Below are 144,179 nucleotides of genomic sequence, written 5' to 3'. Positions count from 1 at the left end.
GTATCCGGGGAGCGTATCTGCTGGGACGAGACAGGGAAACCATTAGCCGCGCCGGTGAGGGGCCGACCGGGCGTGGAGAAATTTTGGCGGCCCAATAACAGGAGAAGACCCAGGTGTCGTCGTTATGAAAATTCCGTATGGAATAATCAACGGCGGGAGAGTGTGCCAGTGTTAAGAGAAAGGAGTGCGCCCACAAGTAGTAGATCAGCTGTATACACGGCAGTAGAAGGTACATTCACTGTCAGTGAGAACAATTTAAGTAGTGTTCCGGAAATCAATTATAAGGTGCCAGCTGTAATACCCACAGCGGAACTGGAGATTGAGTTTAAGAATGATTCGCAATTGTTGAGAGAAGATCAGATGTCGGATAAAACGTCCGTCATCGAGCGAGGGGATGCAGAGAGGGATGAGGTCTGGTTAAGGCAGTTCGGTCGCTTATACGACGAACTAAGAGATTATAGGGGTCTGTATGGGAGAAGTGTTTATGGGGAGCGCGTGCAGAATTTGCCACGTCTCGTCCCACAGGAAGATAGTATTTGTGAAGTGATGGAAAGTTCTGGCCCTAACCGGCAGACTTTACCAGAAATAGTTGATGTTAATGGGGAGCACGAGCAAGATTCGTCGTGTTTCGTCCCGCAGGAGTTAGATGTTGAAGTAGTAACGGAAAGTTCTGGCCCTAACCGGCAGACTTTACCGAAAGTTATAGTGGTAGAAGTAGCCGACCCATCCGACGCAAACCTCCAGTTTAAACATTGCGAGAGTATTAAGGAGAAAGATTGCGAAAATTTTAGTGATAGCCGGACACGATTGGTAGAAAAGCACATAGATTACAACGTGTATGAGGTTAGAGCTGACATTATACAGTCAGACGATAGCAGTGTGGGTTGCGCAGATCCAGAGGAAGTAATTTCAGATGCTACTGGGCACATTCCTCCAGGTAGATTGGCAGATGAGATCAATCTGACCAAAGTGGAATCAACGAAGGTGACGATTAGTGAATCGATAGCAAAGCAACACTCACTAGTTGACGAGTTAGAGGAAAAGGTTTCGGTATTGGAGGCGACGCTACAGACTAAGCCTCAGGACAAACGTGTTGAAATTAAAACTGTGTGTGAACAGAGGCTGAAAAAGCCGCCAGATAAGCCGGATTTAGGATCAAAGCCGGATGGTTTTTTCTGGAATGACCTGGATATAGACGAGGATTTACTGTGGGAAAATAAAGAAACAGTCGAGGACAAGTGTAGACAGATAGTAGTGTCTGTTAATATGCACGACCTACAACTAAACGTGTTGATTGACACCGGTGCAGAATTGAGTGCTGTATCTGGGAAAATATTTGAGTTACTGAAAGACAGACCTGGCATCGTAGTTATGCCAGTAACAGGAGTGAAAATTATCGGTGCTACTGGGAAGGCCAGTAAACCGGTCACAAAACAGATTTTTGTCAACTTCGAGATATGTGGGGCACGATTTGAACAAGAGTTTGTCGTCGTGCCAGACTTAACTACGGAAGTAATTATCGGGTTAGATTGGCTGTTAAAGTACCGTGCAGTGATTAACTGCGAAAGCAAAACGTTGACATGTACGTCCCAAGATAAAACAATAGTAGTTAGTTTTGACGAGGCAGGAGACGGTGTGCATAGGCAATACCAGCCTATACACATTGTTAACTGGCCGAATGGTATTGACGTAGGTATGAATTTGAACTACTGTAATGTGAGGAATCTCGGCATTGACAATAGTGTAGAAAGTGAATTGGAAAGTATTGTAGACGGTGTGTCAAACGTAACACACGAACAAAGACGAGGCCTGTATGAAGTAATAATGAGGAATAAGAGTGTGTTTTCAGACAAACCGGGTCTTGTGGAAGGATATAAATGCAAGTTGCATGTAATTCCGCACGAACCATTCTTCGTGAGACCGTATGCTATACCGCTGTCCAAAAAGGAAGCAGTGCAACGGGAGATAGATAAGATGATCGAATGGGGAGTGATTGAAAGAAGTACAAGTCCATACAATAACGGTTTGGTCATTGTAGCAAAACGGGATGGTAGTGTGCGTATTGTGATTGACGCACGCACGTTGAATAGGGTCGTTCAACGTGAAACAGACAGACCAGAGAGTATGGAGGAGATTTTGCAACGTTTTCATGACGTTAAGTTCATGACTAGCCTCGATCTGACAGCTAGTTACTGGCAAATAGAACTCGAAGAAGAATCTAGGCCATACACCGCCTTCTTGTTTGCGGGCAGGTGTTATCAGTATAGAGTACTGCCGTTTGGACTTAATATATCTGTGTCCGTGTTCATCAGGGCCCTAGATAAAGTGCTAGGACCGGCTTTGAGTTCAAGATTAACTGTATATGTTGACGACCTATTGTTGGCCAATGCCACTTGGCATGACCATTGTGACCTGTTAGATGAAGTTTTTAGAGCATTGCGCCGTGGCGGAATGACTCTAAAGCTAAAGAAATGCGAATTTGTGAAGCAGGAACTGAAATTTTTAGGGCATATAATTACCACTGCTGGTATTACGAAAGACCCAGAGAAACTAGAGGCAATAAAGAATTGTCCTCCACCCAAGTCTAGGAAACAGTTAAAAAGTTTTCTAGGGCTCACAGGATTTTACCGTAAATTTGTAAAAGGACAAGTGTTTAATGATGAAAATTTGAATAACCTCTTGCGCAAAAATGTTCCGTTTGTGTGGACTGACGGGTGTCAGACCGCTTTCGAGAGATTAAAAGACGAGTTGTTAAGATCTAACATACTATTTCATCCTGATTTATCGCTACCCTTCCATCTGGGAACGGATTCGTCGAATTACGGGGTGGGGGTAGAAGTGTTCCAAGAAGTTGGTAAAGGAGAGGATAAGGAACACCGGACGATAGCGTTCGCGAGTCGAACTTTATCAAAAAGTGAGCGAAACTACACGATTTCTGAGAAAGAGTGTCTCGCTATCGTGTGGGGATTCAAGAAGTTCAAGGGTTACCTATGGGACCGTAAGGTGATTATTCATACGGACCATAAGGCGCTCACTTATCTGAAGGATTGTAAACTACTTCACGAAAGACTGACTAGGTGGTCGCTGTATTTACAGCAATTTAACTATGACATCTGTTACGTAAAAGGGACCGACAATTGCGTAGCGGATGCGCTGTCGCGGTTGCCCGAGTCTAATCAAGGTCTATTGAAAGATGAGGCAGATGGAGTGGTCAAATTGTACTATTTTAAAGAAGTTGAGGGACGTAAATTAATAATGAACATTTGTAAGAATCTACGTCGTCATCAGAACGAGGATGGTTGTTTAAATATGGTGAAAACCCGATATGATGAAAAGAGTCCAGAAGGAGAGAAATTAAGGAAGTATTACAAGATATACGATCATATCTTGTACATACCTAAGGGTGAAGATAGTAATATTTGGCGGGTATGCTGGCCCAGCAAATACGTCACGGAAATAATAGACTACTACCATTTGGCGTATGGTCACTGTGGACCAAAGAAATGTACGGAAAAGCTGAGTGAAGTAGTGCATTTCAACAACATGTTAAAACGAGTTACTGACAGAGTGAAAACTTGCGATTTATGTCAGAAGGTGAAGGTTACCAACTGTACGAGTCGTGGTCCTATGCAAAGTATAAGGCCTAACGACACCTTTGAGTTACTGTGCGTGGACTTGTACGGACCTTTGCCCAAGTCATCAGGAAACTTTGCCTACATTTTAGTAGTGCTAGAAGCTTTTTCCAAGTTCATCAAACTATACCCGATTAGGAAAGCTACAGCCAAAGCGGTCTATAGCAAGCTGGTGAACGATTATTTTGTTCATATTGGTAAGCCCAAGGCGATTCTATCAGACAATGGGGCACAATTTACTTCTAAGTTGTGGAATGAAGGCTTGGAAAGTAATGGGGTCGAGGTGATCCATATTTCAGCTTATTGTCCAGCTGGGAATCCCGCTGAGAGGTATATGCGCGAGCTAGGCCGACTGTGCCGTACCTATTGCCATCACAACCATAGGGCATGGGGCAAATATGTAGCAGTATTTGAGAGAATTATGAACACCTTGAGACATGAATCGACGGGATTTTCTCCAGAGGAAATCCTGTTGGATGACAGAAGTAAAAGTTTAGTGGAAGAGATAATCAAATTCCCTCCACGGATTGACATTAGTATTGGTGTGAAAAAAGATCGTTTGCGAGAAGTAATGAAGCTTAAAGCCGATGCTCGCATACGTCGTCATGACGCTAAAGCGCGTTTTGCTAAGTTTGCGATCGGAGACTTAGTACTTGTAAAAGCTCATGAGAAATCGAGCGAGATAGACAATGAAATCTCTAAATTTAAGTTTGTTTATAATGGACCATATAAAGTCATTGGTATACCTCACACAAATGCTTATTGCTTAGAGTATCCAAGCTCTGGAAAGCTGTTAGGTATACGAAATATAATAGATTTGAAATTGTACCAACCTAGGATCGATTAATACCACACAATGGGTAATTTGTACAATATGTAAATATAGAGTGTAAGATTTAAGGTTTGCTAGATTGCCATGCTTTTGACTGACCAAGAGGACATTAAAGAAGTTGTAATTAATAAGTAATTAATTTTGACTAAATGATTTAAGAGAGAGTGATTATTTATCAATTGAAGAATCCAAGCTGCTAATTTAAGTTTTCAGCTGAGTCACAGTAGATTAAGCAACGTAAATATGATTTTGTAACTAGCTGTAAGATTTCATGAATATGTGTTTTACTAGTCATTGCCGATGTACTTAGACGCTGTTTTAAGTTTCAGGCTAGTACATGCGTGTGATGATGGACAGTGTTGAGTTACCCACTGTGATAGTATTAAGGGACTCCTTGAGATTACTCGGGAGTGAGTTTTTCCTAAAGAATTCAGTGAAACGGACGTTCTGGAAACGCCGTCACAAGGGCGAGTGAGATCAAGCGTGCCGCACACGCGGGCGCAACAATACTGGCGAGGCCAGCCGCTGTCGGCTCTTGTGCCGCTGTTGGCTCTTGTGCCGCTGTCGGCATTCTTTGTACTTGCGAGTACTGAAGGCGGAATAGTTTTTCTTCCCGGACAGCTGATGTGAAAGAATTCTGCTGTCAATATTTATGTTTTTTCGATCTACTGAATATTATTTTCTTGTTTAGCGTTAAGTGGAATCTCATGACGAGATATTAATTATGAAAAGGTTATGTAAAAATGTGTATTCTATGTAATTAATTATTAATTTGCGTATTTTGATCTACCTGTTTTTATGACCATGTACTCTGATTAATTTTGCAAATAGTATTCCATTTCTCAGAGTGTTACGAATTTTAATGATTTTGGAATAGCTAAACCATTTTCTATATCTTCTATGAATTTTAATATGTTGTCAACCTGTTTTATTTTGTGCAAGATGACAGAGTGGAATAAGATTAGGAGTGTCCCCACTCAATTATTATGGTCTAAAAATTGATTTATGATTAATTAGACGAATGCTAAATTTTGTTGATGTTTTGAGCATATGCATTTCCGCTGTTTCTTTTTTGGGACATTTTCTGAGTCTGTTTACGTTACACGAACATCCTCAGACAATGTGGGGCACGTGTAACGCCGGAAATGCATATCCTCCTATTTCCATCTATTGTACTATAATTTGTTTTCCTTATTTTTGCTACCTGAATATATGACATTTCTGTGTCTTTACATATTGTAATTGTTTTACTATTTTTATATACATATTTATGCATTTATGTCGATGTATAATTGGTTTGTTTCGTAAATATCATTTGTATTTTTACGCTGGGTCTTGCCTAGGGAAAACTGCTATCGAACGATTACATCGATAGGTCGTGTGAAGACTCAAAGTGTGTAGGATCTTTGGTAGTGTTAACTCTGCCGCGTGAAGCGCGGGCGGAGAGTGAGAGTCTGGCGGGAGTAGTGAGTGGAGCAGGTGTGTTGTGTGACGCTCCCGCGAGTTGCCGCGCTTTCGGGGTTTGGCAGCATGTAATTGCGCTCGACTCGCGATGATAGTTTCTGACATGGTGTCGCGGACGGGAAGCATTAGCTGGCGCACATCAAGAGCCCGTTTCGCCTGGTGACCGTGTCGAGAAGAAGGCGCGCCAACATCCAGCTTCTGCAACAGCGACGGCCGACAATGAGTGACTGTCGCCACCTCCTCGATCGACGGCTTCAAACCTTCAATCAACCAACAAGGAAGACTAAAAGCACGTAAAGTTTCAGAACTGTATGGCAGACCTCAGCTTTTCAAATTGTTCCATTTGCCTTGCAAAATTACAGCAACTTAGCATGAACCTTTGTTGCTCATTGTCCCAATTGCATTGCCAAGCAGGGTCCCTTCCTTTTCCGAAATGAGCCCGAGGGTCGTTGAAATTCAAACGCCAGCATCATTCGATTTCACTGCTTTAATTTCAAAGTTCAGCTGGCTACAATATTTAGATTGCACAAGCACGAATTAAGAGTGCGAGTTTTGTTACCGTATTTTAGTTACCTGTGACTGCAGCTCAGCTTGGTACGTACTACATTTTACTATTGTTAATTGTTCAGAATCGTTTAATTCAAGTTCAAAGTTAAATCTCTTCTTTCTAAATTGCGTAGATTCAAGTAGCTTTTGAAATGATTGTTGAGGTAGTCCAAGACTAACCGTATTTTACTGAATTTCGATGTGCTTCAGAAAGAAAGCTCACTATTAACTTCAGTCACTAAATTAACTTTCGATTTTCCGGTTTTAGTAATTCTTTTGCTAAATTAAGTCAGAGTGTAGAGAAATTTATTACTTCTGACAAACTTTCAGTTTTCACACTACACGTGTCAACCTTCAGTTGCCACGCTTCTAGTGCTAATTATATGTGTAATAACCTTTCTTTTTCAGTTACTATAGTAATTGTCCTTAGGACTGGCGACCGTGATTTCCCCCAAATCTCAAATATCTAATTACCGCTAGTTAATTGTTAACGTAACGGCCGCACATTTACTTTCTTTATTAACTTTACCCCTTTTCGAAATTAATTTCCACCAGTTTCATTTGCATTTTTCCTTTCATTTAGATGTAACCCTTTCCTCCTTCTTTACCGACAGGTTAACTTCGGTGACGATTGCTTTTCCAAAATTACCATTAGGTACACGCGGTTTCATTTTCCACTGTCATTAAGGTCGATAAGTGAGGGGGGAGGTTACATCAGTTATCGCAAATTATTGCTTTCAGTGATGAGAGGAGCCAATATGTTGAGTTCATCCTATAACGTGAAGGTTCAAAGCCCGTTTCTGATCAAATACAGATTTTAAAATGACATTTTCCGACTGCAATTTGCGACAATTATGTGCTTAGGGCAGTGTCGTTGAAACGTTTTTTGCGTCCGTACCTCGGAGAGGCCGCTACCAGAATCCACGTACCCTTGGTGACGTACGGCGTGTGAAACAAATTATACGACGTACTGTTCCGCAGATTTAATTGGAAACATTTATTGGCGAAACCGTATTAATTCTCTGCACTGTTATATATTAAAACTCAGTATAAGTAATGATCGCCAGTCTCGCTTTGACCCTCGAGACAGGGTTAAACTGCTCACCACTCCAAAGTCAACAGTTACAGGCCCTGTAGCAATCCAAATACCTTCATAAAGGTCCTGAGATCCGTCCACTAGACTGGAATATTTTCACCACTAACAGTTCACACACAGCCCCAGATGGTCCCTACAAGCTTCCGTCGACAATCTCTACAACAAAACAGCAATCCAGTTCAATGTGAATAAAGGAAAAAGTTTCACAAAAGCACCACACTCAGATCTGCAGGGCAACAAATGAAATTTATTGGTACCAATTAACACTAGCCAAGTCCATAACACTTATATAATACCACCTCCAGCTAGTTAATGGCTCCACGCTCTGCTCTGAGGCCTCTGTTGACAGAATGAGCACACTACTGGCCATTAAAATTGCTGCACCAAGAAGAAATGCAAATGATAAACTGGTATTCATTGGACAAATATATTATACAAGAACTGACATGTGATTACATTTTCACGCAGTTTGGGTACATAGATCCTGAGAAATCAGTACCCAGAACAACCTCCTCTCGCCATAATAACGGCCTTCATACGCCTGCGCATTGAGTCAAACAGAGCTTAGATGGCGTGTACAGGTACAGCTGCCCATGCAGCTTCAAAACGATACCGCAGTTCATCAAGAGTAGTGACTGGCGTATTGCGACGAGCCAGGTGCTCGGCTACACTTGACCAGACGTTTTCAATTGGTGAGAGATATGGATAATGTGCTGACCAGGGCAGTAGTCGAACATTTTCTGTATCCAGAAAGGCCCGTACGGAACCTGCAACATGCGGTCGTGCATTATCCTGCTGAAATGTAGAGTTTCGCAGGGATCGAATGAAGGGTAGAACAATGGGTCGTAACACATCTGTAATGTGACGTCCACTGTTCAAAGTGCCGTCAATGCGAACAAGAGGTGACCGAGACGTGTAACCAATGGCACCGGATACCATCACGCCAGGTGATACGCCAGTATGGCGATGACGAATACACGCTTCCAATGTGCGTTCATCGCGATGTCGTCAAACACGGATGCGACCATCATGATGCTTTAAACAGAACCTGGGTTCATCCGAAAAAATGACGTTTTGCCATTCGTGCACCCAGGTTCGTCGTTGAGTACACCATCGCAGGCGCTCCTGTCTGTGATGCAGCGTCAAGGGTAACCGCAGCCATGGCCTCCGAGCTGATAGTCCATGTTGCTGCAAACGTCGTCGAACTGTTCGTGCAGATGGTTGTTGTCTTGCAAACGTCCCCATCTGTTGACTCAGAGATCGAGACGTGGCTGCACGATCCTTTACAGCCATGCGGATAATATGCCTGTCATCTCGACTGCTAGTGATTCGAGGCCGTTGGGATCCAGCACGGCGTTCCGTATTACCGTCCTGAACCCACCAATTCCGTATTCTGCTAACAGTCGTTGGATCACGACCAACGCGAGCAGCAACGTCGCGATACGATAAACTGCAATCGTGATAGGCTACAATCTGACCTTTATCAAAGTCAGAAACGTGATGGTACGCATTTCTACTCCTTACACGAGGCATCACAACAACGTTTCACAAGGCAACGCCGGTCAACTGCTGTTTGTGTATGAGAAATCGGTTGGAAACTTTCCTCGTGTCAGCACGTTGTAGGTGTCGCCACCGGCGCCAACCTTGTGTGAATGCTCTGAAAAGCTAATCATTTGCATATCACAGCATCTTCTTCCTGTCGGTTAAATTTCGCGTCTGTAGCACGTCATCTTCGTGGTGCTGCAATTTTAATGTCCAGTAGTGTATCTTGTAATCTGACTTGTTCCACATCATATCGATAAAATAGTCGTGAAAATGATCTACGGAACATGACATAACTAAACCAAACTAAACTGTGGTCAGAAATAGTGTGAAAAGTTTATGTGTTGCAGGGGAGGTTGACAAAATGACAAATGTGTCCGAAATCTTATGGGACTTAACTGCTAAGGTCATCAGTCCCTAAGCTTACACACAGGGCGAACACACACATACATGCCCGAGGGAGGACTCGAACCTCCGCCGGGACCAGCCGCACAGTCCATGAATGCAGCGCCTGAGACCGCGCGGCTAATCCCGCGCGGCAAGAGGGGGGGGGGGGGGGGGCGCGGAGTTTTTGCTGAGAAGTAACTGATCAAAAAAAATTCAGTACGTTACGCCATTTCTGAGAGCATTGAAATTAGGCAATCAGGTCGTCGTGCAAAGAAATCCGAGATAGCTGCCGGAGGCAATGTTGCCAAACGTGTCTTCATTTGGTTAGCTGAAACTGACCAAAAAATGACAGGAAATCATTGGACAATAACGAAGATCGAACCCACAGACATTTAGCCTGGTGGACCCTGATTTTTGAGAAACCGACAAAAAAAAAATTCTGAATTCCGTGTGATATCCTAGTGGCTTAAAAATAACAATGCTGCGCAGGGTGGTGGCATAGCATCAGTCACGGCCGAGTGCTTAGCCTGTGTTGACGGGTGGTGCGGCACTCTGTAGTATAGACGAGTGGTTAGTGTACTACACAAAAACGATGCTATTGCACTTGGCCTCCTGTGGCCGCTATCGGAAAGACGTGGTGACCTTACAGTAAACAAGTACAGCGATGACTAAGGAACATGCATCGCACTCTCAATGCTTTCAGGTCAGCAGTGCATACGCTATCAAGTGGTTCAGCGTGTCCTCATTAAGTATCACGATAAAAGCTCACGCTAAGCAGAAGGAAGCACCATCACACCCTGGTGCAATAATATTGTGGTCGACTAATACATGTATATCGCATTTCCTTGTGCAACCATTGAACATGCAAGTAGTAATATTTCTTGTTCATCTTCTTTGTGTATTGTTCACGAAACGGTGGTTCCACTTCATAGCTGTAAATCATGTCCACGGTTTCGACTGCCGGCCGCGGTGGTCTAGTGGTTCTATGCGCGCAGTCCGGAACCGCGGGACTGCTACGGTCGCAGGTTCGAATCCTGCCTCGGGCATGGATGTGTGTGATGTCCTTAGCTTAGTTAGGTTTAAGTAGTTCTAAGTTCTCGGGGACTGATGACCACAGAAGTTAAGTCCCATAGTGCTCAGAGCCATTTTTGGTTTCGACCAGGAAAAATACTTTGAGGTTCGCCTTTGACAAGAATAGAAGACATTACAATATACAGGGTGTTACAGAAAGGTACGGCCAAACTTTCAGGAAACATTCCTCACACACAAATAAAGAAAAGATGTTATGTGGACATGTGCCCGGAAAAGCTTAATTTCCATTTTAGAGCTCATTTTAGTTTCGTCAGTATGTACTGTGGTGTCACCGCCAGACACCACACTTGCTAGGTGGTAGCCTTTAAATCGGCCGCGGTCCGTTAGTATACGTCGGACCCGCGTGTCGCCACTATCAGTGATAGCAGACCGAGCGCCACCACACGGCAGGTCTAGAGAGACGTACTAGCACTCGCCCCAGTTGTACAGCCGACGTTCATAGCAACGGTTCACTGACAAATACGCTCTCATTTGCCGAGACGATAGTTAGCATAGCCTTCAACTACATTTGCTACGACCTAGCAAGGCGCCGTATTCAATTGATATTGAGATTCTATTAATGTATCATCAAGAGCGATGTTCTACAGATGTGGATTAAAGTTAAGTATTACAGCAACTGCGTCCATTTTCTAAGTTCCCATTTCCTTTTAACTGTTCCAGACCTCACGCCAATCTGCGTGAGCTTAACGCGTGCCTTTCGGCTTCCTCTCGTTGTGACTTGGCTGTCTTGCTAAGTCACAACATGTACTGTACTTCCTCGATTCACCGCCAGTTGGCCCAATTGAAGGAAGGTAATGTTGACTTCGTTGCTTGTGTTGACATGCGACTCATTGCTCTACAGTACTAGCATCAAGCACATCAGCACGTAGCATCAACAGGTTAGTGTTCATCACGAACGTGGTTTTGCAGTCAATGCAATGTTTACAAATGCGGGATTGGCAGATGCCCATTTGATGTGTGGATTAACACGGGGCAATAGCCGTGACGCGGTACGTTTGTATCGAGACAGATTTCCAGAACGAAGGTGTCCCGACAGGAAGACGTTCGAAGCAATTGATCGGCGTCTTGGGGAGCACGGAACACTCCAGCCTATGACTCGCGACTGGGGAAGACCTAGAACGACGAGGACACCTGCAATGGACGAGGCAATTCTTCGTGCAGTTGACGATAACCCTAATGTCAGCGTCAGAGAAGTTGCTGCTGAACAAGGTAACGTTGACCACGTCACTGTATGGAGAGTGCTACGGGAGAACCAGTTGTTTCCGTACCATGTACAGCGTGTGCAGGCACTATCAGCAGCTGATTGGCCTCCACGGGTACACTTCTGCGAATGGTTCATCCAACAATGTGTCAATCCTCATTTCAGTGCAAATGTTCTCTTTACGGATGAGGCTTCATACCAACGTGATCAAATTGCAAATTTTCACAATCAACATGTGTGGGCTGACGAGAATCAGCACGCAATTGTGCAATCACGTCATCAACATAGATTTTCTGTGAACGTTTGGGCAGGCATTGTTGGTGATGTCTTGGTTGGGCCCCATGTTCTTCCAGCTACGCTCAATGGAGCACGTTATCATGATTTCATACGGGATACTCTACCTGTGCTGCTAGAACATGTGCATTTACAAGTACGACACAACATGTGGTTCATTCTCGATGGAGCTCCTGCACATTTCAGTCGAAGTGTTCGTACGCTTCTCAACAACAGATTCGGTGACCGATGGATTGGTAGAGACGGACCAATTCCATGGCCTCCACGCTCTCCTGACCTCAACCCTCTTGACTTTCATTTATGGGGGCATTTGAAAGCTCTTGTCTACGCAACCCCGGTACCAAATGTAGAGACTCTTCGTGCTCGTATTGTGGACGGCTGTGATACAATACGCCATTCTCCAGGGCTGCGTCAGCGCATCTGGCATTCCATGCGACGGAGGGTGGATGCATGTATCCACGCTAACGGAGGACATCTTGAACATTTCCTGTAACAAAGTGTTTGAAGTCACGCTGGTACGTTCTGTTGCTGTGTGTTTCCATTCCATGATTAATGTGACTTGAAGAGAAGTAATAAAATGAGCTCTAACATGGAAAGTAAGCGTTTCCGGACACATGTCCACATAACATATTTTCTTTCTTTGTGTGTGAGGAATGTTTCCTGAAAGTTTGGCCGTAGCGTTTTGTAACACCCTGCACAGCTTTGAAAATTCATGACTGACTGCATGATAATTTTGGTATTTCTGGTGGTAATGCTGGGTTCTTCAAATGGAAATTTGAATTCCGTCGTCGTGATGATTCTGTCAAGACCATTGATATAAGTAATGGTAGCAGTGAACTAAAAACTGTCACGGCGCTAAATCTTCTCTCCGAGCACGACAAGAAGGGCTTTGACACAATTACTTCCTTATTTGGGGCAGGTCAAAAGTATCTCTTTCGAAAAGTGATCTAATAGATATAAAATTCAGTGCTGTAAAAGGATTAGGTCTGTCCAAATGTTTGTTACATCCGACACCCTCTCCCACAAATGATTCAAATGGCTCTAAGCACTATGGGACTTCACATCTGAGATCATCAGTCCCCTAGACTTAGAACTACTTAAACCTAACTAACCTAAGGACTTCACACACATCCATGCCCAAGGCAGGATTCGAACCTATGACCGTAGCAGCAGCGCGGTTCCGGGCTGAAGCGCCTCGAACTGCTAGGCCACAGCGGCCGGCCTCTCCCACATTCTTGTAGGTAGAAACTGGTACACCTGTCTGATATCGTGTAGGGCCGCAACATGACGTGGCATAGACTCGACTAATATCTGAAGTAGTGCTCGAAGGAACTGACACCATGAATCCTGCAGGGCTGTCCATAAATCCATAAGAGTAAGAGGGGATACAGATCTCTTCTGAACAGCTCTTTGCAAGGGATCTCATATATGCTCAATAATGTTCATGTCTGTGGAGTTTGGTGGCCAGCGGAAGTGTTTAAACTCAGAAGAGTGATCCTGGAGTCACTCTGTAGCAATTCTGGACGTGTGGGGTATCACAGTGTCCTGCTGGTATTACCCAAGTCCGCCGGAATGCACAGTGGACATGAATGGATGCAGGTGATCACACAGGATGCTTTCGTACATATCACCTGTCAGACTCGTATCCAGACGTATCAGGGGCCCCATGTCGCACCAACTGCACACGCCTCACACCATTACAGAGCCTCCACCAGCTTGAACAGTCCCCTGCTGACATGTAGGGTCCATGGCTACATGAGGTTGTCTCCACACCCGTACACGTTCATCCGCTTGATACAGTTTGAAACGAGACTCGTCCGACCAGCCAACATGTTTACAGTCATCAACAGACCAATGTTGGTGTTGACAGGCCCAGGCGAGGTGTAAAGCTTTGTGTCGTGCAGCCATCAAGGGTACATGAGTGGGCCGTCGGCCATATCGGTGATCTACCGTTGAATGGTTCGCACGCTGACACTTGTTGATGGCCCAGCATTGAAATCTGCAGCAATTTTCGGAAGGGTTGCACTTGTGCCACGTTGAAGGATTCTCTTACAGGATCTTTTTCGGGCCACAGCGATGTCGGATATTTCACGTTTTACCGGATTCCTGATATTCACGGTACGCTCGTGAAATGGTCGTAAAGGAAAATCCCCACTTCATTGCTATCTCGGAGATACTGTGTGCCATCGCTCGAACGCAGACTATAACACCACGTTCAAACTTACTTAAATCTTGATAACCTACCATTGTAGCAGCAGTAACCGATCTAACGACTGCGCCAGACACTTGTCCTGTATAGGCGTTGCCGACCGCAGCGCCGTATTCTGCCTGTTTAAATATCCCTGTATTTGAGTACGCATGCTTATACCAGCTTCTTTGGCGCTTCAATGTATATGTTAGGCAAAATCGTAAATGTTAGGAACGCAATGAAAATGAACCGGCATATCCTTGAAAAAACTGTCCATGGTGGGTGTTTATTTTATGAAATAGCCTGTAACAGCGGACAACATATGAGACATAGGAATTGATCCACACGAATAAGGCATCGGACAACACTGAGAGTACTCCAATGGAATCCACTGACCAAACCCTTATTTTAGATGCAGAGGAATTCCCACCCTTGAATAAGGAACCAGCAAAAAATTAATTACATGAGGAAAAAGAAAAAGAACGGGCACGAGAAAAGGGTAGGATGAGCTCAAAAGAGGACCCCGAAAAGAGATCGTCACAGACACGTAGGAAATAGAATTTGGGTAACGTTACAGCGATACAGGGTGGATCCGAGATGGAAACGATAACTCATGCGGAAACAACTGTACCCCAATCCCAACAACCAGACATAGCGGGCTGAGCCTTACACAGCAGGACAGTAAACATCAACCTGTTCATGAAGGAACACGGCAGGCAACAGTACAGGAACGGCTGAGTGAAACCATAGCAGCTGAAATATGTAAAAAGGGAGGTAAAGTGAAGGGTCGTGCTGAACCAAATTTCATTATCATCACAGAGGAGTGGCCAGGCAGTTCTAGGCGCTCCAGTTTGGAACGGCGCGTCCACTACGGTTGCAGGTTCTAATCCCGCCTCGCGCATGGATAGGTGTGATGTCCTTAGGTTAGTTAGGTTTAAGTAGTTCTAAGTTCTAGGGGATTGATGACCTCAGATGTTAAGTACCATAGTGCTCAGAGCCATTTGAACCCATTATCACAGAATAAATTAAAGAAACGCTCTGTAAGGGGAGCAGAGGAAAGGAGCAACAACCTTAAGGCTACAAAACCTCAAGGTGTTGCGAAGGTACTATGCGAGAAAGTCAAACCCAATCGAAATGTGTGAAACGTCCCCTTAGAAAAATTATACATGACTGTGCTTAAACTGACACACAATATTTTTTTAGCGCAACGCAGTCTGACTTTCAATAATCCCTACAAGAGAATGGCCCTGACTAAATTAACCTATACGTTTCACAAATCACTTACCTCACAAAAATCTTCGTTACTCGAACTACTGCAATACATCGAGCGCCACTACTGCCAGCTAAATAAAAGATTCAAACTACTGAAGGCACTAACTACTGATAGGCATAGTTAGCAAATGAAAGATTTTGATAGAGAACAAACAATGTATTTACCTCAATAGTGTTCAAAAGTCATAATATATATATCAGTCCATGATATCCATTCTTACAAATTTACTGTCTCTGATGGACACATGTCCAGATCGTCCGCTCTCAAGATTCCGCCATCTCTCTCCCTACATCCACCACTGCTGGCGGCTCACCTCCAACTGCGCAACGCTACGCGCTGTTAACAGCCAACTGCCCAACACTACAATGGCAGACAAGAATGCAAACTAGCCACAGACTGCACACAGCACAGCCAGTGATTTTCATACAGAGCGCTACGTGGCGTTACCAATAAAAAAACCTGTACAGCCTGCTTATATGTGGAGCGTAGAAATGTTAAGAAAGGTGTGTAAAGGAAAAACAAAGATGACGAGAAGGGAGTAATAGAAAGCGAACCTACTGAAAACGACAGAGGTCAGAATATTGAAGAATAAGAAGCAAAATCAAAACTGAAAAATAAGTTTGCAGTGGAGAAGCTAGGGTGTTACTATGAACGTAGATGAGCGACAGGAATAACCGTTGGCAGTGACACACCTGTGAAACGTAGAAAACAACTTAATCTGGTCAGAGAACTTTCAAATGTTTGGCGTGACCATGCAGTCATGTAAAATAGTGACAGTCAGTCTCTACCGAATTCAGTCAGATGTTGAATTAAAATGCTTGGCCGGCTGTTTATATACCGCAGATGTAGAGGTATCTCTTATCCAAGATGTCGTCAGCCAAAGATTTGCGACGTATGAGGTTCAAATGGGTCAAATGGCTCGGAGTACTATGGGACTTAACTGCTGTGGTCGTTAGTCCCCTAGAACGTAGAACTACTTAAACCCAACTAACCTAAGGACATCAGAAACACCCATGCCCGAGGCAGGATTCGAACCTGCGACCACAGTGGTCGCGCTGTTCCAGACTGTAGCGCCTAGAACCGCTCGGCCACTCCGGCCGGTGATGTATTAGGATTTGATGTGATACTAATATTGGTGAAGAATCTGGAACGGCGATTCTATACAGGAAGAGTGTAGAATGTACGGTTCAAGCGTGCCTATAGTCACTAAGAGGCACTGTTGCTCTGCTAGAGGATATGCTCCAAAAAATAAAAAAATAAAATAAAAAAAATGGTTCAAATGGCTCTAAGCACTATGAGACTTAATATCTGAGGTCATCAGTCCCCTAGACGTAGAACTACTTAAACCTAACTAACCTAAGGACATCACACACATCCATGCCCGAGGTAGGATTCGAACCTGCGACCGTAACAGCAGCGCGGCTCCGGACTGAAGCGCCTAGAACCGCTCGGTCAGATGTGCTCCACATAAACATATACAACACAACGGGTACAAATGCTAGGAGAGCGAGATGTGAGTTAATTTGAGTCGAAATCACAGTCCTTCTTATTAATGCACGTCGAAATACACACATAAAAAAGTTTTGCATCATCTCGGTTCCGAGAGTTCGGAAACCTGTACAGAAAATTGGAATCGAGATCATCATAAACGTCATTTCCTCCATTTTCATTGCTCATGAAAACCACACATTGCATGTTGTACACCATACAGCGAGACCTTCAGAGAGCATCACGACCTCTTGCATTGATGCATGCCTGTCTGTATTCGTCGTGGCATACTATCCACAAGTTCATCAACGCACTGTTGGTCCAGATTGTCCCACTCCTCAAGGGCAATTTGGCGTAGATCCGGTTGGTGGATCACGTCGTCCACAAACAGCTCTTTTCAATCCATCCCAGCCATGTTCGATAGGGTTCATGTCAGGAGAACATGCCGGCGATTCTAGTCGAGCGATGTCGTTATCCTGAAGGAAGTCATTCACAATATGTAGACGATGGGGGCGCGAATTGTCGTCCATGAAGACGAATGCCTCACCAATATGCTGCCGATACGATTGCACTATCGGTCAGAGGATGGTATTCACGCATCGCACAGCCGTTACGGCGCCTTCCATGGCCACCACAGGCGTACGTTGGCGCCGCATAATGCCACCCCAAAACAGCAGGGAACCTCCACCTTGTTGCACTCGCTGGACAATGTGTCTAAGGCGTTCAGCCTGACCGGGTTGTCTCCAAACACGTCTCCGACGACTGTCTGGTTGAAGGCATATGCGACACTCATCAGTGAAGAGGACGTGATGCCCATTCTGACCGGTCCATTCGGCATGTTGTTGGGCCCATCTGTACTGCACTGCATAATGTCGTGGTTGCAAAGATGGACCTCGCTATGGACGTCGGGAGTGAAGTTGCGTATCATGCAGCCTACTGCGCACAATTTGAGTCGTGGCGTAACACGGCGTCCTGTGGGTGCGCGAAAAGCATTATTCAACATGGTGGCGTTGCTGTCAGGGTTCCTCCTAGCCAGAATCCGTAGGTAGTGATCATCCACTGCAGTAGTAGCCTTTGGGCGGCCTGAGCGAGGCGTCATCGACAGTCCCTGTCTCTCTGCATCTCCTCCATGTCCAAACAACATCGCTTTGGTTCACTCCGAGACGCCTGGACACTTTCCTTGTTGAGAGCCCTTCCTGGCACAACGTAATAAAGCGGACACGATCGAACCGCGGTATTGACCGTCTAGACATGGTGGAACTACAGACAACACGAGCCGTGTATCTTCTTCCTGGTGGAATGAGTGGAACTGATCGGCTGTCGGAACCCCTCTGTCTAATAGACGCTGTTCATGCATGATTGTTTATATCTTTGGGCAGGTTTAGTGACATCTCTGAACAGTGAAAGAGACTGTGTCTGTGATACAATATCCACAGTCAACGTCTATTTTCAGGAGTTCTAGGGACCGAGATGATGCAAAACTTTTTTGATGTGTGTATAATATTGGGAGGTGACTTTAACTGCGTTGTAAGGAAAAAGGATCAGAACCCTAACTATTAACTTCTACCCAAAGTTAAAAACTTTAACATATGTCTTACACCTCAAAGACACCTAAATCTAATTTTACACGCTACAAGTATGTCAGTAGCCACTCTTCTAACAGGCTAGACATAATTTATATCTCCAAAGACACGCTAAATAATCTATAAGATTGTGAAATATGGCTGCTCAGCTTTGCTGACCACTGCACTTACCATATTAGCGTTACGCCCACCCGACGGAAAACATTTTTAGGGCTCCCGTAACGCTACAGCGAAGTGCAGCGGTGCGCCGTAATGTTGGTTCCACATCTCCTGACGGACTGCCAGAGGAACGTCTTTTAAATACAACTGAAGGACGTTCACACGGAGCGCTAAATACGTCCGTAAGTTTAAACGTGGAAAAAGTAGGACGGAACACAACAGACAGTCGCCTACGATACCTGCCGAAATGGTCACGCCAAACTGATCTGACTTCACATACATGCCATGAGTATTTTCGTCGTTCCGTGTGGCTGTTTCGCGAGTTGAATGGCCCTCCTCTGGTGAAACATGCCTAGTATGTCTGCAACACTCTCCTTTCGAAATCTGTAATTTGGACGCATTTATTTAAGTACCACAGGAAATATTAACTCCGAGAAGGTTTTGTCCTCTTCCGCCGAATCTTGCACTTTCTGTAGCTGATATGGAAATAGGTTTAAAAAAAAATGATTCAAATGGCTCTGAGCACTATGGGACTTCACATCTGAGGTCATCAGTCCCCTAGAACTTAGAACTACTTAAACCTAACTAGCCTAAGGACATCACACACATCCATGCCTGAGGCGGGATTCGAACCTGCGACCGTAGCGGTCTCGCGGTTCCAGACTGAAACGCTTAGAACCACTAGGTCACAGTGGCCGGAAAATGGGTTTTCGTCCTGTAGGATGTCCAGTACTACAGCATGTGAAACCTGTAGCGACAAAGAAACGAATAAATTTTACCATGTTTAGTTTTTGGGCATAATTTAAGAACATCGGATTACCTTTATTTACTCCCTACGAATCACCAGTGGCCCTAGAGTTGATAGTAGGATTTGCAACAACCATATCAAGAACATATAATTCAAGTTGAAAGCTCCACATGTAGCGTTGTCGTCCAGTGTCAAATTCGTTCATATCAAAATTTTCGGTCTTCTTCAATCGTTTATCAACCGCTGCAAACTTATTCGTACACGAAATAACGCGGCTCGGAAATCTTGCGTTGTGAATTGTTCTGATCGTCAGTGTCACATGTTAAATGCATCGGCGTACTCGTCGAACGAAAGCCGATGATATGCCATCGCACCCCTACGTTCAAAACAATAACTTCCTATAACAATCGAGTGCGTAAATACGATTTCCGAAGATGATCGAAAGACTAGCAGATAAAAGTCTGCTATGCATTGCGTAGATGGTTCTGGTCCGATTCCTACTACTGTCAACTGATTAATTTTTATATTGTTCTCTCAGCACAGTATCCCCAGCAACACCCTTACAAGCTTGAGACGACCGTGTATAGACAGATACCTACTAAAAAGCTACACCTCACTTAACCTCTTCCCGCAACCTTCTCATCTGAGAGCCTGGGGGTTCTACAGGTGGAGGCGATAGAGACAGCACTTCGTATTTGTTAAGCAGTCATAGAAACTCTGCGCCATCAGCAGCAGAATCGAAGCTGGACACGTCTTGCTGAGGCGGCAATACCAGTTCATCGTGTAATTCTAAGCCAGCCGGTGTGGCCGTGCGGTTCTAGGCGCTTCAGTCTGGAACCGCGTGACCGCTACGGTCGCAGGTTCGAATCCTGCCTCGGGCATGGATGCGTGTGATGTCCTTAGGTTAGTTAGGTTTAAGTAGTTCTAAGTTCTGGGGGACTGATGAGCACAGATGTTAAGTCCCATAGTGCTCAGAGCCACTTTTTTTTTTTTTTTTTTGTAATTCTAATTTGTTAACATCCAGTATAGATTTAAGTGTCAGGAAGTCATTTCTGAAAGTATTCGTATGGAGTGTAGCCATGTATGGAAGTGAAACATGGACGATAAATAGTTTGGACAAGAAGAGAATAGAAGCTTTCGAAATGTGGTGCTACAGAAGAATGCTGAAGATTAGATGGGTAGATCACATAACTAATGAGGAAGTATTGAATAGGATTGGGGAGAAGAGAAGTTTGTGGCACAACTTGACCAGAAGAAGGGATCGGTTGGTAGGACATGCTCTGAGGCATCAAGGGATCACCAATTTAGTATTGGAGGGCAGTGTGGGGCGTAAAAATCGTAGAGGGAGACCAAGAGATGAATACACTAAGCAGATTCAGAAGGATGTAGGTTGCAGTAGGTACTGGGAGATGAAAAAGCTTGCACAGGATAGAGTAGCATGGAGAGCTGCATCAAACCAGTCTCAGGACTGAAGACCACAACAACAACAATTCTAAAACACACACATTGCAACAGCCTATAAGTATATCATGAAATTACACTGACAGATACACACACACTTATTAAGCAACTTCACCTCGCCTATAATCTTCTCATCTGAGAGCCTCATTGTGAGTGTCACAGGTAGAGACAGTAGAGTCGGTAGAGGCGGCTCCCCTGCTATCTTCTCATCTGAGAGCCTCATTTGGTGTGTTACAGGTGGAGGCAATAGAGGTGGTACTTCATATTTATTAAGCTGTTGTAGAAACTGTGCATCATCATCATAGATTTGGCTCCCCAGAACAAACAAATGAGGATGCTTGCTAAGTATACGGCAACAGCATTCGCCATGTATATATATAAGACAAACACATATATACTACATAACTTCACCTGGGATGGAGTGGCTAACATATCAATATATGGACTTATATCCACATGCTGCCCTTCTGATTCTGTAAACAGTGAAGATTCCTTATTGCAATGAATTCTGGGAAAAAAAAACCACTGGTTACATAGGGGGAAAAATACAGATGAGAGAAATGTTACATACCAGGACCGTATATGGTCCCTGACTAATCGAAACAGAACCTAAAAACTACATAAAAGTCAACAAGTATGGAAACAAAAAATTTAGACACACATAAAGTAACTACCCCTTACATGCAATATTCTCATCTTGCATTAACTCTACATATAATGTATCACTGAGAACAGGTGATGGTAGATTCCCATCATCCTCAAAACGGAAACACTTACTCGCGCCATCACCATCTGCATGTGCAGATCATTTCGTGGATGATGCTCATCAGGCTGAAATGGGTAGGAATCTTCAGCATTCTTCGATGACACCACATTTCAAAAGCTTTTATTCCCTTCTTGGCAACACTGTTTATCATCCATGTTTCACTTCCATATATGGGTACACTCCATACAAATACTTTCAGAAAAGACTTCCTAACACTTAAATCTATACTCAATGTTAACAAATTTCTCTTCTTCAGAAATGCTTTCCTTGCCATCACCGGTCTACATTTTACATCCTCTCTACTTCAATCATTATCAGATATTTTGCTGCCCGAATTGCAAAGCTCATCTACTACTTCAAGTGTCTCATTTCCAAATCTAATTCCCTCAGTATCACCTGATTTAATTTCACTACATTCCTCGATTTGCTTATGTTTATGTTCAACTTATGTCCTCCTTTCGAGACACTGTCCATTCCATTCAGCTGTTCTTCCAAGTCTTTTGCTGTCTCTGACACCTCAAGGTTTTTATTTCTTCTCCCTGGATTTTAATTCCCACTCGAAAATTTTCTTTTGTTTCCTTTACTGCTTGCTCAGTATACAGATTGAATAACATTGGGGATAGGCTACAACCCCGTCTCACTCGCTTCTCAACCACTGGTTCCCTTTCATGTCACTCAACTCTTCTAACTGCCACTGGTTTCTGCACAAATTGTAAATAGCCTTTCGAATATGGGTTTGCCTTTCTTAACCTGTCTTCTAACGTAAGTCATAGGGTCAGTATTGCTTTGCATGTTCCTGCATTTCTACAGAATCCAAACTGATCAATCCCGAGATCAACCTGATACATATTATTTTTTCCAGATTCTTCACTACAAAAATGTTTAGGACATAATACATAATAATCATAAACACTCTGTCAATAAATTTAATTGTTAGTATTATATAACTTTTATACTCAGTAATCACAAAATACATTTTAATCCAGGCTTAAATCAGCACGCTTTAGGAACTTTGAGTGAGTTTATCATCTCGAGTGCTTGTTTTAGGTCAGAGATCTTTGTATTAATGTTTTCATGCCAATCAGGTAAGTCCCTGGTTATTATCTGTCTTATCCGACTGAGCTCACCTGAGGTCCCTGGTTAAGATAGGACTTCTGTGCCAACAGACTGCACCACAGCAGAGATGTTTCCTTTTTGGCTTTCTCAAAAATGTCAGTAGTTTTCTCTAAAATCCATTGATTAAACAATTTGTTAAACTGTTCCCCTTGAGCAGGCATGGTTTGGTTTATTCCCTGTTCTTGTTCAACTGACAAATTATTAACATTTTGCTTCAATTTTGACATATTAGTTTCCTTTATAGGTCAAATACTTTTAAATTTTTAATGTCCCCATGCAATTTTCTTCCTACACCCAGTATTTCACAGTATGCTTTTGTAAGAGCTGGTATTTCATTTTTTACTGAATATGAAATGGTGCTAATTTGATAATTTATATCTTTAATTACTGTTTTCCGTCCTAATGGATTGTTCATTTGAAATGCAAGAAAAATTTTCATTCATTTTAGTAGACTGCTTCTTTAGCCTACAGTAAATTTTATTGATTACTCTGACACCATGAAAATCTATCCTTGCAGTTATTCTTTCGTCATTTTTATTTGCTAATTCACTCTTTAATTTGGTATCATGAGAAGTCATTAGTTCAGGCAATTTTTCAACTAAATCACAAGCGATGTAAGAGGTCGCCTGGTTGGTATAACTTCCACACAAAGCTGTGGTTGCACATTAGTCTCCTTGAACAAATCACTTAAATTAACAACCACAGATTCTGAAGTATCAATATTAGACTCTGCTTCTTCCATAGTCAGATTGACAATGCTGCTGCTATTGAAAAGGACTTGTCTGTATTGGGTTCCATTTCCATCCTTTCTGGTTTCCAGAATTTTGTCATAATTAGATTTTGATAAATACAATCTTGATTGCATAAATATTTTATTTAAACTGATGACTGGTTTTGATCTTTTATGCTTAGATCATCTTCAGACTTTGTATTCTGCAAAGAAAGCAGTAAACCAGCTTAGAGGTAACAAAATCATTACAATAAAATGAAACAATTATAAAATATAATTGCTATGAATAGTATACCCATGATGGTGAGAGGAGGTGGGCTGGCTCAGCCAGCTGCTCTACAAAGATGTAATTGACTGCTGGCTGTGGTTCAGCTACCCATGGTTAAATAGTGATAGCCCTGCCCCCAGTATGGTGTCATTATTGACCAATGGCTATGAATCGTCAGTATAAGTAGTAAAAGCTACTCCTAAAATACAATGATCTTGTCCATGAAAGTAAAAAATGAGAACAGGTGTTAATTTTATACGAAAACTTCATATTTAACAGTTGAAATGCAGATAAAAGCTTCGTCAACCATGATAATGGTTGTGTGAGAGTTGGCTGCCCTTTACAGGCAACAGACAGGTAGATGGCAGGCCACCAGTTTGGTAACTATGGAAATGACATTTTACATTGATTCCTCTATAGACCAAAGATGTTGTGAATGCTGGCTGATGCAAAGGATGCCATCCAGTAACCATGGAGACAGTGTAAGAACTGATCATATTTTGTGATCCTTGAGTTTCTCCTGGCGTATTTGATAACCAAAATATCCACGGGTGTATGCCGGTCTACAGTGTCCAACGGGCACAATATTTCGGCGATCATACATGTCGCCATCATTAGGTGAACTGACGGACTGAGCTCCTGTGAACGTGCCGGCACGGAGATCCGTACGCTATGGCTGCTCAGAGGGAACTGGGTTCGGTCGCGGCGGCGGCCGATTTAAATATCCTCCGCCCGCGGCGCGCTCCCTCCGCCGTCCACGCCCCCCGCCATGGTCGCGCAGTGAAACAGATTGCGACGGCGTCTGAGATGACGTCGGTGTGATGACTCTGTCCGCCGTGACCGTCACAACTATACGTTTGCTCGATTTACTCTTGATTAACCCAATCGCTGGTTCCCAATCCTTGCTGAGATTATAGCCACAGTCACGGTTTATGAGGTCGTTATTGGTGCGAATTTCGATGGCTTCTCTAACAACGCTGTCCCAGTATCTCGACGTCTGTACCAGAATCCTCGTGCGTTCATACACCATAGCGTGATTTTCCGACAAACAATGTTCAGCGACCGCCGACTTGCTCGGATACATCAGTCGAGTGTGCCTCTGATGTTCACGGCATCGATCCTCGACGATACGCATCGTCTGACCAATATACGACTTGTCACACTGACACGGAATCTGGTATACGCCGGCCTTCCTCAAACCGAGGTCATCTTTGGCACTCCCCACCAGTGGACGAGTTTTATTCGGAGGACAAAACACAGTTCCGACCCGGTGTTTCTTCAAAATGCGGGCGATTTTCCCCGAGAGTGCGCCTGTATATGGAATAAACGCAGTGCCTACCTCTTCCCTCGTGATTTCATCCATCTCCACAGGTTGTGCTGTAGTGGTTGGGCGGAGAGCACGTTGAATCTGCCACTCTGAGTACCCATTTTTTCGAAATACAGTTCTCAGATGTTCCAATTCCTGGGGTAGTCTCTCTGCGTCAGAGATAGTGCGCGCCCTATGTACTAGAGTTTCAAGTACCCCATTCCTCTGTGAATGGTGGTGGCAGCTGTCTGCCTGCAAATACAGATCAGTGTGTGTTGTCTTCCGATACAAAAAAAATGGTTCAAATGGCTCTGAGCACTATGGGACTTAACATCTATGGTCATCATTCCCCTAGAACTTAGAACTACTTAAACCTAACTAACCTAAGGACATCACACAACACCCAGTCATCACGAGGCAGAGAAAATCCCTGACCCCGCCGGGAATCGAACCCGGGAACCCGGGCGTGGGAAGCGAGAACGCTACCGCACGACCACGAGCTGCGGACCTTCCGATACACCCCATGACCTAGGGTGCCGTCAGCCCTTCTCTTGACCAAGACGTCAAGGAGAGGTAATTTACCCTCCGTTTCAGTCTCCATAGTGAATTTGATGTTGGGGTGTATGGAGCTTAGATGTGTAAGGAAGTCAAGGAGTTTATCCATACCATGTGGCCAGATGACGAACGTGTCGTCCACGTAACGGAAAAAGCAAGTAGGTTTCCATTCGGATGACGACGACAGGGCTTCCTCCTCGAAGTTATCCATGTACAAATTCGCTACCACCGGTGAGAGTGGGCTACGCATGGCAACTCCCTCCGTTTGTTCGTAGTATTCTCCATTAAAAAGAAAATACGTGGAAGTCAAGACATGCCTAAAAAGTTCAGTGGTCTTCTCGTCAAACTTCTGACTAATCAATTCTAGTGACTCTCGCAGGGGTACCCTCGTAAACAAGGAAACGACGTCAAAACTCACCATGATATCTGACTCATCCAACCTGAGGCTATCAAGGCGTTTAACAATATCCACGGAATTACGGATGTGATGGGGGCATTTACCCACATAAGGACCCTACAAAGAAGGTGGAGAACAAGACGAGGTCGCTTCTCAAGGACGCAGATTTACTGGAGGGTGACGCTAAGAAATTGTTACCCCAAGGTCCGGTACCGCCTAGACTATATGGACTCCCGAAGGTTCACAAAGAGGGCGTACCATTACGCCCCATTGTCAGCAACATCAGGGCACCTTCATATTTGTTGGCCAAATACCTGACGGGAATATTAAGTCCTTATGTGGGTAAATGCCCTCATCACATCCTTAATTCCGTGGATTTTGTTAAACGCCTTGATAGCCTCAGGTTGGGTGAGTCAGATATCATGGTGAGTTTTGACGTCGTTTCCCTGTTTACGAGGGTACCCCTGCGAGAGTCACTAAAATTGATTAGTCAGAAGTTTGACGAGAAGACCACTGAACTTTTTAGGCATGTCTTGACTTCCACGTATTTTCTTTTTAATGGAGAATACTACGAACAAACGGAGGGAGTCGCCAAGGGTAGCCCACTCCACCGGTGGTAGCGAATTTGTACATGGAGAACTTCGAGGAGGAAGCCCTGTCGTCATCCGAATGGAAACCTACTTGCTTTTTCCGTTACGTGGACGACACGTTCGTCATCTGGCCACATGGTATGGATAAACTCCTTGACTTCCTTACACATCTAAACTCCATATACCCCAACATCAGATTCAGTATGGAGACTGAAACGGAGGGTAAATTACCTCTCCTTGACGTCTTGGTCAAGAGAAGGGCTGACGGCACCCTAGGTCATGGGGTGTATCGGAAGACAACTCTCACTGATCTGTATTTGCAGGCAGACAGCTGCCACCACCATTCACAGAGGAATGGGGTACTTAAAACTCTAGTACATAGGGCGCGCACTATCTCTGACGCAGAGAGACTACCCCAGGAATTGGAACATCTGAGAACTGTATTTCGAAAAAATGGGTACTCAGAGTGGCAGATTCAACGTGCTCTCCGCCCAACCACTACAGCACAACCTGTGGAGATGGATGAAATCACGAGGGAAGAGGTAGGCACTGCGTTTATTCTATATATAGACGAAATCTCGGGGAAAATCGCCCGCATTTTGAAGAAAAACCGGGTCTGAACGGTGTTTTGTCCTCCGAATAAAACTCGTTCACTGTTGGGGAGCGCCAAAGATGACCTCGGTTTGAGGAAGGCCGGCGTATACCAGATTCCGTGTCAATGTGACAAGTCGTATATTGGTCAGACGATGCGTATCGTCGAGGATCGATGCCGTGAACACCAGAGGCACACTCGACTGATGTATCCGAGCAAGTCGGCGGTCGCTGAACATTGTTTGTCGGAAAATCACGCTATGGTGTATGAATGCACGAGGATTCTGGTACAGACGTCGAGATACTGGGACGGCGTTGTTAGAGAGGCCATCGAAATTCGCACCAATAACGACCTCATAAACCGTGACTGCGGCTATAATCTTAGCAAGGCTTGGGAACTAGCGATTGGGTTAATCAAGAGTAAATCGAGCAAACGTATAGTTGTGACGATCACGGCGGACCGAGCCATCACACCGACGTCATCTCAGTCGCCGTCGCAATCTGTTCCACCGCGCGACTGTGGCGCGGGGCGCGAACGGCGGAGGGAGCGCGCCGCGGGCGGAGGGTATTGAAATCGGCCGCCGCCGCGACCGAACCCAGTTTCCTCTGAGCAGCCATAGCGTACGGATCTCCGTGCCGGCACGATCACAGGAGCTCAGTCCGTCAGTTCACCTGATGATGGCGACATGTATGATGGCCGAAATATTGTGCCCGTAGGCCACTGTAGACCGGCAGTACATTTTGATGATCATATTTTATTACTATTTTGGTTTGTTATAATGATTTCGTTACCTCCAAGCTGGTTTACTACTCTCTTTGCAGAATACAAGGTCTGAAGATGACCGAAGTACAAAAGATCAAAACCCGTCACCAGTTCAAATAAAATATTTATGCAATCAAATTTTATTGACATACCAGAAAATGCTATTTTCTTAGAACAATGTCCCAGAAAATATTTGTCATAATTAAGTTTCACAGCCCATAGTAATATTTTTAAAAGAAGAAACATATTATTTACAGAATTTCAATTCACTCATTCGGCAACTATGCTCTGGAACAATTATTGACTAACACATTCATTGTAACTGTCTGGTACACTTCCTCCCATTGTTCATGGTGTAAACTGTTTTGAAACAAGTTAGTAGATTCTGTACTTATTATTCTAACATGTCATATTGTTGTCCATAACCTGGGCCTATCAGACCACATCTGCCAGATCTTAAAAACTAACATTCATGTAGAAACTCCTCCTAAACTGTGTACATACAAAAGAATGTTTTCCAAATCAGCCTTGTATGAGTTTAAATCCCAGCTAGAATATGAAGATTGGAGGGAAGTCTATGCAGAAACCAATGCAAATCAGAAATTTATCAAGTTCATGTCAATTTTTAAACTCAGATTTGAAGAGATGTTTCCCAAAACTCTTTATCAAATTAAAACTACAAAGAGAAATCAAAGAGTGACTACAGGTATCAAAAAATCCTCAGAAACTCTTAGATATCTCAACTCCATAAAAAATAATCAATCTAACCCAGAAGTTCTACAATTCTACAAAAAGTACAGGAAAATATATAGAAAGGTGTTGCTAGCAGCAAAGAAACTTTCAAACAACAAAATATTACTTGAAGCTGAAAACAAGAGCAAAGCAGCATGGAACATCATCAAACAGGAAACATCTAACTCTGTTAAAAAGGACCTCAATTCACATATTAAAAACAAAGATGTACCAGTAGGTAACCCTAAAAAATTAGCTGATTTTGTAAACTCATATTTCAGTAGTATTGCAAAAAAATTACAGCAGAAATTTCCAGATACGTGTGATTTACCTACTCAGAAACAGCCAAAAAACTCAATGGTGATCTTGCCAACTACAGAAAGGGAAGTGGCACTAGTAGTACACCAACTAAAAAATAAAACTTCAGTGAGACTTGATGAAATCCCAGTCTGCATAATTAAAGAATGTATAGACTCCATAAAGGGCCCATTAACAGACATAATTAATGAATCTTTCGAATCTGGATACTTTTCGGAGTACCTAAAACAAGCAAAAGTTATACCTATCCTTAAAAACGGTGATGTGGAAAATGTAGAGAACTACAGGCCGTTTTCTATACTGTCTATCATTTCTAAAATAATAGAAATACTAGTAAAAAAGAGACTTCTAAATTACCTGAATAAATATAACCTTCTTTCCAATGACCAATTTGGTTTTAGGTCCGGAAAAGGCACACAATCTGCTATAGCACAGTTCACTAAAGTAATTTTGGAAGCACTGGACAAAGGTGAAAATGTAAGTGGTATCTTTTTAGACTTGTCCAAGGCCTTTGATACAGTTGACCACAAAATCTTACTTCATAAATTAGGGCAAATTGGAATAAGAGGTGTGACAAAGAAGTGGTTCAAATCATACTTGGAAAACAGAGTTCAACGAGTTGAGATATCACAAGTTTCAAACAATTCCCTTGTAAAACACCTGTCTGGCCCAGAAAATGTGAAAATAGGCGTCCCACAGGGAAGAGTATTAGGCCCAATATTGTTTCTTATATACATTAACGACTTCCTACAAAGTATCAGACATGGAGAAAAAATACTTTTTGCTGATGACAGCAACATAGTAATAACAGGTGAAAATCCAACACAACTGTCAGAAAGAGCAAACGAGGCTCTCAATGATGTCCACAACTGGTCATTAAAAAATAAAGTAACCCTAAATGTAAAGAAAACTAACTATATTAACTTCCAATTAAACAAAAAACACAATGCCACTAGAATAAAAGTTAATAATAATGAATTAGAATGTGTAACAAGTACCAAATTCTTAGGGATGAATGTAGGCAGCCAATTGAAATGGACAAACCATGTCAACATTTTGGCAAAGAAATTATCCACAGCATGCTATGCTCTTAGAATCCTTGCACTGGTATGCAATAATACCTGTCTTAAAATAACATATTACGGATATCTACATTCAGTCCTCAGCTATGGGATCATGTTTTGAGGAACAAGTGCCAGTAACATACAAACTGTGTTCAAAGTACAAAAAAGAGCCATAAGGATAATAACAAACAGCAACAACAGGGCCCACTGTCTAGAATTATTTAGAAAGCTAGGCATTCTAACTGTTTCTTGTGAGTATATCTTTCAGAACATAATGTTCATTAAGAAAAATCTCAACATGTACAACACAAACAGCCTAATAAATGACCATGAAGCAAGAGCTTGTCACCACCTCCATCTAAATAGAAAGAACAAGGCAAAGACGCAAAAAAGTATATTTTATAATGGGATAAAACTGTATAACAAATTACCACAGGAAATTAAAGAAATAAATGAGCCCCTCACTTTCAGACAAAAGCTTAAAACCTTCTGAGTAAGTAAAAGTTGTTATACTGTAAAAGAATATTTAACATAGATGTAGATTATTAGCAACATATGACATGATCACCAAAATATTATGTAATTATAAATGTGTGTATGACTAGTTATAAAAACTACACAAAATATGAGAAACCTGTTTCATTGTAAATGTAAATGTGTGCTCATATGTTGTAAACTGACGATATCCATACAATATTTATTGTTCCACGGATGAATAAGTAACTAAACGAATAAATAAATAAATAAACATGGCTGTGATCATTTACTGTTTTTCTACTGGTGAGTTTTAAGGTTGGCAATTGACCATCATGATCAGATAGACAATTTATTATGGCTTGTGTCTTTACATGATTTAATTTGTGGGGTCTAGGGACAGATTATCAATCAAGGTCTTGATATGCCCATTAATCTTGTTGGGAATGAAACCATCACGAGTAGGTTTAATGTAAAGAACAATGATTCCAGTTGTTTATGACTGTCACTATTTGAAAGAAAATTATTTCAATGCTTTCCACAGGTGTCCTATAAACTGCAATTATTATGAGGAACTGAATTCCCAGTTCTAATTTGACAGCACAGCATTCATAATGTTGTTCAATACAGTACTGAACTACATCAATGGTTTATGATCTAAGAGTATTGTGCATGTATTGCCACCCCTCCTCACCTTACGTTGCTCCTGCAGTGGTAAGAGACAATTCTATAACTATTTAAATGTACTTGTTCAATTTCCGTATCATTTGCACAATAAATTGTAATTACGTGGAAAAAGTCACCTTACATTCAAATTTCAGATTAACTTGTAAGTATTTTAAACTTCAGATGGGAGTTAGTAATTCCAATCCACCACCTTTTACACATTACAATAATAAAAATTCTTCTATTCGGTAGAAGAAGTTGTCAAGGAGAAACTTTTTCAGTTTTTTTCAAGTTTTACTTTCCTGTCTGTCACACATTTTATATCACTGGGTAATACTTATGGCATTGTGTACTCTTTTTTTCCCCTAAAGACGTGGAGTGATGAATGTAATTTTTCCTTCTGGTATTGTGATATGTAGATCCTTTTTCCTTTTGAATTGCAGTGAATTGTTTACAACAAACATCATGTAGAAATAAATATAGTGTGAAGCAGCAGTCAGAATGCCCAACTCCTTAAACAGATGTCTAAAAGGTGATCATAGGTGAGCACCACATATTATTCTTACAGCTTGTTTCTGAGTAAAGACGACTATCTTTCTTACAGATGAGTTACTCTAGAACCTTTTTTCTGTATTGCATTATTGAATAAAAGAGCCCACATGCAAAGTACATCCTGAAGATTTGCAATGATTCTAATGCAGATGGGACTTAACTTAATTGTTTTAGGAGTTCCAAAATGCGCTTTTTCCAGTTTAAATTGCTATCAATACAGACACCTAATAATTTTCAAGTTTCCACCCTATTTATTATTTCCTCACCATGTGTTACAATCATCACTGGAGTAGTACCCCTAGATGTGCAGAAATGAATATGTTGTGTCTTTTTAAAATTAAGAGTGAGACTGATTAGAGAAAACCAGTCAATAACACTTTTAAGAACAGTGTTTACCATTTCTTCTGTTGCTGTATGTAAGCATTGATTGTTTACAATATCAGTGTCATCTGCAAAAATAACTAATTCTGTTTGTTGTATATTCAACAGAGGTTGTTTACTCCTGTGAGGAACAATAACAGATCTAAGACTGAGCTTTGGGGCACCTCATACATGATTTCTCTCCAGTCAGAAGAATGTTCTCAGACTCCATTGTTTGGATTACCACATACAACTTTCCCCATTCATTTTGTTGTATAAGAAATTATCAATTGGTTAGCTACACCATCAATCCCACAAAACTTCAGTTGATCTGGGAGAATATTGTGATTCACACAGTCATATCTTTGACAGACCACAAAAAATACCAGCTGACACTATTCTGTTATTTAGTGCTTGTAAAATTTTGTGAGTGGTCATGTAAATGGCATTCTTAGAAGAGCAACTTTTCTTAAATACAAATTGTGATATGCTGAGAATATTGTTGCACAGGTGAGATACTACTCTAGAATACTTCATCTTCTTAAACAATTTGGAAAACCATATCAGCAGTGAAACAGCTGAGTAGTTATGGACATCTCTTTTATTACCTTTGTGGCGCCGATGAAATTGATACCAGCATCGATGCATCCATCTTTGAACTAAGCTAAGATTATCTTTGGACTCTGAGCATTGTCTTTGTGCTGTTCTGCCATGTTCAGTTCTTTGTGAGCCTTTGATGTGTTTAGGTGAATAAATGAACTACTGCTAAAATGGTGTTGTTTGGTGCAACCAACCTGAACTTTCACCTCACTGGTGACCCCAAGTTGTAATGTCTTCCGTTTTTGCCATTTTACTGTGTCCGCGAACTCCGCGTTGGTTATTTTCGTGTGTATTACATCGACACATCATTCAAACAATGACTTCGGCTCAGTGCCTAACGCCAGATTTTGTGATCAACATGCATCGTGTTGCGGGCAATGTACACCCGCCAGGATTGCAACACGATGCCTCTCACAAGCCGATTACGCCGATTTCGCCGGACGTTTTCGAGCCTGCAACAATAAGTGAGGTTAGGAATGTGCATGACTCTGGCTATCAGACGCCTCTGTTCCCACCACATGTGCCCTCCCTCATCGATGGTGCAGTAACCTCTTATGGATATCCGTGCAGTGTGGGACCAATCCCGATTTCTGCAAATGCTTCATTGGCCAAACTACCACCACCAGGACAATGATTTGCCACGCCGCAATCCGTGCAGTACCACGCAGATTCCTGCCACGTGGCCAGAACTGCTTCGTTAACAGTTCAACCTCCTTAGCATCTGACCACGTCCGCGCCTGCCTCGGTTCAACATCAGCACATGCCTTCCTACTTCAATACCTCGGCCTGCAACAGGAACAATAACTTGTTATCTGTGCCTGACCTCCATCTCTGTCCCACTGCTACGCATCAGTGTTTTGTGCCTTGACATTGAGTGGAGTGACTACGAACAGTGAACATTCACACAGTCCGTCCCATGTTCGACATCATTTCCCACACTGTGCTTCTGGACAGCCCACACCTCCACAGCCTCCCTGCAACACAGGTGGCCTCGGCTCTGATCGTATGTCGAGCTGTCCGCGGACTAACACGCATTCTCAAGCTTCCGCTACCATTCTCGGCACATCTCGGTGCCTCATCCACGTCAGTCTTCCGCGATGCGTGATTTCGAACACACCCACAACGTGTTGAGTTTCTGCAACCACAATCGACACATTACGGTGTCTCACCCTTGTCAGCCTTCTGCGACGTGTCGGATCGCACTCAACCACAACGCGTCACCTTCATGCTGCCACTCGAACAGCCATCGTTGCCACATCCCCTGGAGGCACACTCTCCTGGAATACTACAGCAACAACAGCTCGATTCAGGCAGTGCCCCGACGAACTCAACTCAACCTGTTCTTCCGAACATTCTACATTGATTACCGATGCTGCCACCGTTTAATCCCGACAGAGCAATAACCTGGTTCAAAATTGTGGACAAAGTGTTCAACCATTACAAACTCGACGAGTCAACCAGGTTTCTGTGCCTCATCACCCACGTGCACGACCACGACGACTTGATTGCTGACCTGGTCGACGCCCCAGACTCATCTACTCGGTACACTCTAGCCAAAAAGACAGTTCTACGTTGGCTTGAACGCTCAACTGAGGCAGCAATACGACGAGTGCTCCATGTCAAGCAACTAGGCAACGACAAACCTTACCAGCTCTGGAGACGGCTATGTGCCACGTCGTCTCACTCTCCACAAACTGCAAACTCGAGTGTACTATTTTAGTGTGTGATATTGACAAACCTATACTAGGCATTGACTTCTTGTGATACCACAAACTTTCATCAGACCTAGTGTGAAACACCGTGTTTCATCATCAATCCAAGACTCACTTCCCCTGTGCTCCATCAAGCAACCCCCCATGACACATCGGTCCGGACTCATCTCATCCATACATGCTCGTCTCTGTCGATGACGTTACAAGAAACCACGCACAAGTGCCTTGTCGAACTTGAACACGTCGCTCGCCTACACAAGGAAAACTTTGAGCTCTTCCTCCGGCTCCACGAAACACAGCTCCAGCTCTCCGATGCAGCAAAAGGATTACAGACACTACAGAAAGGACAAAGCAAGGTCAGTAAGTGCGCCGAATCTGCTTGCAATCCCAGCAATCGAGCCTCAGTGTGTTTACCATCTGTTACCCCTCACAGCTGTGCTATCAAGACTGGCATAACGTTACTGATAGTTCCGCAGGGCCATATCCCCCTAACATGGCAGCGTTTGACACTCCGCTGGACACAACTGCGCATGCGTGACGTGCGTCACGTCTTCCCGAACTGACGGCTCATACCCCACCCCTCGCTGACAGCACCTCAAACTATGCAACTTCGGCTCCTGCGCGCCGCCGTGCGACCGCCACTGACAACACAAACAGTGCACTCGCGCCAAGCGTTTCACCCGCGACCGTGCTGCCACAGGCTGCGCCCTCGGACAATGGACTCTCTAACGGCTCACGAGCTCTACCGAGCTCACCCGACCACGGTACCACTGCTTCGGGCCGGCGGTGATCTTGTCACGTTGACTCCTGGTACACTTCGCCGCCACGGCTCCCGTCGGATCCGCCGAGTGGCTCCGAACACCACAACTACGCCTCACCTGCCCCACCCACCACACATTGTACCCAAATCGCCTCCCGTGCCGCCGGCAACATCTCCGTCGTAACAAACGGCACGGTTCACAAGCTATGCCTCACACTGGGTCCCCCGACCTCCAGTAAACCACATCAACTTTGTCCCGAGCACCTCTCCGACCTTAAAAATCAAATTTCTGAACTACTAAGCTCCGGCGTCATTGAACCCTCTGCCAGTAGCTGGACTACGCCCATACATATGACACCCAAGAAAGACAGGTCCTGGCGCATGTGCGGAGACTACTGTCGACTAAACGCACGAACAATTGTGGACACCTACCCCATACCCAACATTGCCAACTATACCAATTCCCTCGCAGGTGCGACCACGTTCTCTGTCATTGACTGCAAATGGGCCTACTACCAGCCCCCATGGCACCTGAAGACATCGAGAAGACAGCAATCACCACCCCGATCAGGTTATTTCAGTTTCAATTCATGCCCTTCAGTCTGAAAAACGCAACCCAGACCTGGCAACGCTTCATCAATGAAGTGCTATTCTACCTAAAATTCTGCTTTGCGTATCTTGATGACATTCTTGTGTTCAGCTCCTCCATCGAGGACAACATTCGACATGTGCGAACTGTTATGAAGACTCTCACAGCAGCAGGCATTGTGACCAAGCAGGACAAATTGCAGCTACATCAACGCGCTGTCACTTTTGTTGGTTTTCGGGTCTCTACCGACAGCATTTCACTGCCCCCTGAGAAAGTACAAACAATACTAAACCTACCCAGACCTTCGTCATTCAAAGAGCTCTGGCGCTTTCTGGGGATGGTTAATTATTATCACCAACATCTACCTCGGACTGCCAAGATTCAGGCTCCACTGATGGACACCTTGGCAGGCACCAACACTTCTGGATCTCGGCCCGTTCCATGGACCCCTGCTATGACTGACTCTTTCACTGCCCTCAAAAATCTTCTTGCCGAGGCCTGCACCATCGCGCTACCTTCATCACCACAGATGCAAGCAATGCTGCCATCGGCGCTGTCCTCAGCCAGACAATCCACGGCCAAACTTCACCTCTGCAGTTCTTCTCGTGCAAGCTCACTAATGCACAATGAAAATATTCCGCGTTTGACAGGGAGTTGCTCGCAGTCTACGAAGCGATTAAGCATTTTAAGACTGATGTTCAGGGACGCCCTTTCTATGTTTTAACGGACCACAAACCCCTGGCTGCGGCCATTACAAACCCACCAGCTGACCCGCCTCCTCGCCGCTTCAGATACATGGACTTCATATCTCAGTTCACCACCCATGTCAGACACATAAAGGGTGCTGACAATATAGTTGCTGATTTCCTTTCATGAGCCGACGCTATTCATTCGCTGTTAGACCTCTCTGAACTTGCTAACCTCCAACCCGCCAACGAGGCAACACAAAATCTGATTTCAGACTCTACTTATTCACTACATTTCGTCCACACCACCTTCCCTGGCATTTCTGGTGAGATCTAGTACGACAACAGTACGGGCACCTTACGCCCCCACATCCCAACCACGCTCCATTGAGCTGTCTTCAACGCATTGCATAATTTAGCCCACCCTGGTGTTAGTGCGTCCGCTTGCCTCGTAGTGGAGCTTTTGTGTGGAGAAATGTCAACAAGGACTGCCAGCAATGGGGACGCTCCTGTGTCGTGTGCCAACGCTGCAAAGAACCCCCTTTCAGGCCACGACCACACCACTCACTGTCGTGGCTCACGACGCTCTGACCACTCCCTCCACGTCAGACTCACACACTCAGTCGAGTGACTTCCAGCTTCATTCGTCGAGCTCTCCTCTGACCTCGCCCTCTACTCCGGTCTTACGCACTCCATCGAGTGACCACATGCTCCCCATTTTGAGCTTACCTACGATCACGCCCTCGCCGCCGGTCCCTTTTCCGGTCCCTTCGACCTCTCCACCGTCGCCCCCCCATCTTGAACGTGCCCTCACTCAGGGTGTTTGTGCCTGTCCCCCCAGGCATAATCCACGACATCTCAATAATACTGCATGATTATACGCTGTTCATCAAGTGTTTCTCTTCATCCAGTGCTCATGACACAACCTCCGCCATTCCCCGTCACCTGGTGAAATGTGTATCCCTATCGCCCGACGTCGACCTGGACATGCCCACCGGAGACATCATCGTCGTCGTTCTGTTCCACCCACAAACCTTCGGCCTACCTGTTGCCGCATGACCAGTACGCCCAGTACGAGGCCCGGCTCACTTCAACAAATTCCAGGTTCGGTGGCCGAGCCTTCCTTCACGACATCTACCCACACAGCTCCCCGATGACGCTGTCGAGCTAACTGTGGTCCAGCTCCTGCGGACCACTCCTGCCGACACCATAGTCAACCCCCCCCCCTTCCGGCCTCTCAATCTCAAGAGTACTCCGCACTGCAGGGGGGGGGGGCGGTGGGGGGGGGGCTATGTGGCGCCAATCAAATCAACACCAATATCGATGCATCCATCTTTGAACTAAGCTAAGGTTATCTTTGGACTCTGAGCATCGTCTTTGTGCTGTTCCGCCATGTTCAGTTCTTTGTGAGCCTTTGATGTGTTTAGGTGAATAAATGAACTACTGCTAAAATGGTGTTGTTTGGTGTAACCAACCCGAACTTCCATCTCACCTTTCTTAGAGAGCGGTTTGACAAAGGCACAATTTAGTCTCTCTGGAAAATTGCCTTTAGTTAATTATGCCCCATGGGCCACTTTGCATGTAATGGTGTGGACCAAGTCACTTAACATTCACATTACAAATTAATCTGTGAACATGGTTACATGCTGAACATTTACAAGGGACCTCTTTTTTCTCCCTCTGATGCATTACATATTTCAGATACCGTGGGTCTAATTACATGGGAACAAATCTGTAGTACTCTAACGAAAACACCACCAAAACCAGAAGAAGTTTGTGATACATTCATAGGATTGAATTTTATGAGAGTTGTGGTTTCAACATCCTGCTGTAATTTTTCTCTTGAAGTGTTTGCCCCTATACTTTCTGCCATACTTAAGAAGTAATTATTAAAGATATGTACTACCTGTGACTCACAATTTATACCTCTTCCTTTCAGTTCATGTTATCTTTTTCTGTGGCTGGTTGTCCTGTGTCTTGTTTCACTGCATTCCATATAGCCTTGAGTCTGTTGTCAGAATTATTGTTTTCTGACATTATGGTAATGTTATTTGATTTTTTAATAACTTTTCTTAGAAATTTGAGGAGTCTTAGGGTGCAACTACAAACTACTTGTTCCAATCAATAGATACATTTCTATTTTTCTTTCACAATTAAATTTAATCCTTCTAGTGGTCCAGGCTTTTTTACATGGCTGTTTAATGTTCTTTCTGATTAGTTTATGCAGACAGCTGTTTTCAAGTAATAATACAAATTTGTCATGGAATATATTAAATTTTATGTTAGCACTTGGTTCATTATAAATTTCGTTCCAGGCCATCACTTGTAAACTGTTCTGAAAAACTTTTGTCGTAGAGTAATTAATCATTCCAACTGTTTTCCACTGAGGACTATCCATACTGTAAGCCACTGTCTTATTTACCCTAAGTGAATCGGTATCATGATCAGCAAGAACATTCGTTACTGGGTAAACAGTTATTTTTCTGCTTTGAGCTTCAACAAAAAAGTTATCAATTAGGGTCCTACTATCTTCATTCACCCAGTTTGGAAAGTTAATTACTGAGATCAAATTGTGGAATCCAAACAAGTTTTCTAGCTCATTTTGCCTATCAGAATCCTTCAGAAAATATGCATTTAAGTCACCCGAGACTATTAGCTGCTTGATGCCATCTGACACATAGTACAGTAAGGAAACCAGATTCCTTGTTAACAGTTCAAATTTTCCCAGTGGGGATCTATATATAGTCTTAATTAAAAGTGAACTATTTTTCAGTATTAATTCACAAGCACACATTTCTATGCACTGATCACTGCAAAATCTATTTGTCTCAATGTTTTGGAACTTGTGTTCTGCCTTAATATAGGTAACAACTCCTCCTCTTCCCATATTAGTTCTGCATGAGTAAGATGCTACAGTGTAACCTTTTATATGTATCTAATCTAACACTGTGGTTATGTGGTGCTCAGATAGATACAAGATGACTTATAAGGGAGGTTGCTGTTTATGACCTCTGACATTTTATAGAAAAGATACTCCAAAACAGCCTGAGAAAGTGATGTTGGTGGCATGCAGTGAAAGACATGTATAGCACAGGCTCATACTTGCAATTATATTATTGAATCAGTTATCAGCCTTATGGCAATGATGTATGAGGAAAGATATGCATAGTATAAGAGTGTGTTTTATTCTTTTTCAGTTATTCACAGTGTTTCTGATGAAATATGGTACACATCATATATTGGCAATTAATAAAAAATGTTATGGTGTCCCTGAAAATTATGCAATCATTACTTGTCAAAAACACAGCAATCCTCTTTTATGTAAATATGAGCATCATCAATGGACCAACGACCATATGATATCTTCTGTGAAGGGAACACAGCTATAGAAGATGCAAGGTGACTGGACAGGACATTTGCAACATGTGTCTGAAGTGTTCAGGACCAACTGCAACACAGACATTAAGTATCTGGCTGTTGCAAACAGTCCATATCATCACATTTTCAGCAGTAATGTCAAGTGTAGGTGTTGCAATAAAATCAAATCAAAATACTTCATTCTAATGTGATTTCTCACACGCAACACTACTAAACTGTGTTCAATAAGTGTTGTTGCTAAGAAGTAAAGATATAAAATAAAACTATAAGATATTGTACAGCTTACTAAAACAAAAGCATACAAAAATCTGGTGAACACTTCATATTTGTGATTAACAGTGGAGTGGAAAGTATTATTATTCTCAAGCTGCTACTTCATTCAGAAAAAGGACTAATGAAAAAATATTTAGGTTAAATAAAAAAAATGTCAAGGAATGCTGCATGGTCTGATGTCATATATCTCTAAATGGAAGATACATTTGCACATACCTGCATAGGGAATTAATGAAACAGAGGATTAACCTTTTCCATCATGGACAAATGAATGCTGAGTCAGAAAGGTTGTGGTTGGTGTAAGGGTGATATTCTGTTGCCTAGCTCTGACTTTTGGAGTGATTTGGCCAGCCAGTTATAAGGAAACCTATAATTTAAAGTGAATTCTGAACCACACAGCAAGTTGAATTTTTCACATTAGTGACACTGCCCAAGAAGAAAGTGAAAAGCAACATAAATATCCTGTGATTCACTAGGAATCAAATCTGAGAACTTTGGATCCATAGCCTGGCACTTTATGGCTGAGTACTGAGTCACAAAAATTTATACACTTTATTAAACATGTTGTGACAACCATCTTTTACAGGTGATACACAAGAATATGACAATGGGTATGCAACTTGTTTTCTGGATGTCCTCAAGAGAAATTAATAATTGTGGCAATGAGATCAGCTTGCAGAATTGCTATTTGAGAACCCAGAAGAAGATGCTACCAGGTAGTTGAAAAATGAGGCCTATTTTGTTTTACAATTTGCTGTGAGGTGTTTCAGCACTAAGAAATTTAATAAATGTGACAGAATGATGGTGGTGGTTGTTAGGATGTTTAAGGGGGACTAAACAGCTGACAGAATGAGATTTTCACTCTGCAGCGGAGTATGCGCTGATATGAAACTTCCTGGCAGATTAAAACTGTGTGCCTGACCGAGACTCGAACTCGGGACCTTTGCCTTTCACGGGCAAGTGCTCTACCAACTGAGCTACCGAAGCACGACTCACGCCCGGTACTCACAGCTTTACTTCTGCCGGTACTTCGTCTCCTACCTTCCCAACTTTACAGAAGCTCTCCTGCGAACCTCATAGGAGAGCTTCTGTAAAGTTGGGAAGGTAGGAGACAAGGTACTGGCAGAAGTAAAGCTGTAAGTACCGGGCGTGAGTCGTGCTTCGGTAGCTCAGTTGGTAGAGCACTTGCCCGCGAAAGGCAAAGGTCCCAAGTTCGAGTCTCGGTCGGGCACACAGTTTTAATCTGCCAGGAAGTTTCAAAGGTGACAGAGTTCATGACAGCATACATTTTTGTGACAACTTATTTAAGAAAGTGATGAAATTTTTAGAGTCATGAACATAAAGGTCATCAGAACGAAGCACATTCATAGTTCTTAAAGGCTGATGCTGGAAATTAAATGTGGCAAATTTCGAGACACTGCTCCCAGCACTCACCTAAAGTGACATAGGAAAATACTGAGAATTTAAATCTCAGTGTACAGGTTGGGGATTTTGTGTGTTCCTCCCAAAAGCACATTCAGTATCTTTTTAATTACTGTGCAATATCTCTTCTAATGCTGGGTTACCTTTTTTTTTACTATTTCTGAAGAATCTGGGACATTTTCTTGGTTCCTGATTTATTAACACACACCAAGTCATTATTGATAATGAGTTCATAGTACCTTATGTACTTCTCCAGTTACAGTCAGGAGTGAAATGAAAACACAAAACATTCTGTCCTAGTAAAAGTGAATACAGAAATATTTTGTAAGACAATGAAATTATTAATAAAACTATTTGTTGCAGTTTCTTCTAAAGAGATTATTTAAAAAAATGTCAGCCACAAACTTAAAATAAAACTGGTAGAATCTGCATCTCAGCAGTGAACAGAATTTGCAAATACTGAACATTATGACTTTACTGCAGCCATGTAAAAGTTTCATAGTTATTTTTCAAAAGATCTTCAGTGTTATAAAACACAAATTTTGTGTATATAAAAGCATTTATTTAGGAAATATTTTCCACTGTATCTTTTTTAAACACATCTCATGTTGTGGAAACATTATAAACTGATGTGAAACACCTCTTGTTCATATAATTAATTTATTTTTTAGATTTTTGTACATGTTTTAGCAATTTAGACCTCTTAAAATATTATTTTGACACTTTTTGACCATTTTGAAAATGTGAATACAAGGTTTGTACTGTAAAAAATAAAACTCCAATATGCACCAACAGTATTTTATTACATGTTTTGTTAATTAGTCAAATATTATTCCGCTATTTACAATTGGTTACAGAAAAAATTACAATAAACCACAGACATCTCCCGCTGTCCACCATTGTGTACATCTCACACCAAGTATGCATATTTTTACATCACTTCAACTACAACAAATATTCTATTAACAGCACTTGTCTTCTTGACTTCTTGTCTAGCATGTGTTCATATATTGACAATGAAGCAGATAATCATTTGAGGTTTCATTTATTTCTAATATCTAAGCGAGACTGAGTTAAATTATTTGCTTTGTCAAGGCAAGATTTTACAGCAGTATCAATTATTGTATTGCCCAGAAAAAAATCAGTGCTAACAATATTAGCAAATTCCCACCACTCATCCATAAACCACCTTGTTAGGTTTTGATTTAACTTGTCTGCAAGCTCACGTAGGCTTTTTGCACCACCAAACATAAAGTCTATGGGACTAGGTTTGAGAAAAGCTGAAGCAACCCAAAAGGTGGTTTCATTTGATATCCTGGCATTGTCAATGCATTCTTGCAAGAATTCCTTTACATCTTGAGGTGAATTACTTTCCAACCACTTGTGAGTAATAGGTGGCCATAACCAGTCAAATTCTGTAAAAAGAAAGTGTACTTGTTATATACTTAGATGATTATTCCTCCAAAATTTCACTTAGCATTATAAAAGCAGGAAGCAGAAACTCCATACTTACCAAAAAGAATCAAAGGCTGTGATACAGCTGAAGATACATTCAGATTCTGAATCTCAATATATAATAACTATGAATTGCTTCTTTTGGAACTATCAAGTAAGTTATAAGAAAAAAGAAAAAAATAGTGAAGACATGGCGAAGAAGAGCGGAAGTATGAAACTTTAATTTGTTCTGGTGTATAAAATGTTCAAACAACATGTGGGAATCAGCCAGGTGACATGTCTGACAACTGTTGATATTGTGACAGGTGCACAACCATCATTTTTATGGTACCAATGCGATAAGAATTCGCCGTATGAGAAATTTATAATTTCTTGTAGTTTTCTCTTTTTCATATTGTGCCTTGAAGCTTCCTGACATTTTCAAGGTACAAATGGAAGAAGAGTGCATTGTCCAAGGAATTTAATTTCCTGATATAAAACTATCTCACTGTATTTGTGCCATGAAAAGGATTGGTTGTTTGCCTGTCGCAGTATTGATTGTTGTCAAAGACATCATGCGGCTGCATTTCCCTAAGTTGCCTGAACAAACATAAGTGATCTGCAGCTAGGATTAGAAGGACTCATCATAAGAAATAAAATGCTAAAAGTGACATTCTTTGATAATAATATTGACTTCTACAGAGACTATCTTTGGAAGAAAGGTGAACTGAGGAAGACAAATGGTGTCAAGTGGTTAAACTTTTGAAATTTAAGCACTGAATAAAGGTTTAGAGCAAAAGTAAAACTCAGTTTAGTCGTTACACATGTATTGCAATTCAAATAAAAAGAAAAACAGGATTGAACAAAAAAGATAGGTGTGGTGTAAATTATAAAGTAGAGAACTACACCAACACAGAAAAAGAGAGAACAAGCTAGATTTTATTGTCTCATTATAGCTTCTGTCATTAGAAATGGATTACTTGCTTAGCTGGATAAAGTTTTGGGCTTAGAATTAATTTTATGACTATTTGAGGAACAATTGTGTCTACGTTCTGAAGTTCTTTAGGGAAACAAAGCGGAAAATTTTTTTTATCTGTAGTGTTGCACAATTTCAATAAATTATATGAAATGTAAATTTGATACAATGTGAATTTTGACAGAATTTTTTGTGTTATTTTAATTTTCCACTACTCATTCTGAGCATGGCTTATTTTTGAGCAGTACCTGTATAAAATCAAGCTAACATAAATACACATGCACTGATGAGGCAAAACTTTTTGACCATCTATTAAACAGCATGTCAGTTCACCTTTTGAATGCATAACAGCAGCAGTTCTGCATGACATGGATTCTGTAAGTTTTGGTGGGTTTCCAGAGGCATATGATTTAAGTGACAGGAAGTTGTTTCTGAAAGTATTTGTATGGAGTGTAGCCATGTATGGAAGTGAAACATGGATGATCAATAGTTTAGACAAGAAGAGAATGGAAGCTTTCGCAATGTGGTGCTACAGAAGAATGCTGAAGATTAGATGGGTAGATCACATAACTAATGAGGAGGTACTGAATAGAATTGGGGAGAAGAGGAGTTTGTGGCACAACTTGACTAGAAGAAGGGATCGGTTGGTAGGACATGTTTTGAGGCATCAAGGGATCACCAATTTGGTACTGGAGGGCAGCATGGAGGGTAAAAATCATAGAGGGAGACCAAGAGGTGAATACACTAAGCAGATTCAGAAGGATGTAGGCTGCAGTAGGTACTGGGAGATGAAGAATCTTGCACAGGATATAGTAGCATGGAGAGCTTCATGAAACCAGCCTCAGGACTGAAGACCACAACAACAACAACATGACACCAGAGATCTATGCAGAGGTCACGTTATTCCAATAGATTAAGGCGCCTGCTGGTGTCTGGTGATGCTAAGATCAGGCAAATTTGGTGGCCAAGACAAACATGAGTTTTTTTTCCTTGCTCTTCAAACCATTGTACCATGATTCTGGTACTGTGACAGGACAGTTATCCTGTCAAAAGATGCCATCACCACCAAGAAACTTGTTGAGTAAAAAAAGATGCACATGGTCCATAATAATATTTCCATAGCCCACAGCTGCCACAGTGCCTTTTATTACTACTACATGTGCCACAGAACTCCAGGTGAATGTCCACCAGACCCCCCTCTGATGTAACACTGCCCTAGCCAGCCCATGTCCGTGGTGCAGTCTACGTATGTTTGGAGCAGCAGTTTGTCTAGACAGCAATGTAGCCAGAGGCTAGTTCATGTGACTAGGCAACACATTTACGTCAACTGGGAGTCCAATCTCCTCGACCATGTGCCCACTATACTCTTAACTGATGATGTCATTAGTTCAATGTGGAAACAAGTAGCAATTGACGGCTATGGAATCCCACATTCGACAACATGCGCTGAATAGTGTGCTCCAAAATGTTCGTGCCTGCACTTGCACTGTATTCTCTGATCACATGTGCCACTGACTGTTACCCGTCCAACCTTTACAGAGTCACAGAGCCTCCAAGCTCTGAGTTCAGTGACAAGGAACCAAAGTCCAACACTTTGTCAGTTACTCTCTACCTCACTGTCCTTCAACCAGTTAGCATAGATCCTAACAGTAGTAGTGTACAAGCAGCCAACCAGTTTCACTGTTTCCAGATTCTCATTTGCAGACACTGGACCACAACGGTCTGCCCTATCTCAAAGTTACCTGTAGATTTCCCCATTTGCATCCTGTATCATGATTCCCCTTTTGTCTCTGCTCCACTTATGTGCTTTCCTTACCATGCCACATGGATTTAGAGGTTGATGGTACAAGGCTAGAAGAAGTAGGATCTGCTAGATTCTTAGGTATTCTTGTGGATAATGAACTGAAATGGAAAAAACGTATTAGTAATGTCTGTAAGAAACTGAGCTCTGTCATATTCTTAATGGTGCAGCTATCACAGTCTGAATACTGTGACTCTGTAAAGGTTGGACGGGTAACAGTCAGTGGCACATGTGATCAGAGAATACAGTGCAAGTGCAGGCACAAACATTTTGGAGCACACTATTCAGCGCATGTTGTCGAATGTGGGATTCCACATCTTACCGAACGAAAGCGCTGGCAGGTCGATAGACACACAAACAAACACAAACATACACACAAAATTCTAGCTTTCGCAACCAACGGTTGCTTCATCAGGAAAGAGGGAAGGAGAGGGAAAGATGAAAGGATGTGGGTTTTAAGGGAGAGGGTAAGGAGTCATTCCAATCCTGGGAGCGGAAAGACTTACCTTAGGGGGAAAAAAGGACAGGTATACACTCGCACACACACACATATCCATCCACACATACAGACACCATCAGACATCATCAGTTAAGAGTATAGTGGGCACATGGTCAAGGAGATTGGACTCCCAGTTGACGTAAATGTGTTGCCTAGTCACATGAACTAGCCTCTGGTGTCTGTATGTGTGGATGGATATGTGTGTGTGTGCGAGAGTATACCTGTCCTTTTTTCCCCCTAAGGTAAGTCTTTCCGCTCCCGGGATTGGAATGACTCCTTACCCTCTCCCTTAAAACCCACATCCTTTCATCTTTCCCTCTCCATCCCTCTTTCCTGATGAGGCAACCGTTGGTTGCAAAAGCTAGAATTTTGTGTGTATGTTTGTGTTTGTTTGTGTGTCTATCGACCTGCCAGCGCTTTCGTTCGGTAAGTCACCTCATCTTTATTTTTATATGTAATTTTTCCCACGTGGAATGTTTCCCTCTATTATGTGTGCGTGTGTGTCTATATATATATATATAACCAATTAGGACCATTTTAATAAGAAAGACCTCTGAAACATGCAGAAACTGTTTCAGGAAGTTAGGTATCTTGACTTTTTCATCATTGTGTACATACAAAACAATAATGTACATCACAAAAGGTAGTGAGGACTGGATTACAAATGCTAGTGTACACACACACACAATACAAGAAGGAAGAATGAAGTACGGAGCATACCTCACTGACTGGCAATGCTAGAAAAGGGACCCCAGTACTGTCTTATCAGACTACTACGAAGTCTGCCTAAAAACCTGCAAATAGTGTACTTGACAATCACTTTCCAAAGAAACTTAAAGACTATCTCACTGAAAAAGAGTTTTACAGTGCTGCAGAATACTTATGCCATAAAATTTGTATATATTGTTATTCATTATCAATGATGTAAAAATGTAAGCTAAAAGGGTAGAAAAATAATGAATGTTACTACTTTGACATGTCCTATATTACATGTACATTTACTGTACACAATGTAATCTTACAGGATCAAATAAAATTCAATTCAATTCATACCTACAATCTCACACTGTGTAGTGGTCATGATGTTTTGGCTCATCAGTGTACACATAAATAGTATCAAAGGAAAGTAACAGAGAGAACTAGTAAATTAAGAGATAGAAATGTGAGCCATCACTTACCTTCAGAAGGCAAAATGCTTAGTGCTGCCAATAGATCCACACAAAAATGAAAATGATGACTTTTACTAGCTTTCAGAACTACTAATTCCTTCATCCTTGAAGAAATGGGATTAGAAAGCAGCTAAATCAGTCCTCAGTAAGAGAGGCACCCACCTATACAGAGGATTAAGAAGTGGGCACCTCTCACCCTGGGATCCAAGTGAACTCCTTTCTATCCCTCTCCTCTGACTGAGGAATGAACTAAGAGTTCTGAAAGCTAGGAAAATGTCATCACTTTTACTTTCATATGTGTCTGCCAGCAGCACTACATATTTCATCTAAAGGTAAGTATTGGAATACAATTCTGTCTCATCATATTATTTATGAACTATGAAACCACTTTCCTATGTCATGTTTATGATATTACTGTGCAACTGCCACATTATTGCTCTATTTTTGTTTCAGAGATATAGTCTGTGATTATCTTTTATGAAAGGCAATTTTTATGTAATATTTTGTTCTGAATTACCTATGTAGTGAGAAGAACTTTGTCAAAGTTAGACATATATTTCTTATATTTTGAAGTTTGGTTTTTTTCATTTAAAATGTACCTAGATTTTCCATCTAATGTGTGTAAATCTTTCTCTCCTTCATAATGTTAATATAGTTCACCTTTTTTTCACTCTCTGAAAAACTTAAAGATTACTGCTTAGTTCTATTGTTGTTTTCTGTATTTTGTGTTAAATATTTGTCCAGTATGTCTGATATACATGTCACAGTCCTTGCATTTAATTTTATATATTCTTGACTAATCATATTGTTTGAGTTTTGTCTGTTCTGTGTATTAGGTTCATAGTTTATATGTAGTTTCTTTTCTGTACAAAAGCTATTTTTAAGATTAGTGTTAAGGAATGTGTAACTTATGAAAAGGACAGATTGCTACTCATTGTAAAGATGACACACTGAGTTTCAGACTATAACAGGTTGAGGAATTAGAAATTTTTAAACATCAAAAAGATGGATTTATTCTTAACGAACAGGTGCAGCTTAGAAACAAAATTTTTTTGGATAGTTTCAAACTCTTCCTTGCTCTAACTTAATATAGTTTGGCTGATTAGAAGCTAGTTTTCTTGTCTGCTGATGCTGGTGAGATACTCCTTTCCTGTCTTGTTGGGATTTTATGTATTTTTGATGATTGTTGTTTGCAGTTTTCAATGTGTATGTGTGGTTTAAATTATTCTGTTATGTTTTTTATTTATGATGACAGATGGTTTTGATTTTCTACAACATTTTGTTCATTTTTGTCAGTATGTATCCTAGCCTTTAATTTTGCGCAAGATTCTTGCGCATAACACTAGTCCCCACTCTCATTGGATATGTTCCTTAGCGCAAGCTTTACCTGCTTGACACTAGGACACAGGCAAATTGGTGTTCATATTTTCTATTGTATACAGGTGTTTTAAATGGTTCTGATATGTTTTATTTATTAAGACAGAGGGTTTGAATTAGCATAACCTTTAAAATTTTGATGTGCGTGGATATGCATCTCAGGTTTTAATATGCATGATTGTCTCATGCATACCACAAGTTCCCTCTCGGTGAAACTGTCTGCCCTAGTGTTTCCACACGCTCTTCACACTAGTTCACAGGCTAAGTACTGATAGTATGCTGCATTTGTGTTGACCATCTCTTCATAATTATACTGTACAGATGGAGGTGATATTTTCATTATAACTACTGGTGCCACCTTTGGCACAATTGTTTTATGCATCTTCACTACAGGATGTGATTTTAGTAAGTGACTAAAAGTTTTTATGCTTGTAATACTTTGGTAATTTTCATGGTTATTTATAGCTACAAGCATTTGTTTTTTCTACTATCTCAGTTATGTTGCTGAGTTTTTTGCTAATGAAGGTGTCTTCCTGTTCAGATGTATTTTTGCTTCTGATGAAGGTATATTTAGATATACTGAAACTGTGGTCAAGGATTTCAATAAATCTTTATCCTGTTTGGCTGTTATCATTTACCATGAAGTTTAAGAAATACTCTTTCTTGGAAACATAAGTTTTGATTTGAAAAAAATGTTTTATGAGTTTTTTTCCAAAATGCTACTTACTTTCTAAACATGCCTTACATGATGTAGTATGTCTGAACATGAGATAATGTCTTGTATTAGGATACTCAGGTTATCACATATCTTGTGCTAGAAACCTAGCTTAACAGTTACACTGCCTGGTTTGAAGTGAGTGAAAGAGTACTTTCTGAAGAATATAATTATATGAATTTTGTTGCAACACTTACTCAAATTCAGATATTAAAGGCTTACAAACTCATACACTCAAAAAACTTTAAATTCCACACTTCTGAAATCAAGGATTCTCAACAGTGTCCAGCTCCACAATGGACTTATTGTCACTACTCCATACCCTGGCACTGTGAGACCTGATACTTCCCAATGGAGCTGAGCACTTACTTTAGTCAGTATCTAGCTGTCTCACAAAAGCAAACTCTCCTGTGAGAGGCACTTTTCCTCTATAATCAAAATAATTCTCAGTAATGATAGTATCATCTGATTAAATTAAAAACATTGTGAAGTCAGAACATAAACAGTCATTTACTCAAATTAAATTCTAATTCCAATGAGGCAAAACATACTGCATTCCATCACGTGACATCTGTAGATTCATACCCACAGACAACCAAAATTTTTGAATTCTGCTTTCTTTGAAAATTACAGAGAAACTAACCATAATTTATGCTAGAAAACCATAGTCTATGCTTGGCTTGTCAATTGAAAGGATTGGCAATTTCATACCTTTTTATCTTTCTTGGATAATTATACATGTCCAATCAGATTTTAATAAATAATGTCTGATAGAATTTAAACATCTTATCCAGACCCATTACAATGAGTAGTTGAACTTATTTTTATGGCATATTTTTAATTTTACTTTCATCCCAAAATTTATGAGCTCTTCAGTAAACATTTATTCTGCCTTAATCAATTTCAGCTTATTGTTTTTCTGCTACATCTGCTTTCCTGTTCTGTCTGCTACCTCTGTGAATACCGGTAGTTTTATGCATGCAGACAAAGCTTTCTCTTCAGTAGCTTAATTTGGCCTTGATTGTTTTTTTAAATTGAGAGTGATAGCGAATTTTAATGTTCCAGAATAAAAGGACAGAATATTGCTGTTGAGCATGGCACCTGCATTTGAGTGCATAATGTGAAATGGAGTATATCACTGTTAGTTTCATTCATGTCAAAGAACCGAGTAATTATTTGATTAGTTACTCTCCTATATCTGAAATACAACATTCATAAAAGATGAAGTTTTGCAAGAAGGTTGACTGATCTAAAATCACATACTGCTTAGAATAATAATATTCTCTCACTCCCAGAAAACAGGTGCTCTTAAAATAGTTTGGATAACTTTTGTTCAAAATTCTGTTAGTTTCATGATACAGCTTTTGTTAGCTCATACTACAACACTTCTCTTAAAAGACTACAAATACTATGCACCAGTGTTGTACTCATCAAGAAAAAAGAAGCTACTGTTCAAAGGCCATTGGCACCTACCCTGATGGGGACATAAAAAATATTGGCAAGTTGATGGAACCAAACTCTGCTTCAGCAAGTGATGATCAGACACTTTGATTGTGAACTACTTACACAGCAATGCTAACACCTTCTTCATACTGCATCTAGCACTGCTGGTCAAATCATTACATATTTTGCACTTGCTGTCAATTCTATATGTGTGTGTATAATGTTTAATTGGAATTTATTGCCATTGTTGTTTATAGTAAATCTCACTGGTATCATAATATGTGGCCCCTATAACCCATAATCATCATGCGCATTAATAGGATGAAACTGCTGCCCCAATTTGTGACATGACTCTACATGCCAAGAATGCCTGATGTGGGACTTAGCCATTTTTCATGCAAACAGTTTTGTTTTATGGGCTGTGCATTAATCTGAAGTGTGATGAGGATTATTTACTGGGTATGACAGTGAGAATATGTACTAAAATTTATCCCTGTACAGATTGATTCATTTATTTAAGTGTATACCATAAATGAAGTGTGTGATTAAATCATTTCATTAACTTATTTACTGACATTTTTGCAGGAGATTTGTGTGGCAGACAGAGCACAGTAAGAAATACATCATTATCACTTAGCTCTTTCACATTCAGATTTTTGCAGTCCAAAGACTCTTAACTGCTAAGATATACATTATTTCAAATGATAAGTTACCACGAACAATGAAACTACACTCTTTTTTATATAAGGATATTTATGTAATGGTGCATATTGAGGGGTATGATTATATGGCATTTCTTGGTCGTATAGTAATATCAAGACAATATATTTTTTCAGTTACTGGTAACTGTTTATATTAACAAAACTAGCATTCAAAATTGGAGAAATTTTTGAAGAAATTTATAATGTTAGTTTCTAGGTTGTTATTTAGCAGCCCATTACTGTGTACTGCACCATGAATGAAAATTCCTAGTTCTTAATGCAAGTCCGTTTCATATCTCTTGTCCATTTTATTTACTACATAAAGATTATTGACATTGTCCTGGAATGGATAGTGAGTGCCCTTGATTTGGGTGGCTTTTGCTAATTGTTTGTTTGCTGGCATTTATGTGTTCATTGATCTTGTTTTTCTTTTTTTAACGGTCTCCCAGTTTGGCCTTTGCATGTACTTCATACTGTATAGTAAATGCCAAATAGTATCTGTTTATCTGTCTATGTGGTCATGTTGTGTCATAGCATGTTGCAGTTTTTTTGTGTGTTTTGAAAGTGATGTTAACTCTGCGCAGTCTGAAAATATTTGCTATTCTAAAGGAGACTTTGTTTGTGAATGGTATATAAACAGTAAGTTTCATTTTCATTTTCTGGGTAGCAGTTGGTTTATTATTCCTTTCTTTTCTGTATGAAGTTGTCAATACATATGTCATCATAGCCATTTACTGCAGATATTTGTTTGATAATGCTGAGTTCATGATGCTTTGCATATTTATCCAATGGTTTATCACTGGCTCTGTCGATTAGGTGCTGTATGCAGTATGTTTGTGTGTTGTTTGGTAACAAGATAGGCTGCATATGATGATAAAACCTGTAATGTGTGGTGTTGTTGATAACAGAACAATATGTGATGTGCACTAACTAGTTATAAATGAATTCACAGACATGGTATTGCCAAATGTTTTCATATCTCACTGAATATTCCCTGCTTAATACCAGGCTTGTGATAATGGTTGGTGGAAATGCATGCGGAATTCATCAGCATCATAGATGTTGTCTATCAGAATGAATCAAGGAAAAAAACTGAGTGATTCTGAACAGTTCATGATTATTGGAACTCACGTGTTCACACATTTTGTAAGAGAGATTTTGTGTGATTTACATTTGCCCAGCTCCCTTGTAAAGAAAAGTACTGAGGAGTGAAAAAAATCAGGACACCCTTAATACACTCATTGTTCTGGAATTTTTTGGATTTTTCTGAGAGAAATCATTGCACTCTGAGGGTTATATGTTCAAACCAATCCTAACATATTCTTATGAACTATTTCAGAGAACTTCCATTGTGGCTCACATACAGAGGCTAGTGTCAGTACCTGATACTGAAAAGTTTTTGATGTTGCCCTGCTAACACCTGGTGAGAAGAATGAATGTGTAGTGTAGCTGAGAGTGATGGAAACAATATCCTTGTTGATGGCAGTAAAAAATGGTTCCATGAAATGATAAATAAATAAAAAGCACACCCTGAAAATTACATGCTGTAAAGCAGGCAAAGGCTGTCCTATATAAAATTACTTATGTGGCTTTAATCATGAAGATTAACACCACTGGTTGTCCATAGGGTTTTGCCCATAGGGTTTTCTTGATTAGCATGTGAGTAATTTGGTAAAGGTATTTATAGACAAAGATATGAGTATAGCATCCTCTTACTATTGATGAGTCAAAAAACTTCTGTGTTCTTTATTGCTAATATATTTTATGTAAATGTATCATGCTACATTGTTAGCCTAGGATTCAACTGTGGAATAAATTCCACCGAGAGGTATTAATAATGTTCTCTTACCTTTTACAGTCTCAGGATGGTTGTATGCAACAATTAGGTTCCGGCCAGTTTCCCAAACTTCAGCTAGAGTAGAATTGTAGCTTATATTGCTGAATGGTAATACAAATTCACCAAGTACTGAATGTACCAATGAAACAAACTGGTGATGATTGCTAGCATGCTCGTCAAAGCCAGGGGGAAATTCTTGTATATCAAGGATGACTATCTCACAACTTATCCTCTTCATATAATCCTTAATTTCTTCTAATATGTGTGTCACACCATCAACATTAACTAGTTTTCTGAACCTGAAAAACAAACAGAAGTTTTACACTCAGAACAAGATTTGTAAAATACCTATCTTTACATCAATATTTGTCAGCTAGGATAATTATTTTCTACATACATTAGTAAGCATTTTTTCATGGTTTCAAACATGTCCTCAGCAGATAGAGTAATCTCATTTACAGTGGTGGTCAGAATATAGGAAAATGAAATATCTGCTATCCAATTTTGTGTAACTTCATTATGTATAGTTCCAATGTCTTTGTTGGGAAGAAACACTGCAATAAGCCTATACTCACAGCTGAAATGAGGAGAGTAGTGATCTGCTTGTTGTCATACAAATGTGACAGAAAGTGAAAGAATTTATTGGTACTTGACTGCTGGCAAATAATTTGGCCCTAGACTCATGTTAATCTGCAACTTCATTTTATAACTTTGTTTAGAATGCTGTTTCTTGAGTGAAAACTAGCTATAAATGAAATACTTCAGCTTCAGACATTTTTATTTACTTAAAATTGGTTTCATAAATTTGAGCAGGAAAGTAATCTTTGTGGTTATCACATAAAAACTTGAATGCACAGTATTAATGCTCCACAATGTCTATCTTCTTCCAAGAACCGATGAAATAGTCCATAAATATTTGTGGGTATCAATATGAGTTATAACGAAATAAACAATTCAGCTTCGCAGATAGTAAGCATACATATATTCCCTTTAACTCAAAGAATTATATTAAACTGTAAGTGAATGTTGGATGATTCAATGATAGTTAACAGCAAATCACTACAAAATTACAAAATGACAGCCTAACAAATCTATGTAAGGAAACATACATGTTGAATAGTATGCCATTCATCATGAGTGACAGTACAAAACAGGAGGAAATTCCCCTTTCCTCAATGTGGTGCACCATCATTCACAAGATGCAGGTGATGTGCAATATGTGTGGTTTAGGTACATGGCATAACTCTGCCTCTGGCATTTAGAAAAATTGATCTTGACCAACTTCTTGTGCTCAACACTTGTGAAATAAATTTTAGTAGCAACCAATCTAGTTTAGACCCAGTAGCCAAAGTTAAATGCATTGCTGATGAGAACACTTAAGCAATCTGATTGGTTTTACATAGACTCCTGCACTGACCACTAGACTGGAAGGAATATAACCTCAATAGTCACCACTTCAGTGTCCAAACTGATTCACTGCAATAAATGTAAAATATCAGGAAAACCTTGCATTATTAATTCAGAAGCATGAGAATAAAACAGATATGTACAATCAAATACTTCAGTCTCTGGGGCAATAATGTGATTTATTTTAACAAACATTGCCAAGTTGGTTTCTTTGAATAATTCCAGGCTATCAGCTTCACAATCTATCACAAGTTTGCAACTGAAAAGCCACATTTATCTGTATTAGATCACTACAGTCATGTATGGAAATCTGAAATGCTAATAGAGCTCCAAGTCATGAAACAAGACATAATTGTATTTTCAGCATAATATTCTGCAGATAATATATGACTCTGTTGAACACTGTGGGTAACAACATTTGTTGACCTCTAGTATCTGATAAACATCAAACAATATCATCACCATTCTGTATTTTTAAGAACATTAGAAAATGATCTCTGTTTCTGAGCAGTGTACACAACTGACCTGATATCACCTCTTGACAATGTTTAATATTTACATCCCTTAGCTGATCCAAAGTGTGATTATGAACTGATTTTTCTTTAGCCTCAGTCAAGGAGAAGTCTCACAGTTTCTGAACTTCTACCACTCATAGAACTTCCCTGCAATGTGCAGCACTTTGGACAGACATTTTGTGTTATATTTCTGATATTATTTTCAAAGAAAATGGGAAACATTATGACATTTATCCCCGTCCATTGGTTTCAAGATCAGAATTCAGTGTACCTTGAAAAGCTTGAAAAAAGTCAAACACTGCTAAGTGATATACCTAGAAGGCTGAGCATCCCAACAGTCACAGGGACTGATTACATCCAGCACAAAATGTTCATTTTTTGTCTACTCTAAAGTGAAAGACAGCTAAGCTAATGTCCAAAAATACAGTCGTTTCTCATACAACACTTAATGTACATAAGACAACTTCTCAAATCAAAATTCGATTATAGTAATTTACTGCTGTCAAAACCTGAAACTGTAGGATCAGAAATGGCATGTCACAGACCAACAGCTGCAAATTTAAAACTTCTTAGGGAAAATTTCTGCTTCGTTTTCCCATTTATTCAAAGAGCTAAATTCTTCTACGGAGAGAGTGATCAGTGATTCTGAAAAAAAGGAGTACCATAGCTCTTCAGATCCAAAATGTCTTACCAGTGTAATCAGAGAGCGAACAAAAATTACAGGGCAGGCTGCTGCAACTGTCTCTCAAGCATCATGCCAAATTAGTCACTGTACCATGTACATGTTACTGCTCACAACAAGAAGAATGGATTCTGCAGGGAATGTTAGATTAGATTAGATTAGATTAATACTAGTTCCATGGATCATGAATACGATATTTCGTAATGATGTGGAACGAGTCGATTTTCCAATACATGACATAATTAGGTTAATTTAACAACATACTTAAGTTAATATAACAACTTTATTTTTTTGTGTTTTTTTGTTTTTCTTTATTTTTTATTTTTATTTTTTTTTATTTTTTTATTTTTTTTTATATTTTTGTTTTTTTTCTTTTTTTTTTCTTAATTTATATCTAAAAATTCCTCTATGGAGTAGAAGGAGTTGTCATTCAGAAATTCTTTTAATTTCTTCTTAAATACTTGTTGGTTATCTGTCAGACTTTTGATACTATTTGGTAAGTGACCAAAGACTTTAGTGCCAGTATAATTCACCCCTTTCTGTGCCAAAGTTAGATTTAATCTTGAATAGTGAAGGTCGTCCTTTCTCCTAGTATTGTAGTTATGCACACTGTTATTACTTTTGAATTGGGTTTGGTTGTTAATAACAAATTTCATAAGAGAGTATATATACTGAGAAGCTACTGTGAATATCCCTAGGTCCTTAAATAAATGTCTGCAGGATGATCTTGGGTGGACTCCAGCTATTATTCTGATTACACGCTTTTGTGCAATAAATACTTTATTCCTCAGTGATTAATTACCCCAAAATATGATGCCATATGAGAGCAATGAGTGAAAATAGGCGTAGTAAGCTAATTTACTAAGATGTTTATCACCAAAATTTGCAATGACCCTTATTGCGTAAGTAGCTGAACTCAAACATTTCAGCAGATCATCAATGTGTTTCTTCCAATTTAATCTCTCATCAATGGACATACCTAAAAATTTGGAATATTCTACCTTAGCTATATGCTTCTGATTAAGGTCTATATTTATTAATGGCATCATACCATTCACTGTACGGAACTGTATGTACTGTGTCTTATCAAAATTCAGTGAGAGTCCGTTTACAAGGAACCACTTCGTAATTTTCTGAAAGACAGTATTGACAATTTCATCAGTTAATTCTTGTTTCTCAGGTGTGATTACTATACTTGTATCATCAGCGAAGAGAACTAACTTTGCCTCTTCATGAATATAGAATGGCAAGTCATTAATATATAATAAGAACAACAAAGGACCCAAGACTGACCCTTGTGGAACCCCATTCTTGATAGTTCCCCAGTTTGAGGAATGTGCTGATCTTTGCATGTTACGAGAACTACTTATTTCAACTTTCTGCACTCTTCCAGTTAGGTACGAATTAAACCATTTGTGCACTGTCCCACTCATGCCACAATACTTGAGCTTGTCTAGCAGAATTTCATGATTTACACAATCAAAAGCCTTTGAGAGATCACAAAAAATCCCAATGGGTGGTGTTCGGTTATTCAGATCATTCAAAATTTGACTGGTGAAAGCATATATGGCATTTTCTGTTGAAAAACCTTTCTGGAAACCAAACTGACATTTTGTTAGTACTTCATTTTTACAGATATGTGAAGCTACTCTTGAATACATTACTTTCTCAAAAATTTTGGATAAAGCTGTTAGAAGGGAGATTGGACGGTAATTGTTGACATCAGATCTATCCCCCTTTTTATGCAAAGGTATAACAATAGCATATTTCAGTCTATCAGGGAAAATGCCCTGTTCCAGAGAGCTATTACACAGGTGGCTGAGAATCTTACTTATCTGTTGAGAACAAGCTTTTAGTATTTTGCTGGAAATGCCATCAATTCCATGTGAGTTTTTGCTTTTAAGCAAGTTTATTATTTTCCTAATTTCAGAGGGAGAAGTGGGTGAGATTTCAATTGTATCAAATTGCATAGGTATGGCCTCTTCCATTAACAGCCTAGCATCTTCTAATGAACACCTGGATCCTACTATATCCACAACATTTAGAAAATGATTATTAAAAATATTTTCAACTTCTGACTTTTTGTTCGTAAAGTTTTCATTCAATTTGATGGTAATACTGTCTTCCTCTGCTCTTGGTTGACCTGTTTCTCTTTTAATAATATTCCAAATTGTTTTAATTTTATTATCAGAGTTGCTGATTTCAGACATGATACACATACTCCTGGATTTTTTAATAACTTTTCTTAATATAACACAGTAGTTTTTATAATTTTTGATAGTTTCTGGGTCACTACTCTTTCTTGCTGTCAGATACATTTCCCTTTTCCGGTTACAAGATATTTTTATTCCCTTAGTAAGCCATGGTTTGTTACAAGGTTTCTTACGAGTATATTTAACTATTTTCTTGGGGAAGCAGTTTTCAAATGCATTTACAAAAATGTCATGAAATAAATTATATTTTAAATTGGCATCAGGTTCACGGTACACCTCATCCCAGTCTAACTGCTGTAGGCTTTCCCTGAAATTTGCAATTGTTAAATTGTTGACTGAACGTACTACTTTGGAGGACTGTTTAGTATTGCTGAATGGAGCTATGTCATATATTGTAACTAGCTGTGCACCATGATCAGAAAGACCATTCTCAACAGGCTGAGCATTTATCTGGTTAAACTTATCTTGGTCTATAAAGAAGTTATCTATCAGTGAGCTGCTATCCTTTACCACCCGAGTAGGAAAATCAATAACGGGTGTCAAATTGAAAGAACCGAGTAATACTTCAAGGTCATTTTTCCTATTACCCTCTTTCAGAGAATCTACATTGAAGTCCCCACAAATAATAATTTGCTTCCCCCTGTCTGACAGATAGCACAACAAGGAGTCCAAATTTTTCAGAAATAGATGAAAATTTCCTGATGGGGACCTATATACAGTTACAATTATAAATGTGCCTTTATTTAATTTAAGCTCACAGGCACATGCTTCTATATGTTTCTCTACACAAAACTTTTTTGTTTCTATACTTTTTGCACAATGATAACTTTTGACATATATGGCAACTCCTCCTTTCTCCATATTTTCTCTCATTACATGTGCAGAGAGCTTATAACCACTTACATTTACCTTATCCATATCAGTAACAATGTGATGCTCAGACAGGCATAGTATATCTATTTCATTCTCAGCTTCTAAATCTTCCAAACAAACCAGAAGCTCATCTACTTTATTCTTTAAACTCCCAATATTTTGATGAAATATACTTACATTATTTTTAATTATACTTTTATGAGAACCTTTCCTTATTCTAACATTTGCAGTACTCTCCTGTCTGTGGGGAGCAGATGAAGCAAGCTCCATCCACCAAATCTCAGTACATAGGCTGTTGTGGGGCATGGGACATGCAAGGAGAACAAGCCAAGACTATGTAACGCAGTGCTGGCAATGTACTTGCTGTCACAAATAAATTTATGTTACAAGAGGCACTGATAGGGCCATCTGTTGGCTGCCATAATAACTACTATGTATTACCATGGCTGTACCACCCACAAAAATAAAAACAGAGAATCAGACAGGGGCATAACAAATGCCTACAAGATTTGTGATAATGTAAATGATAATATCATGTGAAAAAAAGGTGCTTGTTGCTACAATTCCATGTCTCTCATAGATAATTCGAAATTAAGAGATCCAGAAATACAAGTTACATTCAAGCAATAACAAAAAGTGATGAAAATTTTGAACATTTATTAACATATGCCACATATAATTATAATATATAAAATAATTATAAAGCATATAGTAACTATAAAAACACTCAAATCTGTCTTATTGTATTCTTTATCTGTGCAAGAGTTGCTGTTATGATTGCTACCATCCAATTTGGCAGAATCTGTACTGAATTGGTCTGTCATGAGCTCTACAACATAATCTTTTTCCAGTTGCTGGACATTCATGCAGTATGCTTGCAAGTCTTCAGCAGTTACTGTCAGAAGGGATTCACTGGCAACCTTACACAAATTTTTGTTTGTCATATCATCAGAAATATTTTGCTCCCTAAGCAGTCTGTTAACTTTTGCCCATACTAGCTCCATTGCATGTAAGTCACAATTATATGGAGGCAAGTGGACAACCATGTGGCCTTTTCTTTTGCCATTTTGTTGATGACATATGACTTCTTCACAGGTTTGTTTTCTTGAATTAAAGAGAACAGGCCTGCTCTCTCATGCTGTCATGACACTCAACATTCCCTTTTCTGCAATGATTACAACATCCTTGCTTTTGTGTTGTACCACATGTGTGGTTTGTCTACCTGTTTGTTGTGGTATGGAGCATGATCTATCACAGCTACTGAATCCAGTGGAAGATTTGTGAGAAGTATATTCATGAACCATCTCTCCAAGTTTTATGTGTTTATCTGACCATGGTTGTCACCTGTGGATGACTTTGTCTAGAATTTTAGTTTGGTTTTTTGACAAACCCCTGCTTAGAACCAACATTTACAACTATAAGTCTTTTAGCAGGGGATCCTCATTCCACAATGCTGGTAACATTTTCCTTTTGCCAATGTTTCCCAACTGCCATCTCTGCCCCTGGTAGCTGAGTGGTCAGCACGACAGAATGTAAATCATAAGGGCCCGGGTTCGATTCCTGGCTGGGTCAGAGATTTTCTCCGCTCAGGGACTGGGTGTTGTGTTGTCCTAATCATCATCATTTCATCCAAGTTGCCGATGTGGCATCAAATCGAAAGACTTGCACCCGGCGAACGGTCTCCCCGGTGGGAGGCCCTAGTCACATGACATTATTATTATTATTATAGTCAATCCATGCATCATCCAGATAAAATATTTCACTCCTGCTTCCGTAATATGTTTCATTTCTACAATGAAATGTGACCACCAGTCTATAATGTCTCTACACTCTAACAATAACGTCCTTTTATTTTACATGTTTTTTCAAGTAAATCCCATCGACAACAAAATGTTCCTTATATATGTAATACCCCAAGTCCAGCTGATATTTTCATCATGTAGTAGCCAAAGTCTCCACAGACTGGGAAAATTTTTTTGCACTGTCATTTTTATCGTGACACACCTTTCAAAATCATTCCTCTGGATTTTTCCAATCAATTTTAGCCTAAATGACACAAAAATGAAAAAATTATGTCGGTAACTAGGACTGCATTCTGTTCAGAATGTATAGATGCTATTAATTAGGATGATCCCCTGGGCTGGGATAAATTTTTTGAAACAATATGTATGGTTGTGTGTCACATCAAGCTGCTAAAATTAACTGAATAAAAATAATGAGAGTCTATAACAGAAATTGCTTGCAGCAGGATTCGTATCCACCAGTCTTAGAATATTAGTCTTAAACTAAGCTATGGTGAGATCTTTGAAGCTACACTTGTTATTGCAGCTGTAGTCTGCCAGTGGATCACAGGTTTGTTTTTGTTACTTGCAAATTAGAGGTTATTGATGTAATGATTATAAGGTGTAATACAATACCCAGAGACATAACCTGCACAACTGCATATATACAGAAGTTCAAAAAAGTCGGTCCCTCTGCTGGGGACCTGTATTTGTTATGGAAACAGTATCAGTACCAGTATTTCCTCATTCTTTACACACATGAACTTAATCAACCTTTTAAACTAATTTAAAGTGGAAGCTAGTTTCAGAGCACTGTCAAACTGTAATCAGAACTGAATTGAATTGGTATACACCTCTTTTTCTGGGAGTACCTGGTAATTTCCCAGGATTATCTTTACAAAATTTTTGAATACTATGAATATGCCATAGCTTACCCCTGTGTAGGTCACAGCTTCTTACATTAGTTGTGACATGGACTGGAGCAACTCTTTATTTTGGTTCATTTGCTCACAGCATTCACCGACACTGTTAATAATTTTTCTGGCCCCACTCCATCTTGTGCTACCACTTATCCTCCAAGGAGTGGATGGGCCAGGACGCAGTTCATCACTCATCATGAATGGTATTTATTTGTGATGCAATGAAACTTGTACAACAATCACTGTGCATTATCTACATACTGTATGCAGCATTCTGTATTGGAGCACTGAGGTTGGCAGTAGCCAGAAACAAAACACTTGTGGCCCAAAGCCAAATGACTTCTACCAATGTCTGCTAATCCATAAATAGGGAGCATGCAAGTATGATGCATATATGTGCGAAAGAAGTGTTTATGGTCAAATAATAATTTTTAAGCTCACGATTAATTTTGTATCAGTGGAATTGTTATACAACTAAAAGGCTATTATAAAGTGGGAAAGTGGTAACAGTAAATTCATATGAATTTGTTATAGTTGAGAGACTGTAATTTTAGTGTGAATGTGATCAGAACCAATAGGAATGTATTAACTGAATTTAAAGTGTGTTATACAAAACTGTTTACATATTGCAACCTCTCCATTATTATTAGAACTATCGGAAGGAAATGAATTATAGAACAGTGTGGGAAAATAGTCCAGGCATCGTAGGCTCACAGTCAGAACTTTAATTACCTGTGCATGTTCCTTGGGAGCAAATTTGCAGTTCAAAACTGGATACTTGTAAACGTCCAATGCCTAATTTTCCAACCAGAGAGACTACAGCAAGTAATTTCAAGTGCAAATTGATGAACAGTATGGATTGGCAGCTTACAGATTGTGAACTTTTTGATTTTATATTATATCTCTGTTTTTCATTGTGCATAATCTTGGCACATGAGGTGAAATTGATCATCTTGACAGAAGAGTGATTGTAAATAGAGATAATTTATTTTTGTAATACTGCTAAAGACAGAAATATCTTTTGTTAATAATTCAGTGTGTGCAGATATTACTGAATATAGTTGTTTTCAAAATTTAGAGACTTTATTTCATTGAATAATGATTGGAAGCCATCTAAATAACACAATCCTTTCATCATTAATGTTTTTAATATCAGATATAGGATCTGTGATCAGCATCATATCGCACAGAAGACAACAAGGCCATGAACGAAATAAGAGATAAGTAATATTTTATAACTTTAGTTGTGGATAAGAGATTTGATGCAACTCACTTGAAATAAATGATCAAAGTCTGTTTTGAAGAAAAATCATTGAACATTGAGCACTGAAGAATCTCATTGCACTAGGCTGTGTTATTCTGCATAACATTACATCACAAAATATTAATCAGACTTATTTTTCAGATTAAAATTAAAATTTATGAGGGATGCAAAAGCTAGCGAAATGGAAACAAAATGAAAAGACTTGTGAACTTAAAGATTGGATAATATAGAGGATATAATAGACACACAGCACCAGAATTTAAGTATATATTTATGGCTTACTTCTTTAATTGTCTCCTTAGAGCAAAAAATAATGACAGAAAACATTACTTGTGATATTTGTTTATTTATTTATTTTGTGTGAAGTAATTTTGCTAACACATATTATCGGTACAATTTTCAAAATGGCACTTAAGAGAGAGAAGAGAACTCAGGTTCATGACATTTTTGATGAACATAATGCACGACTAGAACTTCTGATTAAGAATTTAGAAAATTCTGTACATTCAGAAAATCAAACCATTGTCAGGACAATTTATGAGAAAAATGACAACAGTTATAAGCGTTTTAGGTAAAATAGTTACACTTTAGTCAAACAAATGACTGAAACAAACAATCAAATTTCTGAAAAATACAATAATATTTCTGAAAGTTTTGGTAATTTAGGTACAGAAGTTACTGAAACAAACAATCTAATTCCTGGAAGCTATGACAGTTTAGTAAATGATTTGAGAAACCATATTTCTGAAAGCTTTAATGATGTAAAAAGTGAGTTAGGGAAACAAATGTTTTAAAGCTTTAATGATATAAAATTTTTGTATAGTAATAACTTTTGGTGTACAGAGAAGAGCTGAGTTGCCAGGTAAGTGCATTTCAAGATGAACTGAAAGGTTGGTTCTCAACTGTAAATTCAAATCTCAAAGGAAAAATCATAAACATGTAATATAATGTTCAGGGTGATCTAAAAGTAACTGAATTGAAAGCTAAAGTGACACTGTAGATAATGCTGAAAATTCCAATGTAATTCGTACAAAGGAAAATTTAGTTAGCTTACATGGTGATGTAGTTGCAGCTGACAATTTTGATGGAAAGATAATTGATTTTCTTACTTTAAAAGACAATTTTGTATCTGTGAAAGGTAAAAATCAGTTACTTGAGTCATTCAGCAAGTGAATTTTCAACATTAAATACAGGAAGTTATGTAAAATCCAAATTTGTATGGAAAAAATTATCATAATTTTGTGAAATACTGAAGCTTGACAAGTGGGCAAAGTATCTGGATGTTTTTTTGCAACCAGTTTAAACTCCATTAGAAAGAACTTGATGTGGGTATAGTAAATTATGTTAAATCATTTGAAATGCTTAACAGAATTGAAAAGATAGCTGATCAGAACTTTGCAGTAGTACTGAAGGAAAAGATTACTAAAGTATGTGGATATAAAGTTATGCTGATCCTGATTAAGCAATTGCATAAACTTTGCTTGATTGTTAGATTAGTTGAGGGACTGTCTAGAAAATTTAATGGTGGAAATGTGTGAATTTGACATTGAAATGAAAAAGGTACCACAGGATGTACTAATTACAAGACTTAAAAACCCTCAGAGAGGTTGTGTGCATTAGAAAAAAAAAACAATAGTGACGAACATAAACTTCTCTTGCACAGAATTTAAAAGATTTGTTAAGGAGATTTTAGTGAATGAACTTTTGACTTTACTATGTTATACTAAGGCAGAATCTATGATGCACAATAAATGCTTAATGCTTATTTGATTTTAGAATTGTGGTCTGTGCTGTACACCGACTGCAAAATTATTATTTTGATTTCAATTTTGTCTATGATGATATGTTTTGCAGATTTTGTAACATGAAATTGGTACTAAGGAACATTACTGAGCTGAAATCTTATATCCAGAAAGTTCACTAAGTGGTTAATTAGATAAATTGAGGTGGTTGTTGATTGAAAGGTAAACTTTTCACTGGTGGTATTTTTTTATGTGTTAGTTATAGATGAACAGATTTAAATTCTCACATAAAAAAACTTAATTGTGGACTTTTCATTGATAAATTGCATGACACATGTGTTTCTAAGTGACATTTACTGTTTTAGATCATGAAGGTAATGAAGAATGTTGACACTATTAACAACATTTGAGAACATATGATAATAATGAACAACTGAATATACTTTTATACCATGTGAAAAAGTGAGACAACTGAATAGAACATGCTATGTAATGAGGTTGTAGCACTAAATATTTATTCTGTTTTGACATTACTCTGCAAGGTCAGAAACATATGCTACTATAAATTTGTAGATGGTTTGAGGAACTTATGCCAATGAACAAACAGGAACTGAACATTTATCACTCAAGTGAAGAGTTAAGATATGCATTTTTCTTAAAAAAACATTCACTTTAAAATTTCAATATGTAATTTGTTTTTATGTAATCTATCATTGTAGTTAGCTGCATAATTGACATTTAATACTATTTTTGATGGTTACATAGAACTTTTGAGTTTTCTCTCATTACTAATACTATAAATTATGGGATACGTGATTCTGCTATTTCATTTGTGTCATTTCTACCGTGACAATGCATTCAAACTCATGTTTGAAATTTGGTTCATCTAATATATTACATCCATATTAAAATATCATGGAAAATACATATTAAGGTTTTAGAGTATCACAATCGCTGGAAAATAAATAAGTGTGTATGTTTACATTTAAGTTAGAGTACACTCGCTGCTATTTGAGTACTATTTGAATACATTTCAACTGTTGAACTGCATACATGAGATACATTTAGTGTCATTGCTGAATGACCATGTCAAGTTTGCCATAAGCTTTGTATAACATTGTTGAGAAATTTCACCTCACACAAATTTTGACATATTTGTCCATTAACTCAAGTACTTTCAGTTCAGTTACTAGGTTAGAAAGTAAATTGTTGTGTCTTGTGTTAGAGAATCTGGTTCTGTGTAGTGATGCCAGAAAGATGTTGTAACGCAAAAAGATGATGACTGGCTCAAGTAAGAGACTACAAACACTGAACTGCAGCAGAAGGACATTGTGCTGTAATAAAGAATGGAAATCAGAAGAAAGAGCGGAATATAAGACACTATACATTGTCCAAAATTTTTAATATGCAGGTTTGGAAAATTTTATAATTTATTTTGTACAAAAACTTCATTTTCTTTGATATTTTACTTGTTGTGTTACAGAATTCCTCCCATATATGATTGTGTGTGAAATGTGGGTGGTGGGGTTGTGCAATGTAACCAAGTCAATAAGACAACAAGAAATGTATGATACCAGTGAGTATCAATATCTACAGCTGGATATAAATAACTTCAGATACACACACTTTAATAAATATTAGTTGTTTCATACTTAAATATTCACAGTGTGCATTATTTAAAATATATACCACTGATTAAAATGGAAATCATCATAAACTCTGATTTTATATTATATCTGTACTCTTCTTAGTTTTACACAATGTTAGTGGGAATATGACATGAAATGGACAGTCCTGACAGAAGAGTGACTGTAAAGTGTTTTAGTAATACTGGTAAGGGCGAAAGTATTTTTCATTAACTGTTCAGTGCATGCAAATTTTAGGGACTGTAGTTTTTTTTCAAAGTTCAGAAACTTTATTTGATTGAATATTGATTGGAAGTCACCTGAATACCACAATGCTTTTACCAGTTAATGTTTCTTTCTATCCCAAGACCAGCATAATATAGAAGACCTCATTTCAACTAGATATGAATTATCAAAGAAAAATCATTTTGTTCGTACATAAAATCAAGAAACAAAGAAAACTACATGCATCCATAGACTAAGTGACTTTGTATGTCCATGCTCCTCAATGTATGTAAAGGATGATTTATAATAAATTAGAAAGGAATATGTTAATGCAAATGATGTTTGACCCACTGAAAATAAAGCTACACAAGGCACTGACACAGGAATTTTATTACTTAGTGAATGAATTCATAAATGATGAACTGGTAATTTAAACTGGATAAAATTTATTAATTATCCAACTAAGTATATATACACCCAGATATTTATTCACGGAATATCATTTTTGTGTTATATTACTACTTATTACTGCGAAGATACTTTAAATTTTAATATGTTTCCTTTACATCAAACAAATGGTTACCATCTGTATGTCACGACATGAATAAATCATAATTCACAAAAAATGTAAAATTTAGTACATAAACAGGACTTACTTCATGATATATATTTGTTCAAAGTCTTTTGCACAGTGATCTAATATTGTAGATAATTAATTGAACTATTTAATCAGTTTCTTTATATTACTATACATACCTGTCAACATCTTGTGCAATAGGAGTATAGGCAGTTGCATTGCCACCATAGCAGTGGCGAATGTTAAGGTCTAAGTATCGAATTCCATGTACTAGCTGGCCCCAGATATCAGTATCTTGTGTGAGAACATAGTGTCCAATAGGTCCAACTGTAGATTCTCTATTGTAAGTGGCTGCACTGTGTGTTCCAGGGATGAACAAATCAGCAAGAGTCAAGATTTCCAGCTTTGTTCTGTTTAAAGCAAAGTATTCAGAAATTAGAATTTCAGTATCAGATAACAGGAAATTATGAAGAGGATACTATTTTTTTTTATTTGGTGAAACTGTTAATCTTGTACATTTATATAACAACAATTGGATATTAAATGTGGATTTTAGTAGTGGCAGTATCATCCATCCACAAAATTTGAAATGTATTAAACTACATTATACTGATAAGACAGCCCTCTGAAACATCACAGGTTAATGCAATGTTACTAAAAAAGATGATGAAATTAATTTATGACTAGAATATTTTAATTTGTGAATGTTTACAGCAAATTAACATTGGCCCCACCGGGATGAATTACAATTAAATGTGGTGTACCACAGCAGATTGGAAATCATTTGCTGCAGGACACATTTGGAACATGAAGGTGTTTATTTCTGTGTGAGTAAAAGTTTCAAAAATGGGTTGTGAAATTATTGATGGCAGCAAACTATCCACAGAAAAAATTGTTGTTGGAGGCTGCAGCTGTTATGGTGCAAAGAAAAGAATTTATATCCATTTTGATATTTCAACCACTCAGTCATTTTGTGAACTTGTAGGCCAACTATTGCTCCTTAAATATGAAAACTGCAGAATGTTAATATTTGGAGTTATCTGTGTGGTAGTAATACTTAAGAACAAAATTGCAAAATTTTTCAAAGTATGTTACAATACTCAGTTATTAATGCACAAACAACAAACCAGGCAAGACATATATTTGGATAATATTACACAATTTTCAGTTATAGTAAGCAAAACTTGATTTATTCCAGCTCAAGTAGTTACTTCCAATTGTAAATGTAAGTTATCTAGGATATCTCTGGCCACTGAAAAGCTCTTGCTCCTTAATTATAAAATCCGTGGACTGTCAATATTTGGAGATACCTATATAATAATAACATTTAAGAACAAAATGGCAACATTTTTCAAAGTACATTACAATACTCAGTTGTTACTGAACAAACAACAAACCAGGCAAGAAACATGCTTGGATAATATTAAACAATTTTCAGTTATTGTAAGAAAACTTGATTTGTTCCAATTCAAATAGTTTTTTCTGATTGTAAGTGTATGTTATAAGGGGTGGCTCTGACCACTAACAGTTATTAGATTGATTAATGAAACAAAACTATATCAGGTAAGAAAATCAGTGTGTTAACAAACAGGAAGGCAGTATTCTTGCACAATGTAGACACTAATCAGTCAACCAAAGAATTCTTGCATATACTAACTAAAAAGTAGGAAACACACTGTCTTAAAAGCTTGAAACAATTTCTACAAGCAGAGCAAGTTTTACAGATCACACCATTGCAAAGAGAATAAAAATTTTATTTGAGTTTTCAATAGTAAAAGAGTATAAAACAAACAATCAAAACAGTGAACTGAAAAGCATATGACAGATGAATAGTTAAGGAATTAGTGTAAATTTTCCTTGGACGTTATTAAAAATAAATGGTAGAGATAAAGATTTCAGTGCATGAGTCACACATATCAACATAAATAAAACTGTTAAAAAAAAGGAGTGCCACAGGGCGCCATTCTTGGGCCCTTTCTGTTCATTATATGCATAAATGATCTGCCTTCCAGATTGCCCTTGATACTGTACTGTATGCAGACAACAGTACATAATTGCTCAGAATAACAACATGGATAAGTTACAGCTGAATGTTACAATAGCAATAGACAGATGTACCTCCTAGTTTGAGGCTAATGCATTACACAGAAATAGCAGCAAAACAGAAAACATTGTACTTAATTTGAACACCCCCAAGAATGAAAGCAAATCAGTGAAATGTGATCAAAGTCTAAGCTCTAGAATACAGATAAGTTACACTCCAGACTCACATTTGTGGTTTATCTGCTGTACAAGCTGAGAGGCTGTATCAGTGAAACTGTCGCTGTATGCACACTGTGCTTTTCTCAGTTCCCATATGATATATGGAATCTTGCTAGGGGGAAACTCACCTGGATCTAAGACTGTATTTAAATGACAAAAATGACCATCAGATGCATTGCAGGACTCAAACCACAAGAATCTTGCAGACACTACTTTAAAGAAATGAATATTATGACAGTACCTAGTTTATATATTTATAGTTGGCTAGTACACATCAAACAAAACCTAAATAATTTTGACCTTAGGATGTCAATACACCATCATAACACTAAACAGACATGCAATTGACAAGCCACACGCTAGACTCATATATTTTAGCAAACTATCTAAAAATGCCCACTCACTGCCCCTGATCATATTTAAAAGTATAACAACAAAGTGGGTAAAAAGTAGTCTTCTACACATTGAAGAAATTTGAAGAATGTACCATAGATGACTTAGAGTTGAGATGGGGTTATACAGGATTATAAATTGTAATATTTTATGAAACTACCAGAGTGATATATAAATTTAATGTGACATATTGTATAAGGCAATACAAAGATAACATTTATGATTACTGTACTTATTTACAGATCATATAGGTACAAAAATATTAACATGATATGCTGATTCATTGTGTTATACTGTATAAGGTTTGGAGAAAGTAATCAGTTTGTATAATAATGTACTTTCCCAAAGTAGTTACTTATATAAAAGTCTCCTTGTAACATTATTAGGTAAGGAACCATGTAACTTCACTGTAATGTTGTAACTATAAATGTATTGATTGCATGTAAACATGTTCAAAGGTGAGTAAAAATTATATTCTGTTCTATTCATGTTCAGGTTCCTATACAGGTTCCTGTCTTCTGGAAGAAGTGAAAAAAGTAAAGACATTTCTGATAGCTTAAAGCAATAAACCAAACTGCAGCTTATTCCGGGCTCATGTAACACAGTAGGAAGTTAGCGAATCCATAGCAAATATTACTATCTCCAGAGCAGAAGATGATTATGGCATCATGAATTTTGTAATTTAAAATTTTTGGAAACAGGAGCATGACTAACCAAACTAAACAAAAAGTTATTAAATGAAGGTGTTTCTTAAGATGTTTAAAAATAACTATCTTCAACTCAGTTAATAGGAGATCACTAACTCAAAATCATTATTTACATACATCATCCATACCAGTAACATATAAAATGATAGAATGTTGTAGTTGAAGTCTGACAATTAGTTTGATTTAGCATTTCACTCAAGTCCTTTGTGTGTTAGTGTCTTTACCTCTGTGTAACTACTCAAAGCCACGTCACCAATCCTGCTGCTTCAAAAAAGAATTACTAGAAATATATGTTGTACCCCTCCAAGGACATCCTGTTACCCATTATTCAAGAACTAAAAATATTACCTCTCCCTGCATTATATGTATTTCAGGTTATCATCATGTTACACAGTAATTCTGAGCTAACTGAAGGAAACCATTTCAAGCATATGTACAAAATTAGACACAAAGAAAATTTAATGCTTCAAAAACATTGTTTAAAACTTTACCAATAGACACCCCAGCACATAGAAACAAAAATCTAAACTAAACACAAGGGTAGAGATGTACTGAGTATGGAAATGGGTCCACTGAAGAGAAAACTACATGATCTCCCAGTGGAAAAATGTTACTACCCAATGGAGGAATTTATGAATGATGAGATGATCATTTGAATAGTGTGACTATTTAATATCATTGTATTGTAGATGATATAATGTCTGGGAAATGTGGACAATAAGTACTGGCACACTATAAGAAAAACACTTTAATAATATTACTGTATGCAACACAAAACTGTGATTGCAAAAACACTTTTAGAGAATTAAGCAACTGTGTTTATCAGAAGACATAAATTGACATGTTTTCATACAATACAATCAGATCATCTATAAATTGTGTGTTATGAGATGAATACAATGCAACACAACAAATGCAATGCAACCAAGCATCCACTTGAACCTGCTTACTGTACTCCAGCCTTTGCCTCTCTCTATAATTTGTATCCCCACACTTCTCCTATTAGCAAACTGATGATCCCTTGATGCCTTAGAATGTGTTCCATCAACTGATCTGTTCTGTTACTCAAGTTTTGCTGCAAAATTTCTTTTTTCCTTGTTCTACTCAGTGTCTCCTCATTAGTTATCCAACCTACCCATTCAATTTTCAGTATTCTTCTGTGGCACCATATTTTCAAAGGTTCTATTCTTTTCTTGTCTGAGCTGCTTATTGCCCACATTTCACTTATGGAAAAGGGTACATTACAGTCAAATATCTTTAAAAAACCTCCTAACATTTAAATTAGTGTTTGATATTGACAATTTTTTCTTTTTCACAAAATGTTTTTCTTGCTGTTACCATACCAATCTTCATTTTAAATCCTCTCTACTTTGACCATCATGAGTTAACTTCCTGCTCACATAACAAAACCCATCTACTACTTTAGTCTCTCATTTACGAACTGAATTACCTAAGCATCAGCTGACTTAATTCAGTGACACTTCATTACCATTCTTTTACTTTTATGACTGTTCATCTTATAACTTCTTTTCAAGACACAACCCATTCCACTCAATTGTTCTTCCAAAGCCTTTGCCAACTCTGAGTGAATTACTTTCTCACTCCTTTCTCTCTACTTCTACCCTGTCATGTCCTTTGACTCTTATAACTGTAGTCTGATTTCTGTACATGTTGCAGAGAACCTTTTGTTGCCCATATTTTATCTCTGCTGCCTTTACAATTTCAAAGAAAGTACTACAGTCAGTATCACCTAAAGCTACATTAAATTTACAAATACTATAAACATAGGAGCATCTTCCCTGAACTTATATTCTAAGACAATTTGATGGGTCAGTATCACTTTGTATGTTTCTAAATTTCTCTGAAACCCAAACAGATCTTCCTTCATGTTGACTTCAATGAGTTTTCTCTTGCTTCTGTAGCTAATTCATGACAGTGTTTTTTGCAACCATGATTCATTAAACTGATGGTTCAATAGTATTCACAACTGTCAGCACCTGCTCTTTTTTTTTTTGAATTATTACATTCTTCTTGAAGTTGGAGAGTATTTCACCTGTCTCATATCTTGCATGCCATGTGGAACAGTTTCATCATGATATGTTCTCCCAAGAATCTCTACAATTTTGAGGAAATGTCTACTCCAAGTGCCTTGTTTTGTCTTAGTTGTTTTGGTACTCTGTCTAATTTTTCTTGCAATACCATATCTCCCATTTATGATCATTAACTTCTTTGTATATATTCCACCCACATTTCACCCTTCCATTTTTTGTTTACTACTGATCATGTGATCCTTAAATGTTTATACAGAAGCTTCTTTTTTCTCCAAAGTTCTCTTTCATTTTCCTATAGGGTGAATCTGTCTTTCCCATAGTCATGGATGCTTCTACAGTTTATATTTCTCCTGTAGCTTTTACTACTTTGCCATTTTACACTTGCTGACAATTCCATATTTTTAGATGTTTTTACTCCATTTCCTTGATTTAGTTGCTGCATTTTTATATTTTCTCATTTTGTCTACTACATTTAATACATCATGTGATATCCAAGGATTTCTACTGGACCTTTCCATTTAGCTTATTTCATCCTCTGCTGCAATCACTGTTACATCTCTCAAAGCTGCCCACTGGTCTTCCATTGCACCCCTTTCCCCTGTTTCAGACAGCCTTTGCTTAGTACTCCCTTAAAACTTTCAACAAACTCTGGTTCTTTCAATTTATCCAAGTCCCATCTCCATAATTTCTTATCTTCCATGTTTGTCTCCCATTTTTACTTCTCTTCCTTTCCATGTCTAATGACATTGTTGTTGATGGGATGTTAAGCCCTAATATTCCCTTTTTTTCTTCATTTTCCTACTACTGGAATCCAGTCATCCATTGCAATTAAATTTTCATCTCCCTTAACTATACAAATAATTTCCTTTATCTCATCATAAATTCTTTGAATCCCTTCACCATTTGTGGAGCTAGTAAGCCCATAGACTTGTACTACTGTGGTGAGAGTCACATACAAACCCATCTTGGCTATGATAGTGTGTTCACTGTGTTGTTTATACTATGTTACCTGCATTCTTATTTTCATGTTCATCATTAGACCTACTCCTGTATTACCCCTATTTGATTGGGTGTTGATAATCAAGCACTCATCTGGCCAGAACTGCTGATCTTCCTGCCACTGCACTTTACTGGTTCCCATTATATCTAACATCAGCATACCTATTGCTGTTTATAATCTCTCTACTCTACCTACCTGATTAAGGGATCTGACATTCCACATTTGGGCCATAGACTCCCAGTTTAGTTTTTCCCGATGACAACATTTTCCTGAATAGTCCCATAAAGAGATCTGATTGGAATATTATTTTGCCTCTGTAATATTTTACCTATATGATTTCATACCGTGTGGCCAATGGCATTGTCACCATGATTCTGTCAGATCACGGACGTTAAGTGCTGTAGGGCTTGGCTAGCACATAGATGGGTGAGCGCTGTTGGCAAGTGGAATGCTTTTAGCCTTTGTGAGGCAAATTGAGGAGCTACTTGATTGAGAAGTAGCGACTTTGGTCATGAAAACTCATAATGGTCAGGAGAGCAGTGCCCTTCCAGATCCTCAACCAGTGATGCCTACATACTAAGGATGACACGGCAGTGTGTCAGTACCATTGGGCCTTCCAAGGTCTGTTAAGATGGAGAGGAGAGGTATGATACTGTAAAATTACCTCAAGGAAAACAGTTGTTACACTGAAAGGTGTAAATGACCACTGTGAGAGGTTGTATTTGACACCACGCTTCATCGTCTTTTGCTGAGCTGTAAAAAATTTTCCAAACATTTCCAACAGGCAACAAGAAGAATGCAAATGTCTGATTTCATCGGGGTATATACACTGGTGAGAACAAAGGCGTAGTCCCAGCTGGAATACAGTGTTGAAAATATAAAGAGGTATGTAGCAATTAGTCGCCATTTAGTTTGTAAATGATACATGTGTTTGTATGAAATCACTGAATCAGTGAATCTACTGGTTTACACCAAACAAACTGATGTCAGTGCAATGTGTGGCCAGCATCAGATACCAGACTACATTTATGAACATAAATAAATGTATTATTAACAGAATGCTAGAAGAAGCATGATGGAGAGATGATATGTGCATGACTGAATTTTAATTTTTGACAAAAACTGGGCAGTAACTGAGGCTAAGAAAATGAAAAGGCCTAAAGGGGAGACAGAGAAATTACTGTGTCTATGAATGAGGACAGCTTCACACAATAACTAGAAATGTTTACCTTTATTTATGGTCTTTCATTAAGACTTGTAACATGAATGGTTATAGTTTTCTGACATACGAGGGGCGTTTGAAAAGTCCATGCAAAGTCTGAGAGATGGCACCACTGGCACATATTGAGGTCATGTTCAGTTAGTAGCATGTTTGGAAAGAACGCACACCAAGTTTCAGCCACATTGGTCAACTTCTTTGTGTCTGGCATCCATGAGAATCAAGGAAGTCGAGTGATTGTCAAAAAATGGACGAAGGAGAATTTCATGTGGTGATTAAACATTACTTTATGAAAGGCAAATCGCCTCAGGAGACGAAAGAGAAGCTTGACAAACATTACAGTGACTCTGCACCTTTGATTAGAACAGTTTATAAGTGGTTTCAAAATTTTCGGAGTGGCCATATGGGCACAAGTGATGCTGAACGTTCTGGACGCCCTGTGGAGGTTACTACTTCAGAAATCATTGATAAAATCCACGTCATGGTGATGGATGACAGAAGGGTTAAGGTGCGTGAGATTGCTAGTGCTGCTGGCATCTCAAATGAATGAGTACTTAATATTTTGCATGAACATTTGGACATGAGAAAGCTATCCGCAAGACAGTTTCTGCGATTGCTCACGCTTGACCAAAAACAGAATTGTATGAAGTGTTGCAAGGATGGTTTGCAGCTGTTCAGGAAGAATGCACAGGACTTTAAGCATCGTTTCGTCACTGTGGATAAAACATGGATAAATTACTATACTCCTGTGACCAAACAAAAGCCTAAACAATGGGTTACAAAGGAGAAGCTGCACCAAAAAAGGCGAAGACCAGTCCTTCGGTCAGAAAGGTCATGGCAACTGTCTTTTGGGATCGCAAGGGATAATCCTCATTGACTATCTGGAAAAGGGTAAAACTATTACAGGTGCATATTATTCATCATTATTGGACTGTTTGAAAACTGAGCTGCAAGAAAAACGCCAGCGATGGTACCGCAAAAAAGCCCTTTTCCAACATGACAGGGCACCAGCACACACCTCAGCAGTTGTGTGCCTATATACCATGAAATATCTAGGAGTAATTATCCAGAACAACCTTACATGGAATGACCACATAAAACAAACAGTAATGAAAATAGGATTCCAACTCATTTCACATCCCCCCTATTCTCCAGACTTGGATCCCTCAAATTACTATTTGTTCCCCAATTTGAAGAAATGGCTGGTGGGACAAATGTTTTATTCAAATGAGGAGGTGATTGCAGCCACTAATAACTATTTTGTAGACTTGGACAATTCCTATTATTTGGAAGGGATCAACAAATTAGAACAGCATTGGACAAAGTGTATAAGTCTAAAAGGGGACTATGTCAAAAAATAAAAAAAGGTTTACCCCAAACACGTAAGTAGTTTTTATTTTTGCATGGACTTTTCAAACGGCCCTCATATACAAACCTGACAGGTCATTGATTTTCCACATATCAATCCATCTCAGTGGTGTCCTTCAAAGGGGGCACATTAGAAAGGAGGTAAAAAGTGGAGCCAATGGCTAGCTGCTACTCTTGGCGGTCCCTGAGAGGTGGGACAAGCCTATCGCCATATGATATCAGTGGCAGTTCATGAAGTATGAATGCCCAATCATTATCTTAAATTAAATGAATCAGAAGTAGCTGCTGTATTAGAGAGGCAGTGCTCCTGTCACCACAATGAATGAAACAGTTCAGTGTATCACATAACTGAGACATTGTATTGGTTGTCAATGAAACAGTTGAACACAGAATGGGCAAGAAACACAGTACTGCCATATTTGGCTGTGGCCATATGCTGTGAGCCTGATGTGTGGGACACTCCATTTTGAGGTTGTTCAGGCACAGAGCTTTTCACATGCCACTGCATCAAAGTATACTGTAAGTACATGAAGCATGTGGATTCTTGTAAAATTACCATCACAATGGTCAACTGCCATTGCAAACATACTAATGACAAGAGTTGCTGTCAACTGTCTCAGGGCATAATATAGGATAAATATTCCACAATGAACAAATCATTCACCTATTCATTGGTTCCAATTGACCAATTATTTGCCTCTGATGTTCTGTTACAGTACCCCACATGAAACCTATACCTACAATATTCTGTCCACAAGGAAGTGTGATAGGGCTGTTACTGTTTACACTATATATAAATAATCTAGTAGAAAGTCAGAAGATTTGGTTGTCTATAAGAAAGCGGCAACCCTAGAAGGCAGCGTCAATTTGCAAATCAACCTACAGAAGATTGGTGAATGGTGCAATCTCTAGCAGTTGATGCTGAACATGAATAAATGTAACATATTGTGAATACATAGGAAAAGAAGTCCACTATTGTACAACTGCACTACTGATGACAACTTGCTGGAAACAGTAGCCTACATACCATGAAATATCTAGGAGTAATTATCCAGAACAACCTTACATGGAATGACCACATAAAACAAACAGTAGGAGAAGCAGACACCCCACTGAGATTCACAGGAAGAATCTTAAAGAAATGCAACCCATCAGTGAAAGAAATGGCTTACAAGGCACTTGACTACTGTTCATCAATCTGAGAGCCTTGTTGGTCAGGACTAATGGTAGAGATAGACAAGACCCAACAAAGAATGGTGCATTTCATCAGAGGAACATTTATTTGGCAAGAGAGTGTTACAAAGGTGCTCAACAAACTCCAGTGGCAAGTGCTACAAGTGAGTTGTTGTGCATCATGGAGTAGTTTACTGTTGATATTTGGAGAGAGCAATTTCCAGGAGGAGTCGGGCAACATATTGCTTTATCCCACATATATCTCATGAAATGACCACAATGAGAAAATTCAAGAAATTAGAGCTAATACAGAAAGGCTGGATCAGTTGGTGGTACCAGAAGTACCTTCTGCCATTCACCATCAGGTAGCTTACAAAGTATTGACTTTGATGTAGCTGTTTCAGGAGGAGGGGTAGTCACAAGTTTTTAATTTCAGAATCCACCCCCAACTCCCCCCTCCAATATAACATGCCATCAATCCCATTTTAGCATGCCATAGGAGTCTATGATTTTTAATAAAAATGGCAATAATATATACAAAATATTTAAATACGTTTATTATTTTTATTGAATCAGATGACACCTTTACTGATTAATAAAACCACTAAATAAGATTTTGAATAATTAACTATTATGCAAAATATTTATTTTTGTATGGTACCTGTACTCGTGAGCCAGGAATTCTATCACAGATGCATAAAGTGATTGCATAAACTTTTCTAAATTCCTAGATTACCACATTATTTGCAAAGCAAAAGTTTGTTAATGCTTATAGTCAATTCCAAATAGAAATATTTCACCTATTCAGTTCTTAAATGATTGTATCATTTCTGAAGCAACTGTTTGTTCATAAGCCACCTTTCAAATAGTCAGACATCACTCAAAGTAAGAGAGACAGTGCCCAGTCTCGGTCAAGCTAATAAGTGTGTAATAGCATGCTCCAAATATTGGCTCACATTATAGCTTTGTGCAGTTTGTTCAAGAAATATCTGTACTTACATCCACAGGAAATAAGCAATATTGATGTCGAATAACTTTCAAGTGATTTTTGTCACTCAAGCTATAAGTAATCAATATTGTGACTGAACTGTTTTGTGACTTGTAGTAAGCTTAGACTGTCATTGTCACTAGAATGAGCTAGTGACTTTAGTTAATGACTATCCTAAGTGAGCTAATGTAGGGTACTCGTTTCTAATGGAATATTACAGGACAATACTGAATGTGAACTGTGATATTTCATGTGAATATGGACAGCGTTTGTGCCTTGCTTAGTTATGGTACTTCATTTAATGACTTGTTAGAGCCACCACTGATTGGGAGACAATGGTTCACTTGGGCATGTTTTAATAACTTTGTTATTCATATGTGTAATTCTGCCACTGAACGTTTTGTTATTTGTCAGTACCAAGCAGACTGTAAGCGCTAATATTTTCATGAAGTAGGAAAAGCTGGTATAACTGTGAGGTGAATCAAATGTATGGAAAGGTACAACCTAAATTATGATGTTGAGTATACTTTCTTTGAGGAAACACTGTCAAATACTGAATACCACTTTCAGCTTCAAGTCTACAGGCATATGTGCTACCAAAGAGGTGACAAACACTACAGTTGGTGCTTTACAACCACCCCAACACATGTTGGTAAGTAGGATGCTTTAACTACTCCAGTGTTCACTGTTTCAGAGTTGTGATTTTATCATCACTAATGATCAACTGGTTGTAATAGGGTGTTACTTTATTTTTGTGTACTGGAAGAAAAAATGGTTCAAATGGCTCTGAGCACTATGGGACTTAACTTCTGTGGTCATCAGTCCCCTAGAACTTAGAACTACTTAAACCTAACCAACCTAACGACATCACACACACCCATGCCCGAGGCAGGATTCGAACCTGCGACCGTAGCGGTCGCGCGGTTCCAGACTGTAGCACCTAGAACTGCTCGGCCACCCTGGCCGGCTGTACTGGAAGATATCTGGTTATTATTTTCCAGCATATCCCAAATCATCCTGGTGTTTTATTTTGAAGTCTTGCATGGTAAAGTGCATAAATCACATATCACAGAATAAAACAGAGTTATAGCACCTTAGAATTTTAACTTCATGTGCGAGTAACTTTTTCATTTGTACCGGTAGTTTCATGTGAAGACAAACGAGTTGTGCTTGTGTGAGTGCCAAGAATTCTGATAAAATCAATTGAAGGACACTGGGCCTCAACAATATATTAAGATTTTAATGTCTTTGTCTGCTATTCATTTACAGATGTACCAACTTCTGCCAAAGTGTTGTTGTCTTAGACTCATTCATTATCAGAGTTCAAATGTGGGAATGCAATGTACTAGCATCTGCACTGCAGGCAAGATCATTTAAGGTTAAGAGGTCAAGGGTGTGTGGTCAGCCTTTGAACACAAAGAGATTACAGGTAGGTCTACTGTTCAGTAGTCATGCGCCCATATTAGACTACCACTTCCTGATACAGGCTGTTCGTTTATGGCACATTTCTGGTTAGGTTTTGGAAATCAGTTATTTTCTCTTGTTGTCAACCAATGTGTTTTGTTTAAATTGGCTCTCAGAACTCAGTACACTGTGGTGTCAGATAATAGCATGCAATGATGTAAAATTAACAGCCAAGTACGTAGCATATAACACACTCTTCAAGAGTAAGTTTTGAGTCTGTAAACACAATACTGAGCAGTATGAGCTGGAGGTCAAAAAGCATCCTCCTAGTGGCAGGAAGAAAGAGTGAGGTAAGGGGCGGGGCACTTTAGCTGATGTTGATAACATTGCCAAGTCATGGCCACAGGTAGTCCCAGGTGATAGAAGGTGGACATGGCAGTGGCAAGAAAGTGTGGCACAAAGTAGCGATATAGCCATTCAGCTCAGTGGGGAGACAGCTGGCACAGTGACAGATGACATGACACAAAACACTTCAGAAGCTAAGTTCTCTTATTCTTTAGTGCTGTTTGGCATGCTAGTGACATTACAGAACAGAATGGCTAACAATGAAAAATCCCAGCAGATTCCACTTCACCAGATGAAACATAGGGTGCAATTGACAGGGACAGAATTAAGACTAAGCTAAGTAATACAGACATTTTCAGTCTTTATGTGCACTCGACCAGAGTAGTGTGGGAAAAGTAAATGGCGTTAGCATCTCCAAGAACTGTACCACTAGAACCAGTGAAACCTGAACCAGTGGAAATCAATCTAAGAGATTCAGCATCTGCAAGTATAGATGACACTCAAGAAATGACACATGAAGCAGCAGAACAGTTGGCTCCAGAGGTAAAGTCAGAGGGAGGAGGAGGATATTAGTGTTTAACGTCCCGTCGACAACGAGGTCATTAGAGACGGAGCGCAAGCTCGTGTTAGGGAAGGATGGGGAAGGAAATCGGCCGTGCACTTTTAAAGGAACCATCCCGGCATTTGCCTGAAGCGATTTAGGGAAATCACGGAAAACCTAAATCAGGATGGCCGGAGACGGGATTGAACCGTCGTCCTCCCGAATGCGAGTCCAGTGTGCTAACCACTGCGCCACCTAAAGTCAGAGGGAAAAATGTCTTCCTGTTGGGGCTAACTGACACCTTAGGTAACCTCAAGAAGGAATTGTCAAATGAAATCAGCCAGAGTAATGAAGAGCCAAGGTCAAATGTCAATCCAATTTAGAAACAGAGACTGATGAGGTCAATGATCATATGTCAACTGAAATTAAAATCATTATGTAAAGCATGGCACTTAACAACAGTTCACCCTACATCACTTATGATTAGAGCAGCAGGCTGACACAAAGTTGAAAAACATAGTTTCAAAAGTAGATTCAGATCTTAGCACAGTACACAAAAATTGCCATGAATGAGCTAATGAAACAGAAGAAAAGACTGTGAAAAAGTTGGTTGCTGGTGAAGCTGTCTACCACACTTTCACTGAGTACACCAGGCTAAAGTATTCAGAATATGAGAAAGCAATGGTCAAAGAATGAAGTAATATCAGTGATAAGATAACATCTGATCAGAGCACTAGTTTTAAGAAACATGCCCTCAAGACGAGTTGCATGCTGGACACTAAGTGAACAGCACATGAGTCAATACAAACAGAGCAGGTGGCACATAGTAGAATAGTTGATGAGTAACTGGTAAAAACTGACAAGGAGATTTCAATGTTCTCAAGAAATGTTTTACAGAATCCATCTGTTAACTTCAGCTGAAGTTGCATTTATTCAGTGTTTTAAATTTAATTATTACAAGCCACTTGTAAATGTACATCTGAAACTACCCATACAGGAATTTATCGATGTTTTATGAGTACCCTGGTCAGCAGAAGAAGGAATTTCTTTTGAAGCAGGACACTGCAGAGGCAACGCCATTAGGTGGGCAAATGATGTGGCTAAAGGTTGTAAGGATTGAAATGAGTTCAAAGAAAAGACCACTGGTCTTCGAAAATTTGACAAGAGTTACTCACAGATTTCTGCAGCAGCAACAAGTCTCAGGCACACAGCAGCACAATGAAAGTGTTCTGTGAATACTGGTGGAAATAAATTGAGTATCTGGAGGTGGGCATGGTTATAGAACTGTTTGTGATAGTTATAGGACATATTTCACTGTTCTGTATTGGTTGGAAGTTGATTGCAGTGCTCCTCAATAATTACGAGAATTATGCATGGTAACTCAGATGAATAGAATGTTTAAATGACCAATATGGCAGGAAGAAGATCATGTAGTAGGGACACAGAATGGTGGAAGGCTGGTGCATCTTATGTGAGGTAGGGGTCACGTGCCTAATGCACGCAACAGGTGGCAGGGCAGTAACCATTGCAATGATAATATGGAATATGACAATGATCATATTCCACAAGGCTCCTTATACTGGACAGTATCTCGGAACAGGATCAGCCACACAATGAGATCCAATTACCAATTTTAAGTAGAAAACTGGCAGACAAACATCAAATAATAAGTATAAACGAGGTGCAGATATAAGACATTACAACTGAACTTGGTGATAAGGAGGAACAGTCAGTGGTGAAGTAGGTCCACTGACCAGCTTGGCTCAGCAGTTGCCTGGGTGTTCTAGCAACTTATCAAGAGCATGACTGGTAGCCTTGAGGAGTGGGGGACAGTCAAGCTTGCAGCACCAAGTATGTGTGCAGAACAGCATCACCTTCACAGCAGTACTTCAAATCATCATGAGCCGGCCGGAGTGGCTGAGCGGTTCTAGGCACTACAGTCTGGAACCGCGCGACCACTACGGTCGCAGGTTCGAATCCTGCTTCGGGCATGGATGTGTGTGATGTCCTTAGGTTAGTTAGGTTTAAGTAGTTCTAAGTTCTAGGGGACTTATGACCACAGCAGTTGAGTCCCAGAGTTCTCAGAGCCATTTGAACCATTTTTGAAACCATCATGATATTCTTGAGGAATTTCAAACTGCTGATATGTCTGGAATTGTGTGACAGTTGGACAAACAGGAACACACTGGAACAGTAACAATAAGGAATAACCATTCATTGAGCCAGCAAGTGGAGGAGCTTTGGGCTCCAGAACAGTGTTTTAAAAACTGTGAGAGAACGTGAACAAGCAAGCACAGTAAAGACCACTAGAGGGCCTTTGAAGGGAAGCAACAGTATCTATTTGTATCTGATGGACGTCCTGAAAATGAACTGCCCTTAAGATTGGAGAGCGATCATGCAATGCTTTTAGACTCCCAGTCCAAGTGTGATGAATCCCAGCAACTTTGTGAATTGTTGCTTCATGATGTTATACTTAGACATTTAAAATGTTTGCCTGTAGGAAGTGTAAAGATGGAAAATGTGATAGCTATACCCAAGTCTGACAGAAAATCCATAATTAAAGATTTTTTACATGAAGAATGAACACATTCCAGATGATGTAAATGCTATTGTAACAACAGCAGTAAGTGGTTTGAAGAGTGAGTTAATAGTTGACAGCAGTTCAGGGATATCGGCAATTTCACAAGAATATCTGACAGCATTGCCAAGCAAAATGGACATGATGGTACAGCCGGTCTCCAATATTAAATTCTTTGGTGCTAGAGGGAAGTTGTCCAAAGCAATCCATCATAAATTAACACTAGCTATGTAATTTAAGGATGTAGTTATAGAGCACATATTTTTAATTATTCCAAAACTCAGTGCGAACATGATTATAGGTTTAAATTTCCTGAATCTGTATTGCTGTAATGTAAATTTTGAGTTCTGCTGTATAAAAATGTATGTTGAAGGAAAGGCAGTTGTAATACTGTTTTTGCAGCAAAAGGAGCCAGTTATGGGAACCTCTGAACTTCAGCATAGGGCCAAAAGCAATAACAAGAAAGAAGTAATAAATACAAGTTTATGTTGTTTTAGAGCTAAAAGGGAAGCTGAAAAAGAAAGTAGGAACTATCCTGCAGAAAAGAAACCAGAAAAATCAGTTGAAGGTAGGTGAATGGATAATGGTGGAGGCAGTGTTATCATAGCGGAGAAGCGTTATCCTAACTGAAAAGTGTAGGGGTTTCCTGGCTTCACAGCTGGGCAACTGTATGCACCTGAGCTGTACAGAACATCTCTGCTTTTTCTTGTGTCTTTTCCAGTATCAGAGAAATTTTCATGAAGTAAATTCCAAGAAAGTACTAAAATCACAAGAGAATATGTCAAGCAAATAAAAGATAAGTACAGAAAGTTGCGAAGGTTGCATGAGAAATGTAAATGGCTAAGTCTAAAGGAAACGCAGCTTGAAACTAAGGTAACAGTATGAAATGTAGAATGTGTACATGGATGAGGTTCTTGTGTCAAAAAGTTGAGTGCTTTGTGTTACAAGCAATTGATCAATCAGTTAAGATGATGCAGTAGGCTAGAGAAACAGAAACAAAGCAACATATGGTGCCAGAATAATACATATTTACTCAAAGAAGCCATCATATATCATGTTTTTGTTAAACTATGGACTGAAATGCATCAAGCACCAGAATATTGTTAAGTTCTTTAATATGCTTAGTTCTAACGTTGTAAAGATGAAATAAAGTCTGAAAAGCCACTAGCACCAGAAAAAGGGTAGAATAAGTTGTGTACATGTATAAAAGTCTAGTGATTAAGTAAATGTAGCATATGCATCAAGAATGTAAGAATGCAGCTGATCAAACTAGAAGAGTACAGTACTGGTAACTAACTGACGAAAGTAGACTGAGTCGTGAGTGGTAGTCTCTGGTCAGAGTAAACTGTTATGAGTAATAATGGTTAGCTTCCAATGTTTTCACAATCATGAGTAAGAGCATTTCAAAACTATTTAGAAAAGAGCAATATAATTAAGAATCCTGAGTCTATGTTAGAAACTTTTTTTTACACAGTTAGGCAATTGGTGGCTTTCAGTCTGCATTATGAGGCCAAGATTCTGAGATTTATGAAACTAGCCCACAGATGTGAAAGGGAGTTGGGGAGTAAGGACTGGAGTGAATGGTGGTATTCACAAGGAAGGAGGAAACATTGTTGCAGATGCTCCTTTGCCCCATGTCTGTGAATCAGAGAGCCCCTCCCTGCTGTCTTTTTGGTTACCAGTCCAACAAAACATGTGAAACTGTATAGTGAAGTAGGGTCAGAAGTTTAGGTAGTATGACAGAATAACTGTGAAAAAGGTACTTACATCACATAAAGAGCTGGTCATTGTAATCTGAGGTATTACAATAAAGTTTAAATTAGATATATTGTATAAGCAAGAAAATTGGTATTTCTAATGATGAGATCAACCAGCAGTCAGATTTTTTAACGTTTTCTATTTATGGTCCCTCAGCAGTTTGATGCAAGTCTCAAAAATTCTTGAGAAAATACTTTGAAGATTTCTAAGGAATTTTCATTCACTAAAAATAAGGTAACTACCTAATTACCAGCCTCCAGTATTACCACATGAGCCACATGGTCTGTTGTAAAGGTCACCTGAACTTTAAAAATTTTCAGGGAATTTTAATTCACTAAAGTCAATTTCCTCAAGAATATTTGAGAGTTTCAGCAAAGTCATTCGGGTAACTGATATCTGAGTTCTGCACTTCATGTACTATAAATCTAAAAAAATATGAAAATCCAACACTGTGGTCTCCTTGTAAGTCTTGGTTTATTTTTTTCTCGCAATAACTAGTATCAAGTACTGCACTAACTTATCAGATCAGTAATCACTGCAGAGCAAATGGAACCACCAGAGTCAAAGTCTGTAAACTACAGCAAAATATTTTTGTTAGGAGAATGTGAGTAAAAGTAAAATATATCTACATGATGAAGTAATATCAGAAAGTGTAGTTTATGAGATTCTTCTTCAAAATTCATAAAAAAATTTTAAACTAATGGGGTAGGGTGAGATGTGGCAGTGGCATGTCATTCCATTGAGCATGCTCATCTCAGTGATAATAAATTGTTTCAGTAAAATAATGAAATATAGAAGTAATCAGGTGGAATCACATATAGATGTAAGTAAAATTTTATTAAGTTGAGTTTGGTAAAAACTGCATTGTGATCTGAGTGAAGAATGATAAGACACTGAATTTTGACTTAGCTTGATGACACAAATTCATGCGAGCCAGATGCAAATGTGGATTTCCACTGTTGAGGAGAGGAGGTGCTGGTGCCCATAAAAACACAAATCACCCTGACATGAATTCAGACTATTGCATTGAGAAGTTTCGACTGCTGGCGGGGGAATACTAACAGTGACTTAAAAGAAAATACTGCGTAGCTTGCAAGGATGGACACCCCTTTGCTGCAGTCTTGTGGAAGAGTAAGTGAGCAAAGAAAGGAAGTGGAAAAATAGTACATGATGAAATTATGGATTGACGTAGGTGGGAGAAATTCTGGCAAGTATCATTCTGAGACTGTCTCAAATGGAGTCATGGATTTAAACTAGTATAAGATTAGAAGCATTACTAATTCTTAAAATGGGTTGTGTGATGTCACACAACACCTTATCAGCTAAAGTAGTGAAGGAAGTTAATTTTTTTTAGTGTTGCCAAAGTACATTTTGACTTGTGACAGCATACATAGTCTTAGATGATGACAGATAGTGAGCTAGTTTATGTCAAGTGAGACATCCTCACCCTAAAGTCATGTTGGTAAGTAGAATGCTTTGACTGTTCCAGTGCTCACTGTTTCAATTTTGTGATTTTATCGTCACTGACGACCATGTGGTTGCAACAGTGATGTTAATTTATTTTTGTGTCTTGTAGGGAATTGGGTTATTAATTACCAGCATAACCTAAACTATCCTAAAACTTCCTGGCAGATTAAAACTGTGTGCTGGACCGAGACTCGAACTCGGGACCTTAGCCTTTTGCGGGCAAGTGCTCTACCAACTGAGCTACCCAAGCACGACTCATGCCCCATCCTCACAGTATTAATTCCGCCAGTACCTTGTCTCAGCGCACACTCCGCTGTAGAGTGAAAATCTCATTCCCTAAACTATCCTGTCATTATAGTCTGAAGTCACATGTAGCAAAGTGTACAAATTATATGTCACACAGTATAACAGAGCTGTGGCAGCTTAGGACTTTAACTTCAGGTGTGAGTAACTTTTTCTTTTTTGTTGGTAGTGTCGTCTTGACAGGAAGGAGTTATAGTTGCACAAGTTCCGAGAATCCCGATAAAAAGAATTAGTAATTTGGTCCAACTGATGTAACTAATGTATGCCTATGAAGTTGAAGAACACCAGGCCTCAGCAATATATTAATGTTTTGGCAGCTTTGTCTGGTATTCATTTAAATGTGTACCAACCTCTCCCAAAGTGTTGTTGTCTTAGAACCATTCATTATCAGAATTCAAATGTGGGAGTGCAACATACTAGCAGCTGCATTGCAGGTAACATCAGTCAAGGTTAAGAGGTTGAGAATGTGCGGTTGGACTTCAAAGACGCAGATCCAATAGGTAGGTCTGATGTTCAATAGTCATGCATCCCTGATAGACTACCACTTCCTGATACAGGTCATTTGTTTACAGTATGTTGTTCATTAGGGTTTGGAGATCAGATATTTTCTCTCTTTGTCAACTGATGTATGTTGTTTAAATTGGTATTGAAAAATCCCAAAGCCAATTAACGTGAAATACGAGAGGAAATAGCAGAGAATGTTACCAACTTCTATTCCAGAGCTGCAATAATAACAGTTTGTTTACATCAGTGAATATTTCATTGTTTCATCATTCCAGTAATGTCCAAGCAAGTGCATTTCAGAAAAATTTAGCCTTTCAAAATCATACCGGTAAATCAGGAAATTTGAGGGGTACTTGTATCACATAATTAATTTAAGAACTGTAATAGCAACAAGCTCTCACAACTCTGAAGTCATAATTTACATAATATATAGTCGATGTGTGCACATATAGTTATCAGTATTTCACTATGCACTGCGTTTGTAACACTGGCCTGCAAGCCATAACTACACAAATGTGTAAATGAGGGGAATGCTATTCCTTTCATGCATTTCCCATACATTCAGAAAGTCTTTTTGTCTGTTCTTATTTATTTATTCATAGTAAAGAGTCTTCTGCTCTGTCTGCCTATCTGCCCTTACTCAGCTTCCTGTAGTATGCTGATCTACCTGTGAATTGCTAAACTGTGAGATTTATTGTTAATAGTAATTGTGTCAGCTTGTGCTTATGCATCTTTACCTGGCTGGAATGTTACCGGTGAGGCCGCAAATCTAGCCACGTCAGCAGGCCTTCAAACTGCAAAGTATTCTGTGTTGAATGTACCAGGAATTCATAAGTTCTACAATTCCGTGCCATTTTCTAGACTCTTATTTTTAATGCTACTTTGTTCTTCTAAACTTAGCTATGAAATTTGGAAATTTATGTACCACATGCAAAAATATTCAGTCTAGTCACGTTTATGTGATCACCGCCTATGTTTGACGTCAACATTCAATAACCACTCACAGATGGCACGTGGCAACACTAGCAGTGGAGGGATCATTAAACATCTATATAAAGTGGAAAACGATACTGTTGTCACCATAATGGGGATATGGAGCAATTTATCTGACATCCAAAAGGCTATGATCATTGGCTTTTGGGCCCAGGGTGGAAGCATTTCTGAAACAGCTAACCATATAAACTGTTTGTGTGCTGCCGTGTTTAAAGTATACCTTGGGTGGCAAAATGGTGCTATGCAAAACTGGCACTGAGGCAGCTGTGATTCACCACAGGCCATAGATGACAGAGGTGAATGACAGCTGTGGAGATGTGTAAGGACAAACATATGTGCAACTGTTGAGCAGCTGACCAGTCAGATGAATCAAGGGGCTATTAACAGTCTCTCCTCAATGACCGTCAGCAAACACTCCTGCGTATCAATCTATGTAGCAGACGTCAAGTTCATGCATCCATGCTGACTGCTGTTTGTCATTGATGATGGCTGGAATTTGCATGCCGATACCGCAGTTGGACGTCTACTAAGTGGTGGTAGGGGGTCTTTTCAGATAAATCACGTTTTATGCTCCATCAGACAGATGGTCATTGGCATGTATGGGCCCGCATCTCGTGGTCGTGCGGTAGCGTTCTCGCTTCCCACGCCCGGGTTCCCGGGTTCGATTCCCGGCGGGGTCAGGGATTTTCTCTGCCTCGTGATGGCTGGGTGTTGTGTGCTGTCCTTAGGTTAGTTAGGTTAAAGTAGTTCTAAGTTGTAGGGGACTTATGACCACAGCAGTTGAGTCCCATAGTGCTCACAGCCACTTGGCATGTATGGCATGAAATGTCTGAATGCAGACACTATGGCACAATCATCAGAAGCGTCTAAGTTGTAGGGCATTCCTGGTTGATCTCGTCATTCTGGAGAACATAATGAATCAACACAAACATGCATATATCCTTGTGGATCATGTCCACCAGTACATTATCTTTGTTTCTCCTCAGCACATTGGCATCTATCAGCAGAACAATATAATGTGTCACACAGCTTGCAGTGTGTGTGTGTGTGTGTGTGTGTGTGTGTGTGTGTGTGGTTCAAAGAGTACCACAACGAGTTTATGATACTCCCCTGGCCAATAAATTCCCCGGATTCGAACCTAATCAAGAATCTGTGGGACCACCTAGATAAGGTTTCTCAATGGAGAAACCTACTGCAGCTGGCCATGACCCTGGGGTTGGCATGGCTCCACATCGATGTTGGTACCTTGACTCTCTTCCTGCACATCTTGCGGCGGTCTACACTGCAAAAGGTGGTTATTCAGGTATTCAGGCTTTTGACAGACGGTCACATTATTGTATAAATACTTCTAGTAACGTTTTTTTTTTTGTGGAGACGAGAGTCAATAATCCTATGATCCACGCCTTGGATCCATGCCTGACTGCGCCAGAACAGACTGGTTTGAGTAACACTCCATGATGAAACCACGGAAAATATAAATCATTACAGACACAAAGGAATTACCGATGTTGCCTGTGAGTGAAGATTGGATTAAATCAATGGGGAAAATCAAAAATTTGTGCCAGACTGGGATTCGAACCTGGGTCTCCTGCTTACTAAACACGTGCTCTGACCACGTTTTTTTTGCTCCAAAGGAACCTTCCTGGTGCCCAAAGGGAGGGATGGGGGCAAAGTGGGCAGGGGTCGTAACCCTGGCCATCATGTCCTGTTCCCATCCGCCAGGAACCAAGGAAACCTGGAATAGAGGTACAATGAACATCAATGGTTTATTTATTTATTTTACTTTTTTAAAAATAAAATTAATACCACTGAGAACAGCAGGAAATCTACGTTGCTAGGAGGAGGGTGCGGCAAGGCGTCGGACTCACTGAGATTATCAACGCATAGTTTTTTGGAGAAGAACATTCTGATGACCAGATAATATGTCGGTTCTAAGTGTGGAAGAGGCAGGGATCAATTCCTCATGGCAGGAACACCCCAGCTGTGGGATGGGTTAAAGAAGACACTACAAAGGACACTGGAGAAAAAATATCTGTATTTGGAATTGCAGACAACTGCACAATGGCGGTTATTAAGAAAGTGCCCAAAATCAAGGATATTATTCAGCAAACAAGTAGTGAACTGCGTGTCCACAAATCCACTTCACAGAGTTCGTCTTCTCTTCTAGGAAGTATCCTAATTCTGGAAAGAGGAGCAATTGAGTGGGTATCTGATGAGGAGTCGTACTGGTAATTAGAGACAACATCTGTCATACCTATTACCAGGCAGCTCTTTCCGATCCGCACACCAGGTGACGCTCGTCTGTGTCCAAAACATCACAGGCGACGAGCAACATGGTATCTGCAAGGTGAATCCTGCGACCGTGTGACCAGCATATTTGCTTCCCATTGACAGTAAGGTACCATGCAGACCGGATGTCAGTGTCAAGATAAGGAGCGTCTCTGATCGCCAAACGGAACGCCAGTCGACGTGAGGATGCTTCCTGTCAATCACATTCGGTGGCCTGTGCTTCTGAGGAAAGTCATAGATCGCCTGTGTGGATGTCCAGTGCACTGGCATTATCTCAGTACGAAAATAGCTTGGTTCAAGGAAAAAGTGGCGGAAATAAAAGAAGGGCGGCGGAACCTCTGAAAGTAGGATAGGTGCTGAGAGTGTGGTGCAAGTGCCTCCAGCAATAGGCTGGTAAGACACGTAAGACAAGGACACCACAGTGCCATGTGAGAGCTGATGAAAAGGCCTATCACTCTGTCAGACACATGATACAGACCTAGGCCGGCGCTGCACTGTCAGAGAGTGAGGGTCTCGTGCCCTATCTTTGAACAGCAATCCGTGGCAAACATATACACCCAATGCTGCCAGCATACGGTGGACCATGGGTGGTGGAATAGGAAGAATCTGTGCATGTGGCGGGATGCGTTGTGCCATATATACATTTCCATACTACGCCCATTGTGGAAGATCGAGTGCTCGTAAACGGTGAGCTAAGAGCCCAGCTCATAGTTGGAAAGTAGACACAGGTGGTTGAGGGCTATCATGTGCCGCAGATCACTTGCAAAATCGAGTCCTAAGCATCGGATAATATCAGCTACACGCAAAGAAGCAGTTCTGTCTGTAAAAAGGCCCTCACCTATAGCCATGGTGCTCGATTTTCAGACGTTAAGGCAGCTGCCAGAAGCTTCACCGCAGGTAGTAATCCATGCTAGTGACTCCCTGACCTCAGCACCACTAAGAAGAACGATGACGAGATCATCTGCATAAACAGTGCAGTTGAATACATGGCCACTGTGAGACATCCCAGAACAATACGAGACTGGAATAGAAGGGAGAACCGTTAGAGGTGCTCAAGGTACCCTCCGCCATACACCGTCAGGTGGCTTGCGGAGTATGGATGTAGATGTAGATGTAGATGTAGAAGCATTGACGGAGACCACAGAGCAATAGTTCCATGGCAATAGCATACAACAGTGCAGAGAGCGGGCAGCCTTGATGCAGCGATTGATGAATCGATATGGGAAGAGTGAAACGGCCATTGTAGAGTAGATGGAACGTAGCTCCATGAAGGGGACATTACGGCGTCAACGGTAGTATCAGGGTATCCCATATTGTGGAGAACCCCTTCCAGGTAGTCGTGATCGATCCAATCTAACACCTGGCTGAAGTCAAAAGCTGCCAAAAGTCTAGGCATACGTCGAGTGTGAGCAAGAGCGATTATGTCCCAGTAGCAACAGAAGGCAGTGTGGATGTTATTGGCACCTCCCAATGAATTCTGATCATTTGCCAAGCCACCCTTTAAGCCCCACAGCCAATAGGCAGGTAAAGATCTTTGTGTCGCTGTTGAGTAACGTCAAGGGGTGGTACAGTAGTAAAGCGCTACTTGGGACCGTATCGTATCCTTCGTTGCTTGTCGGCTATCACGTGTGAAGTCGAGATTTACGACCCTTCATCAAGAAGACAAAAGCGGAGTGACATCGTCCTTGTACTCTGCATGAAGCCCAACTAGAGTCCCGATACGGGAATCGACATGGGAGGTTCATGAAAACCAAAGTTCCACCTGACTATCGCGAAGCTTCGACGGGAGGGGCTAGCTTGCATGCTCTTCATAGTGAAGAGGATGCAACAATACAACCACAACACGAAGATGCGCCAGCCCCCCCATAGAGAGGACCGCTGACAAGACCTAGTCCAGGATGCTGTAATCAGCTCCAATGGGAACTTCTGAAACAGCGGTTCGCTGTTTCTCCAAGAGAGGAAGCAATGGTGCCAGCTGCAGCTCATGCAGTGTAGTGTAAGCGATTAGCATTTCTGGCTGGCTTGCTGCGGCTCACACTTCAAACCCAACCACCAGTAATTATTTCTTATTCAGTATTTATTATTTTTGGGAGATTCTTGAAATATTTCATGTTTGCATATTCTGGAATATTCAATGTTTGTATAAACGGCTGCGCTCTCCGTCCAGGAGGTCAGTTCTTTTCTGGCTGTATGCTGGTGTCAGTAATAAAGATGCCTTTAGTCCCATGTGTTGTACTTCACTGACGACTCTTCCTTTGGGTTCGTACTTGACTGTGGTTTCGACGTGACAATACTATTACACGTAGAGAGAGTAGTCTCGTTCTCCACGTGAGAAGCGATTAGCGAATTGGCAATTAAAATTCTGTCTTCAGATGTGACAGAAATTGTTAAGAAGTTTTCATCACAAGTTAAGCCAGTAAACAGACTGAGGCTATCTGTGTAGATACTGTGTGACTATAATGGCATAGAAACAGAGGATGACATAAATAATATCGATATACTAAATTTCTTGAAGAAGAATTGTTGTACTGGGGGTGATCATGCTGAAACTACTTCTTTCAATCATAGCACGAACGTCAAAATGGAAGATATCAAAGTAGGTGACCGTGGGATAGAAAATTAACTAAAATCGCAGAGGAAAGACGATTGGGCCTAATGGAATACTCTACATAGACTATGTACTCTTCTTCTAATAGGAGTGTACTGCAGGTCGCTGTTGGGGCGAAGCATTCCTACTGATCTTAAAATAGCGCAAGTAATTCCCGTTTTCCAGAAGGGGCATCGAACAGAAGCACACAATTATAACCAATATCACTGACGTCGCTCTGTTGCAGAATTTTGGAACACGTTATACTCTCATGTATTACGACGTTTCTGGAATCCGAATAGTTCCTCTGTAGGAATCTAAATGAGATGCGCAAACAACGATCATGTCAAACCCAGTTCACTCCTCAACGGGGCCGAGAAAGCAGTAGATGCCGGCACCCAGGTTAATGGCGCGTTCCTTGACCCCCAGAAGGCGTTCGATACAGTTTCAGAATTTCGCCCAATGAAAAAATTATACGAGCGTATGGAATGTCAGTTTTTTGTGTGGCTTGATGAGTTCCTAGCAAACAGAACACAGCATGTCGTTCTTAAAGGAGATAAATCTTAAGACGTAAAAATAACTTTGGTCGTACCCCAAGAGAGTGACTTTTCACAATATAGGGTAAATGTACCATAGAGTGCGCAGTCCCAAAGAGAGCGCAGCTTGTGTTCCTGACAGTTGACTAAACTGATCAGCCCGCCACTTATGTAGCTGTGTTCAGAGTGGTATCAGAAACGCCTCGTAGAAGTTCTGTGAATAAATCCTGTGCTTCCGAAGTGAAACAGGTGAGAATAACTTTTCAGCTTTCTTAATGTAGTTCTGGTACTCTTTAGTCTTTAAGTCTTGACTGCATTTTGAAAGGCTGGCTTTCAATCTGCCATACTGCATCCAGATGTCTTGCAAGTGTGACGTGTCCTTTCATCTGTTGACTTCGCTTGAAATAATTGTTTCTGTACGAAAGAGAGCGCGTATAACGTCCCCAAAGAGTGGGTGCGTTCTCTTTAGGGTTGATTGTTTGGTTTGCTGATTTGGGGGAGGGGACCAAACGGCGAGGTCGTCGGTGCAGTCGGATTAGGGAAGGATGGGGAAGGAAGTTGGCCATGCCCTTTCAAAGGAACCATCCCGGCATTTGCCTGAAGCCATTTAGGGAAATCACGGAAAAGCTAAATCAGGATGGCCGGACGCGGGTTTGAACCGTCGTCCTCCCGAATGCGAGTCCAGTGTGCTAACCACTTCGTCACGTCGCTCGGTCTCTCTTTAGGGCACAATTGCATATTTGTACCTCTTGAGGGCATTGTGGAGTCCGAAAGATAGGTTTTGTTTCTGAATGATTTCAAAATAAGTACGAAATTCGGGCAGGAAGCTCATCTAAACTGAAGAGCTGTTCAGTGAGGCCACACAATGAATTGAAAATGGCGAAAGCAAACAAAGGTTGCCGTTGCTCTTGGTACGAAGGAGTCTGCTTTAAGGAAAATACCAAAAGCTGTGAGTAGAGAACATAGATTTTGGCGTTTCCAGAGGACTGGATGCAGTGTATTAAAGAGTGGGAGATTGTGGCACCAACAGTGCTCTTCATTTGTGGGTGATATTGCGTTCCAGTATGCTAACCACTTCGCCACGTCGCTCGGTCTCTCTTTAGGGCACAATTGCATATTTGTACCTCTTGGCATTGTGGAGTCCGAAAGATAGGTTTTGTTTCTGAATGATTTCAAAATAAGTACGAAAATCGGACAGGAAGCTCATCTAAACTGAAGAGCTGTTCAGTGAGGCCACACAATGAATTGAAAATGGCGAAAGCAAACAAAGGTTGCCGTTGCTCTTGGTACGAAGGAGTCTGCTTTAAGGAAAAGACCAAAAGCTGTGAGTAGAGAACATAGATTTTGGCGTTTCCAGAGGACTGGATGCAGTGTATTAAAAAGTGGAAGATTGTGGCACGAACAGTGCTCTTCATTTGTGGGTGATATTGCGTTCATTTGTGGCATTTGCTAAATGCGTACTCTTTGGACATGTTTTGATACTCTTAAGCGCAGGTGAACGAAACAGTGCGCATTTTCCGTTTTCTGAATTTTGAAAAGTTCGATAAACGTATCACCTCTCGGCTGCTGTAGCTTTCTGAAGATGTAGATTTTGTGTTAATCAATATAAACCGAAAATTATTTTGTTTTCCTATTGGTAATAACCCAGATATTTACGGTTATTCCTTAACTGCGCGCTCTTCGGTATGATTCCCCTACACCCATGGAAAAAAATCGCGTCACCAAAAAGGAGTTGTGCGACACAAACGAATGTTGGTAGGCGTGTTTCTACATCTGAAAGATGATGTCGCCTTCCAGTTTCGCGCCAGTCGCATAAGAGTAGCGCTAATAGCGCCACTATGAGGACGCAAATCAGATTATTTAAATACACTCCTTAACGGTCGTGAGCATTAGTTACCTCTGAGAATGGATGTGGGGACTTGTTCCTCGAGAATGCCTTTGAGGTGACAAAGACGCCGTTATCAGCACCTCGTCGAGTTTGAACGAGGTCATGTAATAATGCTACAAGGAGCTGGATGTTCCACCTGCGATATGCAGAAACACTTGGTGGGCATGTAGCCACTGTACATGATTGCCGCCAACGGTAGTCTGAAGACCGGGTTCCGGACGGCCACGTGGCACTACAGAGAGGGAAGACCATTGCGTTTGGCATATGGCTCTGGCGCAGCGTACTACATCTGCAGCAACAATTTGAGCATCAGTTAGCACCTCAGTGACACAACGAACTGTTACAAACCTGTCACTTCAAGGACAGCTCCGAGCCAGGCGCCCAGTAGCGTGCATTCTGCTGATCCCAAACCACCGCCATTTGCGACTTCAGTGGTGTCAAGCGAGAGCCCATTGGAGGGAAGGGTGGAAGTCTGGTGCGATTTCCGATGAAAATTGGTTCTGCCTCGGTGCCAGTGATGGCCGTGCGGTGGTTATAAGGAGGCCAGTTAATGGCCTGCAACCAATCTGTCTATGTGTTGGACACACTGTACCTAAACCTAGAGTTATGGTCTGGGATGCGATTTCGTATGTCAGCAGAAGTACTCTCATGCCTATCCCACGCACCCCAACTGCAAAACTGTATGTCAGTGTGGTGCTTCGATCTGTTGTGCTGCCATTCATGAAAAGCATTCGAGGGAGTGTTTTCCAACAGGATACCACTCTCACACATACCGCATTGGTAATCCAATATACTCTACAGTGTATCGACATGTTGCCTTGGCTTGCTCGATCGCGAGATCTGTTTCCAGTCGAGCATGTATGAGACATCTACATCTACATTTATACTCCGCAAGCCACCCAACGGTGTGTGGCGGAGGGCACTTTACGTGCCACTTCATTACCTCCCTTTCCTGTTCCACTCGCGTATAGCTCGCAGGAAGAACGACTGCCGGAAAGCCTCCGTGCGCGCTCGAATCTCTCTAATTTTACATTGGTGATCACCTCGGGAGGTATAAGCAGGGGGAAGCAATATATTCGATACCTCATCCAGAAACGCACCCTCTCGAAACCTGGACAGCAAGCTACACCGCGATGCAGAGCGCCTCTCTTGCAGTCTGCCAGTTGAGCTTGCTATACATCTCCGTAACGCTATCACGCTTACCAAATAACCCTGTGACGAAACGCGCCGCTCTTCTTTGGATCTTCTCTATCTCCTCTGTCAACCCGAACTGGTACGGATCCCACACTGATGAGCAATACTCAAGTATAGGCCGAACGAGTGTTTTGTAAGCCACCTCTTTTGTTGATGGACTCCATTTTCTAAGGACTCTCCCAACGAATCTCAACCTGGCACCCGCCTTACCAACAATTAATTTTATATGATCATTCCACTTCAAATCGTTCCGCACGCATACTCCCAGATATTTTACAGAAGTTACTGCTACCAGTGTTTGTTCCGCTATCATATAATCATACAATAAAGGATCCTTCTTTCTATGTATTCGCAATACATTACATTTGTCTATGTTAAGGGTCAGTTGCCACTCCCTGCACCAAGTGCCTATCCGCTGCAGATCTTCCTGCATTTCGCTGCAGTTTTCTAATGCTGCAACTTCTCTGTATACTACAGCATCATCCGCGAAAAGCCGCATGGAACTTCCGACACTACCTACTAGGTCATTTATATATATATTGTGAAAAGCAATGGCCTCGTAACACTCCCCTGTGGTACGCCAGAGGTTACTTTAACGTCTGTAGACGTCTCTCCATTGAGACTACAACTCTAGCGTCATCCACAACCAGCATTAACCGTATCTGTATTGACCAAGTGCAACAGGCATAGGCATGCACATTTGCTTGCTGGCATTCAACATTCTGACGGTTACACCCGTTATTCATGTACCAGCATTTCACATTTGCAGTGGTTTGTCTCGCACTTAGATTAACCAGTGACCTTGCAGTGTATATATATGACCTAGCGAACAATGTCGGTAACTTCAAGTGTCTGCTGACTGGTGATCTATTATAGGATATTGGGGAATCGCAACGCTAAAATATTGTGGCGAACTGCAGGACGATCTGCAGAGGGCTTCCTGCAGACGATCGGCGCTTGTTGCAGGATTTGCGTTGACCGTCAATATAAACAAATTTAACGTATTGTGCATAAATAAGTCTTGTCCTCCTTCTTCTGGAGTATTGCTGTGCGGTGTGGGATCCGCATCAGATAGGACTGACGGAGGACATCGAAGACGTTCAAAGAGGGATAGCTTGTTTTGTACGATCGCGAAACAGGGGAGCGAATGCCACGGATATGATAAACGAACTGGTGTGGCAGTCATTAAAACAAAGGCCTTTTTTCGCTATGGCAAGACCTTCTCAAGAAATTTCAATCACCAACCTGTTCCTCAGAGTGTGAAAATATTTTGTTGGCGCCCACATACCGAGGGAGACAAGTTCAGCGCAATAAAATAAGAGATATCAGGGCTGGTACCGAAAGATTTAAGGTTCATTTTTCCCGCGCACTATTCGAGAGTGGAACGGTAGAGAAGACTTCTTAAGTAATAGAACCCAGTACGTTGACCTCGATGGTGAGTGTTCATCGGAGGTGAGGGTATCATCTGGAGTGCCCCAGGGAAGTGTGGTAGGTCCGCTGTTGTTTTCTACCTACATAAATGATCTTTTGGATAGGGTGGATAGCAATATGCGGCTGTTTGCTGATGATGCTGTGGTGTACGGGATGATGTCGTCGTTGAATAACTGTAGGAGGATACACGATGACTTGGACAGGATTTGTGATTGGTGTAAAGAATGGCAGCTAACTCTAAATATAGATAAAAGTAAATTAGTGCAGATGAATAGGAAAAAGACTCCCATAATGTTTGAATACTCCATTAGTAGTGTAGCGCTTGACACAGTCACGTCGATTAAATATTTGGGCGTAACATTGCAGAGCGATATGAAGTGGGACAAGCATATAATGGCAGTTGTGGGGAAGGCGGATAGTCGTCTTCGGTTCATTGGTAGAATTTTGGGAAGATGTGGTTCATCTGTAAAGGAGACCGCTTATAAAACACTAATACGACCTATTCTTGAGTACTGCTCGAGCGTTTCGGATCCCTATCAGGTCGGATTGAGGGAGGACATAGAAGCAATTCAGAAGCGAGCTGCTAGATTTGTTACTGGTAGGTTTGATCATCACGCGAGTGTTACGGAAATGCTTCAGGAACTCGGGTGAGAGTCTCTAGAGGAAAGGAGGCGTTCTTTTCGTGAATCGCTACTGAGGAAATTTAGAGAACCAGCATTTGAGGCTGACTGCAGTACAATTTTACTGCCGCCAACTCACATTTCGCGGAAAGACCAGAAAGATAAGATAAGAGAGATTAGGGCTCGTACAGAGGCATATAGGCAGTCATTTTTCCCTCGTTCTGTTTGGTAGTGGAACAGGCAGAGAAGATGCTAGTTGTGGTACGAGGTACCCTTCGCCACGCACCGTATGGCGGATTGCGGAGTGTGTATGTAGATGTAGATTTAGCTTAAAAGTGGTTCGATGAACTCTCTGCCAAGCACTTAATTGTGAATTGTAGAGCGATCATGTAGATGTACAAGAATAAGCGGAAACAGTATTATTACTTGACTGCAGAACAGTCACTGGAAACAGTCACATCCATTAAATAACTGGAAGTATGCGTAGAGTGAGATTTAAAGTGGAATGGCCACTTACAACTAATCTCAGGAACGGCAGATACCAGACTGACATTCATCTGAAGAATCCCCAGGTCACTTGTAGACCACCCGCTATGGAGGTAGCTTACAAAACCCTCATTCGACCGATACTTGAATATTGCTCGTCAGTCTGAGACACATACCAGAAAATATTGATAGAGAAAAATGAGAAGATTCAAAGAAGGGCTGCGCCTTTCGTCAAAGGTTCGTTTATTAAGCGCGAAAGCTTGACGGAGGTGCTAATTCAGCTCCAGTGGCAGACACTACAAGAGAGACTTTGTGCATCACAATGTGATTTAGTACTTATATTCCGGATGCGTACGTCCCTAGAAGAGTCAACCAATGTATTGCTTTCCGCTATGTCTATCTTGCGGAAAGACTATGACAGGAAATTAGAGAGATTCGAACTCACACACAGGCTTACCAGTAATCATGCTCCTCGCACCATCTGCGACTGGAGCAGGAAATGGGAAGTGACAGTAGGACACTAAGTACCCTCCACCATACACCGTCAGGTGAGCTGCGGAGTATAGATGTAGATGCAGATACGCCGAAACTTGCAGGTAATTAAGCTTCCCACCTCTATAGTGGGAATGTACTCAGTTATAGGAACAAAACTTTCTTTAGGACAGACTGTAACAGAGGTGTCCGACTGTCCGACAAGAAAGTCAGTCGGGTGTTTACACTACTGGCCATTAAAACTGCTACACCACGAAGATGACGTGCTACAGACGCGAAATTTAACCGACAAGAAGACGATGTTGTGATATGCAAATGATTAGCTTTTCAGAGCATTCACACAAGGTTGGCGCCGTTGGCGACACCTACAACGTACTGACATGAGGAAAGTTTCCTACCGATTGCTCATACACAAACAGCAGTTGACCGGCGTTGCCTGGTGAAACGTTGTTGTGACGCCTCGTGTAAGGAGGAGAAATGCGTACCATCACGTTTCCGACTTTGATAAAGGTCGGATTTTAGCCTATCGCGATTGCGGTTTATCGTATTGCGACATTGCTGCTCGCGTTGGTCGAGGTCCAATGACTGTTAGCTGAATATGGAATCGGTGGGTTCAGGAGGGTAATACGGAACGCCGTGCTGGACCCCGACGGCCTCGTATCACTAGCAGTCGAGATGGCAGGCATCTTATCAGCATGGCTGTAACGGATCGTGCAGCCACGTCTCGATCCCTGGGTCAACAAGCGGGGACCTTTGCAAAACAACAACCAGCTGCACGAACAGTTCGACGAAGTTTGCACCAGCATGGACTATCAGCTCGGAGACCATGGCTGCGGTTACCCTTGATGCTGCATCACAGACAGCAGCGCCTGCGATGGTGTACTCAACGACGAACCTGGGTGCACGAATGGCAAAACGTCATTTTTTCGGATGAATCCAGGTTCTGTTTACAGCATACGTGTTTGGTGACATCGCGGTGAATGCACATTGGAAGCGTGTATTCGTCATCGCCATACTGGCGCATCACCCGGCGTGATGGTATGGGGCGCCATTGGTTACACGTCTCGGTCATCTCTTGTTCGCATTGACGGCACTTTGAACAGTGGACCTTACATTTAAGATGTGTTACGACCCGTGGCTCTACCCTTCATTCGATCCCTGAGAGCCCCTACATTTCAGCAGGATAATGCACGACCGCATGTTGCAGGTCCTGTACGGACCTTTCTGGATACAGAAAATGTTCGACTGCTGCCCTGGCCAGCACATTCTCAGATCTCTCACCAATTTAAAATGTCTGGTCAATGGTGGCCGAGCAACTGGCTCGTCAAAATACGCCAGTCACTACTCTTGATGAACTGTGTTATCGTGTTGAAGCTTCATGGGCAGCTGTACCTGCACACGCCATCCAAGCTCTGTTTGACTCAATGCCCATGCGTATCAAGGCCGTTATTACGACCAGATATGGTTTTTGTGGATACTGATTTCTCAGGATCTATGCACCCAAATTGCGTGAAAATATAATCACACGTCAGTTCTAGTATAATATATTTGTCCAATGAATACCCGTTTGTCATCTGCATTTCTTCTTAGTGTAGCAATTTTAATGGCCAGCAGTGTATTTTAGTTGGTGAATGACAGGATGCCGAAAAAATTTCCGTGGAGTGCAGTCGATTGCAAATGGAGTCTTCAGCCACCTCAAGAAGAGTACGCGACGTCGCTACCGAGCGCTTGTAGGAGCTAGCAGCAGCCATATCTTTTATTACGTCTTTCATTTCTGTGGAAGAATCTTCCCGTTCTGTTATCTTTTTCAAAATTGTCTTTGGTTCATATCTTATTTTAGTACACGATGTGATTTGATCTCTGCCCCTTTCCACATTTTGTTCTGACTACTTGACTATGCTTGCGTCTGAAACAGGACATCGGATAGGAAATGTTTGTGATTGAAACATCTTAGTGATTGAATTGACAGAACACTGTTTCAAAGGTCGGTCCGAGATTTCGAGGGGAAATTCATAAGTTAAGCTCAGAAACTACTGACTAAAACATAGGAAAAGCCAAGTACATTTTTGGTACAAGCAACTTGGCACCTTGGTACAGTGAGCGAGGTATGAAATGATCTCTGTTGGGCGCGAATTGGTACAGTGTGGCTAGGTGATGGTGGTGAGAGCAGTCTACAGGCTATTACTGACTTTTAGCTAGACTGTGTCAACTGACAATATGATCCATGAAATTTTGCACATTAAGTGTGGTCACAGAGCATGGCAAGTATTTACACCGACATAGTTTTTGTCCCATGCTTATTAGATCTCTGTAGCTGTAAGCATCGTGTAACGGGACATCTTCCTCTAGCACTACTTTTACTCAACAGTAGTTGTCGAAACCACTAGTATTTTTCGAATTTTGGACAGGTCAACATTATCTCAGTTGCTTTTCTAAAAACTTTCATATAATTTTATACGCAGTATCTTATATTTCAAGCTAAAATTTATGAAAAAGAATTACTTTATAAAATATTTTAGTTTCGATGTTATAATCAATAAGTACTAGTTGTGAATTTACAGTTAATTTTTTTTTAGAAACATTTGAAATTATGAAATATTCGCACACTTAAAATTTCTATTATTAATTACGCAATCCTGTACTGTTTACTATGTAGATTTCTGGATTCATTTATCAAATAATAACCGAAATTAATAATGTGACGAAAACTAGTAGGAATTCATTTGTTAAGAAAAATTGTAGACCCTTTGGAATGTTGTTACTTCCGCGGAGTGTGAGAGTCGTAAGCTTGCTTCTGATGTGATCGGACGTATGTTTGTATAATAGGTGAGAACAATGTAATTTCGGCTTTGTTAATGTGGAAAATCGAAATACTGTATTGCTGTATTATAATGTGAGAAAATCAGTGGAAAATATATTTACGTAAAAAAGTCTGCAACAACAATCTTCCAGTTTATTTAGTTCAAACCAACCGTGAGGACCCGATGTTAAATTTTCAGCTTCAAGAATCCGACCCCTAGACAAGTACTGGAGCCATCTCAACATGACAAGCTAAGTAAACTTGAAAGTTTATTGTAATCTTCGCTCCTCTCAAATCTTCATAACAGACTTTGCTTGGTTCAAATGGCTCTGAGCGCTATGCGACTTAACTTCTGAGGTCATCAGTCGCCTAGAACTTAGAACTAATTAAACCTAACTAACCTAAGGACATCACACACATCCATGCCCGAGGCAGGATTCGAACCTGCGGCCGTAGCGGTCGCCCGCTTCCAGACTGTAGCGCCTAGAAACGCACGGCCATTCCGGCCGGCAGACTTTGCTTATTAATTACATGGACTGGGCGCTGTTTAATGTGGACAATAGATGGAAGAAAGAAGGATGGGGGAGATTACAATTGGAATTTCATTTTATTACGTATCTTTATATCTGTGGGATGTTCCATTTTTCTATTTCTTTTTGATTTTTATCGAGAGGAAATTGAAGGGGCACAGAGAGGAAGGGCGGATAAACGAGATTGTTGAAATAACGACTGGCACTGTGTTTTATCATCATCCTGACGAACGATTTCTCACGTTAATTATACTTACCAAAATGGGTATGGAAAATAAATTGTTAACCAGGACTCGAAGAAAGACCTGTGAATAATCAATCTTATGGCAATATTTTCCAAACGACTGTCATCCAGCACTACGAAAGCGCTAGCCTCTGCTGATTTAGATTTACACGAATGTGACACGAAGGTTCCGAGTCATCGGTTGCTAATGTGTGTAGCAGATTGTAATTATGTAGGAAACGTAAGTTGTACGAAAGAAAGCTGTCTCAATTCATATCTCCTGAACTTATTCGCTAAATTTTCCATTAAAATAATTGCAAGCGATTCTTTAGAGATGTCCTTGAAAATCTTAACAATATGAAGGAGGTTTTGTCCCGCTGGCTAGCTTAAATTTAAACTACAGCTGAGTTCCTCAGTTCTGTATCAGTGACCCATCGATGTTTTGAGAAGATTGTTTAAATGAAACCGCAATTACATACATCTCGAAGAAGATCTTATCATTTATCGACCTCACATTATTTCGGAAAACAAATGAACATGTTATCACTAAGGACATGGAGCTTCCATTTTTATAGGGCACTCCGAATTAGGCTTTCATGTACACAGCGCAGTGTGGGACGTAATGTTCTGACGTATTGCATACGTACAGTAACGATAGCACGTGTCGTTACGGCGTCCTACAGTACTTCGTAGAATGTTGATGAAAATGCTTAACTCTCGAAACTAGTGTCGGCCGGAAATTTCTTCGACATTCCAAGAAGAGATGTTGGTGGAGAAGTCAAGAACCGCGGAATCGCAGTGAAAATGATTACTTCTGGACTGATTAGGCAAAAAGGACAGCAGGTCAGTAGTTATACAGTAACAGATCCTCAGAAATAGTTATCGAAATTATTTCATATTGCTAAAACGTATAGTTTGCACACTAGATCCATGAACTTATAGAATGGACAGAGGAATGATCACACGCTGATGAACATTCCATAGTGAATTACGTGGTGTGGACACAGAATGTTGTTCTTTTATGACGGAGAGAGTGTATATTGCCACTCCACGAATTGCCCCTAATTATAATGATTAGTGGTAATTTTACGCGTCCCTCCCAAGACGAGACCTGTCCAGCTAAAGGTCAGTGTTTGTCTCCCGTCGGTTCTACGGGTCTCTGATGAGGTCGTTATCGACGGTACGCTAACCCCTCATCTTCCTACGGTTTCACATGTGTAGTTTTGGATGTCCCCAGGGATGTGTGACAGCACCAGTACCTTTTATGAGCGAATTAGCGGATGGTTTTATTTACAACCAGCGACCCATACCGGCTCCGCATGGGTGTACTAGGTATCTACAGTCGGAAGCCTTGTCTGGCGTAGGAGTAATACACTGAAGCGCCAAAGAAATTGGTATAGGCATGCGTATTCAAATACAGAGATATGTAAACAGGCAGAATACGGCGCTGCGGTCGGCAACATCTATATAAAACAATTGTCTGGCACAGTTGTTAGATCGGTTACTGCTGCTAAAATGGTAGTTTATCAGGATTTAAGTGAGTTTAAACGTGGTCGCCGCGCGAGGTAGCCTTGCGGTCTAGACCCCTTGCCACGGTTCGCGCGGCTCCCCCCGTCGGAGATTCGAGTCCTCCCTCAGGGATGGGTGTTTGTGCTGTCCATAGGGTAAGTTACTTTACGTTAGATTAAGTAGTGTATAGGCTCAGGGACCGATGACCTTAACAGTTTGGTCCCATAAGACCTTACAACAAATTTCAAATTTTCCAGCTGGCACTTACGTAAGCATCCTGCCTCATCACCTGCATCCATTCACCTCCATTGTGGCCGTGCAGGATTAGCCGAGAGGTCTAAGGCGCTGCAGTCATGGACTGTGCAGCTGGTCCCGGCGGAGGTTCGCGTCCTCCCTCGGGCATGGGTGTGTGTGTTTGTCCTTAGGACAGCCGGCCGGAGTGGTCGAGCGGTTCTAGGCGCTACAGTATGGAACCGCGCGACCGCTGCGGTCGCAGGTTCGAATCCTGCCTTGGGCATGGATGTGTGTGATGTCCTTAGGTTAGTTAGGTTTAAGTAGTTCTAAGTTCTAGGGGACTGATGACCTCAGCAGTTAAGTCCGATAGTGCTCAGAGCCATTTGAACCATTCCTTAGGATAATTTAGGTTCAGTAGTGTGTAAGCTTAGGGACTGATGACCTTAGCAGTTAAGTCCCATAAGATTTCACACACATTATTTGAACCTCCATTGTGCCGGTCGGTGTGGCCGAGCGGTTCTAGGCGCTTCAGTCTGGAACCGCGAGACCGCTACGGTCGCAGGCTCGAATCCTGCCTCGGGCATGGATGTGTGTGATGTCCTTCGGTTAGTTAGGTTTAAGTAGTTCTAAGTTCTAGGGGACTGATGACCTCAGATGTTAAGTCCGATAGCGCTCAGAGCCATTTGAACCATTTTCACCTCCATTGTACATTCCGACGGACTCGGGCAATTCCAGCAGGGCAATGCGACACCTCACACATCCAGAATTGCTACAGAGTGGTTCCAGGAGCACTCTTCTGAGTTTCATCACTTCCGCTAGCCACCAAACTCCCTAGACATGAACATTATTGAGCATATCTGGGATGCCTTGCAACGTGCTGTTCAGAAGACATCTCCACTCCCTCGTACTCTTACGGATTTATGGAAAGCCCTGCAGGATTCATGGTGTCAGTTCCCTCCAGCACTACTTCAGACATTAATCGAGTCAATCCCATGTCGTGTTGCGGGACTTCTGCGTGTTCGCGGGGTCCTACACGGTATTGGGCTGGTGTACCAGTTTCTTTGACTCTTCAGTGTAGATTACAAACACAGACTCTCTTCGTGAATCAGTCTGTCTGCTATTGAAAAACGTACCAGAATCCTACAGCATTTCCTGAGATTAACCTTCAGATACAAAGAGAAAAATGAGACAGTGTAATTTAGTAATATACACTTGCACAGCGCTCAGAATTTTGGCGAACGACGCGGCTTTCTGCGAAGAAGCGTTACCCGAAAAAAATCTGATCCTATCAAGTGATAACTTGACAAAATATTTCCCTGGTGGAAATACTGGATAGTAGAACACAAACAAACACCATCGAAACAAGCCTTGAAGGCCCAACTATACGGACTGGCTGCTGTGTCATCCTTAGCCCTTAGGCGTCACGGGATGGGGATGCGGAGGGGCATGTGGTCAGTTCACGGCTCTCCCCGACGTTGTCAGTTTTCGCGACCGGTGCCGCTACTTCCCAGTCAAGTATTTCCTCAACTGGCCTCACAAGGGCTGAGTGTACTGGCTCTCAATACAGAGAAATGCTAATATGTGCCCTCCGCGAGACGTATGGAGCTGGTAGCCTTTGACTATAGCATTAATTAGTCTCAACTGGAGTCAATCATCTAAATGCGTAACTATAGTTCAATTCTTTTATCTTGTCGGTTCGCGCATGCACGCCCAGACGCGGGAGATTGCTGCGTTGCCAGTTGCACGCGCCAAGTGAAGCAGGGCCATAGTATAGTTCGCAAACTTACGTTTAGGGGGGAGCGCGCAGTTTATGAAGTAAAGGCACCACGGCCGCATTAACCCTTTCGGTGCTACAGAGACGTGTTCCCCGCATTCCGCGCTGTGCGCGATTATTTCATCACTGCACTGCTCGCCTGTGCAGACACATGGTGTTTCGACTGCTTTGACACACTTTATCATTCGATTTCACAAAAACTATTTAGCCCAAAAATTTGATTTTTGCACACCTTCTTGACTGATACTTTCCCCCCATAAATGACTTAATTTTGTTTCGATGTTCTACGCAGTTATTGTGCAGCATTAGATGTAGTAAACCATTGCACGAAATTTTTAAGAGTTTGCAGAGGTAAAAGTCCATACCGTATACATTCTGTATGGTCTATTTTAGTTGCCACTAGAAATTTCAAAAAATTACATTCAAACGAATAAAATTCATGAAGTAAGACACTTCGATATTGTTTTTAAATAAAGAAAATATTAAGCACCGAACAAGGTTTGAAATCAGAACCTTTCACGTGGCAGCCAAACACATTAACCATTACACTAACACAGCTTGTCTGTCAAGAGATTTTCCGGAGGACTTTAACACATCACACAAAATACCGACAAACACCGTTGGTATGACTATGAATTACTCACACTTCGTCAAGTGCAATAGGAAATAAACAATTACCGCTGTTCTTTACTGCAAAAAGCGGTTAGTGAGAATGATGCACACACCTTTCCTTGCTATCGCCTGAATTAGGAGGCTTATTGCTTGTTTGGTTTAATTAATTAATAGAATATGAAGCAATTGGTATAAAGAATCTTTTTCCAAACTTTCTATAAAAGAAAGTCTGCTATCAAGACATTGCTTTTGTTCCATTACTTTATTTATGACTGAACGTTTCTAAAACTGAAGGCACTCGTCCATGCTCCGCACTGCAGTCGAGCTCTGGCAACGTCGTTCTCTGTTCATTGGCTGACTGTGTTTTGTGACGTCAGATGCGCAGAACGAGCCTAAACTCGGCCGCCGTCGTAAATGACGCGCGCTTTAACGACATACGAGAATATGAAATCATGCGATGGTATGCTCTCAGTAGCAGATGAAGTAGATGGTATGCTTCATTTTATTGGTATGATGCTGGGAAACTACTTTTTATGTACAAAAATATGTTCGTTTATATAGCCTATACTTAAGTACTGATGAAGGGTATCGGACTGGGGTAACAGGAGCATCTATTTCGTAGGAAGAAATATGTAGCAAACGGTCATAGGCTTGTTTGCAATACGTGAGAGTGTAACAGTAATATAAAATATTGTCTAATTGTAGAGACTTTAAGGAAGATGCTTAACATCCGAGAATCGGTTTTCACGGCGTAATCTGCGAAACCTGTTCAGCCACCGACGTAGCGCTGCCAAAGAGACAGCTATGAAGATAAATTTAGACTCATAATAGCTCTCACAGTTACATCCAAAAGTCCTTTCTTTTTTGTTGGTGGAGCCATAATACATGACTTCGAACTATTTAGGTTTGCAGTCAGCCGCGCTAGCGTTGTTATTTTCTTCCATGATATTTAGACAATTTTGCGAGTGGAAGAAAACAACATTGATTCGGCTGCATACCAAGAAACCTGGTAATCATCTATGTTGCCGAAAATTCATGAATATTTACACCGTATAATGTTGCACTGGAAAGTTCATTTCTTCATTCACTTTGTATTGATTTTCAGAATATAAATGCAGACGTAAAACTTGTGCACTCCTTCACATACATTGCATGCAATTTCTGAAGTACAGTGATGTAAAAAAATGGTTCAAATGGCTCTGAGCACTATGCGACTTAACTTCTGAGGTCATCAGTCGCCTAGAACTTAGAACTAATTAAACCTAACTAACCTTAGGACATCACACACATCCATTCCCGAGGCAGGATTCGAACCGGCGACCGTAGCGGTCGCCCGGCTCCGGACTGTAGCGCCTAGAACCGCACGGCCACTCCGGCTGGCTACAGTGATGTAGTCTGTGATGATTTTAGAATAAGCTCCTTCGAAAACTATCAAACACGTTCAAAAACAAAATTACTTTTAAGTATTCCACATCAAAATCTTTTAATTTTATCTGTATTTCGATGGAATGTAGGTGCCAGTTGTAATTTAACAAATTATTGAAACAATTCCGTTCAATATTGGACGCTGCACACTTCAACATACTGCATGGCCACAACGTAGATGGTGCTCAACACGAAGAAGTAAACGAAGACATTTGAAAAAATACCGTTTTTTTACGAATTGATATTTCATTTTATTCATTGATGTTCTCAGATCCGTCAGCTCGAATATGATCAGATTTTAATATGATTGATATTACAATTCCTGCATTGAGCCGAATTATCTGATAAACTGTTTTTCCATATTTAAAGGGAGACGAATTAGGTTGTTAAAATTGTCAGCTTCTTTACATAAGTTATTCGATATAGCGGCCGACAGTAGCGGTCTATTATAGAACCTATGACAGTGAAACTGCATTAGTGGAAAAAATTATGGAATCTAGTGAATGAGCCCGCATCTCGTGGTCGCGCGGTAGCGTTCTCGCTTCCCACGCCCGGGTTCCCGGGTTCGATTCCCGGCGGGGTCAGGGATTTTCTCTGCCTCGTGATGGCTGGGTGTTGTGTGCTGTCCTTAGGTTAGTTAGGTTTAAGTAGTTCTAAGTTATAGGGGACTGATGACCATAGATGTTAAGTCCCATAGTGCTCAGAGCCATTTGAACCATTTCTAGTGAATGAAACGATTTTCATTTCAAACGTATCTGGCTTGGCAAATGTCCGTGGCTTTGTATCACTTCTAGATGGAAATTCCTTTTTTGTTCTCATCAAGAACTTTCCCGTAATAAAAAAGTCTTGTACAAAAGTATCTGTTCGCCGATTGAGTCGTAGTATCATTGAAATAAGGAACAAATATTTCCTTTCGCCTGGGCGTATTTTTGAACACATTGCTAGAAATGTTGACACTCCTTTTGACGTATTTACAAGAAAAAATCCACACTAGTTAGAGCGAAAGATCAGTGGATGACCACATACTTTACACTGCATGTAAATAATCAGGAGCAATTATTTAAACTCTAGTCCGCAGCTCGTGGTCTTGCGGTAGCGTTCTACTTCCTGCGCACAGGGTCCCAGGTTCGAGTCCCGGCGGGGTCTGGGATTTTCTCTGCCTCGAGATGACGGTGTTGTGTGCATTTCATCATCATTGACTCCCAAGTCGCCGAAGTGGCGTCAGCTAAAAAGGACTTGCAGTACGGCGGCCGAACAACCCCGGCCAGCAATGCCATACGATCATTTCATTTCATGTCATTTAAACTATACTGTATGTCCCGAAACGATTAATATCAAGCAGTATTAATTACTTTTCTTTTTAAGGATTTATTTCGCCGCCGGCCGGTGTGGGCGTGCGGTTCTAAGCGCGTCAGTTTGGAACCGCGTGACCGCTACTGTCGCAGGTTCGAATCCTGCCTCGGGCATGGATGTGTGTGATGTCCTTAGGTTAGTTAGGTTTAAGTAGTTCTAAGTTCTAGGGGACTGATGAGCTCAGTAGTTAAGTCCCATAGTGCTCAGAGCCATTTATTTCGCCTGGCAAAATTACGATTTTCAGACACTCTGTTGCATCTTATCACACAGTTTTAGAAGGTTAAAACTGCAACACGTGTAGTGAAAGATGTTGATGTTTGATGTATGGGGCGCTCAACTGCACGTTCATCTGCGCCCGTACAAAGTCTCAGTTTTTACACAGTCCAACCCAGCCACTGTCACGAATGATGATGATGATGATGAAATGATGAGGACAACACAAACAACCAGTCCCCGTGCAGAAAAAAACCCTCACCCCGGCCGGGACTCGAACCCGGGACCCCGTCAACCAGAGACAGCAATTCTAGGCACTAGACGACGAGCTGCGGACGCGTAGTGAACGGTCAATACTTATTAGTAATGGTAGTAGGATAGTAATGAATAGTTGATATTTTAGAAATGTATATCAGCAGTACAGAAGGAATCGAATCTGGAGACGATGAAATGAAATGAAATGATCGCATGGCATTGTTGGCCTCGAGGCCCCATGCGGGGAAGTTCGGCCGCCGTATTGCAAGTCCTTTTTAGTTGACGCCACTTCGGCGACTTGCGAGTCAATGATGGTGAAATGATGATGAAGAACACACAACACTCAGTCACAACACTCAGTGACCCCGCCGGGAATCGAATCCGGGACCCCGTGCGCCGGAAGCGAGAACGCTACCGCAAGGCCACGAGCTGCGGACTCTGGAGACGATGTTTATCGGTCACTAGAAGAGCGAGAAATAATAGGGAAAGTTTAGCAGATCGAAAAAAAAAAAGGAAACAGCAATAGATATGGATGATGAGAGCATGGGTTGTAGTGACAATATGACAGGTACTGATTCCCTTTTGTACGTAATGGAGGCAACTGGAACACACGGAGAAGAAAGTTTTAATCTCCTCTTTAATGCACAGTAGATCTGGATGCGATGGAGGTTACTAGCTAGTTTGTTACACACTCGTATGGCTGAAATAGAGGAGATGGGGATAGATTTAGTGTTATGCGAATAGCTTCAGCCAAAATGCTGAATGATTAGACCTTTTATTGCAGATATGCTATGTTGATAGGTATTTGGTACCTAAGGAGAGATACCGAGGATAGTAATGACCAAGAAATCTATGAAGAAAGCAGACTGTGTGAAAATCAAGCCGGTTATCCTACCGCATCCACTGTGACAGAACAAAGGCAGGACTCAGGTAGTCAAACAACCTTTTGTAACAGGATTTGTCCTCTGCACAACACGGCAACTCTGATTGGAAGTGGCGTAACATTACACATCAGAAGTCAACGGACCACCGACGCACATGGGTCCCATAGACCGTTACTGAATTAAGTGCTCGCCTCGACTTATGACTAGGAAACGAATTGTGATGCACCGACTCTTCGTTAGAATGTGCTTGTCGAAACGTAGCACATACTCCATGGTCAGTGTACCGGGAAGGTTTACTGTATCAAATAAGATGCACGATAATATTTAACTTCCGTACACGTTGCAGTTAAGCTAACACAACTGAACGATTTATTGCTTAACATAAAGCAAAATAATTTCTGATTAATAGGTAACATACTTCATCCTATTGTATTCTGAGATTAATCATTTAATTGTATCTCTTCGTCGTTGACACAAGGATAGAATTACATGAAACCGTACAGCATCGCTCAAAGTAGCCGCAGTGGCTTCGAAACATCACTACAGGGAAAGATGGTCACTCATGCACGCACACAGAGAAGTTATGTACATTACCTGTGATCGCCCATCCAAGTAGGCCGGATTTTAATGCAGTTATCGTACAGTAATTCATCATTTTTGTTGTAGGCGGCAATCCAGAAGGGCATGCAAGCATCTCCTGGAACCGGCTTCTCTTTGGACCCCTTTTTCCAGCCGTTAGGATACTGGTCGCGAGGTAGACTGACGTTCGTGCGGTAGTAGCCGCCTGGGTAGTCTGAAGGATTAATGCGAACGAGTGGTGCTGGTCCTGAAATTGCATAATTGACAAAAGTGAAATTTAGTCACATTCTGTTTCATATTTCGCTTGTTATGAGGCTTTGAAACAAAAATTCATTGTGTATGTTTGTTTTCTTCTGGACTCCCTTCACTTCTATGGCGACATTGAACATTCGAAAGCGGCTTACTTGTAATGCGAGCTTGAAGCATGATATTATTCCACGATATTACACTTTTTTGTTACTAAGAAGAGTAAAAGCATGATACTGAGATTTATTTGTGGTTTTTACTGACAGTAATAGTCAATAGGGCAAGACGGTAAGAGTTCTTAACATGTAAATAAGAGTAATATTCGCACAACTCATTTCTGAAATAAGATGGACGCATTCGTTTCTGTGACGCTACACTTTTACTTCTTCAGTTGCAAAAATGTCCTTGGCATTCACGTATGGTGTAACAGCCACAGAACAAAATAAATTACCCAACCTTCTGGAGCTTCATTATTTACTGCTTTCTGAAAACAAGCCATTTTATGTGTCTAAAATAAGTCTTAGCTACAATACATTCAATACTCTAAATATGCTCTACACGATTTATTCTTTTTATTTTTTCTTAATTCTTATATATAGTTACTTGTCCAACTTCGTCATATACGATGACCAACCTTCTTCACCCAATTCGCCCACAATTAAGAGTTTAACGGATGAACCCGTACTCAAATGTGTACATATAAAATTCGAAGGAAAAGTATATGACCTAATAATCACAAAGTAAATCTGCATTGTTAAATGATTCGACTACAAGACCAGTGAGCAGTTCACCTTTTCCATTATTTATCACTTATTCGACACAATTATTATAATGATAGAAGGTTTTCACTTCCTTTATTGCTCCGTTTCGTGTGTTCCAAAGGCATACTGCAAAATATTATCTATGGAAATGATTTTAATCGCAGGCCTGTCGTAATGAAATTGAAAAATATTGTTACCAGTGCAAGTAAAAATTTACGAACTTACTTGCATTAGTTTCCAACAGCACTCTTTTCATTAAAATTTTGCCTAAATAATTTTGATTGTCGAGACAATATTTTTAATCAACAAATGTCAGATGGGAGACGTTTTCTGTGACTATTCTGCATTGTGCTAGGAGCTGTAGCGCCATCGATAAAAAGTAAACTACTTCTTTAATGCTGGAATTGTAAATCATACGCTCGACTGCAATGACAACTGCACTTCTGGCATAACGTATGACTCCCAGAACATACAGAATGTATAAGAACCACCTCTATAATCTCTGGGGCCAAATTATTCACACCAAAGCAAGAAAAAAGCGAATAAAGATATACAGGGCTATTACAAATGATTGAAGCGATTTCATAAATACACTGTAGCTCCATTCATTGACATATGGTCACGACACACTACAGATACGTAGAAAAACTCATAAAGTTTTGTTCGGCTGAAGCCGCACTTCAGGTTTCTGCCGCCAGAGCGCTCGAGAGCGCAGTGAGACAAAATGGCGACAGGAGCCGAGAAAGCGTATGTCGTGCTTGAAATGCAATCACATCAGTCAGTCATAACAGTGCAACGAGACTTCAGGACGAAGTTCAACAAAGATCCACCAACTGCTAACTCCATTCGGCGATGGCATGCGCAGTTTAAAGCTTCTGGATGCCTCTGTAAGGGGAAATCAACAGGTCGGCCTGCAGTGAGCGAAGAAACGGTTGAACGCATGCGGGCAAGTTTCACGCGTAGCCGTGGAAGTCGACGAATAGAGCAAGCAGGGAGCTAAACGTACCACAGCCGACGGTTTGGAAAATCTTACGGAAAAGGCTAAAGCAGAAGCATTTCTTAAACAGGAGATTGGAAAACCGATGGATCGGTCGTGGTGGAAATCATGATCAACAATTCATGTCATGGCCTCCACGCTCTCCCGACTTAACCCCATGCGATTTCTTTCTGTGGGGTTATGTGAAAGATTCAGTGTTTACACCTCCTCTACCAAGAAACATGCCAGAACTGCGAGTTCGCATCAACGATGCTTTCGAACTCAATGATGGGGACATGCTGCGCCGAGTGTGGGAGGAACTTGATTATCGGCTTGATGTCTGCCGAATCACTAAAGGGGCACATATCGAACATTTGTGAATGCCTAAAAAAACTTTTTGAGTTTTTGTATGTGTGTGCAAAGCATTGTGAAAATATCTCAAATAATAAAGTTATTGTAGAGCTGTGAAATCGCTTCAATCATTTGTAATAACCCTGTACATTTGAAAATTCCTCAATTTCGAGTTATCGGTGAAAGCATATTTCACAACATTCTCAAACCAGAAATTCCCAACAACGTAAAATGTCCTCTACTTGCTTTCACATGCGAGCGCATTCACATAGTATTTAGCGTCAGGTGAAAATCTTCGCGGCACGGTTTAAGTAAAACATCAGTAGCAATTTCAAGATTAACCTGTGCACTGGAAATGCAGATGATTGTCTGATAGGCCCATAGACTCTCTTACAGACCTGGCACAGGATGTGCTCCTGGAAACATGTAGAAGCATGTCGTTTATGCATGTTGGGACTCCAGCATATTTCAGTCACATAGTTCGAGATTCTCTGGACGATATCTATCACGACGGATGGGTAAGAGCGTTTCCATGACCTGCACGTTCACCCAACTGCAGTCCTTCCCAACAGCAGTCCTTGGCAATATTATCTATGAAGCCACGTAAAACTGGTTTATGTAACAGTTGTACCTAATGTTCAGACGCTTCATCAGTTTATGACGGGAGTCTGCAAAACAGTTCAATACTATCTGGGGTTGTTTGAAAGGATGAGGCTGTCCCTGATCCGGTGGGTGCTTCAGCTTGAGTGCGCAGCAGCAAATGGATGTTTTGAGCATTTATTGTGAGTTTCTCACTTGAGAACACTGCAAAATGTCCCTTCGCTGACAACTCAAAGAGCAAATCGTTCCAGATATATGTTTATATTAACTTTCTTCTAGTTTGATGTAAATGATACGCACCCAATGCTTATTAACATATTTCTGTTGTAATGCGTATGTTTGATTCTGTAGTGTGGTGTGGATGAAAACTGCGTGGTGGAACGGATCGCGATATGAATTTTCGTCAGTCGAGGTCTACGGTCTACCTTTTGAGCCATCCATGTGCGTCCCACGGACCTACGTCGATTTTCAAACTGTCAGTCCTTCCATTCTCCCAGATGTGCAATGTAGTCTCTGCGGAAATTCGAAAAACAGCTGAGAAATACAGGTAGATTCAAGCTTCGGGTCGCTCCGTAATGAGTGATAGAATGATTCGGACGCTAGGTAGCTGCTTCCGACGGGAATAGCTGCGTGTTCGTATCTTCGTCTCGTACATACCTCTAGTCGCTCAAGATGGTTCAACAAATCTTGGTTTTCCTAAATTTGCGTTAATACGAAAAAATTTAGTTTCTCACTATTTCCGCGTAAGAGATGAAATAGTTTACGCTTTAACATCATCATCATCATCATCATCATCATCATCATGTCTCTGTTAGGGGTTAATTCAGGATACTTTTGTTTTTTACATACTCCTTTGTTCAAACAAGAGACTAGTCACAAAGGAGATAATATAGTGTAAACGTTGTACACCGAGATCTTCATTAAAAGGATGTAAGATTGTCACTAACAAAAATGTGATAGCTAAATGTAGTACAAAGAGTTTCCTTACGTTTTGAGAAACAGCTTTTAACAAATCTGGCATCTGACTTACCGCTTAAAATTTTCCTTGAAGTATTCTTTTTGACTCCGAACTGCTTGAACAATGATGGCGAAGGTTGAAAAAAATGTATTTGACGAATACGATGCGTAGTTTGAAGCAACGATGATTTAGGTAAATTAAGTTTTCAGTAATCATCACAAAGGCAGCTCGGGTAGTTACATACAGGTGCTGTGACACTTTCAATGCAAGACTCATTGCAGGGCATTCGCAGAAAGTTTAAGTCTCTAAAATACTAATTTTTTATAGAAAAATAGCACCACGTCGAGACAAAGTCGTCAACCAGGACTCAGATAAATCTTTTCCTGTCAAGTACGTACTTTCGTTGTGATACTGTAATGTCAAGAGGAGGAAATTTGGCGATTTGTGATATGCAAGCAATATCATTTTCTCACGCTGTTCGTCTACGAGAGTATGGATAATGTCAAGGAACAGGTACTTACAAGTGAACCTCCCCATCGCACCCCCCTCAGATTTACTTATAAGTTGGCACAGTGGATAGGCCTTGAAAAACTGGACACAGATCAATCGAGAAAACAGGAAGAAGTTGTGTGGAACTATGAAAAAAATAAGCAAAATATACAAACTGAGTAGTCCATGTGCAAGATAGGCAACATCAAGGAGAGTGTGAGATCAGGAGCACCGTGTTCTCGTGTTTAGCGTGAGCAGCTGGGAACGAAAGGTCCTTGGTTCAAGTCTTCCCTCGAGTGAAAAAGGCTAATTTTTTATTTTCAGACAATTATTATCTGTCCGCCCGTCCGTCCGATGCGACCACTTTTTTGGGAGTGATTATCACATCCACAAGAAAACCTAAATCGGGCAAGGTAGAAGAATCTTTTTATCCATTCGCCAAGTGTACAAGTTAAGTGGGTCGACAATATGTTCCTGTCATGTGACGCACATGCCGTCACCAGTGTCGTATAAACAATATCAGACGTGTTTTCCTGTGGAGGAATCGGTTGACCTATGACCTTGCGATCAAATGTTTTCGGTTCCCATTGGAGAGGTACGTTCTTTCGTCTACTAATCGCACGGTTTTGCGGTGCGGTCGCAAAAAACAGACACTAAACTTATTACAGTTAACAGAGGCGTCAATGAACGAACGGACAGATCATAACTTTGCGAAAATAAGGAAAGTAAACTTTTCACTCGAGGGAAGACTTGAACCAAGCACCTCGCATTCCGCAGCTGCTCACGCTAACCACGGGACCACGGCGCTCCTGAAGGGAGACTCACCTTTATGTTGCCTGTATGGACTACTCAGTTTGTATATTTTGCTTATTTTTTTCATAGTTCCACACAACTTCTTCCTGTTTTCTCGATTGATCTGTGTTCAGTTTTTCAAGGCCTATCCGCTGTGCCAACTTATAACTAAATCTGAGGGGGGTGCGATGGGGAGGTTCCCTTGTTAGAAACATTCATTACGATATGACAACGAAAAGGGAAACTCGAGGTAACTCCCGACACGTGTTGCTGCTGACGCTGTGTGTGTATGCGTGTGTGTGTGTGTGTGTGTGTGTGTTTGTGTGTCAGTGTCAGTTAGTAGTGGTGGAGTGATACCTTCGCTGGCCTTCTGCGGCGGAGAGACGGTGAAGAGTCCCAGCCATTCAGCGTCCGGCATAGGCTCCCAGACCATCTCCAGCTGGCGCTGAATTACATTCGGACCCTCCCCATCAAGCGGTGTCTTCAGCGATGATACGGTCAGCGCCACGTTAGAGTGCTCAGAACCGCCTGAAAAGATCGAAAACATTCAGACTTTCATTCGAATTATCATATCAACATAAAATGCTGCGCGAGAGGAGAATGAACACGCTGAAATTTGTTTAAGAGTTCTACACCTACATCTACATTTATATCCCGCAAGCCACCCAACGGTGTGTGGCGGAGGGCACTTAACGTGCCACTGTCGTTACCTCCCTTTCCTGTTCCAGTCGCGTATGGTTCGCGGAAAGAACGATTGCCGGAAAGCCTCCGTGCGCTCTCAAATCTCTCTAATTTTACATTCGTGATCTCCTCGGGAGGTGTAAGTAGTGGGAAGCAATATATTCGATACCTCATCCAGAAATGCACCCTCTCGAAACCTGGACAGCAAGCTACACCGCGATGCAGAGCGCCTCTCTTGCAGAGTCTAAAATGGTTCAAATGGCTCTGAGCACTATGGGACTTAACATCTGTGGTCATCAGTCCCCTAGAACTTAGAACTACTTAAACCTAACTAACCTAAAGACAACACACACATCCATGCCCTAGGCATGATTCGAACCTGCGACCGTAGCAGTCGCCCGGTTCCGGACTGAGCGCCTAGAACCGCTAGACCACCGCGGCCGGCCTTGCAGAGTCTGCCACTTGAGTTTACTAAACATCTCCGTAACGCTATCACGCTTACCAAATAACCCTGTGGCGAAACGCGCCACTCTTCTTTGGATCTTCTCTATCTTCTCCGTCAACCCTATCTGACACGGATCCCACACTGATGAGCAATACTCGAGTATAGGTCGAACGAGTGTTTTGTAATCCACCTCCTTTGTTTATGGACTACATTTTCTAAGGACTCTCCCAACGAATCTCAACCTGGTACCCACCTTACCAACAATTAATTTTATATGATCATTTTACCTCAAATCGTTCCGCACGCATACTCCCAGATATTTTACGGAAGTAAATTCTACCAGTGTGTGTTCCGCTATCACACAATAAAGGATCCTTCTTTCTATGTATTCGCAATACATTACATTTGTCTATGTTAAGGGTCAGTTGACACTCCCTGCACCAAGTGCCTATCCGCTGCAGATCTTCCTGCATTTCGCTACAATTTTCTAATGCTGCAACTTCTCTGTATACTTCAGCATCATCCGCGAAAAGCCGTATGGAACTTCCGACACTATCTACTAGGTCATTTGTATATATTGTGAAAAGCAATGGTCCCATAACACTCCCCTGTGGCACGTCAGAGGTTACTTTAACGTCAGTAGACGTCTCTCCATTGAGAACAACATGCTGTGTTCTGTTTGCTAAAAACTCTTCAATCCAGCCACACAGCTGGTCTGATATTCCGTAGGCTCTTACTTTGTTTATCAGGCGCCAGTGCAGAACTGTATCGAACGCCTTCCGGAAGTCAAGGAAAATAGCATCTACCTGGGAGCCTGTATCTAATATTTTCTGAGTCTGATGAACAAGTAAAGCGAGTTGGGTCTCACACGATCGCTGTTTCAGGAATCCAAGTTGATTCCTACAGAGTAGATTCTGGGTTTCCAGAAACGACATGATACGCGAGCAAAAAACATGTTCTAAAATTCTACAACAGATCTACGTCAGAGATATAGGTCTATAGTTTTCCGCATGTGCTCGACGACCCTTCTTGAAGACTGGGACTACCTGTGCTCTTTTCCAATCATCTGGAACCTTCCAAGAAAGTGTGCTAAATAAAATGATGAAGGAAGTTTATAGCTTAAAGGCTTGTTGTTATCGAGGACATTAGATTAGGAGCAGAATCTTATTTGGGCAAGAATGCAGCAGAAACTTGGCAAATACCATTTTGCAGGTAGTGGCCAATGAAGGGAAAGTTTGATAGGACTCAGTTTGATGCACCAAAGAACAGTCAATCTGATAATGGAGAGAAGTTTGAGGGGGGTAGGGGTTAATTTGACAAGGGAGAGGGGTTTGAGGGGGCGGGGGTTAAAATTGGAGAGGGAGACTTAGAGATGAATATAGCAAGCTGGTTCAAATGGATGTAGATTTCAGTAGTTACATAGAGATGATGAGACTTGTACATAACGGTCGACCATGAAGAGCCCTAACAAACCAGTCTTTGGACTGGACATCACAACAGTAACAATAATTACTGGGTATTAACGGCAAAATAAAGACCTTTCCTTATTCAGAACGAAATTTTCACTCTGCAGCGGGGTGTGCGCTGATATGAAACTTCCTGGCAACAAATTAAAACGGTGTGCCGGACCGAAACTCGAACTCGAGACCTTTGCCTTTCACGGGTAAGTGCTCTACCAATCTACCATTTTTTTTTTTTTTTTTTTCGTAGTGGACGTCACATGACATCCGTTGAAGTTCGTTGTTTATCTCTTCACTCAGTTTTTTTTTTTTATTGCAGAGAGCAACCAGCTCTCTGACCGAACACGCTGAGTTACCGTGCCGGTACCATCCAAGCTACCCAAGCACGACTCATGTCCCCTTCTCACAGCTTTATTTCCGCCAGTACCTCGTCTCCTACCTTCCAAACTTCACAGAAGCTCTCCTGCGAGTTCGAGTCTCGGTCCTGCACACAGTTTTAATCTGCCACGAAGTTTCACCTTTCTTTATTGATTGCAGATATTTAAGTCAATACCTTCAGCTCATAATATCCTCCAGGTGGGAGGGGGGGCTTGGAGTGATACTGATAAGGAGGGATTTACGCTGAAATGTCTCGACCAGAACCAAAATCTAGTTTCCCATGTAATTAGCAGAGTTACTTTAATCATAAATCGTCGGATGGCAAGAGGATACTGTCTTCAATTGAAGTATGCCAATGTGGATATTCACCAGCCTTTGAGCAAGCCGGCCGGAGTGGCCGTGCGGTTCTAGGCGCTACAGTCTGGAGCCGAACGACCGCTACGGTCGCAGGTTCGAATCCTGCCTCGGGCTTGGATGGGTGTGTGATGTCCTTAGGTTAGTTAGGTTTAAGTAGTTCTAAGTTCTAGGGGACTGATGACCTCAGATGTTAAGTCCCATAGTGCTCAGAGCCATTTGAACCTTTGAGCAAATAATGCCCTATTAAAGTTTGGAAAGATGGGTAAATATCACACACCATTCGTGTTTGGCAAGGGTAAGATGGTGATCTTTTCTTAGAAACAGAATAATAATGGTTTTAATATTTTGTGTTAGCGTAACATAGTACACAAACCGGTGATTAACGTTTCTAACGCAGGACGCAAAAGTCTGTTTAGCAGCTAATCAGACAAGAGTGCAGATCAACATATACAGGTTGTTTCAAAGCCTCTGATTCAAACGTCTAGGAGTGACAGAACACCTCATAAGGAACTATTCTGCTAGTAACAAAATGTTTGCTGACGCTTCACGGTGACGCTAGGTGTATTTTTATTGAAGTCACCTGTCCAAGGACTGCAAGAGGTCACCGAACTAGCGGTGTCTGCATACCAAGTGTGCTTTATCTGCATACTACCTACCCCAACAAATTGGTAGAATGATTTTCAACAAGCAAACCTTAAGAATGAGAGCAAGTAGAGAACGATATTTTAGAAGAGAATCAGTAACATTAATTTTATATGTGTACATAATTTTAATTTTATATATGTATATTAAGTCGAGACGGCCAGTGATCTCTTCACTGGAGATGCACGCCAGACTCGAACTCTTACGGCAGTCGGCGAAATGTCGCTAGTAATGAGGTTAATGGGCAAGGGGCACTACATTAGTTGTGTGGATGTATTGAAAATTTGGGTCTGACGTGGGCGTGCTAGGGCGGTCCGCGCAGTTGTGATGACACATGTGTCCAGATGGCTTAGTGGTAAGAGCATCTGTCTAGTAAGTAGGAGACCCGGGTTCCAAACCCGGTCCAGCACAAATTTTCAGCCGGCCGCTGTGGCCGAGTGGTTCTAGGCGCTTCAGTCCGGAACCGCGCTGCTGCTACGGTCGCAGGTTCGAATCCTGCCTCGGGCATTGATGTTTATGATGTCCTTCGGTTGGTTAGGTTTAAGCAGCTCAAAGTCTAGGGGTCTGATGACCTTAGATGTTAAGCCCCATAGTGCTTAGAGCCATTTGAACCATTTGAACAAATTTTCAACTTTGTCCATCGATTTCAGCCAGTGCACGCTTCAGCCAATGTCTGTAATCCTTTTGTGTGTTTAACTTTTAACTTTGCTCGGCCTACGCCCTTTCACGAGGTGCAGAAGACTTGATTATAGGCAACACGCATTGCAAACGCACGCCACGTAGCGCCTAAGCCCTGGCGCCTCTCACAGAGCCGTCAGCAAACATTTTGTCTCCAGCAAAAGTTGTTCCCTGTGATGTGATCTATCACCCCTGGACGTTTGATGCAAAGACTTTGAAATACCTTCTATATTCCGCAATTCACTATACAGTGCATGATGGAAATTACATCGTAAAAAGGCGATTTTCTGTCCCATTGCCTTACCGTATTGAGCGAAGGAAAGCCGACTGTCTAAACGCCTCCTTTTTACGTGCCTTAATCTTGCTTATATTATCCCTCTATGCACGAGCTCGACAAATTTGTAACGCTTACCATAGATTGTTCAATTTGGATAGGGAGAAGCATTTTCCCGGAGTCGCCGTGCGTGGCAGATTCGTAATGCTTCAGACTGAAAGTATGAGAAGTTACGCTGCACTGTGAGAATTTCTTCAACTACTTCAACAGTTGCATCTTGGGAGTTATGTGTAACTTGGACGCGTGTAATTCACCTGTTGATATTTGTTATTACTGATCTTGAAAAACATAGGTTATCAACTTTAAATAAATATTACGTGACGGAGGTAATTTCTAGGTATAAATAGGTAAAAAAATTATTGTGGGACATTATTCCCAGAATTTATGAGCGTATTTTTAAACGTTACAAATTTGTCAACTTAGGTAATATAGTATTTTTTAGATAGTATATCCTGCAGTATTTTATGGAAAGAAGAGAAGTGTTATCGTTCGTGAGGCTGGCGGAGAGAGAGATGACTGTTGCATGAGTCTTTCCTCTAGCAGTACCACTAAGTAATGTGAACCGACGGGATAATAAGACCAAAGAAAGTCCTGAATTTGACTGTCCATCAATTATTCTTCCCTACAATGAGTTTACGGGAGGTGTGGATCTTTTAGATTCACTAATTGTATTATACAGAATTTATATGATGGCAGTAAATCCACGGCTACTGCATAGGAGAGACTGTGACTCTCTTGGTATACCTAAAAATAAGCAGAGGCCACTTCGCCAGTTCAAAGCCGAAGTAGCTGATGCCCTGTGCAAAATGAACAAGGGTGTAAGTGGGAGAAGTGTAGATATTGAATATACAAAATACTATGGGGTAGGGCATGCATCAAAGCCAGTTCCGCAAAAGGTTGTTCTTCAGGACAATATTGGACATTGGCCAGTTATGTCTGCCAATAGAGGTAGGTGCAAGATGCCAAAACTGCAAAGGATTCCATCAATTATCTTCCAGACGTGCAATGTTTATTTGTGTACAGAGGTAAAAGCGAACTGTTCTCTGTACTTTCATAAACAATAAAAGCTATGGGGGGTCAAAAGTTTCAAATTGTTAAATATTTCCATATGTCAGAAAAGTATATATGTCATTATTCACACGCCAAAATATAATTTACCTGCCGGCTTTAAGATGCCTAACGTAACAAATACGTGACGCTACAAAATATAGCATATAAACTAGATTTACTGTATTTTTATCGGTATAGGTTTATTGTGAACTTCAAGTAACACAAATATAGCATTTAGAACGTTTTGTCTTAATTGCTTCATAACTCTGTCCATAGAGGGTGATCCTTGCGTGAGAATTACTATGATGACATTAAATTGTCGATCAGCCCTCATCTAATAAAGATCCTCTAAATTTACCTAACTAAGTTTCACCAGAGCAACATCGCATTTCCTCCTGAGATTCCCATTCAAGTACTTTCATATGTGCTATATCGACCTGCTACGATCCTTGCAGCACGACTCTCAATTCTTTCGATGTCTTGTGCCACACGTAAAACGTAAGTGCTACAATTCTCTGGAATTAGTCGTACTTACGATCGTATACGAGTTCCTCTATAAGTGCACACCACATTTCCAAAACCCTTCCAGATATCAAAATCTTCTATTCATCTCCTCTACTTATATTTTACATGTTTCTCCGACTTCATATTGCTTCTTAGTATAATCCCCGTATATTTAAACGCTGTGACTTGTCCAAGATGTTTACCACTAATCTAGTAATCGGGCCTTATAGGGTTATTTATCTTTATTATGGACGTACTCTTACATTTAACCACCCGCCATAGTAGCCATCCGTGTAAAAGCGCCAGCATCGGATCGGATACGCCCGGCCGATTAACGACGAGGTTCGGCGTGCCGGCCAACCTGGGTGTGGTTTTTAGGCGGTTTCCCACATTCCACTACGTGAATACCCGGCTGGTACCCGAGACCAGCCGCAGTTACACCATTCGCTAACATTTCGAAAACTTTCGCTCACTGTCACACGAATAACACTACTCGCAGACAGCTGTCATCCGGCCACGCCTTAAACTAACAATGCCAAATCCGTTAGCAGCCATGCAGACCCTGCGCCAATGTGTTTCAAAGGCACAAGAAAAAGAAGAAGAAGAAGCAAAAGAAGATACTCATACATTTACCCCTATTTGTGGAGAGCAGCCATTCATTACACATTGTGGAAATTTATGCAAGCTTTTCTACGTTTCCTTATGATCATCACCGAGCGAGGTGGTGCAATGGGTTGCACGCTGGGCTCGCATTCGGAAGGACAACGATTCAAATCCGCGTCTGGCCATCCAGATTTAGGTTTTCTGTGATTTTCCTAAATTGCTCCAGGCAAATGCCAGTATGTTCCTTGGAAAGGACATGGCTGAATTTCTCCCCCATCCTCGAAATATTCCGACTATGTTCTCCGTCTCTAATGACTTTCACATCGACGGGACATTTAAACCTAATCTTCATTTATTAGCCGGCCGGTGTGGCCGTGCGGTTCTAGGCCCTTCAGTCTGGAACCGCGTGTCCGCTACGGTCGGAGGTTTGAATCCTGCCTCGGGCATGGATGTGTGTGATGTCCTTAGGTTAGTTAGGTTTAAGTAGTTCTAAGTTCTAGGGGACTGACGACCACAGATGTTAAGTCCCATAGTGCTCAGAGCCATTTTTTTTTCATTTATTATGATCATCCAACCACGATACTTGTTCTGTATATCCTACCAGATAAAACATTTATATATACTGAGACTATTAACGGTCCTATTTCGCTGCCTTTGGACACATGCGATCTTCCTTTCGTTTCTGTTGAACATTCGAAGGTCAGTAAAACGTACTGGGCTCTATTACTTCCATAGTTCACATTGTTGCCAGCATTTAATAGATTTAGGATAATTTTCGTAGTGATTTAGCTATTTTTATTCTGCCCAATAGATGATTAACGTCATGATGAATTTCTCATTTACTTTTGTTGAACCAAAAAACACAGTAGACAAGTAATCGATTTCGTAGTCGAGGAAACAAAGAATTGTGGTTCCTAATCTCTCCTACTTTCATATATTTTGCAGGTCAACACTTTATGTACTTTACTTAATCTTCACCTATTATTCTTCAAGTATCCAAGGATTTTCTGTACAAGGCAGCCAGCGTTAGCAGTCGGGCGGGCATAAGATATGTATGAATATTATTTGTGTCATACAATATGATCATCATGAGAAACCACAGGGCACTACAAAATCGAAGGACTTACAGACTTTTAAAATGAAAGTTACGAACCCGCGATCCTTTCGTTATTGGCAACTCTACTAAGCGAGCAGATACATCTGAGCAGGCCAATATCATATTTTTACTTCCGTCAACTCTGGTCCGCTACAAGCCTTTCTAGTTCACGACTTGCGTGGCAGGTGTCTGCAAGTGTAACTGTTTTTGGAAAGGGTACTGTGTTAGCTGACCATAAACTAAAGTGTCGTGCTTAATTTGCTGAGAAAGGATGTCTGCATATAGTACTCCAACTTAAATTATCTCCTTCACGGTTGCCGACATCAACGTCCCTTCGGATTAGTATCAACAGTGTAGTGTCTCCATGAAACACTGGGCAGAATTTTGGAAATCTACCCTTGTGATCAGCAACTCTACCCAGTTTCTTCCTCCATTAGTTTCTGAAATGACTACCACAGAGTCGAGAGGCAGCACACAAGCAGCTGGTTGATAATACATGAAACTCTGTTAATGTAAATGCCGTACGGTATTACTCTTACCCAGAATCTTCCGACCATCGAAGTGTATTTATTATTCTGCTGTGGAGCAGCAGCTAACTCGTTTTTGCAGCCATGATTTGAATAGCAAAGAGAAAATAATATACCACCACACCCAAACTAAACTTAGATGAATAATATTAGCAGAGTATAGAAGGCTACTATAAAAATTGTAATTGATATTAGTTCTGCAACATACTGCAGAGACTTCTTCAGTAAACTTGGTATTTTGACGACTGTTTCGCAATATGATAATCATTAATATTTTTTGTTGTTATCAATATTTCTCCTTTCTTAAAAACATAGTACAACGCGTGAATATAGTACCAGGAGCAAAAACTGTTTTTTAAAAGTCTTCAAAGGTTTGACATTTTTATAGAACGGAGTCAGATGTTTGGATACTGCCTGACAAATTGCATGAAATATCTTTCGAGAAATGTGGTCGAGTTCAACACCGAAGTAGTGAACTACCTGTTGTAGAAAGTAGAATGAAGTTTATTCGTCTCATAAAACAGTTACAAATCAAAGATTTTTGTACTAGGGACACGTCAAATTACTTAAAAAAATAAGGTTATAATAATTACCATATTTAAGCAGGCATTTCTGAATTTTTAGACATGAACTTTTAACCAGAACGTATATAACACTTATTGTCATTTTGCAGCTTGCAATACAACTTATACAATATATTAACAATTTATTATACAATACATAATCTTTATTGTTTCTTTTCTTTTCAAATTGCTAAACTGACCTGCATGAATTCTTCAATTGGATAATAACATTTTTCCACTAGTGTATCAAATAACAATCTCTTCAGTGGGTCATACTCGATATTTAACAGATTTATGTTATTTAATTTAGTGTAATTTTTTAACACCGTATACAATGGTGTTTGAGCGTAAAGTTTTAAATTATGAGAGGGAAGTTTGAAACTGTGTCTGTGACGAGTACTGTAATTGTGGTTGAAATGAAAGTTAATGTACGGAGAAGGAATAGTTAGTATTTTCAATTTTTTAAATAATGGGCGACACGGTGATCTTTTTTGGACTAAACACATGTTTCTTAAGATTCTCTTTTGAAGTGTAAGTAACCTCGGGCTGTTCGTAGAGCTTCCCAGAAAGACTTCCACTCCACTGAAGAATATCTTCACAGAATCTCTTAAAACCTAGTGTTTCAGGTTGTAATACAATTAAAATTAGCATTATAGTACGATAATCGTTCTTAAAGTTATTTATTGCATTACATTTAAATTAAATGTACATCCATGACTTCTTTTCGCATGTCAGGGACCTCTCTCAGCTCAGCGGAACACAAAGAATGTGACACATGTAATATAAAGGTCTATTTTCATATGTTATAAGATGGTTCAGCCACTTGCTTCAGTTCTCCACATAACAGGTAAAGAAACCAAGGTAAATTCATTTTAATCGAACATATTTCACATTTATAAATGAAAACACATGCCACGAAAGTCCTATGTTTTTTTTCCCAGACTTCGATCAATAACTTTATTGTGAATCTTGGAATTTTCCAGGAGATGTTCGCGAGTGCAATTGGTAATCGTTTCTTGTCACACACGAAGTTTTATCTGGGAATTTGCCAAGCAACTTCAGGTGAGCCGTCAAAGATCGACATGACAGTCACACGAAGATGTCTGGCAAGTCTCTAGATGAAATGTCGTGCGTGGTAAAAAATGACGACCACCTGCACTCCCGAAACATCATCAAGTGAACAACGCCATTGTCAGATAAGTGACTGTCATAGTCAAAGACGATAGTATGTTTATGAATAAGTTTGGCAGAGGTATAATAGCTGAAACATGTGTTGTAAATTTGCCTAGAGCGTAAGTTAGTTGTGATAGTTTAACCGTAGCTAAAGTAATCAAAAGTAAGCAATGAATTATTGTGAAGGAAGGGTTATTGCACGTAAGGAGAAAAATCGCATTCTACGTCAAAACTGCCATAATAAAAATAAAAATTATGAGAGTTGTAAAATTACCATAGACTATCACAAGTAAGCGTACATTACAGTAGTTCTCCTAGTACCTTTCGTCAGTAACGATTGTAACCGTATAACCTGTACGTTAGGTGTGTTACATACCTATTGGGCGTTACATGATTACGATCACTTTGTTTGTGTATGTGATCAGTGTCTTACTAGGTTCCTCTAGAAACTGAGCGGGGAGAGAGTAAGGGCCGCATAACCCACTTCTTCATAGTTATCCTCCTGTCTGTTACTTAAAAATAAACAGTATTTAATAGCAAAATTGAAATTGTCAACATTTCATTCGGATTTTATTCGAAAATTATTGATCTGTAACGTGCAACAGATGGAGATTCTAGTAAAAATAGGGAACAATACAGTTTATCACATTGAGCTAGAAAACAAAATTTTCTCAAAAAAGACATTAAAAAATCATCAACAAAATAAAAAATATCAGACATGGCATCAACATTTCGTCGAGCTTATGTAAAACGTGTTTCTCTTTTTCGTAAACAATTTTCGTACTTGTCAACAAGAACAGAAAACTTGCCTTTGATCATGATAAAGAACGTTCTACTGAGTACAAAAAACAACAATAATAATATAGGTGCTTTCATGTTTGTGCGTTTAAACTGTACTTGCATCAGAACTAATTGGTTTGGTTACATAAAAGCTAAGAAGTTATGCGATTAACCAGTTTTTATTACTTATAAAATACAATTTATATTTCGTAAGGATATAAAATATACAATAGACTAAAACTGAACGATTATTTACAAAGAAACAGAAAGCAAAGAGAAGTCGTCGGCTCCCAGCGTCTCTCTCACATATTCATTTATGTTTCTTTCCCTACCAATGCCACCAGTAGTACGGTAATCGTATCATTTACCACGCCGTTTATATACTGTACCAAAACGACCGAACCGAAGTTTTAGTTGAAAGCAAATCTAAAACTGAGTAATAATGAGGTATCTACTTACCTTCTTATATTGCACAGTTTTGCTCACAAATAATTATTGATGCCAGTACCTTTGAAGGTTTTTGGGGTGATACCTTTCTACGACAGTAGTGTCAAACTTCTGCAAAGATAACTGGTACGAACAACTATTACAAATTATGTACAAATGAGCTAGACAGAGTAAGAATTATACATTTAAAATTTTAGGGTTGATGGTTCGTGTTTAGGTAACGCGTATCAGGCGAATCACTAATGTCATATCGCTTAACGCAGCAACGCGCACCAGTCAGAAATTTCATCCTAAAAAGTAAGCTGCGAATAGAGCGCGGGACTTACTGTGGGCGAGGACAGCGGAGAGCTGCAGCAGCAGGAGCAGCAGCATCATGGTTGCAGCTCGGCCCACGGATCGCAGCGAAATGGCGGCGCCGGCCGCTGCGCTCCATATGTACCTACTCCGTCCCCGCTGCCCTTCAATTGAATAACGACACCCAATTGCACTTCCCGTCTGCACCCTCCAGCTGGCGATTGGATAATGCTTCAATCTGGCGCTATCAACGCTCGTTGGCAGAACCGTCGAGAAGCTCCTGCAGACTCCCTCGCCGACGTGCACTCGACTCTGAGGTCACCTTCAGTGCCGGATAGGTCACTTAACAGGAGTTGGCAAATACCACGGGCCCTGCGCATCAGGGGCCCCCGGCAACGCGCTTGGGCTTCAACAAATATTTCAAGTTAGATACGAATGGTATTTCCTGCCGTCCAGCGGAAAGACGGTGGCGTCCAAATCTGCAATGAGTAATAACGAATTCAACTTATATCTGAAAGTGAGCCTTAGACACACCGTACATCATGTGTCGTAAGTTGGCTACACCGCAAAAGTCACAAGGGAATTTCCAAACGTTGTCCGAGCTAGTTGTAATAACCGATCAAGTACGCGGGGCGTTTAATAATTAATGCAACGCATTTTTTCTCGGCCAATTTCGGTTGAAAAAAATATAGAATTTGTTGTGGGACATTCTAGAATATTCCCAATTCAGCCCCTATAGTTTCATGAGATTCCGATAGGTGATGCCGCTACACGAAGCCTTCAAAATGGCGTGTGTAAAGGCGCGTTTACACTGAGTTCGCGACATTGTTCATAACATTGTTCGCAACATTGTTCGTGGCTAGTAATGGACTACCGATGTTCGCAACGTGTTGGCAACACAAAATCAGTGTTCCACGGCTGTGTCGGTAGAGATGAAAGAAACATTGTTCGTGGCCTGCTACCACTAAATTCCGCTAGCAGTATTAGTGTTCGTTTGCTCTTAGCGAGCCTGTATACAGACAGAGTGGCCATAGGTGAAGTTGCCCGTGATTGGTTGATTAGCTTTGGCGCCATTTTTATGCCAAACGTCTCTCGCGCTTCCTATGTTCGCCGTGCTTTTGAGTTGAATTGAAGTTCAGAGGACTTTTGGAAACGATTAAAAAGTATTTGAATTACTGAGATACTTGTTATGCGTTGTGCATGCATTTTCGATTTAGTTGTATATCGTTTTTAGTACGTAATTAGCGTTTGCGATCTTAAATACGAGTTGAAATAATGAAGCGTTTTGTGGTGAAGTCGGTAGGCCTACATGTTTGAAGTAAACACGTTAGTAATTGTACGGTATTGTTTTTGACATCTGTAATTCGTTCTGCAGACGTTCGTAAACGATGCCAGGTTGTGCTGCATTTGGTTGTTCCAATAGAGTCCAAGGTGGATTTCGCATGTTAGCATTTCCACGCAATGAAGAAAGACGAAAGCACCGGGCAGTCGCAGTCAACAGGGCTGACATAAATCAAACAGGAGCCTTTCTTAATGGTATATATTATCCAAAATATTTATTTAGTTACGCCTATAAAAATGTTTGGTTCTTCACTTTGCTCAGAGAACTCTGATTTTAAGGTGTCAGTTTTTTTTAAATATTTTTAGTCACGCAAAACAGGTAGGCCTATTACAATTTACTGCATTTTTAAGCTCTTATTTCTTTAACAGTTCGTGCATACTGGTAGCATCACAAGCTTTTCTGAAGCCAATATCTGACAGTCCTTGCTGGAAACGGAAAGTTCCTGTAACTGCCATGCTCATTCGAGTTTATAGCGTCAAACTTTATTTCGTTCCGAATCAGAACACTAGGCATAATTTTGGTTTCAGTGTTATTGCCTGACTGTTGACGCAGTCAAGCTGTAAGCACATTTTCCGCAGTTGTCGTGGTTGCAGAAACATTATTCATAGTAAATAATTGTAGGTACTCTTGAAGACAGTTTTTAATAGGCCTACTTACTATGGGGTAGAAGGGATACGGTAGTTTTCTTTTTATGTTTGGTCGTTATTACAGTAGCCTACTTTTAACATTACCTGATTTTTGTAAACTTTTTCGTTTTTTATTTACGAGAGGTATTCAAGTCGTAAACAGTTGTTTACTTGTCACATGCAAAAAGTTTGAAGACGTGACAAGAAGTATTAATACGTCTCACACTTTTTGTATGTCACGAGTAAGCAACTGCTTACGACTTTCATTCATCTGACATAATACAGGTACGTTAAATCTTTAGCGTTATGCACTTCCGATACAAAACAAATGCTATACACTATATTTTTTTATTTACGTTACTTTCATTCCACTATGGCTAGTAAACGAACTTTAAAGGAGATAAATGCAAGTAACGAATAATTTTTACAGCCACTGTATCAAATTTTCCTGTGTTGTACGTAGTAGGCTACTATGAGTAGCTGTAAAGAAAGGCATTTAACGAATGATTTCGCCATATTATCTTGTGCTTTTGATTCGGTGAGTGTGTACTCCACTACTCCACTACTGGCCATTCAAAAGTCCCGCCCGTAGTTTGGCAGAAAAATGGCCGCCGTATCGTCCGGTTGGCCACTCTCTCCCTATACAGGCTCTCTATTTGCTCTGTGTGAGTGTTTTTGTGTTTGTTTTGCTGGAGTGTAGTGGTGCGTTTATTACATGTCCCTTCATTTTTATTTGAAATGGAGTGGTCACGAGACAAAATTTTCCAGCTGATGTCGCTCTATGATGCAGAGGAGTGCCTGTGGAATGTACGTTGCGCAGGTTACAAAAATACTAAAATCAAACATGATTCAATACAAAAGGTTGCTGCGGCGCTTGGCACCAGCAGCAGTGATGTGGACAAAAAAATTAAATCTCTCTTGTCTCAGTACCGACGAGAGAAACGAGAAATAGAGAAAAATGTGGATGTGATACTGATATCTACGTTTCCTGGATGATATGGAACAAATAGAGGAAAATGTGGATGTGATACTGATATCTACGTTTCCTGGATGATATGGAACTATTTGAGATATGGCTGGCTTTGGTAGGAGTCTCCTGATGCCAGAAAACGAAGAGTAACAGCAAGTCTTTGGTTCACAGGGATTGCTTTTCTGAAATTTGTAACTTTCTTTGAAACAACTGGTCCTATAATATTCAACAACATTCCAAAATCTGACGGCGACATCCTACTGAAGTTGCGAAAGCCAGAACCGTCTTCCATTTTCAGCTCACAAAGCATGTCAAAATGGCTCTGAGCACTATGCGACTTAACTTCTGAGGTCATCAGTCGCCTACAACTTAGAACTAATTAAACCTAACTAACCTAAGGACATCACACACATCCATGCCCGAGGCAGGATTCGAACCTGCGATCGTAGCGGTCGCTCGCTTCCAGACTGTAGCGCCCAGAACCGCACGGCCACTCCGGCCGGCAAAGCATGTCATTCCCGCCACGTCTTCTAGTATGTTTTGGTCCACCGACGACGACTACATCGTTTTCTTCGTCTGTTTATTTCGTTAAGTATTATTAATGCAGCACCAAATGTCATTAACTCTTCCTCTTCACTTGACATAGCGTATCTCTTGATGTGAATACACAAAGTAACCTATCAGTTCACCGCAGCAGACTATGCGAATACGTAGAAATGTTGATCGCTGGTGTAAACGGGAATGCGAACAACGAACAATGTTGCCAACATGTTGAGAGAACAAGTTGCACACAATGTTCCGAACAAAAACATGTTCTGAGCTCAATGTAAACGGGCCTTAAAGGGAGTGTATTTCAAGCAGAAAGCTGTCTTTGAGTTTCAGATATTCATAAGCGCTTGCAGAATGCCTGCGGAGACCTGTCAGTGAATACAAGAACGATGAGTGTTTGGGTGAGGCATCTGCCACCATTGCAACAAGGTCAAAGACTATAGGACATTCAGAATGGAAACGCGCCTGAAATCCATGCGCCAAAAATTTAGTGGGCATGCGCGAAGTCTGCCATATTGAAACCGAGTAAAGAACAATGTCTCAAGCCAAAGGTGAGCAGATACGTTTTATTTACTTTATTAATTATGTATGTTACCTGTTAGGTTTGCCTGCACGTAACCAGTTGACTGATGTACTATTATAGTTAGAAATATACAACGAGCAGTAATAAGAGAGAAGACCACACAGGAAAGTAACAAGTAGTTCCCATGAAGCGGCTGGTAGCAGCTATACACGAGAAAAATTAGTTTTCCGATTTCCCTGCTGTTAACAATAAAAACTCATTAAACTGCAAAAAACACTTCATGTAAATGAAGCAAAACGATATAAACCACTTAGTTGGTTTGCGGTAGAGGTTCTCTTTTTCCTTTAAAAAATTGAAAACGACTTTTTTTGCATTTGTGCGTTTTCTTCACTGCTGTACATAATTCCTATCATTTCTACATCTACATGGATACTCTGCAAATCACATTTAAGTGTCTGGCAGAGCATTCATCGAGCCACGTTCAAAAATCTCTATTATTCCAATCTCGCACAGCGCGCGGAAAGAAAGAACACCTGTATCTTACCGTACAAGCTCTGATTTCCCTTATTTTATTAAGGTGATCGTTTCTCCCTATCTGGGTCGGTGTCAACAAAATATATTCGCATTCGGCGGAGAAAGTTGATGATTGGAATTTCGTGAGAAGATTGCTCCGCAACGAAAAACGCCTTTCTTTTAATGATGTCCATCCCAAATCCTGAATCATTTCAGCGACACTCTCTCCCCTATTCTCGATAATAAAAAACGCGCTGCCATACTTTGGACTTTTTCGATGTACTAAGTCAATCCTAGCTGGTAAGGATCGCATACGGGCGCAGCAGTATTCTAAAAGAGGACGGACAAGCGTAGTGTGGCTGTGGATGACCTCACACTTTTCGTTATTTAGGATCATTCGCCAATTTTCGCACCATACAGATATCTTTTCTAAATCATTTTGCAATTTGTTTTGGTCTTCTGATGACTTTGGTAGTCGATAAATGACAGCGTCATCTGCAAACAACCTACGACGGCGGCTCAGATTGTCTCCCAAATCGTTTAGTTAGATAAGAAACAGCAAAGGGCCTATAACACTACTTTGGGGAACGAGAGAAATCACTTCTGTTTACTCGAAAACTTTCCGTCACTTACTACGAACTGTGACCTCTGTGACAGGAAATCACGAATCCAGTCATATAAGTCAGACGACATTCCATAAGCACCCAATTTCACTACAAGCCGCTTGTGTGGTACATTGTCAAAAGCCTTCCAGAAATCCCTAAATACGGAATCACTTTGAAATCCCTTGTCAATTGCACTCAGCACTTCATGTGACAGAAAATACGCGCTTCCCACCTTCGATGCTGATTTTGGAGTTCAATAACTAAATTAATATCATCATTCGGAGTTTCTCACATGCGGTTTCATTAGTACGCTCCTTCTACAGTTTAATACCAAAACATCAAATTTCGAGCTTCTGTAAAAGATCGCCAATCTTGGAGATTTTGCGTTCGTTTAAATTTGGCATGCTTTTTTCGTTGTTCCTCCAACAGTGTTCTGACCCGTTTTATGTACCAAGGGGAATCAGCTCCGTCGTTTGTTAATTTATTTGGTATAAATCTCTCAGTTGCTGTCGATACTATTTCTATCAACGATGTTTTCTAAATCCGTGTTGACTGTGTGTCAATAGACCGTTCTCTTCCACGTAATTCATAATCTTCGAACGTAATATATGTTCCAAAATCATGTTGCATATCTATGTTCATGATATGGCCTGTGATTTACTGAATTAGTTCTACTGCCTTTCTTGGATATTGGTGTGACCTGTGCAACTTCTCAGTCTTTGGGTATGGATCTTTCGTAGAGCGAACGGTTGTATATGATTGTTAAGTATGGAGCTATTGCATCAGCATACTTTGAAAGGAAACAGTCTGGACCAGAAGACTTGCTTCTATTAAGTGATTTAAGTTGCTTCACTAGTCAGACAATATCTACTTCTACGTTACTCATGTTAGCAGCTGTTCTTCATTCGAATTCTGGAATATTTACTTCGTCTACTTTTGTGAAGGCATTTCTGAAGGCTGTGTTTAACTCTGCTCTGGCAGCGCTGTCAGCGATAGTATCACAAATGCTGCCACGCAGAGAAGGCACTGATTGTGTGTTGCCGCTAGCTTACTTCACATACGACCAGAATCTCTTTGGATTTTCTACGAGATTTCGAGAAAAAGATTCGTTGCGGAAGCTATAATAATTATCTTACATTGAAATTCACGCTAAATTTCGAGCTTCTGTAAAAGATCGCCAATCTTGGAGATTTTGCGTTCGTTTAAATTTGGCATGCTTTTTTCGTTGTTCCTCCAACAGTGTTCTGACCCGTTTTATGTACCAAGGGGAATCAGCTCCGTCGTTTGTTAATTTATTTGGTATAAATCTCTCAGTTGCTTTCGATACTATTTCTATCAATTCAAGCCACATCTAGTTTACACTTACCAGTGCACTGTTAATTTGGAAGGAGTGGAGATTGTCTCGCAGGAAGACGTCAAGTGAATTTTTATTTGTGTTTTTGAATAGGTATATTATTCGGTTACTTTGGAGGATTTGAGGGTTACGATATTCAATCTCGCTACGACAACCCTCAGTTCACTAATCTCTGTATCCGTTACGATGCTCGTTATTAGCTAACGATTGATGGAGCGTACTATGTATACTTCATGTGGCCTATTTCGACGGCGGATATATATTTAATTTTTTACTTCCGAAGTCAGCACCGAGGTTGCCCACCGTATACTTTCTGCCGTATTCAATTGGCCACTTCTTCTAATTGTACCGTTAACTTTGCTTCATTTTCCGTTACTGCACGAATAAAGGAGTGTACTATGCATACTGCATGTGACATACCGCGTCGACCGATATTTATTTTCTTATTGACCTTAGAATTTAGCTGCGTAAGGAGGAGCGCAGTATCCATATAGCAAACGCGGCAATATGTTTAGTTATTGCTGCCAAAATGTAGCACCGAGACTGCCAATCACATTTCTTCTACCATATTGGAGTACTCATTCTTCGTACTCGGATCTTTCATTTGGCCGTGTTTTGTTATTACAGTAAAGAAGACCCGTACTACGGGCACTGAAATGAAATTTTGCGGCATCCGAAATTTCTTTAATTACTGACAGTCGAAATTAGCATCGAAGGTGCCAAGAGCGTATTTCTTGCTATATCTAACTGTACGTATCTCGTAAGCGAACCTTAAATTTGCCTTCATGTTTACGTATACAACTAAAGAAGATTTTTACCATGCGTGCTGCATGTGGCATATTTCGATAACCGATATTTATTCAGTTTTTTAACTTCTAAGTGACCACCGAGATTGACATGCACGAATTTTCTTTCACATCCAACCGCCCGTATCTCGCAATTGGACCTTTCTCTTGATTTCACGTTTTTTTTTATTAAACTAAAGAACGAGTGTACTATGCATTCTGCAAGGGCATATGGCAACGAGCAACATTTATCCTTTCCTTTTTTTTCAAATTTAGCCCCTAGGGTGCTAAGGGCGTATTTTATGCCATATTCAGCTGCCCATATCTTGTAATATTCCTTTTCATTCAGATACATGGTTTATTATTAAATTAACGGAGGAGTGTGCCATGCATCTTGAAAGTGGCATTTTTCCACGTTGAATAGTTATTTAGATATTGACTTCTAAACTTAGCACTGATGTCTACAATCACTTACTTTCTGCCACATTCAACTGCTCACATGTAATATTCTGACCTTCCATTAACATTCACGTTTTGTTATTAAACTAAATGCATGTGGCATATTGCTAATGCCGATATTTGGTGTTTATTAACCTCCGAATGTAGCACACGGTGTACCTAGAGCGTATTTCCAGCCATATGCAACTGGTCATATCTCGTAATCGGAACCCTCATTTCCTTTCATGTTATTTTATGAAAGTAAAAAAGGAGAGCACTATGTATTCTACAAGTGGTGTTTCGCGCCGACCAATATTTACTCAGAATGTAACACCGAGGGTGCCAAGTATGTATTATCTGGCATCTTCAGCCGAACAGAATTCGTAATGGGACCTTCCTTTTTCCTTCATCATCTGTTAATAAGCTAAAGAAGAAGTGCACTCCACGTACTGGAAGTAGCTTATTGCTATGCTCGATATTTACAGACTGTTTGGCCCCGAATTTAGTACCGAAGATCCCAAGCGTGTATATTTTGCAACATTCAACTGCCCTCGTCTCATAATTGGTCCGTTCATGTGGCTTCATGTCTCTTTATCATGCTTAACAAGGAGCTTACTGTGCACGTTTCAAGTGGCATATAGCGACAGTCGAAATTTATTTGATTATTGACTCTCGAATGTAGCAACGATGAAGCAAGCGAGGATCTTCTGCCATATTCTACTACTCTTATCTCGTAATCCAGCCTTATATTTAGCTTCATTTTCGTACTTAAACTAAAGAAGGAGTGTGGTATGCACAGTGCGAAAGTCGATGTTTGCGTAGTTACAGATCTTCGAAGGTAGAACACAGCGTGCCGAGCGCATATTTTCCACCATATTGAACTGCGGGTATGTCGTAATCGAAATTTTCATTTGGCTTCTTGTTTTGTTATTAAACGAAAGAAGGTGTGCGCTACGCGTACCGAAAATGACGTATTGCGACGGCCCGTATTTATCGAGTGTTGGGCCTCCCAGTTTATCACCGCGGATGGGAAGCACGTATTTTCTGCCTTATACAGCTATCCGTATCTCGTAATGCGACCGTTCACTTTTCTTGATGTTTTGGTATTAAACTGTAGAAGGAACGTACTAATCAAACCGCATGTGAGAAACTCCTAATGATGATATTGAACTCCGAAATAAGCATCGAAGGTGGGAAGTGCGTATTTTCTGTCACATTAAACTACCCATATCTCGTAAACATACATTTCACTTGGCATCACGTTTTGTTATGAAACTAAAGGAGAAGCGTACCTTGCATACAGTTAATGGCATATTGCGTCGGCCAATATTCATTTGGGACTGGATTCCGAATTTAGCCCCAAGGGTGCCAAGCACGCATATTCTGATTTATTCAACTGCCCGTATCTGCTAACTGGATCTTTCATATAGCTTCATATTTGGTTAGTAAACTGAAGGAGTCATGTCCTATTCATATTGCAAGTAACATTTTGCGACAGCCGAATTTCATTTAATTTTTAACTTCCGAAATTGATACTGATGCCATATTCAACTGCCCATCTCATGTAATCGGACCGCTAATCCGACTTCACGTCATGTTATAAAACTAAATAAGGAGTATACTATGGATACAGAAAGTGGCATATTGCATACGCGAATATTTACTTAGATACTGATGTGTGAAGTTAGCTATCGACGGCGCAAAGCGTGTTTTTCCTGTCACATTCAGCTGTCCACGTCTCGTAGTCCGACGTTACATTTGGCTTAAGGTTTGACATCAAATTAAAGGCGGACTGTATTGTACAACATGCAAGTGGCATATTGCGAATGCGGATTTTTATTTGTTGACTTCCAAAGGTAGCACACAGCTTACAAAGAGCTAATTTTCTGCCATATTCAACTGCTCGTATGTCGTAATCGGTCCCTTCATTTCCCTACATGTTTTGATATTAAACTAAAAAAGCAGTGCACTATGCATACTACTTGTGGCTTTTTGTGCCGGTCAATATTCATTGAATTATTGGCCTCCGACTGTAGCACCGAAGCTTCCAAGCATGTATTTTCTGCCATATTCAACTGTCCATATATCGTAATAGGACTTTTATTTTGACTTCACTTTCTGTTATTAAGCTAGAAAAGTAGTGTGCTGTGTATAATCCAAATTATAAATTTTGACGGCCAATCTTTATTCAGTGACTGGCGCATGTAGCACCTATGGTGCCAAGCACGAATTGCACGATTTTTCTGCCATATACAACTGCCCATATCGCCTAAAAGGATCTTTCACATGGCTTCATGTCCAATTATTAAACTGAAGAAGGAGTCTACTATGCATATTCCAATTGACATTTAACGACGGCTGATGCTCATTGAATTAATACCGTGGCTGTAAAGCACGTACTTTGTTTTACTCTCAATTACCCATATCTTGAAACTGGACCGCTAATCCAGCTTCTTGTCCTGTTATTAAACTAAAGAAGGAGGATACTATGGATACTACAAGTGGTATATTGCAAACGCTAACATTTACTGACATACTGAACTCCGAAGTTAGCAAGCGAGGGTACGAACCACGTACTTTCTACCACATTCATCTGTCCACATTTCGTAAACCTCCGTGTGATTTCGGATATGATATATTATTACTCTAAAGATGGAGTGTAATGCGCAAGATGCAAGTGACATATTGAGAATGCCGATATTTATCCAGTTACTGACATTCGAAAGTAGCTCCCAGTGTGCCAAGAACCTACTTCAAGCCTTATGGAACTGTCCATATCTCGTAATCTGCTCCTTGTTTTCTCTATTAAACTAATGATGGAGCGTACTATGTATACTTCATGCGGCATATTTCGACGGCGGATATTTATTTCAGTTTTTACTTTCGAAGTCAGCACCGAAGATGGCCACCGCATATTTTCTGCACTATTCAGTTGCCCTCATCTTCTAATTATACCGTTATCTTGCTTCATTTTTGTTACTGAAAGAAAAAAGGAGTGTACTGTGGATATTGCAGGTGGCATATCGCGACGACCGATATTTATTTTCTTATTGACCTTAGAATTTAGCCGCGTAAGAAGGAGCGTAGTATCCATATAGCAAACGCGGCAATTTGTTTAGTCATTGAAGCCAAATTGTAGCACCGAGACTTTTCTCCCACCATATTGGAGTACTCATACTTCGTACTCGGATCTTTCATTTGGCTTTATGTTTTGTTATTACAGTAAAGAAGGACCGTACTATGCGTACTGCAAGTAACATTTCGCGGCGTCCGAAATTTATTTAATTACTGACAGTCGAAATTATCATCAAGGGTGCCAAGAGCGTATTTTCTGCTATATTCAACTGTCCGTATCTCGTAAGTAGACATCTCTTTTGATTTCATGTTTTTTTATTAAACTAAATAACGAATGTACTATGCATACTGCAAGGGCATAAGGCGATAAATGATATTTTTATTTATTTTATTTTAATTTTAATTTTTTATTTTTTATTTTTTTTTTGCATTCGAATTTAGCTCTTAGGGTGCTAAAGGCGTATTTTCTGCCATATTCAGCTGCCTATATCTTATAATATTCCTTTTCACTCTGATACATGGTTTATTATTAATTTAACGGAGGAGTGTACCATGCATCTTGAAAGTGGAATATTTCCACGGTGAATCTTGATTTAGATATTGACTTCTAAATTTAGCATCGATGTGTACAAGCACTTACTTTCAGCCACATTCAACTGCTCATATCTAGATATCTGACCTTCCATTAGCCTTCACGTCTTGTTATTAAACTAAATGCATGTGGCATATTGCTAATGCCAATATTTGTTGGCTTATTCACCTCTGTATGTAGCACACGGTGTACCTAGAGCGTATTTACAGCCATATTCAACTTGTCATATCTCGTAATAGGATCCTTCATTTGCCTTCATGTTATTTTATGAAACGAAATAAGAGCACTATGTATTCTACAAGTGGTGTTTCCCGCTGACCAATATGTAGTCAGAATATAACACCGAGGTTGCCAAGTATGTATTATCTGGCATGTTTAGCGGAACATAATTCGTAGGTGGATCTTTCTTTTTCCCTCATGATCTGTTATTACCCTAAAGAACGAGTGCACTACGCGTACTGAAAGAAGCAAATTGCTACGCGCGTTATATAGACTTTTTGGCCCCGAATTTATTACCGAAGATGCCAAGCTCGTATATTTTACAACATTCAAATTCCCTCGTCTCGTAATTAGTCCGTTAGTGCGCCTTCATGTCTTGTTATCATGCTTAACAAGGAGCTTACTGTGCACGTTTCAAGTGGCATATAGCGACAGTCGAAATTAATTTGATTATTGACTCTCGAACGTAGCAACGATGAAGCAAGCGAGGATTTTCTGCCATATTCTACTGCTCTTATGTCGTAATCCTCTCTTATATTTAGCTTCTTTTTCGTTCTTAAACTAAAGAAGGAGTTTGCTATGCACAGTGCGAAAGTCGATGTTTATTTAGTTATAGATCCTCGAAGATAGAACACAGCGTGCCGAGCGCGTATTTTCCACCATATTGAACTACGCGTAAGGCGTAATCGAAAATTTCATTTGGCTTCTTGTTTTGTTATTAAACGAAAGAAGGTGTGTGATATGCGTACCGAAAATGCCATATTACGATGGCCTGTATCTATGAGTGTTGGGCCTCCCATTTTAGCACCGCGGATGAGAAGCACGTATTTTCTGCCATATACAGCTGTCCGTATCTCGTAATGAGACCGTTCACTTTTCTTGATGTTTTGGTATTAAACAGAAGAAGGAGCGTACTACGCAAAGTGCATGTGACAAACTCCGAATGATGATATTCATTTAGTTATTGAACTTCGAAGTTAGCAGCGAAGGTGGGAAGTGCGTATTTTTTGTCACATTCAACTGCCCATATATCGTAAACATACCTTTCATTGGCATCACGGTTTGTTATTAAACTAAAGGAGAAGTGTACCTTGCATACAGTTAATGGCATATTGCGACAGCCAATATTCATTTCGGACTGGATTCTGAATTTAGCCCCGAGGGTGTCAAGCACGCATATTCTGATGTATCCAACTGCACATATCTCCTACCTGGATCTTTCATATAGCTTCATATTTGGTTAGTAAAATGGCTTTGAGCACTATGGGACTTAACATCTGAGGTCATCAGTCGAGTAGAACTTAGAACTAATTAAACCTAACTAACCTAAGGACATCACACATATCCATGCCCGAGGCAGGATTCGAACCTGCGACCGTAGCGGTCGCTCGGTTCCAGACTGTAGTGCGTAGAACCGCACGGCCACTCCGGTCGGCTAATTGGTTAGTAAACTGAAGGAGTCAAGTACTATTCATATTGCAAGTAACATTTTGCGATAGCCGATTTTTATTTAATTTTTAACTTCTGAAATTGGTATTGAGGTTACAAAGTGCGTCTTTTGTGCCATATTCAACTGCCCATCTCATGTAATCGGACCGCTAATCCGACTTCATGTCATGTTGTAAAACTAAATAAGGAGTATACTATGGATACAGCAAGTGGCATATTGCAAACGTGAATATTTACTGAGATACTGATCTCCGAAGTTAGCAACCGACGGTGCCAATCGCGTTTTTCCTGCCAAATTCAGCTTCCCACGTCTCGTAATCCGACGTTACATTTGGCTTAATGTATGGTATCAAACTAAAGACGGAATGTATTGTGCAAGACGCAAGTGGTATATTGCGAATGTCGATATTTATTTGTTGACTTCCGAAGGTAGCACACAGCGTAAAAAGAGCGTTTTTTCTGCCATATTCAACTGCTCGTATTTCGTAATCGGTCCCTTCATTTGCCTACATGTTTTGATATTAAACTAAAGAAGCAGTGCACTATGCATGCTACTTGTGGTGTTTTGTGCCGGTCAATATTCATTGAATTATTGGCCTCCGACTGTAGCACCGAAGTTTCCAAGCATGTATTTTCTGCCATATTCAACTGTCCATATTTCGTAATCGGACATTTATTATGACTTCACTTTCTGTTACTAAGCTAGAGAAGGGGTGTGCTGTGCATACTCCATATTACAAATTGTGACGGCCAATCTATATTCAGCGACTAGCGCCTGTAGCACCTATGGTGCAAAGCACGAAATGAACGAGTTTTCTGCCATATACAACTTCCCATATCACCTAAACGGATATTTCATATGGCTTCATGTATAATTATTAAACTGAAGGAGTGTACTATGCATATTGCAACTGACATTTAGAAACGGCTGATGCTCATTTAATTTTTAACTTCCGAAATTAATACCGTGGCTGTAAAGCACGTACTTTGTATGACTTCAACTACCCATATCTTGTAATTGGACCGCTAATCCAGCTTCTTGTCATGTTATTAAACTAAAGAAGGAGGATACAATGGATACTACAAGTGACATTTTGCGAACGCTAACATTTGCTGACATACTGAACTCCGCAGTTAGCAAGCGACGGCACGAAGCACGTACTTTCTACCACATTCATCTGTCCATATTTCGTAAACATCCGTTTGATTTCGGTTATGATTTATTATTAATCTAAAGATGGAGTGTAATGCGCAAGATGGAAGTGAGATATTGTCTATGCAGATATTTATTTAGTTACTGATTTTCGGAAGTATCACCCAGTGTGCCAAGAACCTATTTCCAGCCTTATGGAACTGTCCATAACTCGTAATCGGCTCCTTGTTTTCTCTGTTGAACTAATGATGGAGCGTACTACGTATACTTCATGCAGCATATTTCGACGGCGGATATTTATTTCAGTTTTTACTTCGGAAGTCAGCACCGAGGTTGGCCACCGCATATTTTCTGCCCTATTCAGTCGCCCTCAGCTTTTAATTCTACCGTTAATCTTGTTTCA

General features: G+C 40.4%; 1 protein-coding gene across 1 annotated transcript; it reads right to left on the bottom strand.

The window, feature by feature from the left end:
* Positions 1-42,438: 42,438 nt before the first annotated feature.
* LOC124555214 (PI-PLC X domain-containing protein 1-like) lies at positions 42,439-129,764 on the bottom strand. Its single transcript, XM_047129064.1, has 6 exons — positions 129,616-129,764; positions 117,929-118,099; positions 112,414-112,645; positions 67,610-67,840; positions 53,619-53,905; positions 42,439-43,069 (listed from the first exon to the last, which is right to left on the bottom strand). Exons 1-6 carry the CDS (start codon positions 129,662-129,664, stop codon positions 42,696-42,698), a joined length of 1,344 nt encoding a protein of 447 aa, XP_046985020.1. The 5' UTR covers positions 129,665-129,764; the 3' UTR covers positions 42,439-42,695.
* Positions 129,765-144,179: the final 14,415 nt, after the last annotated feature.

Source organism: Schistocerca americana, chromosome X, assembly GCF_021461395.2.
Source record: "Schistocerca americana isolate TAMUIC-IGC-003095 chromosome X, iqSchAmer2.1, whole genome shotgun sequence".
In the NCBI taxonomy this organism is placed as follows: Eukaryota; Metazoa; Arthropoda; class Insecta; order Orthoptera; family Acrididae; genus Schistocerca; species Schistocerca americana.
The sequence above is the reverse complement of the archived record's forward strand: the minus strand, read 5'-3'. Positions and strand labels throughout refer to the sequence as shown.

Bases quoted from the DNA above. Each gene is read 5' to 3' on its own strand.
- LOC124555214 (XM_047129064.1), bottom strand. From the start codon at position 129,664: ATGATGCTGCTGCTCCTGCTGCTGCAGCTCTCCGCTGTCCTCGCCCAC. The intron at 67,841-112,413 runs GTAATGTACATA...TGCTTTAAACAG, and splicing joins ACTTGGATGGGCGATCACAG to AACAAAGCTGGAAATCTTGA. The intron at 43,070-53,618 runs GTAAGAGAACAT...TTCTTTTTACAG, and splicing joins CCATCCTGAGACTGTAAAAG to AATTTGACTGGTTATGGCCA.